The 144179-nt window shown below is 38.0% G+C and overlaps 2 protein-coding genes across 2 annotated transcripts; both read right to left on the bottom strand.

The window, feature by feature from the left end:
- Positions 1-37397: 37397 nt before the first annotated feature.
- Positions 37398-113529, bottom strand: LOC130708395 (serine/threonine-protein kinase MRCK alpha-like). Its single transcript, XM_057548331.1, has 9 exons — positions 113469-113529; positions 112992-113182; positions 112232-112371; positions 103246-103327; positions 101406-101622; positions 100214-100276; positions 96834-97430; positions 81022-81145; positions 37398-39979 (listed from the first exon to the last, which is right to left on the bottom strand). Exons 1-9 carry the CDS (start codon positions 113527-113529, stop codon positions 39730-39732), a joined length of 1725 nt encoding a protein of 574 aa, XP_057404314.1. The 3' UTR covers positions 37398-39729.
- Positions 113530-114353: 824 nt separating this feature from the next.
- LOC130708394 (serine/threonine-protein kinase MRCK alpha-like) lies at positions 114354-142992 on the bottom strand. Its single transcript, XM_057548330.1, has 6 exons — positions 142949-142992; positions 138450-138543; positions 137944-138074; positions 136586-136650; positions 133756-133832; positions 114354-114593 (listed from the first exon to the last, which is right to left on the bottom strand). Exons 1-6 carry the CDS (start codon positions 142990-142992, stop codon positions 114474-114476), a joined length of 531 nt encoding a protein of 176 aa, XP_057404313.1. The 3' UTR covers positions 114354-114473.
- Between the last annotated feature and the right edge of the window lie 1187 nt (positions 142993-144179).

Genomic DNA, 144179 nt, shown 5'->3' with positions numbered 1-144179 from the left:
CCAAGGGCCTGAAAAAATAACTTTTTTCCCCACTGATTTTCTTTTTCTGGCCCTCAGAAAATTCTATCATATTAAGCAGGTATGATTGTATTTTGAATTCCTCTGCAGGCTCTTTCTGCTTCACCGTCCCCCTGTGAGGTTTCGCAGTTCATCCGTGAGGGGTAATGTTCTTCTATGAGTGAATTACACTCAGTGGTTGACATACACTTACCTGTCCCCACCACTTCTATTATCTGGCATATTCCCTAAAATAGGTCTGCCTCCATTTTCCTGGTACTCTTACCTTACTAAAAGAAAAGAAAACATAATCAGTGCCAATGTTTTCACTGGTTTCAGTTAAGGTTGAAGTCAGGAATAAATCATAAACTTTTTAGTGGGGATTTGTTCTTCCCTTTTTTTTTACACTTAAAATAATATTTATACTACTTTTTCCCCATGGAATGTGTTTTTTTATGCCCACTACTTGGATCGTTTACAGCTTTCAAGACAAATCAATAGAATCTTAGCTTTAAGATAAGTCTCAGATTTAAATCCCAACTTTGTTGACCTGCTAATGGTGGTGACTGTGCAAGTTACATAATCTCTCTGCATTGTGTTTATTTCTCCATGAAGCTGGAGTACTTCCAATCACAGAGCTCCCTGAGGGCAGGTATCCTGGGCCATTTTGTTCATTATTATATAGCTGATGCCAAGAATTGTGCCTGACATATGGGAGGCACTAAATAAATAATGACTGAACGTATAAAACAAAAACAGCAATTATAATAACATAACCACCTTCACACAATTTGCTGCACGAAGCCAGTGGATAAACAATACTGTTTAACTTCCATTACATACAAAAGTGTTCTACCAGGAAGAGAGCAAAGTAAGTGATGATTTCACCATCAGAGACTTTAGAGGGAATGATTTCCAGGGATCCTAGACCTGGGATCTGTGATTTATTCCTGACATCAATCTTAACTGAAGCAAATGGAAACATCAGCACTGATTGCCTTATCTTTTCTTTTCTTTCTGTAAGGTAAGGGTACTAAAAAATGGATCATGATAGACCACATGAAATTCTATGCTAAGAAAGTAAGAATTTTACATGCCAACCTTTTCCGGTTGTCACATAACAAAGTGCCACTTTTTAGAGAAATACACCCAGGTCCGTTCTAGTAAAGTGGTTAGGACACAGGGCCTGAAGCAATGCCCAAGACACCCAATATATGGCCAGAAACATAACTGAATTGCCTTCTCAATTTCAGAGCAGAATTACTTGTAAAAATGGAAAGAAGAGATCCCAGAGACATCCTCAGAAAAGAAAAAGAACTCACCTCTAGGCGGGGCTCACTGTGTCTGAGAGTTACTAGGTAAACATATTGTGCCCCTTCGACAAGATTTGTCCAGCATCTACTGCAGCAGATGCTACACACCTTGAAACCTCCTCCCAATGCTATAGCTCACATGGAGAGCAGTGGCTCAGAATATGCAATGGACCCAGTAATAAACAGAAACCATGGCCCTAACTCATCATCAGAGGACAAGGCAGCAGGTAGCAGCACCTTGAAAAGTCTAAAATACCTTCCCAAACTACATAAGGGATAAACAATGAAGACAGCTTGGAATTAACTTCTGATGATGCATATTTTACTATTTACATGTTGTTCAGGATGCATTATATTTATAAAACCAAGGAAGAAGGACCCAGAAAAAAAGTATGATGACACAGGCAGGGCCACCAAGTCAGTGAGCAGAGCAAGAACTCTGGTTCCTGGGAAAAGAGCCTGAGGAGCTGCATTGGAAGTTACAGGACAGTGGTGGGTCTCAGGGCTCCCAGGAGAGGCTCTGATTACAACTGCCACAGTTGTCAGCCACTTCTCCAAAACTTGGAGTCGCTCTGGCTTGACTGATTTTTAGAAGGTCTTCTTACTCTGTATACCCCTAAGAAAGACAGATTCTCTGTACAAGTGAGATGAAAAGGAAGGAGAATAGGATCCTTCTGTCTCCTGAGGGACAGCTATTCCTCCTGCCTGCTCTCATCCTCCAAGAATGGGAGAACCTAGTCACCAAAGGCACATTGCAGGGTTTATCAATTAAAAACACTCTAAAGAAATATAACCCTTCTAGGTTTCTTTCTTCTAAGAACCCCTCCCACTGTCCACTCCCAGGAGCATCCATTCCTGAGGGCGAAGTGAGGAGAACCAACCCCACCGTGCACACAGCTCTGCAGGTCCGGCCCAGACTGACCCTACCTGCACACACACCACCACCCAGTCAGAGAAAGAACAATGCCCGTGTTCACATTAATCCTGACTGAGCCAGCCCTTGATTTCTGGCAATGTTTCATCTTTCTCTTTGTGAACGCTTCCTTCAAATCCTTAAGGGTTTAGCATTTCTTGTTTTTAGGTACCATGTTTCTTTCCTGTGTGCATGGAACACTTTTGCAAGGAAAGGTAATTCTTCCTTGATTAGTATGTTGTAGGCTCTTTGTACTGTTTTTGCTAATGGAATTTAATTCATATCAACCCTCCATGGCAAATGTTATCATTCCTATTTTAAATATGCAGAAGCTAAGACTCAGGGAGATTAAGTAAGTTGTCAGTGGACACTCCACAAATAAAGAGATCTAGGTCTGTCCAATTCTAAAATCCCCATTTTTTTCACTGTGCTAATAAGCAGTGTCTGAGAACAGGAGGCACATACATTTAACAAATAAATCTACTAAATTATCTATAACATACCACAATTAAGCCAGGACAGAGAATAGTTCATAAATGGAATAAATATCTCATATGTATCATATGTTCATAATGAATAGAGAAATGTTTTCAAAGTCATAGGAATAGAACTTCTGAAAAAACAAACTCATATGGCCAAGTGAGAGTTTTAAGAAAAGTTTTCTTGCAAAAATATGTTATTTTCCCATTCGGATATTTTTCTTCTAAAGAAATCTTGTTTGGTCTCTTTATTAGTGGCATACAAGATAAAAAGATAATGATAAGGACATATATATTATACGCCCTGTCCCTTCAAACTATAAATCAAGAAGTATTTTTTATCCTCCAACCTAATAAGAAAAGAGGAGTCATGTTGATGTTTTTTCTTACTTTGAAGGAAATAAAGGCAAATTCATCGCTTAAGAATTTTATCTGCTTCAGAGTCATTACGAAATAACTAACAAAATAATGTAGAGTATTTTTTATTAGGGTATAGTTGCTTTACAATGTTCTGTTAGTTTCTTCTGTACAGAAAAGTGAATCAGCTATACGTATAAGTATACCCCCTCTTTTTTGGATTTCCGTCCCATTTAGGTCACCACACAGCACTGAGTAGAGTTCCCTGTGCTATACAGCAGGTTCTCATTAGTTACCTATTTTATACATATTAGTGTATATATGTCAATCCCAATCTCCCAATTCATTACCCCTCCTCACTTTCCCCCCTTGGTATCCATACATTTGTTCTCTACATCTGTGTCTCTATTTCTGCCTTGTAAATTGGTTCATCTGTACCATTTTTCTAGATTCCACATGTATGTGTTACTATATGATATTTGTTTTTCTCTTTCTGACTTCACTCTGTATGACAGTCTCTAGGTCCATCCACGTCTCTACAAATGACCCAATTTTGTTCCTTTTTATGGCTGAGTAATATTCTATTGTACATATGTACCACATCTTCTATTTAGGGTCTTTTGTGTCTCCATACAAATTTTAAGGTTTTTTGTTCTAGTTCTGTGAAAAATGCCATTGGTAATTTGATAGGGATTGGACTAAATCTGTAGATTGCTTTGGGTAGTATAGTCATTTTCACAATATTGATTCTTCCAATCCAACAACATGTATATGTCTCCATCTGTTTGTGTCATCTTTGATTTCTTTCATCAGCGTCTTATAGTTTTCTGAGTACAGGTCTTTTACCTCCTTAGGTAGGTTTATTCCTAGGTATTTTATTCTTTTTGTTGCAATGGTGAATGGGAGTGTTTCCTTAATCTCTCTTTCTGATCTTTTGTTGTTACTGTATAGGAATGCAAGAGATTTCTGTGCATTAATTTTGTATCCTGCAACTTTACCAAATTCATTGATTAGTTCTAGTAGTTTTCTGGTGGCATCTTTAGGATTTTCTATGTACAGTATCATGTCATCTGCAAACAGTGACAGTTTTACTTCTTCTTTTCTGATTTGGATTCCTTTTACTTCTTTTTCTTCTCTGATTGCCGTGGATAGGACTTCCAATGCTAGCATGGAAGTTAGTAGAAGGAAAGAAATCATAAAGATCAGAGCAGAAATAAATGAAATAGAAACAAAGAAAACAACAGCAAAGATCAATTTTTTAAAAAGCTAGTTCTTTGAGAAGATAAACAAAATTGATAAACCTTTAGCCAGACTCCTCAAGAAAAAGAGGGAGAGGATGCAAATCAATAAAATTAGAAATGAAAAGGGAGAAGTTACAACAGACACCACAGAAATACGAAGCATCATAAGAGACTACTACAAGCAACTGTATGCCAATAAAATGGACAACCTGGAAGAAATAGACAAAGTCTTAGAAAGGTATAACATTCCAAGACTGAACCAGGAAGAAATAGATAATATAAACAGACCAATCACATGTAATGAAATTGAAACTGTGATTAAAAATCTTCCAACAAACAAAAGTCCAGGACCAGATGGCTTCACAGGCGAATTCTATCAAACATTTAGTGAAGAGCTAACATTTATCCTTCTCAAACTCTTCCAAAAAATTGCAGAGGAAGGAACATTCCTAAGCTCATTCTATGAGGCCACCATCACCCTGATACCAAAACCAGACAAAGATATCACATAAAAAGAAAATCACAGACCAATGTCACTGATGAATATAGACGCAAAAATCCTCAACAAAATACTAGCAGAGAGAATCCAACAACACATTAAAAGAATCATACACCATAATCAAGTGGTATTTATCCCAGGGATACAAGGGTTCTTCAATATACGTAAATCAATCCATGTGATACACCTTATTAACAAATTGAAGGAAAAAAACCTCATATGATCATCTCAATAGATGCAGAAAAAGCTTTGGACAAAATTCAACACCCATTTATGATAAAAACTGTCCAGAAAGTGGGCATAGAGGGAACCTACCTCAACATAATAAAGGCCATATATAACAAACCCACAGCAAACATCATCTTCAATGGTGAAAAACTGAAAGCATTTCCTCTAAGATCAGGAACAAGACAAGGATGTCCACTCTCATCACTATTAATCTAAAGTATTTTTAAAGTGCTAAAGTGCTAAGAAATAGCTGTCTAGTACTAGTGTAAAGATGTCCATAGAGGGCTGCTGCAGAAAGTCTACACTCTGGATCCACATGGAGCAGGAGTTAAAGATGCTGATTAGCTGCATATAAGAGCATTCCATACAGGAGTCCAAGAAATTACAGACTCAAAAGTTCTAGGGACAAGCAGAAAAGAAAGAAAACACCATGTCTTAGCAAGTCTTAAGATGTTTATTGTATGTGGATCTTTCATTTTTATTAATATTCCATAAGTATCTAGTCCATATGCCTCCATTGCATCTATTAAATCTACAGAAGGCACAATCCTGTCTGTGACAGAGGAACTAACAAAAATAAGGCTATTTCTGACCTTGAGAAACCCTATTACCTGGTTGGTGAGGATGTGGAGAAAAGGGAATCTTAATACACGGTGGTGGGTAAATTGGTGAGCCACTGTGGAAAACAGAATGGAGTCGTCAAAAAACTAAAAATAGAGCTACTATATGATTCGGTTATTCCATTTCTGGGTATATATCCAAAGAAAAGAAAACACTAATTCAAAAAGATACATGCACCCCAAAGTTCATAGCAGCACTGTTTACATTAGCCAAGATATAGAAGCAACCTAAGTGTCCATCAACAGATGAAAGGATGAAGAATATGTGGTATATATATATACAATGGAATATTACTCAACCACTAAAAAAAGGACATTTTGCCATTTGCAACAACATGGATGAACCTGGAGGGTATTGTGCTTAGTGAAATAAGTCAGACAGAGAAAGACAAATACTGTATGTTCTCACTTGTATATGGAATCTAAAAAATAAAGCAAACAGATGAATACAACAAAACAGAAATAGACTCACAGTTATAGAGAACAAACTACTGGTTACCAATAGGGAGACAGAAGGGGAGAGGGGTAAAATGGGGTAGGGGATTAAGAGGCACAAACTGCTATGTATAAAATAAGTAAGCTACAAGTATCTATTGTACAGCACAGGGAATATAGCCAATATTTTATAATAATAACTTTAAATGGAGTATAATCTATAAAAATAGTGAATCACTATGTTGTGCACCTGAAACTATTGATAATATAATATTGAAAATCAAGAATACTTCAATTAAAAAAAAGAAAAAGAAAAAAAGAAACCCTATAACCTGGAGGTGCAGACACCTATGCGTCAACATGCTTTCAACTGGAGAGAGAGGTGGTTGCTAAGTGTCATGAGTCCTCCTTTAAGGAAACAACTCCGTTAGAAATAATAACCCATGATAACATCTGTGTCCAAGGCTCCAGATCACTCAGACTAATTGCTTTGTGGTATAAACTGCTGTCAGTCAATCCTTCCACAGCTGCCAGCACCAACAGGCATGTACAGAAATGCTCACTATGAGCCGTTAGAATTGTTATTGCAGTGTGATTTGGAGTAGCCAAAAACTGGAAACTATAAAATGTCCATCAAAAACATAAAGGAGAATAAATTACAAATGTAAAGTGGAAAATAACACAGCAACGAGCATAAATGCTCTACCACTATGTGTAATAATACAGATGAATACAAAAACACAATATTATGCAAAAGGAACCCATGACAAGAGAGTACATGCTGCACCATCTCACTCATATAAAGGACAAGAACAGGAAATATCAAGCTACGTGCAGCTCAATGACAAAAAGACAAACAATTCAGTTATAATATAAGCAAAGCACTTGAATAGATACTGTTCCAAAGAAGATATACAAACGGCCAGCAAGCACATGAAAAGATGCTCCACATCATTATTCATTAGGGAAATGCAAATCAAAACCATAATGAGATACCACTTTACACCCACTAGGATGGCTATAATCAAAACAGTGGAATATATCAACTGTTGGCAAGGATGCGGAAAAATCACAACCCTTGTCCAATGCTAGTGGGAATAGAAAATGGTACAATCCGTATGGAAAACAGTCTGACATTTCCTAAAAAAATTAAACTTAGAATTACTGCAATTCTACTCGTAGGTATGTATTCCAAACAGGTGTGTAAGTAAAAACTTCTATATAAATATTAATAGCAACACTATTCACAATAGCCAAAAGGTGAGAACAAACCAAAACAAAGTTTGGAAGGACTATTTTTAATATCAGCCAAAAGAAAACATCTGTGAGATTTGGAATTCTGGTCTATGCCTTGCATGCTGAGGTCATCAAATTGTACTTTCCAAAAATCTTTGCATGTGATGTTTATCCCCTCAATCCATATTGAAATAGGAACATCCAGCAAACTTGTAATTTTCCTAATTCAGACATCTGGATGTCACAATCTAAGTGAGATCTAAATGTATTTCATTTAGGCCTAGGGTCATACTTATCTGGTAAAAGGAATGCTTTTCCATCTTCAGAGCTGGCTTGTTCCCAGAATCCTCTTTCACTGGCCTGATGCTAATGATTCACGTGCATGAGTTCTAGCTCTTTAGGTGGTCACTAGAACGTGCAACCCCCTGAAGAGAGTACCTGCTTCTAGATCCTTCCTAAATCTCTACCACCAACATTCTTTTCATTAATTCCAAAGTTTTGACTGCATACATTATATGACCCTTAATGAGTATGTGGGCAGTCCATATGTCACATATCAGTCACTTTCCTCTCTTCCTCAAAACAGAGGGTTGTTTTGTTACTTTAAAGAATCTAACAGGGAATATCCAACAAAGCCAGAGGGGATTTTCTGAACACAATGGGACAATGCCTACAACCCAAGAGCCCTGCTGGCTCTTCCCGACTACTTGGCTGTGCTTCTGCTCACTTTCAGAACGGAAGTGAGGCAACTTGTTCTCACATCTCCTTCAGAACCCTTCCAGTCCATCATCATTAGAGTGGAGGTCCTCTTCTTAAAGTCACCTATTCTAGTAGGGGACAGAAGGCATACTGATGAGTATTAAGAAAAACATCAACTGTCAGGCACTGACAGGAAGAGCAGGAAGCTCTCACTTTTGTGAGATGGAGCCCACTAGCAATACATATTTCACTTTTAAATATATGCACCAACTGGAGATTTTAAAAGGTAACTTACAGGGCTTCCCTGGTGGCACAGTGGTTGGGAGTCCGCCTGCCAGTGCAGGGGACATGGGTTCAGGCCCTGGTCCGGGAGGATCCCACATGCCACGGCACAATTGGGCCCGTGCGCCACAACTACTGAGCCTGCGCTCTAGAGCCCACGAGCCACAAATGCTGAGCCCAAGTGCCACAACTGCTGGGGCCCACGCGCCTAGAGCCCGTGCTCCGCAACAGGACAGGCCACCGCAATGAGAAGCCCGTGCACCGCAACGGAGAGTGGCCCCCGCTCGCCGCAACTGGAGAAAGCCTGCACACAGCGGTGAAGACCAAGTGCAGCCAAGAATAAATAAATTAAATAAATAAACTAAAAATAAATTAAAAAAAAAAAAAAGGTAACTTACAATTATCTGTTCCTGAAATGGTGCTCCCCTTCTCACTGCAGAAGTCCTAGAGTACTTGCAGTTACTTTACCATTTAACATGCAGTGGTCTGAGCCAGGAATTCATTGAAGGTGATGGATTCACACTGTACTTTTTTGGCTCTCACAAAAGTAAAATCATTTATTTTTGTATATAACTTTCCTCTACTTTTCCTTGACAGAGATTAGAGAAATAAGCAAAAGGCATCCATCAATCCCAAGAATGCATTGATTATCTGCCATGGGCCAGGCAGTTATCTGGATCCTGGAGTCAGAGAATGAGTTACCTGCCAGCAAAGACCATAGACTCTGGCAGAAGCACAACAAAGATGTACCCAATCAATCAATAATCGCCCACTGAACAGTACATGTGGAAGGCACTCTACTGAGAACCGGAGACTGAAAGATCAACAAACGATAGACCCTGTAGTCTTTTTGTCTACAAAGAGAGGACGCCAGACTGGAAGGAGAGGTATTATTAAACACAGGGAGGTAATGGGAGTCATATAGTGGGACTGGCTAATACATAAAATGCCTTAAGAACAGCTGATTGTAAGTTGATAATGCTGAGCTTTCCTAACCATGTAGTACCTTACAACAGTTGATCAAAAACAGAAAACTAGTTAAATGGAGCATTTAAGAGAAACAAAGAGCAAGATCATGAATTCTTAGTCCTTTTACTAGACTTAACCCTGCATGCTGGCATTTAGAATAACTGTGTTAGGTATCTATCACTGCATAACAAAGTACCCCAGAAGGGGCTAAAACAGGATTATATTTGCTCACAATTCTATTTGGGCCAGGCTCAACTTTTGAAAAGAACTTTTGAAAAGTTCTTTTGCTTGTCTCATCTGAGATTATTCATGTGGCTGTTCAACTGGGGACTGATTCATCCAGAGGGACCTCAGCTGGAAGATCCCATCTCAGCTCCACGTGGTCTCACCCTTTATGAGGCTCTACCAAGCTTCCTCACACAGACACACTACATTCTGTGGGGTAAGAGGAAGTCAAAAGTCCCCTTGAGTCCTAGATCAGATTGTCACAAATATTACTCACTCCACATTCTTTTGGTCAAAGCCAGTCACAAGGCCATTCTAGGTAAATAAACAGGATAAAAGACTCTACCTCTTAAAAAGATGGACAGTAAAGCCATGTATTTCAAAGAGGTGTGTCTACAGGAAATGGAGACTTGTTGTAGTCATCAATTTAACAATGTCTTAACATTTAGGACTCCAAATATCTAATTTTCACAACTGAAAGATCCTTTCTTCTCACTTCTCACTATTCACAGTGTAAATATTCCTAATTTCATATAGAAATCTCTAAACTCTAAACATACTAGCTTTATCAATAAACATGTTTATACAGCACCTGTATTGATAACTTAACATTTTTACCACACAGGCTAAGTACAGCACTCTTGCCATGTGAATTACTAAAGTAGGTAATAAGGATAATAATAAGCATGTTCCTTGTTCCAAAATTATTCCCTGCTACTAGGGCCAGCATCTGAGGACTTCTGATTAACATAACACTTTGTTGTATTTGACATTAATTTTAAAGGCATCAGTGAAAAGTACAAATCCTATATAATTAGGTTGAAACAACTTATTTAAACATGTAACTTTTCATGGAGACCCACCTGTCAATACTTCCCCTCCTCCTTCAGACACTTGAAGGTAAGTGACCATGAACAAATGAGTAATTCTGATTTTTATATTACAATGTGCAGTTTCTGTTTCCTTGACAAGAGGGATAGAAATAAGAAAATATTGGCGTTTTTGAATCTCCTAATTAAAGACAATGTGTTTTGCGTTTGTTTATAACTCAAACTGACTATAATACTTCAAGCACAGTGAAATTCACTTACTATTGAACAAGAGATGACTAGTCTCAAAAATAAACTTCCAATGTTCTTCCAAGGTAATTTTATCACAATTGTTTCTGCTAGAAAAGAGGGAAAGTCCAGGTAATACACTCAAAATTTCCATTAGGAGAGGCAGCCCAAAGAGTATCCTATCACCTTATGATTTTCATGCTGCTTTCACCCACCACAAGGTCGCTTGGCAATGTTCTGAGACAGCCTTCTCTGATTTCGCTTGGCAGACTGAGGCAGTTTTTCTACTCTGTGATTGATTGCAGCATTACCTGGATAGTCTTAGTCCAAGCTCCCCTGTGAAAGTCTTGAATAATTTGTAACTCCTGCCATGAGCTCAGCACCTGATTTATTACACCTCATTATTGCAGCTGCCTGTCTGTGTACAGAGGCAGCAGGTAGTGAGAGCACACAGAGTACAAGGAAGAAGACAGTCACCATCCCCCCAAAGCAGCCTAAACAAGATGGACAATGGAATTAGAGTCTACATTACAAAACTCCAAACTAAACACAGAAGTTTTCCTGTTAGAGACTTAGTTAGTGTGGACCTAGCCAATGCCTCCACTCTATCTTTCTCATAAAATTCATCTTACCTGTGTCCTAGCCAAATGTTAGACCCACAGTGAAATTATCCCCTATTTTGTTCAATCGCAAATAACCCCATTTTGAATTGAACTGAATACAAGAAAACATCCAAAACAATATAAGCATACAAGTGGCCAAGACCTATATTTAAACCAACAAAGAACAACAGCCAACATTCATTCAGAATTATCTATGAAGCATTTCTCACAAAATAACCTAGGTGTCTAGTTCACAGCATCAGTGTTCCTGTTTTTGAGCTGGTGGTGTCATTGTCACTAATCAAGTCTCTTTATGTGAGAAAGATCCCCAAACATTCTCTTTTATCACATTTTTGTTTCATTTAAGAATAGCCTTCCCGCAACACTTACAAAGGGACTCCTCTGTTGAATTGTACACTTGAAATGGATTAATTGCATGGTATGTTGATTATATCCCAAAAGAGGCCTGAGAGGAAAGAGAGAGAGAAAGAGAGAGAGTTTCCTGCCTGCCAAGTTTTCTCTCAGGACTATTGAACTCTGATTCTCAGAGAGGAGTTGTTAACCCTCTCCCCGTGTACAGGTGCACACATCCTACCTTAGCTGGGGATGTGGGCTCTATGATTATCTTAAAATCCAATGATAAATGTGGGGGCAATCACCTGTTATGTACTGAATGTTTATGTACTCCCCAAATTCATATGTTGAAGCCCGCAAGTAATGCTATTTGGTGGCAGGCCTTTAGGAGGAAATTAAGTTTAGATGAGGTCATAAGGGTGGGGCCCCCATGATGGGATTAGTGTCCTTATAAGAAGAGATACAGCTTGCACACTCTCTCTCCACTGTGTAAGGACACAGCAGGAAGGTGGCCACCTGCAAGCCAGGAAGAGGGTCCTCACCAGGAACTGAATCTGCCAGCACCTTGATGCTAGATTTTAAGCCTCCAGAATTATGAGAAATAAATATCTATTCTTTAAGCTACCCAGTCGGTAGTGTTTTGTTAAAGCAGCCCAAGCAGATTAATATGTCATCTCTGGGCATCTTTACCGTGCGTTACCTTCTTTACGCTTAAGTGCCTTTACCTAAGGCATTGGGCATCAGATTGTTAGCAAAGTTTGTAGTGCTTAAAAACCTTCCACCCAAAGAGCAAACAGAAGACATCTCTGTCTTGATAGTCTGTACTATTTTGGGATCCTTTTAGGCATATTTTGTAGGGAGAAAATGGCATAGGCTTTTAAGATGTCCTGGGTAGAGTCAGAGAAAAAGTCGTTTAAGGTCAAGTTAATAAAGAAAAACGTTCCTGGCAAGAATTTATCTCAATTTCACTAAACATGGCAGTAACAAAGTATTTAATTAGTTCCTTCTTCTTGATACACCTGCCCTCTCCACCAACATCAGAAGCATACTTGAAAAATAGCCTATGAGGTGATCCTGAAGGAGGCAGGCTTGTAGCCTGACTCAAATTTTGATCTGTAAGCTACTGGGTCACAATCCTATGTATAGTTATTTAATGAATACAGAGTTACCTGTTAATATCTGTGTCTCTAAAGTTTTTTTCTCCTTTTGTCTACAGGATAAAACTGTTTTTAGATTTCATAAAAAGAAGCTGCCACATCTACACCCAAAACAGTCAGGTCTCATGGTGTCCTGCTTCTTGCTATTCTTTGAAGGGGACACTCGCTGCTTGATACCCCCTACCACCCCCACATTGTTTTTATTGTTGAAAAAATTAAATAATTGCCAGTAACAACCAAGGTCTTTTATGAAGAATAAAACATTCCATGTGTTTTAATTAATGAAAAACAAGGATGTTACGCTTGAAAAACCACAATGATTGCCCTAGGAAGAAAATTAATGTAGGTTCATTTCTCTACACTGTTATTCTAATGGTGTAAAAGGTATGCCAGCACTTCCAAAGCGAGGTGCTAGGCACAGAGGAGGTCTTTAACAAATAAAAAGGAGGAAGGAAATAGGAGAGAATGACCAGACACCTAAAGTAATTACTAAATGACTACAGTCATCTAAAGTGATAATTTTGACTGAGCATAAATCTCCCTAGAAAATACTTATCACAAAGACCTACTACAGTATAGGAGAGAAAGAAGAGTTTTTGCCTGGAAGCCCCAGGAAAATGTCTGTAGCAGTAATTCTCTAACAGTAACAGAAGGGAGATAAGAATTTATGGTAACATAATGCAAAACCACAGCACAGAGGCAAGAATATTTGGGGTAGCGCAAGGGAGGGCAAGTGCCCATACAGGTAGAAAATGAAGGATTCATTAGTGAGAAAGGCTAAAGAAGTTGCTGGAGTAGTATGTGAAGGTCTTAAGCGCCAAGATAAGGGTGTGGAACTGCATTCTGCACTCAGGACCAGCACCTTGGAAGTGAGTAGCTTGAGCCATATGTCACCATAGCCAGTAGCCTTGCTTATATACAACAGAACCCTGGTAGAGATCATATCTTTGCTTTAGAATGACAACTCTGCTAACAGAGCATAGGATCACAGAGCAAAGAAGACAGAAAACTGTAACAGCAAGAATGGTTAAGGGCCTCCCTAGAGAATTGGTTGTACCAACAGAGTAAAATGGCAGAGCAGCCATTAAAATCATGATCTTAAAAAAAAAAAAAAAAAAGCTATTTTTAAAAAGGAACATGTTTAGGATAAGAAAAGAGAAAATCAGAATACTAAACGCTGCTATTTCCAATTTTTTTAATTATTCAAGATAAACACAAGAAAAATCTTAGTAGTAGACAAAACACATAAAGTCCATTTCCAGGTTGACAATGTGAGAAGCTCCATGAACCCATTCATGGACCCTCTGAGGTTTCACACTGCTTCACACTGTGGAAGCAATAGACTTCACAAAAATAATCTTAGCCAAGTCACAAAACAAATAAAAAAGCAAATAACAACAAGCCAGGAGAGCAGGGAGGGGAATCAGTATCCAGAGTTGCTATAATACATTACCCAAAATGTTCAGCTTTCAACAACAACAAAAACAACCATATGAGAAGTGCAAAGGAAGAGGAATGTTTGACACATACTCAGGCAAAAAAGCAAGCAACAGAAACTGACTTTGAGAAGGACCAGATTTAACAAAGACTTCAAAACAACCATTGAAAAATATATCAACAACTAAAGTAAATCATGCTTAAAGAAGTAAAGCCTGATATGAAGACACAGTTTCATCAGAGATACCAATAAAGAGGCAGAAATTATTTTTTTTTTTTTAAAGGATTTTCTTATTTATTTATTTATTTATTTATTTATTTATTTTTGGCTGTGTTGGGTCTTCGGTTCGTGCGAGGGCTTTCTCCAGTTGCGGCAAGCGGGGGCCACTCTTCATCGCGGTGCGGGGACCGCTCTTCATCGCGGTGCGCGGGCCTTTCTCTATCGCGGCCCCTCCCGTCGCGGGGCACAGGCTCCAGACGCGCAGGCTCAGCAATTGTGGCTCACGGGCCCAGCTGCTCCGTGGCATGTGGGATCTTCCCAGACCAGGGCTCGAACCCGTGTCCCCTGCATTAGCAGGCAGATTCTCAACCACTGCGCCACCAGGGAAGCCCAGAAATTATTTTTTAAAAAATGGAAATTTTGGTATTGAAAAGTAGTATAAATATTAATAAAAATAAAAATTCATTGGAAGGACTCACCAGTAGATTTGAACTGAGAGAAGGAACACTCAACAATCTTGAAGACACATAAATGGATAGAGATTATACAATTTGAAAAACAGAAAAAAATAGAATGAAGAAAAATATCTGAGGCAGAAGAACGGAGGAGTGACCTGGAAGACAGAATGGTGGATATCACTGCTGCAGAAGAGAATAAAGAAAAAAGAATGAAAAGAAATGAAGACATCCTAAGAGACCTCTGGGACAACATTAAACACACCAACATTCGCATGATAGGGGTCCCAGAAGGAGAAGAGAGAGAGAAAGAACCTGAGAAAATACTTGAAGAGATCATAGTCAAAAAATTCCCTAACATGGGAGAGGAAATAGCCACCCAAGTGCAGGAAGTGCAGAGAGTCCCAGGCAGGATAAAGCCAAGGAGAAATACACCGAGACACACAGTAATCAAACTGACAAAAAATAAAGACAAAGAAAAATTATGAAAAGCAACAAGGGAAAAATGACAAATAACATACAAGGGAACTCCCATAAGGTTAACAGCTGATTTCTCAGCAGAAACTCTGCAAGCCAGAAGGGAGTGGCACAATATATTTAAAGTGATGAAAGGGAAGAACCTACAACCCAGAATACCCTACCCAGCAAGGATCTCATTCAGATTCGACAAAGAAATCAAAAGCTTTACAGACAAGCAAAAGCTAAGAGAATTCAGCACCACCAAACGAGGCTCTACAACAAATGCTAAAGGAACTTCTCTAAGTGGGAAACACAAGAAAAGAAAAAAACCTGCAAAAACAAACCTAAAACAATGAAGAAAATGGTAATAGGAACACATATACCAATAATTACCTTAAATGTGAATGGATTAAACACTCCAACCCAAAGACACAGACTGGGTCTTCCCTGGTAGCGCAGTGGTTAAGAATCCACCTGCCAATGCAGGGGACGTGGGTTCAAGCCCTGGTATGGGAAGATCCCACATGCCGTGGAGCAACTAAGCCCGTGCACCACGACTACTGAGCCTGCGCTCTAGAGCCCGTGACCCACAACTACTGAGCCCATGTGCCACAACTGCTGAAGCCCACGCGCCTAGAGCCTGTGCTCTGCAACAAGAGAAGCCACCACAATGAGAAGCCCATGTACTGCAATGAAGAGTAGCCCCAACTCACCACAACTAGAGAGGGCCCACATGCAGCCACAAAGACCCAACACAGCCAAAAATAAATTTTAAAAAATAAAATAAAAATCAGTAAATTTTACAAAAAGACACAGACTGGCTGAATGAATACGTAGTGGTCTGGATAGAAGATCAGGCCAGCCACAACATTCCCTTAAGCCAAAGCCTAATCCAGAGGATGGCCCTAACTCTCTTCACTTCTACGAAGGGTGAAAAAGGTAAGGGAACTGCAGAAAAAAAATTAAGCCTAGCAGAAGTTGGCAAATAAAGTTTAAGGAAAGAAGCCTTCTTTATAACATAAAAGTGCAAGAGGAAGCAGCAAGTGCTGATGTGGAAGCTATAGCAAGTTATCCAGAAGATCTAGCTCAGAAGATTAATGAAGGTGTCTCCACTACACAACAAGTTTTAATGTAGATGAAATGCTCTTCTATTGCAAGCAAGAAGATGCCATCTAGGACTTTCATAGATATAGAGGAGAAGTCAGTGCCTGGTTTCAAAGCATCAAAGGACAGACTGACTCTCTTGTTAGGGGTTAATGCAGCTGGTGACTTTAAGTTGAAGCCGATGCTCATTTACCATTCCAAAAATCCTAGGGCCCTTAAGAATTACACGAAATTGACTCTGCCTGAGCTCTTTAAATGGACCAACAAAGCCTGGATGACAACACACCTGTATAAAAATATGGTTTACTGAATATAAGTCCACTGTGGAGACCTACTTCTCAGAAAAAAAAATTCCTTTCAAAATATGAATGCTTATTGACAATGCACCTGATCACCCAAAAATTCTGATGGAGATGTACAGTGAAATTAATGATGTTTTCATGCTTGCTAACACAACATCCATTCTGCAGCCATGGGTCAAGGAGTAATGTTGACTTTCAAGTCTTATTATTTAAGAAAGGCATTTTGTAAGGCTATGGCTTCCATAGATAGTGATTCCTCTGATGGATCTGAGTAAAATCAATTGAAAACCTTCTGGAAAGGATTCACCATTCCAGATGCCATTAAAGACATCCATGATCCATAAGAAGAGGCCAAAATATCAACATACACAGGATTTTGGAATAAGTTGATTCCAACCCTCATGGATGATTTGAGGGGTTCAAGACTTCATTGAAAGAAGTAACTGCAGATGTGGTGGACGTAGCAAGAGAACCAGAATTAGAACTGGAGCCTGAAAATGTGACTGAATTGCTGCAACCCCTTGATAAAAATTTAATAGATGAGGAGTTGTTTCTTAAATGAGCAAAGAAAGTGGTTTATTGAGATGGAATCTACTCCTGGTAAAGACACTGCAAAGATTGTTGAAATGGCAAGAAAGGATTTAGGATATTACATAAACTTAGTTGATAACACAGTGGCAAGGTTTGAGAGGACTGACTCCAATTTTGAAAGAAGTCCTACTGTGGGTGAAATACAATCAAACAGCATTGCATGCCACAGAGAAAATGGTGATGAAAGGAAGAGTGAATCGATGTAGCAAACTTCATTGTTGTCTTAATTTCAGGAAATTGTCACAGCCACACCAACCTTCAGCAACCACCACCCTGATCAGTCAGCAGCCATCCATGCATGCAAACCCCTCCACCAGCAAAAAGATTGTGACTGGCTGAAAGTTCAGATGCTGGTTACCATTTTTTAGCAATAAAGTATTTTAAATTAAGGTATGTACATTTTTGAGACATAATGCACACTTAATAGACTACAGTATAGTGTAAACATAACTTTTACATGCACTGGGAAAGCAAAAAAATTGTGTGGCTTGCTTTGTTGTGATAGTCTCTTTATTGCAGTGGTCTGGAACCAAACCCACAATATCGCCAAAGTGTGCTGGTAATCCCATTCATGAGGGCTCCATCCTCAAGATTAAATCATCTCTGAAAGCACTTACGTCCAAATATCATCACATTGGGGATTAGGTTTCAACGTATGAATCTGGGGAGGGAGGAACACAAACATTCAGTCTGTAGCACTCACCAAGGAGAAGAGAGGGACACAGTAGGAAGAGACAGTTAAATGTTCCTTACTTTCTCAGCATGCCTAAGACTAATCCTGGTCTCCATGACTATCCTCTACGTCCTTCACTTTTCTCCTCAGATTGATTTACTCGTATTCATAAACACATCATATTATTTAGAAATACACAATGGATGATTTCTTTTTAAGAAAAATCCAGACTGGTGGTTGCCAAGGGGGAGGAGGCTGGGGGAGGGATGGAGTGGGAGGCTGGGGTTAGCAGATGTAGGCTTTTATATAGAGAGTGGATAAACAACAAGGTCCTACTGTATAGCACAGGGAAATATATTCAATATCCTATGATAAACCATACTGGAAAAGACTGTTTTTAAAAAAGAATGTGTGTGTATATATATATCTGAATCACTTTGCTGTAGAGCAGTAATTAACATAGCATTGTAAATCAACTAGCCTTCAATTTAAAAAATGAAAAAAGAAAAAATCCTAAAATCAATTTGACTCTCCTGTTAGTTTTATGGGAAGATTAATTTTCTTTGTTGGATGTTCAAATGTCAAGCATAAAGTTTTTTCCACCAACACTTCAAGGACCTGAGGGTATGCAGGTAGTGAGAGGTTTCCTACCTGGAGAGCAATAGAGGCCCATAAGGGTAGTCTCAGTTCTCCAGGAACAACTAATACCAAACCATCAGAAGGACAGCTTCATGCTTTATAGCCACATGAATACTTTAATTTCTTCTCTAATGCTTCAGAAATGGTACTTTGAGGACAGTGAATGACTGTCTTTGTGTGTTACGACATTTCCTCCTCCCTTGATTTGCTCATTATGAACTTGGTTTTATTTTTGGTCTTTGCAGATGTCTTATTTCTCTCCATTTTTCCTGATCATTTGTCCTAAGTTTAAGCCATTCTATTTTTCTCTTGGTACATCTGTCACCTGTGATTCTTCTTTTTCTCATTTTCAAGTCTCATTTCCCCAATCAGTGTCTCTCCTGCCTTGGCCATGAGCTTTGGTACTCACAAGAAAATTCTGGCATTTTCTCTTTTGTTCTGTGTGAAAGTGGGCAAACTCTTACATTTTACCAAAACACACAGTCACAGAATGAGAGAGACTAGGCGCCTATGAAACTCTGTACCTGTTTTGTTCTTTTAAGGATTATCCTTTCTGGTGTTTTTGTGAGGTTTTATTTTTTCCAACTTGAAAATATCCAGACATCCCTGGCAGGCCAGTGGTTAAGACTGCACACTTCAACTGCAGGGGGCAAGGGTTCGATCTCTAGTCGGGGAACTAAGATACTGCCAATCACGTGGCACGGACAAAAAATAAAGATTGAAAATATCCAAAGAAGTGTCCATGCTCCCTAACATTCCTGCAAAGTTGGAGCTCAATAAGTACCTGTTGACTAGCTCACTGAGTCTTTAAAATCACCCACCATAAGAGAAATTTTATCTTATCTAACGCAAAATTGTTTCTACTTCAACACTCAATTGTTTTCCCTTTAATTACCTTTAGTAGTTTTCTTCACAATAATCTAGTACTTGGAGCTTTATTCCCCATTGTCTTATTATTCTCCTTAGTTTTTGTTCAGTTAAGTATTTGTGTCTCATAATCTCATCATATAATTTATGTGCTTTTACTTTTTATTTTTATGCTGTTCTGTGTTCTAAAGACCTATCTTTATATACTGTGATACTTCTGGTTCCCTGAAAATCAACCTATATGCTAACATTGCACAGGGTGGGGAGTGCAATCTTAGACAAGCAGGAGATGGGGGGGAAAAAAAGCAGGGAAGAAGGGAGAGCAAATAGGAAGGGAAGTATTACTCAACAGACCAACATTTGGCAGCAAGTTCAGCCAAATGCTCAATCACAAAGGATAATTTTAGAGATGCCAATAATACCAGAACTTCTCAGGACAGTATGGAAAAGAAGAGTTTATCTGCTGACTCCTTACTATTTTCTTTCTCCCATTGGTGTTGACTCACCCAAACTTTCAGGTTACATCATTCATCCAGATGCTAAAGGCCGCCACAGGAGCCCCCAGCCCCTATACCTATTGAATCAGTCCTCCCAGCACTCAGCAAAGTGATCTTTCTTGCCCGGCTGGCACCACATCTCTGGTGGGTGATGATGGTGGCAGCATCAGCAACCTGGACCATCACCCTGGGGAATGAACGAGCTACTTGAAGCCAATTTTCTCAGCAAGCAGGGCTAGTGCTCATTAACTGGGTCCCACATAATACCCTTTATAGAGAAAAATAGCTTAGTAGATCCTTGCACATTGCCTTTATCATTTTCCATGTGGAGCCAACTTGTTCTTCAATGTCATTTTTACGCATTTTTCTTTCCTCACCCATGCAGCTCTGTCCAGTGGAGGCTCCTCCTCCCTCTCATGACCCTGATTCTGTCACTAACTCTCAAAGGCATCTCCTTTGAAGTCCACTGGCTTAACTTACACTTTCCTTTCTCCATTTAATTTGTTCTGACTTCCTTTGACAAAACTCCGAAATGTTTTCCTGCATTTCTGTCTTTCACCAACTGATTCAGTTACTCTGTTCCCTGCTATGATCCTGAGGGATCAGAATATTGACCTTGATTACCTGTCCAACACTCCGTAAATCAGTCTGCAATTGCTGGACATTGAGGTCAATTACCAGATTTCACTATTATAAATAATACCTAATATTTGCACATATCTATGGTTGTTTCCTTAGAATATGTTCCTAAAAGTAAAAGCACTATGCCACTGGAAAAGTTGCCTGATACTGAATTTTCTCCCAAAGGCAGTAAAGTGCATGTTTATTCACATTCTTGACAATATGAAGCATTTAAAATGATCTTGTCCAAAGTATTTAATAAAATAGAAAATGGAAAGAAAATACATAATATATTATATATATTTACAAAAAGATAATATGTATTCATTGCTATGTAGTACAAAAGTATGAGAGATCTTATTTATTCATTTATTCATACATTTATTAGCTAGCCTTTTTTTTTTTTGGTTTTTTCAGTAATAAACATAATTAAGAGGACACCTATTTTGTAAATGACTTTTAGGTAACACTCACAGCAACCAACCTACATGTCTAAAATTTTATGTCATATTTGCACTTCCCAGAAGCACTGGATGTTTGCTTCATAAACAAGTGAAACAGTAAATTTCACATTACTGAATGGGATTCAGAGCATTACCAACTGTGTATTATTAGAGAAAAGTTTTATAACCTGATTTTCTTCTTTGGTGCTCAAACAAGTCCATAAAGATTTCCTTCATAAAAATTTACTCTTTTAGGGTCATGAAACTACCCTCTGTGTCGTTTCAGAGTTCTCTTGATATACTAGGTTTACTGTATCTATCATCCAACAGATGTGCCAGTACTGAAGAGCCAGCAGTGCATATGTACCCTGTGGTTTTAAAGTCTTTAATTTTTAATATAGGCGTTTTAGTTTATGTTTACCTTTCAGCACAGAGGTATATACCAGATGTCTACCGTAATTCCACTTCAGTTTGCTTTCTTTTATCTCTACCAATATTTTAGCATTAAATTGCATCTAACTAATTTGAAATTATTTTAATCACATTAGACCTATTTGTTTAAAAAGAAATCTATGTCATAAAAACAAAACCATTCTCTAATATATAGTAATGAATACATAGGTTTAACTATGTCAAATATGAAGTCTTCTATACCAAATGGGTCATAATGCAATCAGATACATTCTTGGACAATTGTTGGAAGGCATTCTATCATAAACGATTTTTTTTAATTACTAACAATTTCCCATTTTACCCAAAACTTTAATGTTTGATTGTAAACTGTTCATCCTTTCTTCTTTTTTGAGCTCACATTATCTCAGACTTACCTTTGTTCCATATTTTCTCAGTAAATGTAAAAGGCAAAGCTTTTACCAAAGGTAAAGTTTATTTTTCTTTTCATACTTTAATAACAAAAAACAAAGAATATATAGTAAATTATTCTGGCAGTAAATTGTTGAGCCTAATCGTCAGCAGATTCTTTCTCCTTCCTAATAATAGGAATTATATTAATGTTTCTACACAATGGACTAAGTAAGTATGAACCAAAAGAATGCTAAGACTTCTGGTTTTAAAGTGGTAGGATACGATGACTCTGCCTCTTCTCCCCCAAATATATCCCATATAAAAGGGCATAGAAAGAAGAAATATAAATCTATGTTCAATAAAAATGGGAGCCATCTACCAAACTGAAGCACAGAATATGAGGACTAGCCACTAAAGGTAGTGAAAATCAAGCAAGAAAAAAGAAAGAGCATCCCCGCGGCTACAACTCTCAAAGCTTGCACAATTCAGGTCTCCAAAAAAGGTGATTCAACATGAGTGGAAAAACCATGAAGCTCTGATTTTGAACAAAAGGAATAGGGTTAAAAGGCTGGCAGCATACACTTCCTTAGGATTGGTCCGATGATGCAAAGTAGCACAACAGAAAAGGCTGAATGAATACCTACAGATATGCCATATTTGCAGGAAGCAGTCTGTCCTTGAGGCAACGCAAAAAGACACCTTGAAATGTGAGCAGCCTGACAGTGTCAATCTCTGTTGGCTTGGGAGAGGGACAGGCTATGATGACTCATAAAGAAATACAAGCCTGTGTCATATGGAGCTCCCAGGAAGAAGTGAGAATGCTTGCTAAGGTGAAATAGTGCTTAGTGGAAACTACCTAGTCCAGGAAGTACTGATCTCCTTCACAAATAAATAAAATTCGAAAGATCAAGCTTCTGTATAACTATATAAGAATTTTTAAGATGAAAATAGAAAAAACAAGGGACAACTGAATCACACTGACAGGAAAAATAAAGTAGATGCAAATAATGAATAAAATATGACCGTGAAATCAGAGGAATGGGTGAAACCAAGAATTTAAAGCAGAGATACAAGAAAGAAATACCCACCAAATAACTAACAAGATGGAAACATGAAGTGACCAGTTCAAGATACTAGTAAAGTGAAACATTAAACTATCACAGTCCCACTGAAGGCAGCACAAAGAAAAGTAGACACTGGTGAAAAAACAGTAACAGATCTGGATTTATCAGTAAGAAATGACAAGTGAGAACAAAATGAAATAAGAAATAATCGAGTTGAATGTACTAGAGCATTCCAGTTCCAGAAATGGAAGAAACAGCATAGCCTAAAAACCCACGTGCTATAAAAGATCTGGATACTGAATACACTGTCCTATCTCAGAAGAGATGTGAAAACTACACACACACACAACAGTACATCTGGAACTGAAACTACAAAATCTCAAATTGAATTATCTTGTACAGCTTTAACAAGCCTCTTGATGTTCCTTGCTTCCTGGTATTCAGACCCTGGTGTAGTCCTCTTTCATATTATACCAGTGTTGGTCTATGTAAAAAATAGCATATGGTATAAGTGATGGTATGTCACTTCTGAGATTAGTGTACAAATGATACCCATTTCCATTTCCATTATTCTCTCTCTCTCCCTTTCTCTCCCTCTCTCTCCCTCCCTCTCTCATCACTCACTGTGAGGAAAGCAAACTGACATATTATAATCAGCCCTGTGGAGAGGCACACATGTTAAGGAACCTAAATCTCTGGCGACAGCCAATGGGGAACTGAGGGCTGATAACAATCATGTGAGTGGAACTGAAGTGGATTCACCAGCCCCAGTCAAGCCTGGAGATGACTGCATTCCCAGATGAAAGGTTGACTGCAATCTCAAGAGAGATTGTGAGCCTGAACCACGCAACTAAGCCATATGATACATGTTTCTATTTTAAGCTGTTAGATTTTGGAATAATTTGTCATATAGTTGTATGTACCTAATACAACTTCAAATGGAACACAGAAAAAGAAAACGTCAACAAACATATCCAAAAATGTTATCCAAAATAAATCACGGGGGAAGGTGGAGCAAAAAATCCCCCCAAATCCTCAAAGTATTAGTGACATATGGAAAAACATCAAGTACTCTAACTTATGTGCAGGTCAGGTTGGAGGCCCAGAAAAAACTGGGGCTGGGAAGTGACAAAAAATTTCAATAAATGGCTGAATATATTCAAAATTTTAGGAAAAAACATATCCTCAATTTCAAGAAGGTCAGCAAGTACTGCATACATTTCTAAATCTGTAATTAATTCATGGCCAAATTGATAAAAAAGCAAATTCTAAAAAAAAAAAAAAAAAAGCAAATTCTAAGCCAAAATTCTAAAAGCAAATATAGAGGGAAAAAACTTAAAATACAGGGAAACAATTACGAACAATGGTAGCTGAACATCTCATTAGAAACAATGCAAGTCAAGGCAAAAGAATGACATTTCTAAAATATTAAAAGAAAAAAGTCAACTTAGAATTGAATATTCAGTGCAAATATTCTTCAAAGTTGAATTAAAATCAACATTTTCAAATACATGAATGCTGAGAGAATTCTGTTGGAAAATCTGCATTTTAAAAAATTATAAAGACTTCAGGCTGAAGTGAAAATATATCAGTTGGAAACAGATCTAGAAATGGCAAATAAGTAGATAATTTTATGAATTGTTTTTGTTTTCATTTTCTTTTCAAAAAAATTTTGAATGATATTCTATTGTTTAAAGTGAAAAAAATAAAATTTTGTTTGGGGGTTTCTATCAAAGGTAGAAGTAAAATATATAGCCCAATGACACACAGGACCAGAGTGTGGGCAAATGGAATTATTTTATTGTAAGTTTACTATCTTAAACATAAAGTTATATAATATTATTTAAAGATAGGCTGAAGTGAGTTAAAGATGGATGGATAAAGAATATGTTGCACATATGTACAATGAAATTTTACTCTTTTGAGCTCTACTATAAAAGAAGTAAAGAAGGAAGTATAGGTAAAAATCTCATAGTTTAGGTAAAGTGCAATACTAAAATAATGTTCAAATAATTTACTAGAAAAAAGGATAGAAGTAACAATAAAATGGAGGAAAGAGAAAGCAATTAATGAGATAAGAGACAACACAACCATATGAATAATTACACTAAATGTAAATGGAGTCAACATTCAAAATACTATAATTTTTTAAAAAAGATGAGCGATAGATATAGATAGATTTGATTAGATTACATTTTTTAAACATCTTTATTGGAGTATAATTGCTTTACAATGTTGTGTTACTTTCTGCTGTATAACAAAGTGAATCAGCAATATGTACACATATATCTCCATATCCATTCCCTCTTGTGTCTCCCTCCCACCCTCCCTATCCCACCCTTCTCGGTGGTCACAAAGCACCGAGCTGATCTCCCTGTGCTGTGCAGCTGCTTCCCACTAGCTATCTATTTTATATTTGGTAGTGTATATATGTCCATGTCACTCTCTCACTTCATTACAGCTTACCCTACCCCCTTCCCGTGTCCTCAAGTCCATTCTCTACATCTGCGTCTTTATTCCTGTCCTGCCCCTAGGTTCATCAGAACGATTTATTTTAGATTCCATATACATGTGTTAGCATATGGTATTTGTTTTTCTCTTTCTGACTTACTTCACTCTGTATGACAGACTCTAGGTCCATCCACCTCTGTAGAAATAACTCAATTTAGTTTCTTTTTATGGCTGAGTAATATTTCTTTGTGCATATGTGCCACATCTTCTTTATCCATTCATCTGTCGATGGACACTTAGGTTGCTTCCATGTCCTGGCTAATGTAAATAGTGCTGCAATGAACATTGTGGTACATGACTCTTTTTGAATTATGGTTTTCTCAAGGCATATGCCCAGTAGTGGGACTGCTGGGTCATATGGTAGTTCTATTTTTAGTTTTTTAAGGAACCTTCATACTGTTCTCCATAGAGGCTGTATCAATTTACATTCCCACCAACAGTGCAAGATGGTTCCCTTTTCTCCACACCCTCACCAGCATTTACTCTTTACAGATTTTTTGATGATGACCATTCTGACTGGTGTGAGATAATACCTCATTGTGTTTTTGATATGCATTCCTCTAATGATTAGTGATGCTGAGCATCCTTTTGTGTGTTTGCTGGCAATCTGTACATCTTCTTTGGAGAAATGGCTACTTAGGTCTTCTGCCCATTTTTGGATTGGGTTGTTTGGTTTTGTGATACTGAGCTGCATGAGCTGCTTGTATATTTTGGAGATTAATCCTTTATCTGCTGTTTCAATTGTAAATATTTTCTCCCATTCTGAGGGTTGTCTTTTTGTCTTGTTTATGGTTTCCTTTGCTGTGCAAAAGCTTTTAAGTTTCATTAGGTCCCAATTGTTTATTTTTGTTTTTATTTCCATTTCTCTAGGAGGTGGGTCAAAAGGGATATTGCTGTGATTTATGTCATACAGTGTTCTGCCTATGTTTTCCTCTAAGAGTTTTATAGTGTCTGGCCTCACATTTAGGTCTTTAATCCATTTTGAGTTTATTTTTGTGTATGGTGTTAGGGAGTGTTCTAATTTCATTCTTTTACATGTAGCTGTCCATTATTCCCAGCACTTATTGAAGAGGCTGTCTTTTCTCCATTGCGTATTGTTGCCTCCTTTATCAAAGATAAGGTGACGATATGTGCATGAGTTTATCTCTGGGCTCTCTATCCTGTTCCATTGATCTATATTTCTGTTTTTGTTCCAGTACCATACTGTCTTGATTACTGTAGCTTTGTAGTATAGTCCGAAGTCAGGGAGCCTGATTCCTCCAGCTCTGTTTTTCTTTCTCAAGACTGCTTTGGCTATTCAGGGTCTTTTGTGTTTCCATACAAATTGTGAAATTTTTTGTTCTAGTTCTGTGAAAAATGCCATTGGTAGTTTGATAGGGATTGCACTGAATCTGCAGATTGCTTTGGGTAATACAGTCATTTTCACAATGCTGATTCTTCCAATCCAAGAACATGGTATATCTCTCCATCTGTTTGTATCATCTTTAATTTCTTTCATCAGTTTCTTATAGTTTTCTGCATACAGGTCTTTTGTCTCCTTAGGTAGGTTTATTCCTAGGTATTTTATTCTTTTTGTTGCCATATGATAATCTCAATAGATGCAGAAAAAGGTTTCAACACCCATTTATGATAAAAACCTTCCAGAAAGTAGGCATAGAGGGAACCTACCTCAACATGATAAAGGCCATTTATGACAAACCCACAGCCAACACTGTTCTCAGTGGTGAAAAACTGAAACCATTTCCTCTAAGATCAGGAATATGACAGGGTTGCCTACTCTCACCACTATTATTCAACATAGTTTTGGAAGTTTTAGCCACGACAATCAGAGAAGAAAAAGAAATAAAATGAATCCAAATTAGAAAAGAAGAAGTAAAACTGTCACTGTTTGTACATGACATGATACTACACGTAGAGAATCCTAAAGATGCTACCCAAAAACTACTAGAGCTAATCAATGAATCTGGTAAAGTAGCAGGATACAAAATTAATGCACAGAAATCTCTTGCATTCCTATACACTAACGACAAAAAATCTGTAAGAGAAATTATGGAAACACTCTCATTACCATTGCAACAAAAAGATTAGTTTTTTTAAAATCCCAACTACATGTTGTTTACCAGAAATGTACTTTGAACACAAAAACACAGTTTCAAATTAAAAGAATGGAAAAATATGTACCATGCACACACTAGCTATGAGAAAGATACTGTTAATACTTAAAAACCAGACAAATAATTAAAAATGGAATATTGCCAGGGATAAAGAGAAAGATTTCATATTGATAAAAGGATTCATTTTTGTAAAAAACTGTGTATGTATCTTATAATAGAATTTTATAGTAACTGAAGCAAACATTGATAGGACTAAAGAGAGAAATAGAAATGTGGAGATGTGTAAATTTCAGAAGAAATTGATGAGAGGGTCAAAAATGGTTGCCTCTGAAGAGAAGGCTGAGAAAAATGAAGGGAGTGTTCTAACTATCTCTCTTCTATACAAAAATATCTATATATGATAATGAGACAATAAGAGTTTTATTTTAGTATTTATATGCAATATATAATGGTTCTTCTATTAAGGTAATTTTTTTTAAAAACTAATTTGAGAAAAATATTCAAGGACCAGTCATGGTGACAACAAACATCATTTCTGTTCCAACTAGCATACTGTTTCTGCTCAATGGAAAAACACAAAACGAAGAAATATGTGGTTTGGACAAACTACTTCATTCACAGATTTTAATATTATATAGTTAACTCCATAGAAACTAACAACAAATTATTAAATTTAAAAAGAGATACTATCAAGATTGAGGTTAATAAATAATACAATTGCATTTTAACAAGGAAAAATGAGAATATTATCTAATATGATACAAATAATAAGATGCTCAGGAATAAATATAATTTTAAGAGTACAATAAGTTTATGAAGTAAATTATAAAACTTTCTTTGGAAAACACTAAATAAAACCTAAACTACTGAAAACAGATATTATGTCTATGGATAAGAAGACTCAGTATTGAGTATATGTATATATATATATATATTTAGTAGGTAGATAGATAGATATTTATCCTTCCAATTTCTTGGTATGTTCAATGCAATTTCAATACAAGTCTCAATAACATTTTCCAAATACTTCAACAAACATATTTTAAATTTTAGTTGGAAGGATAAAGAAAAGACATTTCTGAAAAAAATAAAAATTTGGGGCTCCCTGCCTTACAATACAAGAAGATCATTTCAATTTTATGGACATGGAGATTAAGTTAATGAAAGAGGTAGAGAACTCAGACACATACCCACAGGTCAAAGAAGCTCAGAGAAAACCAAGCAGCATAAATACAAGAACAAACAAACAGACCTATGCATATCATACTTAAACTACTGAAAAACAAAGGCAAAGAGAAAAGGGTAGACAGAGAGGGCAAAAACACATCGCCTACAAAGGAACAAAGAAATAATTACAGCAGACTTCTCGTCAGAAATCAGTGAGGGAAGAAAATAAAGTGGCATCTTTAGGATAATGAAAGAAAAAAAAAATGTCAACCTATAAATCTATATATAAATCTCTCCATAATTTGAAGAGAATATCCTCCAAAAATGAAGAAGAAAAAAATAATCATACATTCTCAAACAAACAAAAACTGAAGGATTTAATTCCCAGTGTATCTAACCTACAAGTAATGTTAGTGGAAGTTCTTTAGATAGCATATTATTTGTTTAAAAAAAAAAGAATTTGGATCTAGAGAAAAAAAATAAAGACCATTGCAAATGGAATAAATGGAGAGAATATATAATTTTTTTATTTTTAATTGTTCTACTTGATAGTTGCTTGTATAAAATAATAATTATAAGAATGTATTAGATTTTTATAGTATATGTAAAAGTGAATTATATGACACAAAGGATAGGAGGCATGAATTTAGAGTATACTGTTATAAGGTCTTTACACAACATGAAAAGTCATATGACATTAGGTGAAGGTGGATGTAGAATACTTTAAAACGCGTATTTAAAATCCTAAGGCAACAATGCAAAATATTTTTCAAAGAAGTTATAAATTATGAGATAAATGGAAATATTTTAAAATGCCCAATTAAAGTCAGAGCAAGCATAAAAGGAGAAAGTAATGGGGAAATAGAACAAATAGAAAACAGCTAGCAAGAGGGTAAATTTTAATTCCACTATGTTAATAATAACTTTAAATGTGATCCACACCCACACGTTAAAGATAATCAGATAAAATAAAAAAGCAACTTAGGAAGGTTAAAAAGTAAAAGGAGTGAGAAATATATACCATGAGAACACTGATAAAAAGAAAGCTGGTGTAGACATATTAGTTTGAAACAAAGTAGAGTCCAGAACAAAGATAATCAGGGATAAAGAGGTCAGTTTTCCAAGAAGACACAAAATAATCCTAAATCTGTATGCACATAATAGCAGAGGAACAAAACACATGAGGATATCTGTGAAAATGGTGGAGTTAGCTTTAAGGGCCCATCCCTCCACAGAAACATAAAACAACCAAGAAAAACTGTCAGAATCAACTTTGTCAGAACCCTGGAGAGCAGCCAAAGGTTTACAGTAACCAACCACATAATGAATCAAAAATTACAATGGCATTAGACATGTGATATTCAATATGGTAGCCACACATGGCTAGTGAGCACTTGAAATAGAGCTTCTCCAAATTGAGATGTGTTGTAAGTGTGAAATACACAGCGGATTTCACTAAGTATGTGGAAAAAATGTAAAATTCTCATGGGTAATATTTTATATTGATTAAATGATAAACAATAGTATTTGGGGAAAAAAAATTACAATGAACTGAAAGGAAATGAAATGAAAATTTAATGTAATTTAAAGGGGCAACTTAAAAAGGTGGTAGCAAGAGTAGTAGTAGAAAGGAAGAGCTAAGTGATGGAATGAATGTGTATGTCTCCCAGGAAGATACTCCCTGGTCTTTGATTGGACTTGGCAGCATTCTGAAAAGTCCTGGGCAGATACTAGGGAAACTACTCAACAACTCATCTATAAAACCTCTCTTGGGTCCTTTCTTTTTAGAGATGGTCTATTGCTGATTTCAGATCATTCCAATTCTGACTTTATCCCCCAATGTTGGGATTGTCCTCTGAGAGCCTTGTCAACCAAAAACGCTATATCTGACAAAACTGTCCTTCAAAAATGAAGAAGAAATTAAAACATTCCTACACAAACAAATGCTGGGGGCATTGCTGTTTGCTCACCTCCCTACAAGAAATGCTAAAGGGAGCTCTTCAGGCTGAAATGAAAAGACACTGGACAGTAACTTAAGACCATACAAAGAAATAAAGAACTCTGGTGAAGTAATTACATAGGTAAATATAAATGTCAATATGATTATATTTTTGGTTTATAACTCTTCATTTTATTTCCTATATGATTTTTAAATGCATAAAACAATAATTATACATCTGTCTTAATCAGTACACAATGTATAAAAATGTAATTTTAGACAATAACTTCATAAAGGAGGAGACACAACTATTTATATAGGTTCAGAGATTTTGTATCGTATTGAAGCTAAATTGACATCACTTCAAATTAGATTGTTATAAGTATAGTATGTTAATTGTAACATAAATATGTATGTTAATGGTAACCACTAAGAAATCATCGAAAACTATACAGGAATGAAATGAGAAGAACAGAACAATATTACAAAGTACGCATTCTACCTCCTCTAGGAGGTGATGCTTAATTCCTCCCACCACCACCTCCCCCCTCCTTGAGTATAAGCTGATTTAGCAACTTGCTCCCAAAGAACAGAATGGAACAAAACAGAAGGAGGGAAAAAAAAAAAAACTTTACCATGGATAAACCTGGAAAACACTACTCTGGCCAGGTGATCAAGGAAAACATCACCAGTGACATCTTATTATCATGTACCCCCTAAGATGATGCAATATACAGGGTCCTTTACATGTGTAGTAGTCTTCCCCAAAATGTATAACCTCGGTCCAATCACGAGAAAACATAAAACAAACCCGAATTAAGGGAATCTCTATAGCATACCTGACCAGTACTTCTCAAGGTCATCAGCAGCGAGAAACTGCCACAGATCAGAGGAAACAAAGGAGTTATATGAGAACTAAATGCGATGTTCTATGCTGGATTGCAAACGAGAACAGAAAAGTGCACTAGTGGAAAAACTGATGGAATTCGAACAAAGTCCACATTTTAGTTAACAGTGTTGTATTATTATTGTCTTAATTTTGGCAAAAATGGACTGTGGTCACTAACATTAGGAGAAACTGAATGAAGGGTATATGGCTATACTTGGTACTATCTTTGTAACTTTTCTGTAAATATAAATGTATTCTAAACTTCAGAAGTCTTTAAAAAATGGTTTGCCATCCGAGAAAAGGATTGACTTCCTGTGAAAAGGAACAACATATGCAAAGACCTGGAGGAAAGCGAAAATATATCTTGTTCATGTAATAGTGAGGAAAATGGCCTGGTTGGAATAGAGGATGCATGAGAAGTAGGCATCGTAGTTGAGATGAAAGAGAGTTTTGAAGGCTAGGCTGAGGAGAATGTGGCTGAGAGAATCAAACACCACACCCTGGGGAAGGCACAAAGCAAGTCTGAGCCTGGCCAAGGAGTGAGATTTCTCTGGGTACCAGAGATCTCTCAAGACCTCCTCTCCATCACTCAGCCCACTCGTTCCAAGACAACTGTTCTCTATTGTGTGCTGGGCCCTGGACTGGGCAGGAGGACAGAAGGACAAAGCTTTGTCCCCTGGGGCCACATCACCTGGAGAGAGCCACAGAGTCAGGCCTGGGTCAAAGTGACTGGGACGATGGGATGTGTGCCAGAGTGAGAGACAGAGGGGTGAGAAGGAGCCAAGCACGGGGTGGAGGCAGGGAGGGCTTCCCAGGGGAGGTGACGCCTGTGCTGAGACATGAAAGGGGGAGCAGGAGCTGGCCAGGTGTACGAGAAGGAGAAGGTTCCTGAGAAGGAAATGCTGTGATTTCCAAAGAATGGGGTCTGAGGATAACTTGTGGAACGACAAGCAATTGCCAGAATAGAAGACTCTCACTCTGGTTCCGTGACAGAAACTGACCCAGTCTCACTTTATAAAGAAAATGATTCAGAATGTATTGAACCGTGTGCGCAGGCTAAGAGCAAAACGTCACACTTACCACCTGAAACAGTATGTTTTAAATATGAAGTAAGCATTAGGGAAATAATTCGAATTTCACTGACTAAAAGAAAAAAAAAACTCACACAATTTAAAAACATAAAAGAATTTAAAGCAAAACACTTTGGACATGGAAACTGACTCCCACAGGGTAAGAAGAAAAGAGGAGGAAAGTAAACAGTATTCTAGGCAAGTTCTCAACTTTTCTTAAATATAAGCGCTGCACTGGGCAGTGATTTTTTTGCTAAGCGACTTCTACCTAAATACAAATTGATAAAAATTGGAGAAGCTACCTAAGGTAAGAGTCCTGGAGCAGCTTGGATTTAAAAATAATAATAATAAATGCAAAATGCGAAACTTGTTTTTAGGCAAAGACACCGGAAAAAAAAAATAGTTACTAACTGTGATTCTCTATAATTACTGACCAGAAAACCATGCCCGTGCCACTTTGGAGCCCTTCCCCTGACAGCCCTCTAGCCTCCCTGGCTCTGCTCTGAATCAGGCTCAAGTATACAGTAGCCACAGTGAGGACCACTCAGATTCACCAGGCAGCACACATGCCTACACACACCCCAGAACGCAGACAAATCCAAAACAACCCAGGAATTAAATCTGGAGAGTCAGGCAACCATCATCTGAGACTCATAAGTATCTGGCAAGCAGATCGGCCAGTGACAGTGCATCAGACAACAGCTGTCACCTGCTATAATTATTTTGGAACTATCTTTAAATCTCTAAGAACTAACATTGAGTGACCAATGCAATCTTCTGTGACAGAATGCAAAAGACAAGCCCATTTTGAGGAGAAGGAATACCACACTTTACGCTGAAGAGCAGTGGCCATTGGCACCCAACAAATCTCATTCATCCTTCAGCTTGAGGAAGAGACACTGGACAAAGAAAAGGCTGTCCCCAAACTGTCAATTCTACACATTTTGCCCATCACAAGCCCAGCCCTATTGGAGGAGTTAATTTGTTCATTCTATTCTCCACAGTGACAGGACAGATGACTTTCCAGGATCACTATAACATGGGTGATGACCACTCACTACCACTGTTTTACCAGAACTTTCTGTCCCCTGTGTCTGAAGCTATGTTAGATGGTGCACACAGTATACACAGCAAACCACTTTTAGCATATGGGGATGTCTACTTGAGTGAGATATGCTAACTAGCTCAGTCCCAGTGTTAGAGCATGACTCCCCTAGGGATGTTGACGATGGCTATTCCAAACTCTCAGATCCTCTGGAATCACACCATGCTTCCTATCCTAGTGTCTTCCTGGTCCTAGTCCAAAACATGCTGCCCAGTCCTCCCAGGTACCAGTCCCTAAATGCCTGTTGATCTTCATACCCTATCAAATCCCCCAATACTTCCTTTGTGGCACTTCTGTCAGCCCTTACAGGTGTCAACTGTTCTTCAGAACACAAATGCATTGCAAAAAGGAAGGTTAGCGTGGAGTAAACATCACACATTAGAGAACACTTTCAACATCAGAAACAGCCATGGGGGGCTCAGGAGCAGAGAACAATCGCAATGAGCTACATTTATACTCAGGCCAAGTTTGCAATGGCTTGCACACTGGTTTTCATTGGCTGAGACTGTAAGACAGCAGTCAGAAAGAGGGGAAATTATATATATTATTTTTCTTTACATAAAGAGCCCAGATCCATGAGTGACCCTTTGGAAAAGAAGTACCAGGAATGTCAAGTAACTTGGCCACTTCAATGGTTACAGTCTGAAATAGGTGCAAGAAATACACTTGTGTTACCTCCATAGATTTGGTTACTTGTTAGAAAATACCAATACCAGTGACCATGTGTGTGACGTTCAGAGCCTGGCACGTGCGAGGGCACACGGCAATAGTCTCATGTCTTTACTTATTAAATCTAGAGGGAAAACTGCTGACACAAGGTAGGGTATCAATTTATCCAATTTAAAGCTTCTGTGCCAAGAACTGTGGTTTCCTGTGAAATGGGGGTGGGTGTCAGATATACTCCTCCTCTGGAATATCTAAACAATTGAAAGGTAAATCAATAGAAAATGTTTAAATTATAATTTGTTTTAAATTATCTGAAGATTTATAACCACAGCTTTCTCAAATAATTTAAACATGCACATGGTGGTTACAGGCATGGGCTTTGGGGTTCATCAGTAGACATTACTTACATTCAGGTTATACGTGTATGAGGTGGGTAAATGGGGAAAATGAGGTTAATGGGTTAATAAGGCTGTCTTAGACTTGTTCTGAAGATTAGAGACCACAGATTGTGTCTGGAACATAGAGAGCACTAAATAAATACTGGTAATTCTTATTCTAGAAAACATTTTCTTAATTAAAATGCATTCAACCTGTCTCTGGTCTAAAATGGATAGATTAAAATAAAATGTAAAAGCCTGAGGAATCTGTAAAAATAAGTTCCTCAAAGTTTGATTTTACAAGGTAAAGAGAAACCCAAGAACTGTTTTCGATTTTGCAGAGTAATCATTTGAAGCTGTGGCTATACAAACATAGACAGAAAATCAATAAATTTATTTATAAGGAATAAATGTGCTATAATTCGGAAATTCTCAGAGAATACACCAAAATTAAAGTTAGTTAAATCGTGAGATTCTTATTTCCCCTAAAAATAGATTCTTTTTTGACAATCTAGTTATCATGGGTTATCTTTTAAATTGTTATGATGTCAGTGCATCTTTATGTGGGCACAGATACAAGCTCCTTGCTTGAGAGTCCTAGGAGCAGAAAAAGTACATAATTAAAATGTTAGAAGCTGCTGTCAATACAAATTCTAACCAAAATTAATGTAAAAATTTCTCTAAAGCTATAATCTGTCAGTGAACATAATCCTACCTCCAAAATTCCACTTAAGGGTAAGCTGTACAAAATTACATCTACTGTTGTTCTTAGTGTGAGGTTCACGGGCAAGTGCACTTGTTCAGCTGCCAGCAGGTCTCTTTCCAAAACAACTCTGCACTCTTTTTGGAGGCCAGCACACCATTCAGCCCCCTCAGTGGAACTGTAGTTTCTTTCACCACAAGGAAGCTGCACAGGGCAGATGAAAGAGCTCTGGGCTTCACAAAGGACCCTTCTATTCTTTTAAATATTGTTTCAATGAATCTTTTTGCATCTTTTGAGTTTTTGGCCCCCTCTTCTGGACAATCTGTTTCACAACTGCAAATTGCTTCCATAAAAGCTGAGCTGAGTACATGGATGACTGAAATGTTCTAGGCAAAATGAAATCAAAAACATAATTTCCAACAGTTAAGGGTAATTCTATTTCTAATGCCTTCGGAAAACTTGCTTGTCTTTCCAAGTAAATAACTATGCAAAACAGGAGTCAGTTATGTCCTAAGCTTGAGCCTATTTTTCACAGAGGTCCAGAAAGTTTGAGTTCCATCTGCAATTAGAGAAGGTCTTGTGCATTTTAAAAATAATGGCATCTGACATTATAGGATGTTGCTAACTTTCAGCCCAGAACTCTGACTACCAACTATTAGCCTGGGGCTCTGTAGATAAGCATTCTGCTGTAGAGAACACAGAGAGGCAGCAAAAGGGCTGTAAAATCAGTGTGTCCACACAACCCCAAATACTGCTCATTAGGGACATGAGGTCTGATGATGTAAATCAGGCCATGGTCAGAGCCAATTTCATCAGAACCCTAAGGCCAATGCAGGGCCCACATACATGTACTCCATCAATCTTACACAGGAGCTTCCCAGAATGCCCAAGAAAAGAGAGGCATCATGTATGGAATGCTAGGGTAATGAGGCTTTGAGGAAATGGCTGAGGGTAGGGGTGCATGTGGTACGCAGGTCAGGGGGCTAGACTCTCCTTCAGGCTCTCCCACCACCTGGGTGCTAGACCTTGGGTACATCTAAGCTTCCTCATGTGTCACATAAGAGAATTGGGGCATAAGTGGTACCTGAGGTTGCTGCTAGCTCCTGCTGTCTACAGGATGCTCAAGCAGATGATTGAGATGAAATGAGCTGTGAAGCTGCACAATAACAAAAGTTTGTCCAGTCTTCACATGGCTCCTAGCAATTGGACACATCTGTAAGAACAAACCAAAGACAACACAGGCCAACACAGGACATCCAACTGCATGATGAAATGTGCTCATCACCAAACTCTTAGAATGATTCTAAAAGTCTGGCCTAGTGTTGTGGAGAAAACAGCAAGCCTTGCTAACAGGGTGAGAAACAGCCCAGTGCTGCGCTTTGGCTCTTCTGATTTGGGCAGATTCTCAGACATCAGAAGCACAGTGGTGGGGAGGGGGTGTTAACATCTTCATTAAAAGCCTCATTATAAGCAGACTCATTGTTCTTGTCAATGCTGTTTGCTAAAAAGTTACTTTTTTTTTTAACATCTTTATTGGAGTATAACTGCTTTACAATGTTGTGTTAGTTTCTGCTGTATAACAAAGTGAATCAGCTATATGTATACATATATCCCCATATCCTCTCCCTCTTGCATCTCCCTTCCACCATCCCTATCGCACTCCCATATGTGGTCACAAAACACCGAGCTGATCTCCCTGTGTTATGTGGCTGCTTCCCACCAGCTATCTATTTTACATTTGGCAGTGTATATATGTCCATGCCACTCTCTCACTTCGTCCCACCTTACCCTTCCCCCTCCCCGTGTCCTCAATTCCATTCTCTACGGCTACACTTTTATTCCTGTCCTGGTCCTAGATTCCTCAGAACAATTTTTTGTTTTGTGTTTTTTTTAGATTCCGTATATGTGTGCTAGCATACAGTATTTGCTCTTCTCTTTCTGACTTGCTTCACTCTGTATGACAGACTCTAACTCCATCCACCTCACTACAAATAACTCAATTTCATTTCTTTTTATGGCTGAGTAATATTCCATTGTATATATGTGCCACATCTTCTTTATCCATTCATTTGTTGATGGACACTTAGGTTGCTTCCATGTCCTGGTTATTGTAAATAGAGCTGCAATGAACATTGTGGTACATGACTATTTTTGAATTATGGTTTTCTCAGGGTATATGCACCGTAGTGGGATTGCTAGGTCATATGGTAGTTCTATTATTAGTTTTTTAAGGAACCTTCATACTGTTCTCCATAGTGGCTGTATCAATTTACATTCCCACCAACAGTGCAAGAGAGTTCCCTTTTCTCCACACCCTCTCCAGCATTTATTGTTTACAGATTTTTTGATGATGGCCATTCTCACTGGTGTGAGGTGATACCTCATTGTAGTGTTGATTTGCATCTCTCCAATGATTAGTGATGTTCAGCATTCTTTCATGTGTCTGTGGGCAATCTGTATATCTTCTTTGGAGAAATGTCTATTTAGGTCTTCTGCCCATTTTTGGATTGGGTTGTTGGTTTTTCTGATACTGAGCTGCGTGAGCTGCTTGTATATTTTGGAGATTAATCCTTTGCCAGTTGCTTCATTTGCAAATATTTTCTTCTGTTCTGAGGGTTGTCTTTTTGTCTTGTTTACGGTTTCCTTTGCTGTGCAAAAGCTTTTAGTTTAATAAGGTCCCATTTGTTTATTTTTGTTTTTATTTCCATTTCTCTAGGAGATGGGTCAAAAAGGATCTTGCTGGGATTCATGTCAAAGAGTGTTCTGCCTATGTTTTCCTCTAAGACTTTTATACTTTCTGGCCTTACATTTAGGTCTTTAATCCATTTTGAGTTTATTTTTGTATATGGTGTTAGGGAGTGTTCTAATTTCATTCTTTTACCTGTAGCTGTCCAGTCTTCCCAGCACCACTTATTGAAGAGGCTGTCTTTTCCCTATTGTATATTCTTGCCTCCTTTATCAAAAATAAGGTGACCCTATTGTGAGGAGAAAGATATCTTTTTCCACCCCCTCACTTTCAGTCTGTATGTGTCCCTAGGTCTGAAGTGGGTCTCTTGTAGACATCATATGTATGGGTCTTGTGTTTGTATCCATGCAGCCAGTCTATGTCTTTTGGTGGGAGCATTTAATCCATTTACATTTAAGGTAATTATCAATATGTATGTCCCTCTTACCACTTTCTTAATTGTTTTGGGTTTGTTATCATAGGTCTTTTCCTTCTCTTGTGTTTCCTGCCTAGAGAAGTTCCTTTACCATTGGTTGTAAAGCTGGTTTGGTGGTGCTGAATTAGCTTAGCTTTTGCTTGCCTGTAAAGGTTTTAATTTCTCCATCGAATTTGAATGAGATCCTTGCTGGGTAGGGTAATCTTGGCTGTAGGTTTTCCCTTTCATCACTTTAAATATGTCCTGCCACTCCCTTCTGGCTTGCAGAGTTTCTGCTGAAAGATCAGCTGTTAACCTTAGGGGATTCCCTTGTATGTTATTTGTTGTTTTTCCCTTTCTGCTTTTAATTTTTTTCCTTTGTATTTAATTTTTGATAGTTTGATTAATATGTGTCTTGCTGCGTTTCTCCTTGGATTTATCCTGTATGGGACTCTCTGTGCTTCCTGGACTTGATTGACTATTTCCTTTCCCATATGAGGGAAGTTTTCAACTATAATCTCTTCAAATATTTTCTCAGTCCCTTTCTTTTTCTCTTCTTCTTCTGGGACCCCCATAATTCAAATGTTGGTGCATTTAATGTTATCCCAGAGGTCTCTAAGACTGTCTTCAATTCTTGTCATTCTTTTTTCTTTATTCTGCTCTGCGGTAGTTATTTCCACTATTTTATCTTCCAGGTCACTTATCCGTTCTTCTGCCTCAGTTACTCTGCTATTGATTCCTTCTAGAGAATATTTAATTTCATTTATTGTGTTGTTCATCATTGTTTGTTTGCTCTTCAGTTCTTCTAGGTCCTTGTTAAACGTTTCTTGTAATTTCAACATTCTATTTCCAAGATTTTGGATCATCCTTACTATCATTACTCTGAATTCTGTTTCAGGTAGACTGCCTATTTCCTCATTTGTTTGGTCTGGTGGGTTTTTACCTTGCTCCTTCATCTGCTGTTTGCTTCTCTGTGTTCTCATTTTGCTTAACTTTCTGTGTTTGGTGTCTCCTTTTCGCAGGCTGCAGGTTCGTAGTTCCCATTGTTTTTGGTGTCTGCCCGCAATGGCTAAGGTTGTTTCAGTGGGTTGTGTAGGATTCCTGGTGGAGGGGACTAGTGCCTGTGTTCTTTCTGGTGGGCAGGACCACGTCCAGTGGTCTGTTTTGGCATGTCTATGTCCTTATTATGATTTTAGGCAGCCTCTCTCCTAATGGGTGGGGTTGTGTTCCTGTCTTGCTAGTTGTTTGGCATACGGTGTCCAGCACTGTAGCTTGCTGGTCTTTGAGTGGAGCTGAGTCTTAGCGTCGAGATGGAGATCTCTGGGAGAGCTTTCACTGTTTGATATTATGTGGAGCCAGGAGGTCTCTGGTGGACCAATGTCCTGAACTCGGCTCTCCCACCTCAGAGGCACAGGCCTGACACCCGGCCGGAGCACCAAGACCCTGTGAGTCACATGGCTCAGAAGAAAAGGGACAAAAAAAGAAAGAAAGAAAAATAAAATAAAAATTTTTAAAGTTATTAAAATAAAAAATAAATATTATTAAAAATAAAAAAATTAAAACGTAATAAAAAAAAGAAAGAAAGAAATGAGAGAGCAACCAAACCAAAAATCAAATCTACCAAACATAACAAGCGCTGAAAACTATACTAAAAAACCAAAAAAACAAACAAAAAAAACGGACAGATGGGACCCTAGGACATATGATAAAAGCAAAGCTATACAGACAAAATCACACAAAGAAGCATACACATACACACTCACCAAAAGAGAAAAAGGAAAAAAATATATATCTATACATAAAAAAAAAGGAGGAAAAGAGCAACCAAATCAGTAAACAAATCTACCAATGATAATAAACTCTAAATACTAAACTAAGATAAACATAAAGCCAGGAACAAATTAGATGCAGAAAGCAAACCCCAAGTCTACAGTTGCTCCCAAAGTCCACCGCCTCAATTTGGGGATGATTTGTTGTGTATTCAGGTATTCCACAGATGTAGTTTACATCAACTTGATTGTGGAGATACAATCCGCTGCTCCTGAGGCTGCTGGGAGAAATTTTCCTTTCTCTTCTTTGTTCGCACAGCTCCTGGGGTTCAGCTTTGGATTTGGCCCTGACTCTGCATGTAGGTCACCTGAGGGCATCTGTTCCCCACCCAGACAGGACAGGGTTAAAGTAGCAGCTGATTAGGGGGCTCTGGCTCACTCAGGCCAGGGGGCAGAGGGGTATGGAATGTGGGGCGAGCCTGTGGCAGCAGAGACCAGTATGACATTGCAACAGCCTGAGGCGTACTGTGTGTTCTCCCGGGGAAGTTGTCCCTGGATCACGGGCCCCTGGTAGTGGCAGGCTGCTCAGGCTCCTAGGAGGGGAGGTGTGGATAGTGACCTGTAGCTGCACACAGGCTTCTTGGTGGCTGCAGGAGCAGCCTCAGTGTTTCATGCCCGTCTTGGTGTCCACGCTGATAGCCGCTGCTCGCGCCCAACTCTGGAGCTCGTTTGGCAGTGTTCTGAATCTCCTCTCCTCACACACCCTGAAACAATGGTCTCTTGCCTCTTAGGCAGTTCCAGACTTTTTCCTGGGCTCCCTCCCGGCTAGCTGTGGCACACTAGCCCCCTTCAGGCTGTGTTCACGCAGCCAACCCCAGTCCTCTCCCTGGGGTCTGACCTCTGAAGCCCGAGCCTCAGCTCCCAGCCCCCACCCACCCTGGCGGGTGAGGAGACCAGCCTCTCAGGCTGGTGAGTGCAGGTCGGCACCGATCCTCTGTGCAGGAATCTCTCTGCTTTGCCCTCTGCACCCCTGTTGCTGTGCTCTCCTCCGTGGCTATGAAACTTCCCTTCCCCCGCCGCCCAGCCCCTATCTCCACCAGTGAAGGGGCTTCCTAGTGCGTGGAAACTTTTCCTCCTTCACAGCTCCCTCCCAGAGGTGCAGGTCCTGTCCCTATTCTTTTGTCTCTGTTTTTTCTTTTTTCTTTTGCCCTACCCAGGTATGTAGGGAGTTTCTTGTCTTTTGGGAGGTCTGAAGTCTTCTGCCAGCATTCAGTAGGTGTTCTGTAGGAGTTGTTCTACATGTAGATGTATTTCTGATGTATTTGTGGGGAGGAAGGTGATCTTCACGTCTCACTCCTCCACCATCTTGAAAGTCTCCCAGTCTCTCTTCTTTTAATAGATCCATTCAGATATTCTACTTCTTCTACAGTCCTTTTTGGTAGTTTGTGTTTTTCTGGAAGTCTATTTCATTTGGATTTTCCAGTTTGTTGGCATATTGTTGGTTATAGTTTTCCCCTAACATTCCTTTGGTCATAATGGTCATAATGTCCCCTCTTTCATGTCTGATTTTTTAATATGAGATTTCCTTTTTCATGTTCAATTTAGGTAATACCTTGTCAGTTTGTTTATCTTTTCAAGGAACCAACTGTTGGTGTTGTTTTTAACGTGTTATATTTTTATACGTTATTTCATTAATTTTACTCTAATCTTTATTTCCTTAATTTCAGTTGCCTTGAATTTAGTTACATTTGTTTCTAGCTTCCTAAGATGGAATAGGATATTGATTTGAGATCTTCTTTTTAAATGTAGGCGTTTAGAGTTATAAATTTCCCACTGAGCACTGCTTTTGCTGTATCACATAAGTTTTGTTTTTTAAATTGTTGTTGTTCTCTTTTACCTCAAAGTATTGTTTAATTTCTCTTGTGATTTCTTCTTTGTTTTATTTCCACATATTTGTGAATTTCCCAATTATCATCCTGTTATTGATTTTTAATTTTTTACAGTTGTGATCGCAAACATGCTTGGTATTATGGCTACTCTTGTTTTTGAACTATAGTTATTTAAATACATAAAATATTATTATTACAATATTATTTGTTACAAGTGTGCAACATAGTGATTCAAAATTTTCAAAGATTATATTCCACTTATAGTTAATATAAAATATTGGCTATATTCCCCATGTTGTACAATATATCTTTGTAGCTTATTTTATACCTAATAGTTTGTACATCTTAATCCCCTTCCCCTATGTTGTCCCTCCCACTTCTCCCCACAGGTAACTACTAGTTTGTTCTCTATATCTGTGAGTCTGTTTATTTTTATATTCACTAGTTTATTTTTTTTAATTCCACATATAAGTGATATCATATAGTATTTGTTTTTCTCTGACTTATTTCACTTAGCATAATGCCCTCCAAATCCATCCATGTTGCTTTAAGGGAACATACCTCAGCATAATAAAGACCATATATGACATACCCACAGCTAACATCATACTTCATGGTGAAAAGCTGAAAGCATTTCCTCTAAGATCAGGAACAAGTCAAGGATGCCCACTCTTGCCACTTTTAGTCAACATAGTTTTGGAAGTCCTAGTCACAGAAATTAAAGAAGAAAAAGAAATAAAAGGAATACAAATTGGAAAGGAAGAAGTACAACCATCACTGTTTGCATATGACATAATACTATACATAGAAAATCCTAAAGACGCCACCAGAAAACTGCTAGAGCTCACCAATGAACTTAGTAAAGCTGCAGGATACAAAATCAATATAAAGAAATCTGTTGCATTTCTATACAATAACAACAAACTATCAGAAATATAAATTAAGGAAACATTTACCTTTGCAATAAAAAGAGTGAAATACCTAGGAATAAACCTACCTAAAGAAGTAAAAGACCTGTACTCAGAAAACTATAAGACACTAATGAAAGTAACTGAAGATGACACAAACAGATGGAAAGATATATCATGTTCTTGGATTGGAAAAATCAGTATTGTTAAAATGACCATACTACCCAAGGCAATCTGCAGAGTCAATGCAATGCCTATCAAAATACCAATGGCATTTTTCACAGGTTAGAAAAAATAATTTTTAATATTTGTATGGAAATAGAAAAGACTCCAAATAAGTCAAACAATCTTGAGAACGAAGAACAGAGCTGGAAGAATCACCTTCCCTGACTTCAGACTATTCTACAAAGCTACAGTAAAAGCTACGGTAATCAAAACAGTTTGGCACTGGCAAAAAAGAAACACATAGATCAATGGAACAGAATATAGAGCCCAGAAATAAACCCATGCACTTATGGTCAATTAATCTATGGCAAAGGAGGCAAGAATATACAGTGGAGAAAAGTCTCTTCAATAAGTGGTGCTAGGAAAACTGGACAGCTAGTTATAAAAGAATGAAATTAGAACATTCTCTAACACCATATACAAAAATAATTCAAAATGGATTAAAGTCCTAAATGTAAGACTGGATACTCTAAAACTCTTAGAGGAAAACACAGGCACAACACTCTTTGACATAAATCATAGCAACATCTTTTTGGATCTGCCTCCTAAAGCAAAGTAAATAAAACCAAAAGTAAACAAATGGGATCTAATTAAATGTAAAAGATTTTGCACAGCAAAAGAAACCATCCACCAAATGAAAAGACAACCTACTGAATAGGAGAAAATATTTGTAAATGATATGACCAATAAGGGATTAATATCCAACATATATAAAGAGCTCATACAACTCAGTATCAAAACAAACAAACAGCTCAATTATGGCTATTCTTTTAAATTGATTGAGACTTGTTCTGTGATCTGTCCTCAAGAATGTCTCATAGGTACCTGAGAAAGATGTGTATTCTGTAGTTTTGAGTGAGTGTGCTATAGAAATCTGTTAAGTTTAATTGGTTTATAGTATTCACATCTTCTGTTTCCTTGTTAATCTCCTGTCTAGTTGTGCCATACAGTATTGAAAGTGAGCTATGATTATTGAATTACCTAGTTTTTCCTTAAATTCTATTGGTTTCACTTAATGTATTTCGGGGCTCTGTTTTTAGGTGCAAATATATTTATAATTGTTACATCTTCCTGATGAATTGATTCTGTTATCCTTTAAAATGTTCTTTTTTGTAGTGACAATTTTTGTCTTAAGGCCTATTTGATAGGATTAATATAAACACTCTAGCTCTCTTTTGCCTACCGTTTGCATAATATAGTTTTTTCCATCCTTTTATATTCAGTCTTTGTGTTTTTCGAAGTGAGCATGTAGTTAGATCATGTTTTATTTTAAATGTATTCTGTCAATCTTTGGCTTTTAACTGAAGAGTTTTAATCCATTTGCATTGAATGTAACTACTAATAAGGTAGGATCTACCTATGCTATTTTGGTAGTTTTGTATATGTATTTTGCCTTTTTTATTCCTCAATTTTCTCACATCTGCCTTTTCCCATGTTAAATAGATATGCTGTGTACATGTTCTAATATACCATTCCAATTTCCTTATTGTTTCCTTTGGAAAATGATTATTAACGCCCTTCCTCATTTCCCATGCTTCCTCAGGTGCTGGGATGTTGGGTTTTTATGGTCATCATTGTTACAAAATTAGTGTTGATGTGGTTCAGCATACACTACCCCAAAATATATCACCTTGGCATATTGAAAATTTTAAGCTCAAGGAGTCTGAGGAAACAGCACAAGCAGGAACATTACTTCTATCTTCCACTGCCCTTCTCATCATGAAACAGTTCAAAAAAACCCTCAGGTGATAGGTACCCTCCCTATACCTGGAAGAAAGGAACATCTTTTGAACCATTCAAAAATATGCACATCAGGTCAGGAAATCATTAAGCTCTGATTTTACTAGAGCTTATTAGCAACTAAAATCTCTTTTTTCAGAATTCAAAATTGTTTTATCATGTGGAGATTCCCCCTCTTTTTATGTTGTCTCCCTTTTCCTAGAGGCTCCAAGAGGGAAAAACCTTAGCAAAAATTATTACTTACCATATTAGTTTGCTTGGGCTGAAAGCAAAATATCACAGACTAGGTGGCTTAAACAGCAGAATTATATTTTCTCATGATTCTGGTGGCAAGAGGACCAGATCATGCCACCCAAAGCTATACTACTTTGGCATAAAGATTACTTTGAGCTTGTTATTTTGAAAAACTGCAGAATTAGGAAAAACTTTAAAACAGGGCATAAGTTTCCCTTTTGCAAAGGAAACTTACATTTGTAAAGGTATCCTCTCCTTTTCTCCCCTCCCTACCCTCAGCCCTGTCTCTGACCTTGCTCCTGCCATGGATTTGATGAACCAACTGTCTTACAGTTGGGTCTCTCATTTTAAAATTTTATAAATAATTTTTACCTCTGACAACAGAAAGCAGCAAAACCTATGCACCAAAGGTTTGTCATATGCCACCACTTCATTTTGTTCTTTTTCCAATTAGTGATTTTGCCACATTTTAGTGAATCAGGGTCATTTTAGTGGCTGTGACTTTTCACACCAACTGTGTTGAGGGTCCCTGAGGCCACCATCAAATTGGATTATTTGCTAGCAGGCCTTAGAAGACGCATTCAACACCCATACTCATGGCTATGACTTGTTACAGCAAAAGGATACAAACCAAAATTAGCAAAGAAAAAGGGGTACATTGGGCACAGTTTAGAGCAAATCAGATGCAAGCGTCCAAGAGCCTTTTCCCATTTAATTCCCCCAGCAAGGAGCTGTGATATAAAATGCTGTCTATCAGAGAAGCTCACTAGAGCTTCAGCACCCAGGGTTTTTACTGGGGTTTAGTCATGTAGGCATCCTCTGCCTAGTGGATACCAAAATTCCAGACTCCCAGGAATAAAGCAAGTGTTTGCTATAAACCACATTGTTTGCACAGTTTGGCACAATTAAACCGTTCTTATCAGTTCCGAGAATGGCAAGAAACTTTCTGAAATCCAAGTTCCTAGATATCCGCCTTGTAAGCAAGTCTTGTAAAGGACAGCAGTCAGGCCTGTTATATTACCCGTTAAAAGATAAACTGAGGCATATTGTAAGTTTTAAGAGTTTGAGCAAAAATCAATTTGAATCAGGCAGCATCCAATGTAGCATACAGAAAGGAGCTCTGAGGATCTGTACACAATGAAAGACTTTTATAGCCAGCAGAGGGTGGGAACAAGGAAGTTATACTAGACAAAAAAGCATGTTGGTTATTGCAAGGTATTTTCCTTTAGGAGATGGCAGGGATCTATCAGGCAGCTTACTTAACTAGTGCTGATAAGGCAATTCCTGATTGACTGGTTTAAGATTTCATTTCTGGCAGACCCAAAACTGTAATTAAGTATTGGTTTGGTGACATGGGGCTTAGTATAAGCAACTCCATTTTCATCCTATTGTCTTGTTTTTAACACTTCCACCTTTTGACCAGACTCTCAACCTGAGAGATGTAATAAAAAACACAGGCATAAGCACTACTCCCAGCTACTGCTCTGTAGTTCTCACAGTTTTTGCTCAGTCTCTGTGTGGCATTCAGCAGGTTACAACATCAGGTTCACATTCTTTAAATGGATCATTCTCTTTGTTTCTTTTCCAACATTCTATTTTTAGAGAGGTTATTTGCTTGGCAGTTAGTGGCTACAAACATGCTTTTAAAGCTTTTGAGAGAATACAGTGCACCAGGGAGACTGCTGTTACTATAAGCAAGATAATTCCCAATGTCTGCAGTGCACTTTGGAGCCATGGTCTCTAAGACTCAAACCAATCAGAATCAAATAAGTCAAAGAAAGACCCCATTGAAGGAGTCACTTTCTTAAGGTAACTGGCTTGTTTGTAGCTAATTCGCAGCTTCCTCAGAAGCATCAATCCAAGTGCAGCAAGTGGTGTTGGCCATAGCACAAACAGGTACTTACTCAGCTAAAAGATAATCAAGGGCTAACCTATTATTAAGAACAACTTTGGCCAGGGAGCCTAGGGGGTTTTGTTGTGCAGCTATTGCTTTAGTAGCAGATTCTGCAATATCTTTAAGAGTTAGGGAGAGGTTCCTGATCATAGCATAACCAAAAATTCGGTCCTTGTCCCCGATGCCTAATGAGAATAACAAGGACAAGGTTTTGAGTATAAAGGAAAGAGACATTTATTAATTTGTCAGCAAATGAGGAGGGTAGCAGAATGACATTTTGAAAACTACCATCCTTCTCTCTGAAAAAGGGCAGGTCTATTTAAGGAGAATTTTCAGGGTGGGGATCTACATGACCAAGGCCTTGATGAGCTGGCACTGCTGTTCTTGACATTTCCATGATTCATGGCCATTGTGGTGGTCTGTCTCCGGTCAAGATGTTCTGACTCTTTTTCTGCTGACTGCTTGATCCTACACACCTGTGACTCAAGATAAGCAGGACCAGCAAAACAGAAAAGAACTTATCAGCATAGAAAGCAGAGAGAAACAGCATGTGTACATTACTGGATTTAATGCATGAGTTAAAAGAGGTTAGTTGTTAAATTTTTAACTCTATATTTGACTACAATAGATTTTGTCATCTATGTTCATCAGTGATATTGGCCTGTAATTTTCTTTCTTGTGTGATATCTTTTCTGGTTTTGGTATCAGGGTGATGCTGGCTGGCTTCATAGAATTAGCTCAGAAAAGTTCCTTCATCTACAAATTCTGCAATAGTTTGAAGAGGATAAGTTTTAACTCTTCTGTAAATACTTGGTGGAATTCACCTGTAAAGCCATGTGGTCCTGGACTTTAGTTTGTTGGGAGTTTTTTTACTATTATTATTGCTTCAGTTTCATTACAGATAATTGGTCTGTTCATATTTTCGATATCCTCTTGATTTATGTGCACTTGAAAAGTATGTGTATCCTCCTGCTTTTGCATAGACTGTTCTGTATTTATCTACTAAGGCCATCTGGTCTAATGTGTCATTTAAGGCCAGTGTTTCCTTATTGATTTTCTGTCTGGATGATATGTCTATTGATAGATGTGGGATGTCAAAATGCCCTACTGTTATTGTGTTACTGTAAATTTCTTTATGCCTCCTAATATTTGCTTTATATAATTGGGTTGCCTGTGTTTGGTTCGTATGTATTCATAATTGTCATGTGTTCTTTGGATTGACTCCTTGATCGTTATGTAATGTTCTTTGTCTCTTGTTACAGTCTTTCTTCTAAAGACTTTGTTGTCCAATATAAGTATTGCTACCCTGCCTTTCTTTTCATTTCCATTTGCATGGAATACCTACCTTCTTTCATCCCTCACTTTCAGTCTGTATGTGTCTTTCACTCTGAAGTGAGTCTCTTGTAGGCAGCATGTATGTGGGTTTTGTTTTTGTATCCATTCAGCCACTCTGTGTCTTTTGATTGGAGCATTTAGACCATTCATATTTAAAGTAATTATTGATGTGTATGCACTTATTGACATTTTCTTATTAACTGATTTGGGTTTGTTTTTGTACTTCTTTTTTTGTTCCCTTCCTCTCTTGTTCTCTTCTCTTGTGGTTTGAGGACTATCTTTATTGTTATGTTTGGATTCCTCCCTCTTTTGTGTGTGTGTATCTATTGTAGGTTTTGGTTTACAGCTACCATGAAACATATATAGCAATATACACACGATTAAGTAGGTGATCTCTTAATTTCAAATGCATTTTAACAACCATGCATTTTTACCTTCCTCCCCTCATGATTAATATTTTTGACATATTTTATATCTATTTATTTTGTGTATTCCTTAACTGCATATTATAGATGGTTTTACTACTTTTGTCTTTTAACATTCCTACTAGTGTTTTATTGGTTGATTTACTACCTTTACTGTATACTTGCCTTAACAGATGAGCTTTTTCCTATCATAAATTTCATGTTTCTAGTTGTGACCTTTTCTTCTTCACTTAGAAGAAGTCCCTTTAACATTTCTTGTATAGCTGGTTTGGTGGTGCTGAACTCTTAGCTTTTGCTTTTCTGTAAACCTTCTGATCTCTCCATCAAATCTGAATGAGAGCCTTGCTGGGTAGAGTATTCTTGGTTGTATAATTTTTCCTTCCATCACTTTAAATACATCATGCCACTCCCTTCTAGCCTGTAGAATTTCTGCTGAAAAGTCAGCTGATAGCCTTATGGTAGTTATGGTATGTTATGTGTTGCTTTTCCCTTGCTGATTGTAATATTCTCTCTTTAAGTTTTTCCATGTCCTCTTTCGGTTAATCCTGTATGGGACTTTCTGAGCTTCCTGGACTTGGATGTCTGTTTCTTTCCCAGGTTAGGGAAGTTTTCTGTTATGCTGTTTTCAGATATGTTCTCAGCCCCTTTCTCTCTTTCTTCTCCTTCTGAGAACCCTATAACGCAAATATTAATGTTTGATGTTGTCACGGTAGTCTCTTAAACTGTTCTCGTTTCTTTTCATTCCTTTTTTTTTTTTTTTTCTGTTCAGCCTCAGTGATTTCCACTACTCTCCCTTCCAGCTCACTGATCAGTTCCTCCGTATCATTTACTCTACTGTTGATTCCTTCTAGTGTATTTTTCATTTCAGTTATTGTACTCATCGTCTCTGGTTGTTCTTTAGATTTTTTAACTCCTTATTCTCACAGTTTATCCATTCTTCTCCCAAGTTTTTTGATCATCTTTATGATCATTACCTTGAAGTCTAGGTGGATTACTATCTTCACTTCACTTAGTTCTTGTGGGGTTTCATCTTGTTCCTTAATTTGGAACATGTTCCTCTGTTGCCTCATTTTGCCAAATTTGCTGTTTATATTTCTTTGTATGTGGTAGGTTGTATATATTTCCCAACCTTGGAGAAATGTCTGCATCCCAGCTGCACATTGCCCTCTGGTCACCAGAAATATATACTCTATGGGTGCTCCCCATGTGAGTTGCATGGGTCCTTCTGTTGTAGCAGGCTGATTACTATGGGTAATCAGCCTGCTACAACTATGGGTGGTCTGGTTGGTTGCCAGGCCCAGACTTGTGCAGAGCCTACCATCCACTAGTTGGTGGGGCCGGATCCCAAGGTGGCTGGCTGAGAAACCCTGGAGAGCCATACAGCTAGTTCCAGTTCACTGGTGGGCAGAGTTGGGTTCCAGGAGAGATCCCAAGGCTGCTGCCCACCCACTGGTGGGTATAACCAGGTCTTAGGGCTAGTGCCAGCCCACTGTCAGGCAAAGCTATGTCCTAGGGTCTGCCTGCAGGGCCCAGGTGTCCCAGAGCTTATGTTGGCCTGCTGGTGGATGAGGCTAGGACCCAGCCACTTCTAGGACTGATACTGGCCTGGTGGTGAGCGGGCTAGGTCCTGCCATGGCAGGATGCAAAGTGGCAATTGTTCTGCAGCTGGTGTCTGCCTGCTAGTGGGTGAGGTTTGTCCTGAAGCTAGAGCAGACTCACTGGTGGGTAGAATTGGTGCTGGCCTACTGGTGGGCAGAGCTGAGTCCCAGGGACTCTAGCTGCAGGGCCCTGGGTTGAGGGTGGGTGGTCCCAGCTCTAGTGTCTGCACACTGGTGTTTGAGGCCAGATCCTGGGCCCACTAGTGAGCAGGGATGTGTCCACGGGCACTGTGAGCTCAGGGGGCCTTAGGAGAGCCTGTTTGTTTGTGGGTGGGGCTATGTCCCCCCCCAGTTAGTTGCCTGGCCTGAGGTGTCCCAGTACTGGTGCCTACTGGCTGGTGAGCAAAGGCAAGGCTGGGTCCTGAGGCTAATAAGCTAGAGGGAGGATTCCAAAATGGCACTTGCCAGCACCAGTGTCCAGGTGATACAAGTTCCCACAAATGGCTGCCAGCAGTGTCTATGTTCCCAGAGTGAGCTACAGTTGCCTCCTGCCTCTCCAGGAGACTCTTAAATCAGCAAGTAGGTCTGACCCAGCCTCCTTTCAAATTACTGTTTCTATTCTGGGTCCTGGAATATGAGACTTTGTGTGTGCCCTTTAGAAATGAAGTCTGTTTCCCACTGCCCTCTGGGACCCCCAAAAGTAAGCCCTGCTGGCCGTCAAAGCCAAACATTCTGGGGTCTCATCTCCCTGGCATGTGACCCCTGGGCTGGGAGCCCAATATGGGGCTCAGACCCCTCAATCCTTAGAAAGAACCTCTGTAATTGTCATTTCTCTACTGTTTGTGGGTCACCCACCTTCTGGTAGGGGTCTTGAATACATCATGACTCCCCTACCTGTCTCATTGTGGTTCTTACTATATATCTTTAGGTTAGATCTTTTCTGGTAAGTTCCAGTACTTTTCATTAATAGTTTTTGTGTAAGTAGTTGTAATTGTGGTGTGCCCATGAGAGGAAGTGAGCTCAGGGTTGATCCACTTGGCCATCTTGGGAACTCTCCTAATGATACTGAGCCCAAGCTCACTCTGCTCACCGCACATTATTCTTTGCCCCAACCACTGGGAGACAAGTGGTTGGGGCAAAGAATAATGACTTTCATCAGAAAGCTAACAGACCGAGATAGCAGACTAGTGTCTCAAAGAACCAACTTCCCTCATTCTAAATTCCAGCTCCTTTTATACAGAGGAAGAGGAGGGGGAGAGGCCCACTGGGATGCCAACCAATGGCTGAGCATGACTGCTTACAGCCGCTCGCTAACAGCCACGTGCCTGCCTTACCTCTATCACAATCCCCGACTAGCAATGTCCATTCCACAATCTTGTGAGAAAATGGGCAATGATCTTGTTACCCAACACAAGCCCGTATGCCCAACACACAGCGAGGCCAAACAATACCAAAACATTGGAGTTTGGAACAGAGAAAGGTTTATTGCAGGGCCATGCAAGGAGACAGTGGCTCATGCCTTAAAAAGCCCAAACTCCCCGAAAGCTTTCAGCAAATCCCATTTACAGGAAAGATGAAGGAGGGGCGTGATTAGTTGTGGCAAAATTTTTGGTGCCAGATCCTTTGTTCTTGAGGTCAGGTAATGATGTTCCTGTAAATCTCCACCAAAACAAATGTTATTCTTTGTTCTGACAGGGAAGCGCAAGGTCCTAAGGCCCAACTTTCACCCTCCGAGGTCCAGGTCCTTCCTCATAAGAAGGGGGCCCCGCTCAGGCCAGTTACCCTGTCCCTGAGCATTCATCCAGCACTCAGTCTGGGTCCTCCCGCCAGTGCCCAGGCCCAGATGAAGAGGCAGATCTTAGCTGGCAGTGCCTTCAGGGTCAGGTTCCCAGACCCTACCCAGAAGTCATCACTGAGGGAGCAAGGCACCCAGGATCCAGCTGGCCCTCAGCTCTTCAGGCCACCCAAACATGGGGGTGGGGGGGTATGCCGGGTCCTGCAGACTACAATCCATGCAGACTGCTACTGCCACTAGGTCGCAGAGGCAGGGACAGGGGAGAGGTTAGCATTGCCCCAAGGCCTGGGCCCGGTCAGTGGGTGGCCGTGGCAAGGGCTCTGAAACTCTGCAGGACACAGCCCCCAGCCTTCTCCCCAGGCCCCCCAGCTCACCCACAAGCCAGAGGCTGGGGGGCCTACAGCAGCGGTCCCCAATCTTTTTGGCACCAGGGACTACTTTCGTAGAAGACACTTTTACCACGGACCAGGTTGGGGGAGAGTTCAGACAGTAATGCAAGCAATGGGGAGCGGCAGATGAAGCTTCAATCGCTCGCCTTCTGCTAACCTCCTGCTGAGAGGCCCAGGGCGTGGTAACCCCTGGCCTGGAGGACCCTGGGGAGAAGGCTGCGATCCACCTCTTACCACGCTCTCTGCCACAACAACCACCACCTGGCCGACCGTTGGCCCAGCGGGGCCTCTAACCACCGCGCTAGTGGTCTTGCGCTAACAGTTGACTGGTAACGGTCGTTCAGGTGCATCTGCTAACAGCTGCATGCCACCTTGCTTCTATTACAATTTCTCCCTTTTCTTTGATATTCCTCAATGTTGAGGAGAAAACGTGGGTATGTTTTGGACAGAGCGGTTAATCATAAACTCAGTAGAGGAACTGGGTTTTAGGGGGGCTCGGTTTCAACCTCCAATCATGTTTCATCCTTCACAAATTCTTTCAGGGAATGGGGAGATAATCACTCTAGCTATTTCCTGATGAAAAAGGGGTAGTCCTCCCTTGATTTGGGGAATGGTACCAAGCTGGAAATATTCCCAAGTTCCAAGTACTGGATCCAACTCTTGTGTAAGAAAGATCTCATTCCCAGAGGAATTCAGGAGAATAAGCCTGAAAACCAGTCTAGACCTGGAACTTTGGGGGAGACTTGTTGCCACGTAGCCAGTTGTCCACTTTTATCAAAGTAGGCTTTAACGTCTGACATGGTATTAACATATACATAACAGGAGCTATTGGCCACTACACGTCTCCTTTCTCAGCTAACATCTGATCTAAAACAATTTCATTCTCTAATAATTTAATAGTTATAAGAGAAGACCCAAAGGTCATAAGGTTGCAGCCACCATCAGCCAGCAGACACTGCTTTGAGAATGGCTAGTGGCATCCCAAGGATGACACAGCTCAGAAAATGCAAGTTCTCAGAAATACAGGAATGTGTCTGAAATCACAACCAATATGGCCACCTAGTTTTTACCTTGGATGTCTGAACCACTGTTATTAAATTTTTGAATGTCAAATGTATTCCCCTCCTCAGTGGCTAAGGCTGATGTACAATGCATGTCCAAAAGGCCACAAAACAGGCCGCTCTGGTCAGTAAAGTTTAACACATTATTCACCAGAGACGTATTAATACATCTTTTGTTACCCAAACGTGATTGACTGGAGATGTATCAGTACGTTTTTAGAGAGCGAAACAATTGACATCACTGTGCGAAGTTGTCAGAGCTTAAAATTGATCAAGGGTGGGTTTCTATTGGAGTAAATGCGGTTTATTCAATGTGTTTAAAATTTCTCGTACCCTTAATGCACAGAATAAAATGACTTAAAAGCTATTTTTGTTAGCAGTAGCTAGAGAATGGGTAACTGGCCATTCTCGTGAATGTAGTGGTAGTCTAGGACCTGGTCCTTCTTGTGGCATTTCTAAAAAAGCCCCCCATGAAGACACACTTAGACGAATATAAGGTAAAATAAAAGAACATATTCTAGAAGAAATAATACCCATGGGACTAAAAACAAAAAAACAAAAAAAAACCTGCCTCCAGAAAGTGTAGAGTCTGCTCTTCCAGGGGAAAGCTCAGTGAAACACAGTATATTTGTAATAGATATTCTGTTTCCATGCACAGAGGTGCCTGCTATACTGCCTATCACACTCTAACGAAATAAAAGAATGCTTTAGTAAGACATGTACAAAGTTTCCAATAACTACATTAAATGCAAAACAAGCTGTTGATATTTACTCAAATGCCAATGTTTCAATATTCACTTACATAACAAATTGCCAGCCACAGGTGTTAGTTTCTGCAAAAAACCCACAGTATATAATGTGTTAAGTTAAATCATTTTTCAGCTGAGGTGAAGTGAAGATGGCAGAGTGAGAGGACGTGGAGTTCACATCTCCCCACAACTAGTGCACCTACCAGATGCTTTTGGGGGACCTTGACACTCAGGGGTACTGGAGGAACCCCTGAGCAACTGGGTGGGATGTGTGTGCTGGGCTCCCGGGTCTGGTCCTCCACCCTCCAGAGCCCTCTCTGGCCACGTTGTTCCAAGGGAGGTAGGAAGATGGGAGGGGGGGGGGAAGAGAAGGAGAGGTGGATGGTGGGGTGAAACCTCTGGGATTGGAGGCTCAGGAGAGAATGTGCCTAGCGTTCCCCCCACCCACTTGTGCCCCAGGAAGCCTCCAGGGCTCCTGGGTAAGGTCCTCTGCACTCTGGGGCCCCCTCTGCCACGTGGTTCCTAGGGGTGTAGGAGGAAGGGAGGAGGAAGGGGGGAAGAAGGAAGAGGAAGAGAGGCTGATGGGGCGGGTTCACTCAGGAACCAGAGGATCAGGGGAAGCATAGCTGGTGTTTCCCTCACCCTCTCCCTATGCCCTCTGGGGCCCCCTCTGGCCACGTGGGTCCTAGGGGCGTGAGAGGGAGGGAGGCAGGGAAGCAGAGGAGAGGCGAATGAGGAGGGACCCTCTGGGATCAGAGGATTGGGGGAACACGCCTAGCATTTCCCTCACCCACTCAGGCCCAGGGAACCTCCTGGGGTCCCGGGCCTGGTCCTCTGCCCTCCTAGGCCAGGGGAACTCCGGGGGCCTCCAGCCTCCCTGAGTCTAAGCCCCAACCCCTACCCCCAGGGCCTTTTCTGGCCACATGGGACCTAGCCTAAACCCCGCCTGCTGCCTAAACACCACCCCTGCCTAAGGTCCACCCCCCCCATAGCCAAGGCCTTTTACGGGTTTTTTTTTTTTTTTCCATTTTTTGCTACTGTGGTTCTGTTTTACCTCCTGGTTGTTGTTTCATCTTTATTTTTATTTTTTTCTAACATATCTGTTTGTTTTCTAATCTTATTTTTTACTCTTTCTTATTGTTGTGCTCCTTTTTTGTTTTTATTTTTCATGGCCACCCCACACGGCTTGCAGGATCTTGGTTCTTGGACCTGGGGTCAGGCGAGCTCCTGTGGTCAGAGGTCCGAGTCTGAACCACAGGATGAACAGAGAACCTCAGACCACAGAGAATATTCATCAGAGTGAGGTCTCCCAGAGGTCCTCATCTCGGTATCAAGACCTGGCTCTACCCAACAGCCTACAAACTCCAGTGCTGGAGGCCTCAGGCCAAACAACCCATAAGACAGGAAAACAATCCCACGCATCAAAAAACAAAAAAAATGAAACGACAAAAAAAAATCTTACAGTTGAAGAAACAAGGTAAAAACCAACAAGAACAAATAAATGAAGAGTAAATAGGCAACCTACCTGAAAAATAATTCAGAGTAATGATAGTAAAGATGATTCAGAACATTGGAAATATAATGGAGGCACGGATCGAGAAAATACAAGAAATGTTTAGCAAAGACCTAAAACAACTAAAGAACAAACAAACAGAGATAAACAACACAATAACTGAAATGAAAAATATACTAGAAGAAATCAGTAATAGAATAATGAAGCAAAAGAACGAATAAGTCAGCTGAAAGACAGGATGGTGGAAATAACTGCCAAGGAGCAGAATAAAGACAAAAGAACAAAAAGAACACAAGACAATCTCAGAGACCTCTGGGACAACACTGAACACACCAACATTCGAATTTTAGGGGTCCCAGAAGAAGAAGAGAAAAAGAAAGGGTCGAAAAAATATTTGAAGAGATTATAGTTGAAAACTTCCCTAATGTGGGAAAGGAAATAGCCACCCAAGTCCAGGAAGCAAAGACAGTCCCATACAGGATAAACCCTAGGAGAAACACACCAAGACACATATTAATCAAACTAACAATAAATTAAATTCAAAGAAAAAATATTAAAAGCAGCAAGGGAAAGGCAAAAAAACACTTATAAGGGAATCCCCATAAGGTTATCAGCTGATTTTTCAGCAGAAACTCCGCAGGCCAGAAAGGAGTGGCAGGACATACTTAAAGTGATGAAAGAGAAAAACCTACAACCAAGATTACTCTACCCAGCAAGGATCTCATTCAGATTCGCTGGAGAAATCAAAAGTTTTACAGACAAGCAAAAGCTAAGAGAATTCAGCACCACCAAACCAGCTTTAAAACAAATGCTAAAGAAACTTCGCTAGGCGGGAAACATAAGAGAAGAAAAAGACCCACAGAAACAAACCTAAAATGATTAAGAAAATGGTAATAGGAACATACATATTGACAATTACCTTAAATGTAAATGGATTAAATGCCCTACCAAAACACAAAGACGGGCTGAATGGATACAGAATCGAGACCCATATATATGCTGTCTACGAGAGACCCACTTCAGACTTAGGGACACATACAGACTGAATGCGAGGGATGGAAAAAGATATTCCATGCAAGTGGAAAACACAAGAAAGCTGGAGTAGCAATACTCATATCAGATAAAATAGGCTTTAAAATAAAGACTGTTACAAGAGATAAGGAAGGACACTACATAATGATCAAGGGATCAATCCAAGAAGAAGATTTAACAATTATAAATATTTATGCACCCAACACAGGAGCACCTCAATACGTAAGGCAACTGTTAACAACCATAAAAGGGGAAAGCGACAGTAACACAATAATAGTAGAGGACTTTAACACCCCACATAAACCAATGGACAGATCATCCAAACAGAAAATAAATAAGGAATCATAAACTTTAAATGACACAGTAGAACAGATATTTAATTGATAGTTATAGGACATTCCACCCGAAAGTGGCAGAATACACTTTCTTCTCAAGTGCACATGGAACATTCTCCAGCTTATATCACATCTTGGGTCACAAATCAAGCCTTGGAAAATTTAAGAAAACTGAAATCATATGAAGCATCTGTTCCAACCACAACACTATGAGATTAGAAATCAATTACAGGGAAAAAAACTGTAAAAAACCCACAAATATATGGAGGTTAAACAGTGCACTGCTAAATAACCATGAGATCACTGAAGAAACCAAAGAGGAAATTTTAAAAATACATAAAAACAAATGACAATAAAAACACGAAAACTGAAAATGTACAGGACACAGTAAAAGCAGTTCTAAGAGGGACGCTTATAAGCAATTCAATCTCACCTCAAGAAACAAGAAATATCTCAAATAAAGAATTTAACCTTACACCTAAAGCAACTAGAGAAAGAAGAACAACAAAAAACAAACAAAAAAAACAAACTTAGCAAAAGGAAAGAAATCATAAAGATCAGATCAGAAGTAAATGAAAAAGAAATGAAGGAAACATTACCAAAGATCAATAAATCTAAAAGCTGGTTCATTGAGAAGATAAACAAAATTGATGAACCATTAGACATACTAATCAAGAAAAAAAAGAAGACTCAAATAAATAGAATTAGAAATGAAATAGGACAATTAACAGCTGACACCACAGAAATACAAAGGATCATGAGAGATTACTACAGGCAACTATATGCCAATAAAATGGACAACCTGGAAGAAATGGACAAATTCTGAGAAAAGTACAACCTTCCCAGACTGAACCAGGAAGGAACAGAAAATATGAACACACCAATCACAAGCACTGAAATTGAAACTGTGATTAAAAATCTTCCAACAAACAAAAGCCCAGGACCAGATGGTTTCACAGGCAAACTCTATCAAACATTTAGAGAAGAGCTAACACCTATCCTTCTCACACTCTTCTAAAATAAGGGAGGAACACTTCCAAACTCATTTTCCGAGGCCACCATCACCTTGATACCAAAACCAGACAAAGATGTCACAAAAAAAGAAAACTACAGGCCAATATCACTGATAAACATAGATGCAAAAATCCTCAGCAAAATACTACCAAACAGAATTCAACCACACATTAAAAGGTCCATACACCAAGATCAAGTGGGGTTTATCCCAGGAATGCAAGGATTCTTCAATATATGCAAATCAATCAATGTGATACACCATATTAACAAATTGAAAGATAAAAACCATATGATCATCTCAATAGATGCAGAAAATGCTTTTGACAAAATTCAACACCGATTTATAATTAAAAACTCTCCAGAAAGTAGGCACAGAGGGAACCTACCTCAACATAATAAAGGTCATATATGACAAACCCACAGCCAACATCATTCTCAATGGTGAAAAACTGAAACCATTTCCTCTAAGATCAGGAACAAGACAAGTCTGCCCACTCTCACCACTATTATTCAACATAGTTTTGCAAGTCCTACCCATGGCAATCAGAGAAGAAAAAGAAATAAAAAGAATCCAAATCGGAAAAGAAGAAGTAAAACTGTCACTGTTTGCAGATGACATGACACTATACATAGAGAATCCTAAAGATGCTACCAGAAAACTACTAGAGCTAATCAATGAATTTGCTAAAGTTGCAGGACAGAAAATTAATGCACAGAAACCTCTCACATTCCTTTACACTAACAATGAAAGATCAGAAAGAGAATGTAAAGAAACAATCCCATTTACCTTTGCACCAAAAAGAGTAAAATACCTAGGAATAAACCTATCTAAGGAGGCAAAAGACCTGTACTCCAAAAACTATAAAACACTGATGAAAGACATCAAAGATGACACAAACAGATGGAGAGACATACGACATTCTTGGACTGGAAGAATCAATATTGTGAAAATGACTCTACTACCCAAAGCAATCTACAGATACAGTGCAATCCCTATCAAATTACCAATGGCATTTTTCACAGAATTAGAACAAAAAATTGTACAGTTTGTATGGAAACACAAAAGACCCCGAATAGCCTAAGCAATCTTGAGAAAAAAAAAACGGAGCTGGAGGAATCAAGCTCCCCAACTTCAGAATATATTACAAAGCTACAGTAATCAAGACAGTATGGTGCTGGCACAAAAACAGAAATATAGATTAGTGGAACAGGATAGAAAGCCCAGAGACATAAACCCACACACCTATGGTCACCTAATCTACAACAAAGAAATCAAGAATATACAATGGAAAAAATACAGCCTCTTCAATAAGTGGTGCTGGGAAAACTGGACAGCTACACGTGAAAGAATGAAATTAGAACACTTCCTAACACGATACACAAAAGTAAACTCAAAATGGATTAAAGACCTAAATGTTAAGGCCAGATACTATAAAACTGTTAGAGGTAAACATAGGCAGAATACTCTCTCACATAAATCACAGCAATATCTTTTTTGACCCCCCTCTGAGAGTAATGAAAATAAAAACAAAAATAAGCTAATGGGACCTAATGAAACTTAAAAGTTTTTGCACAGCAAAGGAAACCTAAACATGAAGAAAAGACAACCCTCAGTATGGGAGAAAATATTTGCAAACGAAGCAACAGACAAAGGATTCATCTCCAAAATATACAAACAGCTCATGCAGCTCAATATCAAATAAACAAACAACCCAATCAAAAAATGACCAGCAGACCTAAATAGACACTTCTCCAAAGAAGACATACAGAGGGCCAAGAGGCACATGAAAAGATGCTCAAAACTGCTAATTATTAGAGAAATGCAAATTAAAACTACAATGAGGTATCACCTCACTCTGGTCAGAATGGCCATCATCATAAAATCTACAAACAATAAATGCTGGAGAGTGGAAGTTCCTATGCAGAGCCTTTTTTAAAACTTCCACTTATGGCCAAGATGGTATAAAAGGAATAATGTAATAGGTCAAACAACTGGAAACTACACAAAATCAATGAAAAAAATGACCTTTAGACATTACACACTGGACAATGGCACTGGAAAACAAGGACCTCTGAGAGAAAGGAAAGAAATAGAATTTCTAGGTTATGGTACAGAAGGAAGACATCAGTCACAGCCTGCTGATCTCAGTAACTACAGAAGGCAATGTTGGGAATTCAGGAAAGCCAAAACAATTAGAATTTCTGGCATAAAAAATTTCAGAGGAAAAGGTACAGTGAGAGAAACCCAGAAAGGCCACCTTGAGTAAATTTTACATTCAAAGGAAAAATTCCAACAATGGAGGAAAAAGAACCCAAATGCAATAGGTTGAAAATTACCCAAGCATACACAGAGACATGAAGTTTAGAAAGAGTGGAAAGATCTTCTAATACATGAGTTATTAGACGTTCTGTTTCCAAAAAGGTATATTGTCCTACTAGTGTGACAAAATTAGCCCTACAGAATGCTCTAGACCTGAAATTATGACAAGTAAACACTGAAGTATTAATTAATTTACTCAAATTAAGTTAAATTACAAGCAAGCACTGAATGGATTGAAATTACAGCCAAGTCATTTACTGAACTCCATAAAAATGCCCCAAAGTATCTAAACAAATATAACAAAGTCTAGCAACCAACAATGTCAAATTCACTATATTCAACAGACTATCAAAAATAACCAAGTATAGAAAGGAGGAAAATATGAGTCATGACCAGCAGACAAGTCAATAAATGGAAAAGAACAAGTAATATCACCTGAGATAAAATTAGCCCCCAAGGATATTAGAACTGCTATAATACACTCCATATGCTAAGGAAGATAGAGAAAAACATGAACATGGTCAGAAAACAAAGTTATTAAGAAATGTCCTAATTTCAAAGTCAAGGCAGGAAAATATACTACCCAGGAAAAAAACACTAAAAGACTCCAAAGCGTTCTGTGATATGGATTAACAATATTTACATTAGAAATTAAAACAGACATAGATCTCTTTAGTAAGACATCTAGGTTCTCATGTGCTTCTGCATTCTATCCATTGTTATCTTCCAGTCATGTATTTACTTGGAAATTTCATTGTTTACATATAAATGGTGAAAAAGGGTAATATCTTAGTGTCTTTGTGAAAAGCTGACCTCAAAGTCACTCTGAAAAGGTCACTGGCCTCCCACGTCAAAGGACTATATGGTCTTAATGCACCTGCCATATTCAGTGCCTCCAGGAATTCCTCATAAATTTCAACAGGCACCTGGCCAACTGAGCACTCTATTACTCTACTAGTTCTTAAGGTGTGCTTCTGGGGTGACACGTGAATTTGCATGTCTAACCAATTCCACGATGATTCACACTCTTTAACACTGGAATATAAGACATTTCTGTTCCCCTTTGATTTATTCTAAACAGCAGCTTTTAAAAAGGAGTCAATGTGCCCAAACACAGGATTTTCAAACTGTTTATGCTTATCTTATAAAATCAGTATGCCATTCACGTTACCAACTTTCTCTGCTAGATAAAGGACCCAAAATTAGTATTAAGTTTCAACTGCCCCCAAATCAAGTGAGGCTCCTCTTCTGTCCCCAAACCAGTTATTTGGAATCCTGAGCAAACTCAAACAGAACTCAGAGCGCTAGTAATAATCCAGAAAAAAATAACATTTTTAGACAAATAAATAAATGAAACCCCTTCCCAGCTGACCTGATCTAAAGAAAAGTTAAAAGAAGTTATGTAGATTTTAAAAAATGATATCAAGTGTAAATTTGAATCTACACAAAGAAATAAAGAGAACTAAAAATAGAAACCATGTAATTAAAACACAAGGTTCTCATTTAAAAAATCAATTAGAGTGTAAATGACATTTTATAAAAAGATAGTAACAGTGTATTATGTAACCACAAGATATGTAAATGACAACACCACAAAGGATGAAACACAAAATGAAAATATTCTGTTGTAATATTCTTACAACAAAGTTGAAGTAACAAGATATTATTTGAAGGTAGACTGTGACAGTTTACACATAGGTATGTAGCAACCACTAGAAAATGAAAACAGATATATGTAACACAAGCCGAAAGTGATTAAAATGGAGTCATTAAAAATAAGCAGTTAATCACAGAGAAGTCAGGGTAAAGGAAAAAAATATAGATAGAAAAAATTAGAAGGTAAATAGCAAGATGGTTTCAAATTCAACCACAAAGATAACCCTAAATATAAATGATATGACCATTTCAACTAAAACACAAAAACTGTCACAGTGAATAAAAAGCAAGACGTAAACATGTTGTTTCATAGAAACTGACTGTGACTATAAAGACACAGATAAGTTACAAATGAAAGAATAGAAAAAAGTATATATCATACTAAGCACACACTCAGCAAATGAAAGTCTGACTGACTATACAGTACCAAACAAAATTCAGAAAAAGAAATCTCACTAGGAACACATAAAAGCACTGCAAAATGCTAAAAGGGACAATTCATTAAGAGGATGTAACAATCATAAAAGGTTTAACGCTTGAAAACAGAGCTTCAAAATGCATAAAGCGAATTCTATTAAAAAGGACAGAAGTTAACAGACAAATGAATTATACTTGGATACACTCCTTTCTCAATATTTAATAGAACAAGTAGATAAGATATTAAAAGGATACAGGGGACTTCCCTGGTGCAGTGGTTAAGAATCCACCTGCCAATGCACGGTACAAGGGTTTGATCCTTGGTCTGGGAAGATCGCACATGCTGCAGAGCAATGAAGCCCGTGAGCCACAACTACTAAGCCTGTGCTCTAGAGCCAGTGAGCCACAACTACTGAAGCTGGCATGCTTAGAGCCCGTGCTCTGCAGCAAGAGAAGCCACTGTGATGAGAAGCCCACACATCACAACAGAGTAGCCCCCACTCTCCACAACTAAAGAAAGCCCACACAGCAAAGAAGACCCAATGCAGCCAAATAAATAAATAAATAAATAAACAAATCTTTAAAAAAAAAAAAAGATACAGAAGCCTTGAACAATACGATCAGCCCACTGGAACTAATTCCGATCTAGAAAATGTATTATTTTCAGTCACATATGGAACATTCCCCAGGAACATATGCGAGACCCTAACACAAGTTACAATACATAAGACTGAACCATGCATGAAATATTGTCCAAAGTAACACACAAAGAAAGAAGTAAATAAAAAATTATAAGAGTAAGAAATTATAAAATGCACAAATATTTGGAAAGTAAACAAATTCTATGAAACCAATGAATCAAGAAGTCACAGACTCAAACAGGCCCTGAACCAAGATGGCAGAGTAGAAGGACATGCTCTCACTCTCTCGTGAGAACACCAGAATCACACCTAGCTGCTGGACAATCATCAACAGGAAGACACTGGAATTCACCAAAAAAGATACCCCACATCCAAAGACAAAGGAGAGGCCACAATGAGGTGGCAGGAGGGGCGCAATCACAGTAAAATCAAATCCCATAACTGGTGGGTGGGTGATTCACAGACTGGAGAACGCTTATACCAAAAAGTCCACCCACTGGAGTGAAGGTTCTGAGCTCCAAGTCAGGCTTTGCAACCTGGGAGTCCGGCAATGGGAGGAGGAATTCCTAGAGAATCAGACTTTGAAGGCTAGTGAGATTTGATTGCAGGACTTCGACAGGACTGCGAGAAACAGAGACTCCACTCTTGGAGGGCACACACAAAGCAGTGTGCTCATCAGGACCCAGGGGAACGAGCAGTAACCCCAGGGGAGACTGAACCAGACCTACCTGCTAGTGTTGGAGGGTGTCCTGCAGAGGCAGGGGGTGGCTGTGGCTCACCGTGGGGACAAGGGCACTGGCAGCAGAAGTTCTGGGAAGTACTCCTTGGCGTGAGCCCTCCCAGAGTCTGTCATTAGCCCCACCAAAGAGCCCAGGTAGGCTCCAGTGTTGGGTTGCCTCAGGCCAAACAACCAACAGGGAGGGAACCCAGCCCCACTCATCAGCACTCAAGCGGATTAAAGTTTTACTGAGCTCTGCCCACCAGAGCAAGAGTCAGCTCTACCCACCACCAGTCCCTCCCATCAGGAAACTTGCACAAGCCTCTTAGATAGCCTCATCCACCAGAGGACACACAGGAGAAGCAAGAAGAACTACAATCCTGCAGCCTGTGGAACAAAAACCACAATCATAGAAAGACAGACAAGATGAAAAGACAGAGGGCTATATATTAGATGAAGGAACAAGATAAAACCCCAGAAAAACAACTAAATGAAGTGGAGATAGGCAACCTTCCAGAAAGAGAATTCAGAACAATGATAGTGAAGATGATCCAGGACCTCGGAAAAACAATGGCAGCAAAGATAGAGAAGATGCAAGAAATGTTTAACAAAGACCTAGAAGAAATAAACAAACAAACAGACATGAACAATGCAATAACTGAAATGAAAACTGCACTAGAAGGAATCAGTAGCAGAATAAGTGAGGCTGAAGAACGGATAAGTGACCTGGAAGACAGAATGGTGGAATTCACTGCTGCGGCACAGAATAAAGAAGAAAGAAAGAAAAGAAATGAAGACAGCCGAAGAGACCTCTGGGACAAGGTTAAACGCAACAACATTTGCATTATAGGGGTCCCAGAAGGAGAGGAGAGAGAGAAAGGACCAGAGAAAAATATTTGAAGAGATTATAGTCGAAAACTTCCCTAACATGGGAAAGGAACTAGCCATCCAAGTCCAGGAAGCGCAGAGTCCCATACAAAATAAACTTAAGGAGAAAACGCCGAGACACATAGTAAGCAAAGTGGCAAAAATTAAAGACAAAGAAAAATTATTGAAAGAAGCAAGGGAAAAACGACAAATAACATACAAGGGAACTCGCATAAGGTGAACAGCTGATTTCTCAGCAGAAATTCTACAAGCCAGAAGGGAGTGGCATGATATACTTAAAGTGATGAAAGGGAAGAACCTACAACCAAGATTACTCTACCCAGCAAGGATCTCATTCAGATTCAATGGAGAAATCAAAAGCTTTACAAACAAGCAAAAGCTAAGAGAATTCAGTACTACCAAACCAGCTCTACAATAAATGCTAAAGGAACTTCTGCAAGTGGGAAACACAAGAGAAGAAAAGGACCTACAAAACCAAACTCAAAACAATTAGGAAAATGGTCATAGGAACATACATATCGATAATTACCTTAAACGTGAATCGGTTAAATGCTCCAACCAAAAGATACAGGCTTGCTGAATGGATACAAAAACAAGACCTATATATATGCTGTCTACAAGAGACCCACTTCAGACCTAGGGACACATACAGACTGAAAGTGAGGGGATGGAAAAAGATATTCCATGCAAATGGAAATCAAAAGAAAGCTGGAGTAGCAATACTCATATAACATAAAATAGACTTTAAAGAATGTTACAAGAGACAAGGAAGGACACTGCATAATGATCAAGGGATCAATCCAAGAAGAAGATATAACAATTATAAATATATATGCACCCAAGATAGGAGCACCTCAATACATAAGGCAACTGCTAACAGCTATAAAAGGGGAAATCACCAGTAACACAATAACAGTGGGGGACTTTAACAGCTCACTTACACCAATGGACAGATGATCCAAAGTGAAAAAAAAATAAGGAAACAGAAGTTCTAAATGACACAATAGACCAGACAGATTTAATTGATATTTATAGGACATTCCATCCCAAAACAGAATATTACACTTTCTTCTCAAGTGTGCACAGAACATTCTCCAGGATAGATCACATCTGGGGTCACAAATCAAGCCTCAGTGAATTTAAGAAAATTGAAATCATATCAAGCATCTTTTCTGACCACAACACTATGAAATTAGAAATGAATTACAGGGAAAAAATGTAAAAAACACAAACGCATGGAGGCTAAACAATACGATACTAAATAACCAAGAGATTACTGAAGAAATCAAAGAGGAAATTAAAAAATACCAAGAGACAAATGACAATGAAAACATGACGATCCAAAGCCTATGGGATGAAGCAAAAGCAGTTCTAAGAGGGAAGTTTATAGCTATACAAGCCTACCTCAAGAAACAAGAAAAATCTCAAATAAAAAAACAAACCTTACACCTAAAGGAACTAGATAAAGAAGAACAAACAAAACCCAAAGTTAGCAGAAGGAAAGAAATCATAAAGATCAGAGCAGAAATAAATGAAATAGAAACAAAGAAAACAATAGCAAAGATCAATAAAACTAAAAGCTGGTTCTTTGAGAAGATAAACAAAACTGATAAACCATTAGCCAGATTCACCAAGAAAAAGAGGGAGAGGACACAAATCAATAAAATTAGAAATGAAAAAGGAGAAGTTACAACAGACACTGCAGAAATACAAAGCATCCTGAGAGACTACTACAAGCAACTCTATACCAATAAAATGGACAACCTGGAAGAAATGGACAAATTCTTAGAAAGGTATAACCTTCCAAGACTGAACCAGGAAGAAATAGAAAATATGAACAGACCAATCAAAAGTAACAAAATTGGAACTGTGATTAAAAATCTTACAACAAACAAAAGTCCAGGACCAGGTGGCTTCACAGGTGAATTCTATCAAATATTTAGAGAAGAGCTAACACCTATCCTTCTCAAACTCTTCCAAAAAAGTGCAAGGAAGGAACACTCCCGAACTCATTCTATGAGGCCACTATCACCCTGATACCAAAACCAGACAAAGATACTGCAAAAAAAGAAAATTACAGACCAATAACACTGACGAATATAGATGCAAAAATCCTCAACAAAATACTAGCAAACAGAATCCAACAACACATTAAAAGGATCATACACCGTGAGCGAGTGGGATTTATCCCAGGAATGCAAGAATTCTTCAATATACGCAAAACAATCAATGTGATACACCATATTGACAAATTGAAGAATAAAAACCACATGATCATCTCAATAGATGCAGAAAAAGCTTTTGACAAAAGTCAACACCCATTTATGATAAAAACTCTCCAGCAAGTGGGCATAGAGGGAACCTACCTCAACATAATAAAGGCCATATATGACAAACCCACAGCAAACATCATTCTCAATGGTAAAAAACTGAAAGCATTTCCTTTAAGATCAGGAACGAGACAAGGATGTCCACTCTCACCACTATTATTCAACATAGTCTTGGAAGTCCTAGCCATGGCAATCAGAGAAGAAAAAGAAATAAAAGAATCCAAATTTGAAAAGAAGAAGTAAAACTGTCACTGTTTGCAGATGACATGATACTATACATAGAGAAACCTAAAGATGCCACCAGAAAACTCCTAGAGGTAATCAATGAATTTGGTAAGGTTGCAGGATACAAAATTAATGCACAGAAACCTCTAGCATTCCTATACACTAATGATGAAAAATCTAAAAGAGAAATTAAGGAAACACTCCCATTTACCACTGCAACAAAAAGAATAAAATACCTAGGTATAAAACTACCGAGGGAGACAAAAGACCTGTATGCAGAAAACTGTAAGACACGGATGAAACAAATTAAAGATGATACCAACAGATGGAGAGATATACCATGTTCTTGGATTGGAAGAAGCAATATTGTGAAAATGACTATACTACCCAAAGCAATCTACAGATACAGTGCAATCCCTATCAAATTACCAATGGCATTTTTTACAGAACTAGAACAAAAAATCTTAAAATTTGTATGGAGACACAAAAGACCCTGAATAGCCAAAGCAGTCTTGAAGGAAAGAAATGGAGCTGGAGGAATCAGACTCCCTGACATCAGACTATACTACAAAGCTACAGTAATCAAGACAATATGGTACTGGCATAAAAAAAGAAACGCAGATCAATGGAACAAGATAGAAAGCCCAGAGATAAACCCACACACCTATGGTCAACTAATCTATGACAAAGGAGGCAAGGATATACAATGGAGCAAAGACAATCTCTTCAATAAGTGGTGCTGGGAAGACTGGACAGCTACATGTAAAAGAATGAAATTAGAACACTCCCTAACACCATACACAAAAAGAAACTCAAAATGGATTAGAGACCTATATGTAAAACCGGACACTATAAAACTCTTAGAGAAAAACACAGGAAGAACACTCTTTGACATAAATCACAGCAAGATCTTTTTTGATCCATCTCCTAGAGTAATGGAAATAAAAACAAAATTAAACAAATGGGACCTAATGAAACTTCAAAGCTTTTGCACAGCAAAGGAAACCATAAACAAGATGAAAAGACAACCCTCAGAATGGGAGAAAATATTTGCAAAGGAATCAACAGACAAAGGATTAATCTCCAAAATATATAAACAGCTCATGCAGCTCAATATTAAGAAAACAAACAACCCAATCCAAAAATAGGCAGAAGACCTAATTAGACATTTCTCCAAAGAAGACATACAGATGGCCAATAAGCACATGAAAAGCTGCTCAACATCATTCATTATTAGAGAAATGCAAATCAAAACTACAATGAGGTATCACCTCACACCAGCTGGAATGGGCATCATCAGAAAATCTACAAACAACAAATGCTGGAGAGGGTGTGGAGAAAAGGGAACCCTCTTGCACTGTTGGTGGGAATGTAAATTGATACAGCCACTATGGAGAACAGTATGGAGGTTCCTTAAAAACTAAAAATAGAATTACCATATGATCCAGCAATCCCACTCCTGGGCATATACCCAGAGAAAACCATAATCCAAAAAGACACATGCACCCGAATGTTCATTGCAGCACTATTTACAATAGCCAGGTCATGGAAGCAACCTAAATGTCCATCGACAGACAAATGCATAAAGAAGATATGGTACATATATACAATGGAATATTACTCAGCCAGAAAAAGGAACGAAATTGGGTCATTTGTTGAGACGTGTATGGATCTAGAGACTGTCATACAGAGTGAAGTAAGTCAGAAAGAGAAAAACAAATAACGTATATTAATGCATATATGTGGAACCTAGAAAAGTGCTACAGATGAACTGGTTTGCAGGGCAGAAATTGAGACACAGATGTAGAGAACAAACGTATGGACACCAAGGGGGGAAAGCAGCGGGGGTGTTGGGGCGGTGGTGTGATGAATTGGGTGATTGGGATTGACATGTATACACTGATGTGTATAAAATTGATGACTATTAAGAATCTGCTGTATGAAAAAATAAATAAAATAAAATTTTTCTTAAAAATGACACACACACACACATAAAAGGAAGTCACAGGATGGGAGTTCCTTGGCAGTCCAGTGGTTAAGAACCCGCCTTACAATGCAGGGGATGCGAGTTTGATCCCTGGTCGGGGAACTAAGATACCACATGCCATGGGACAACTATGCCCACACACCTCAACTACTGAGCCCACGCACCACAACTAGAGAGAAGCCCACACACCACACGAAAGATTCTGCATGCCGCAACTAAGACCTGAGGCAGCCAAAAATAATAAATAAATAAATATTAAAAAAAAAAAGTCACAGGACACTTAAAAAAGTATCTTGGACTAAATGAAAATAGAAACACAACATCAAAATCTGTGTGTGCAGGGACATCCCTGGCTGTCCAGTGATTAAGACTCCGAGCTTCCACTGCAGGGGGTGCAGGTTCAATCCCTGGTCAGGAAAGTAAGATCCCACATGCTGCATGGTACGGCCAAAAAAAAAAAAAATTGTGTGATGCAGCTAAAGCAGTTTTCAAAGGAAAATACAGAGCCTTACGCCTACATTGAAAAAGAAAAACAAAGCCTCAATTCATGAGCTTAAATTTTATCATAAAAAAGCAAGAAAAGGAAGGGCAAGTTAAACCAGAGTACAGAAAATCCTAAGGAATCCAAAAACTAAATAAATAAAGCTAATAACCATGTTAACCAAGGTTGCAGAATACAAGATAAATATGTAAAAATCAGTCGTATTTCTATACACTAGCAATGAACAAGCCGAAAATGAAATAAAGAAAACAATTCCACTTCCAATAGCATCAAACAGAATAAAATACTTAGAATAAATCCAACAAAAGTATAAAACTTACCCACTTAAAGCAACAAAGTGTCATTGAAGTAAATTTTCAAAGACCTAAATATGTCAGTCCCAAACTCCCTATACACACTGCTATATTAAAAATGGATAACCAACAAGGACCTATTCTACAGCACAGAACTCTGCTCAATATTATGTAACAACCTAAATGGGAAAAGATTTTGAAAAAGAATAGATACATGTATAAGTATAACTGAATCACTTTGCTGTACACCTGACACTAACACAACATTGTTAATCAACTGTACTCCAGTATAAAATAAAAAGTTCAAATAAAAACAAATATAAAGTTCACATTTTCATATGTTTATAGAAATACACAACAATAAAGTGGCAGTTATGATAGTAAAATATAAAAAAATTTAAAATAAAAGACCTAAATAAATGGAAAGACACATACCTCATATTCAAGGATCAGAAAAGTTAGTATTGTCAAGATGGCAATACTCCAGAAATCGAGCTACAGATTCAACCCAACCCCTATCAAAATCACGGCTCTATTCTTTTACAGAAATTGACAAACTAATCTTAAAATTCATATGGAAATGTGAGTTACCCAGGATAGCTAAAATAATCTTGATAAAGAAAAGTTAGAGGGCTCTCACCTTTCAATTTCGATTACTCTATGTTTACAGAAAACACTCCTGTTTTTCCCCTGTATTACTGTAACACTCTAGTCACAGAATACTTCTGTATCTCAATACTACTTCACTGCTGGTCACTGAATGTGTAGAGGTTTTTCACATTACCAAACAATTCTGCAACACCAGCAGGGTGTCCTACAATTCAATTCAGGCCTGACTCTACCTACCTGGACTCCGCAACAGATCTTACCAGTTAGAAGTTCAGCTCAACAGGACTGCCCCTCCTTACACTTCAGATGCCAATTACAGGTCCAGATTGCCACCTGTGCTTGTGACCAACTTGCTATAAATGGGACAGCCTCATCCTCAGGTTCAGTTAATTTGCTAGAATGGCTCACAGAACTCAGGAAAATAGTTTACTTACTAGATTGCCAGGTTTATTACAAAGTATACAACTCAGAAATAGCCAGAGGAAAAAGCTGCAAAGAGCAGTCTTCTATGCCCTCTCCAGGAGCATAACCCTCCCAGCACCTCCACGTGTTCACCAACATCAAATCTGTCCAAAGCTCTCCATAGTTCAGAGATTTTTATGGAGGCTTCATTATGTAGGAATAATTGCTATTAGTGATTAAGTGAACCTCCAGCTCCCCCCCACCTCCCTAGAGGTCAAGGGGTGTGCCTTCAAGTCACAACCCTCTAATGACTTAATTGGTATCCCTGGCAACAAGCCTACATCCTCAGGGGGGGTTCCAAAGGTCTCCTCATTAACATGAATTCAAGCATGGTTGAAGTGGCTTGTTATGAATAACAAAAGACAACTTAATCTCTCTTATTACTTAGGAATTTGCAAGGGTTTTAGGAACTCTGTGCCAGGAACAGGGATGAAGACCAAATATGTCTTTCTTATAAATCACAATATCATACTATGCTACTAAGGTATAAGAACAGACATCATAAGAATAAAAAAACCTTAAAAGTACAATGGAATACAATTGAGAGGCCAGAAATAAACCCTTACATTTATGGACAATTGAATTTCAACAAGGGTGCCACAATTCAATCAGAAAAATAATACTCTTTTCAATAAATGGTTTTGGAACACCTGAATATTCACATGCAAAAGAATGAAGTTGTACCTCTGTCTCACACCATCTATAAAAATTAACTCAAAATGAGTAACAGACCTAAATGGAAAGACTAAAATTGTAAAAAATGTAGGGAAAAAAGAGGAATAAATATTTTTGATTTCTGGTTAGGCAAAGTTTTCTTAGATTTGACAAAAACAAACAAAAGAAAAATAGACCAACTGGATATTATCAAAATAAAAAATTTCTGTGCTTCAAAGAACTCCATGAAGAAAGTGAAAGCAACCCACAAAATGGGAGAAAATATTTACAAAAATTTAACTGATAAAGAGGCTTGTACCCAAATCATATAAGAAATCTTACAAGTCAACAACGAAATGACAAATAACCCAATTTATTAACGGAGAATGAATGTGAACAGACATTTCTCCAAGGAATATATACAAACAGCCAATAAAAAATTAGAACACGAAAAGATGCTCAACATTAGGGAGATGCAAATCATGACCATAATAAAATCCCACTTCACATTCACCAGGAGGGCTTTTCAAAAAAAGACAGACAATAACAATGACTAATGGTAGTTGTGGGAAAACTGTAACCCTCATTCATTGCTGATGGGGTGGTAAAATAGTTCCACTGCCTTGGAAAATTGTTCTGGCAGTTTCTAAATTTGTTGAACAGTTACCTTATCGCCCAGTAATTCCATTCTAAGTATATACAAAGTAGATTGGAAAACTGGGTACACACAAAAATGTTTACACAACTGCTCATAACAGTCAAAACAGCCATAACAGTCAAAACAGAAACAACAAATGTCTATCAACTGATAAACTGATAAACAAAATGTGATATATCCATACAACTAAATATTAGCTTGGCCAGAAACTGAACTGGATTACTGATGCGTATTACAACAGTGATGAACCTTAAAAAGGTCATGCTAAATGAAAGAAGCCATTCACCAAAGGGTACATATTTTGTGATTCCATTTATAGGAAACCTCCAAAATAAGCAAATCTCTAAAGACACGGAGTAGATTAGTAGTTCCTAGGAGCTTGGGAGCAGGAATGGAGAGTGACTACTAAAGAGTACAGGGTTTCTTTTGAGGGTGATGAAATTATTCTAAAATTAAATAGTGGTGATAATTCCACATCTCTGTGAACATAGTTTAAAAAAAGCACTGCACTGCACAAATTAAAAGGGTGAATTTTTGGTACAAGAATTGTACCTCAATAAAATTGTTATTTAAAAAAAAAAATTCTGACAAAGTAAACTTCAGGTCCACATTGTTTCTGTAGTGAATTCTAGAGTGAATTTTTAAGGAAGAAATGACACTAATTTTATAGCACTAGGAATAGGAGGAAAAGAAAAGATCTGACAATGAGAAGCTATTTAAGGCATATGACTAACATCATACTTAGCAGTGAATAAATGAATTCTTTCACATTAAATCCCAGCCTGACTGAAAAAGAAATTAAAGTGCACAGAGATAGAAAGAGATAAAAAAATATGCTTATTTACAAATCACACTATTTAGTATGTAAAATCAAAACCAAAAAACTAGAACCCATTAGCAAGTAGCATCCATACAAGAATTCAAGAGTAAGTTACCATTCTAAAATCCATTTCAGCTACCTCGAAAATTTGCAGATTAAAGAAAATAAGCTATACCTTTACTACAATACATACAAAAAGGTATTCAATATAACTCAAGAGTGTACATTCCTGACTCAAGTAAAATCTTAGCAAACTAATCATAAAAGGAAAATAACTTACATTGATAAAGAATGTATAAAACAGGCTGAGAGCAATCTGAAATCAAGAGTTAAATCCATCACACCACAAAGTGGGAAATGAATAGAGAGCTGACCTCAGATATGTTCATCTTCTGTAGCGTTTAGGAAGGTGCAGAGGACTGAAGATTCAGCTGGGGGGACAGAAAAAGGACACTGTCAGGACACCTGGCCTGCTTTACAGTTCCTACATTCATTCACCTCCCAATCACATCAGCAGCCCAGCTGAGAAGCAGCCTCCCTACAGCATCCCTTCAGCCCTTGAAATGGCAAGGGAAAGATCCTGTGGAAACACCATCTGTCCATCTACCAGTTTGAAATGATCACGGGGCTTAAACCTACCACTCTCATTTGGTAAAAATAATTTTGTCTATTGATTTAAATTGATTTAATTAAATACAAACAAAAATGGAAAAACAGATGATTGAAGTACAGCAAAGGATGACACTACTTCATTAAAATTAACAGTAAAAAAAAGAGACACAGGCTGCATCCTTTATCTATTTTCCTAGCAAAACTGTTTACCCCTTGAGTTAGAGAATCCACAGACTGCCCAATAAAAAGGATGCGGTGCTTTATGGCAAAGTGTTAAAAATTACTACTTTCTAGTGGGCTGAAGTTTCTCAAAAGGGACTCTTGATAAGTTTCTTTTGATTGACTGAACAGTATGAACGACTGTTCGACTCCTGGCTCTGTCACAATCCGGTTAAGCCTGGAGAAGTCACCGGCCCTCTCAAACTCAGGACCACCTCACCAACCTGAGACTCAGATTTGCTTTTTGCTTAACGTGTGTCTAATGCAGATGCTCATACCGTTATCACGAGATAATTGGGAGGCTTATGTAAACCACCCAATGAAAAGAACAAAGTGCCTTCTAAATAACAACATTATCACTTTTTCGACGGTTAGTACCTGGCACTTGGCTCTTTTTCCAAACGACCCATACAGATTTCTCAGAACAACGCCATGAAGCAGGCATTATTCATAGCCTCCTTTGCAGACCTGACTCGCCCCCAGGTTACTTCTCCCGCCCACAGTACAGGTGACACAGCTGTAACTGACCGGGTCTCTCCCGCTCCAGAGCAGGGCTGCCCAGCACACCCTCCGCCCGCGCTTTCTGGCCCGCTCACGGCCAGCGTGACCACCGCGCTTTCCCTCCCACTGTCCGCCCCGGCGTCCCCCCGTCAGATGCGGGCGGGGCCGGGCATTCCGTCCCCACACGCACCGTCCCCTCTCCTAACGGGTCTCAGCTCCACCGGCCCCCGAGACCACAAGGCCCGAACCGGGATCGCCCCACCCACCTTCCCAGGGCGGAGGTCCAGGCCAGACCCGGGCACTGCAGTCCCGCCTGGGCCAGAGGACGGCCCAAGACGTCCCGCGACGTCCCGCTTCTGCCCCCGCCACAAGAACGCCGCTCTCAGCGAAGCTTCAGGCCACGCAAGCCCTGCACCTGCCACGACCAAAGCTCCAGGTTCTTCTCACCTCGAGGCGCATGAAAGCGGAAGGGGTGAGGCGGTCCCTACGTTGCACATGCGCAGAGGAAGCCGCTAAAGACCAGGAAGACAGTAAGAGGGAGAAAGACTACATTTCCCTTGGCCCCCTGCACCCTGGGTTGACTGTGAACCAAGCAATCAATTTAGTACTTCAGAGTAGAAATACGGGGGGAAATGCTTATCCCAGGGTCCTGGGTGCCCTGAGACCCCTGATTGGGTGTGTGTCTGAGGCAGGAGATAGAGGGGCCCCAAGCCAGGCATTCACAACTAACCTCCCGTTTACATTTCATGGGGCAGGAAAAAGTGGGCTTCCGACACTTACAACTTAGTCTCCTGTTTACATTTGCTGAGACAGGAGATAGATGGGCTTCAGTTTAGACATTTAAAATCAGCCTCCTGTTTGCTCTCTGAAATGGAAGTAACTGCAGAAACAGGGTAAATACCCAGGCTTTGTCTCCCGTGAACACCTTAAGATAACAGTCATGGCAGGAATAGAGAGGGGCTAACCCTTGTTTGAGTCAAGGATCAAGAGGTCATATATTTCCCATCCTTGGGGCAAGGGAGACACTGCACATGTGCAGAAAGGTTCCTTGGGGGTCAAAAAGGAGGGCACACCACCCCAGAATGTGTGATGCTAAGGCCGTCGCATAGGCCTCTGGGCTGAAATCCATCTTGGAAAAAAGTTGCACAGGCATATTGGGGAGGGTCCTAGGGCAGGTCAGGTGTAGAAGAAGAAACCAGATAATTGGCCAAAGGTACACAAAGACCCAGAAGAACTGCCCTGTATAAATGATTTAACCACCTTTTTACTGCGCTTCTCCTCATTAGGGGGGACGCCCACACCCTCTCTATCCAGATGTGCATCTCTGCCTTGCTTCTGTCTTAACTAAACAAACTGTTTCTCTGTGTGCTATGTCTCTAATAATAAACTTTGTACCTGTTTTTACAGTTTTTGCCTCCGTGAGCAATGCATTTTTCACTGGGGGCAAGAGCCGGGGGTGTGGTGGCTAGGATTCCTGGTTTTCATCCAGGCTGCCCAGGTTCAATTCCTGGGCAGGGAATTAAGATCTCACTTCATGCCACCACTCACTGCTGCCTCTCCAAGATCATGTCCACACTGTGGCTCTTAGGCCATCTGTATACCTGGGTCCCAGGGCAAAACTAGGAAAGCTCGTAGCTGAAATCATATTCTCCAAATTGCTAGATCCTGATAGTCCCGAGAAAATATCCTCCTAATGGAATAGAATTTTCCGTCTCTGCATTAATTAACCTACTTGGCATCAAGGGGGCATCCTTTGTGAAGGACAAATAGCATATTTTCTCAAGAGTGAGTTCACTGGTTTAGTCATAATGGAACAGACTTCTTTTTTCATTTATTGCAATTTTCAAACCAAGCAGGATGCTGCAGGGCCTTTCTGGATACAAAAGCCTTTCCCTGTCCTCTGCTTCTTTGGAGGAAAAAGGTTTCAGCTCCTAGACTGTTGTCGCTGAGTTGCAAAGGACAGATTCAGACAGTTACTAATAAGGAAGAAGAGAAAATACAGAAACAAAGGAGGGGCAGTCAAAAACAATAGGGTAGCTATAAAACGGGGACCTGTTTCCTCCTCAAGGGATATACATAGCAATATCTATGTATGTGTCTTGTTATGCATAACAATATGTGCAGGATCTAAAACTCCCACTCTGCTGGAGGATGGTAACTTCAGATTGAGTACAATATTCCTAAACACCACCCAGTCACCTCATTACCAACAAAAGTCACACATCCTATAGGCTTCGCCCCAAATTTTTACTATAAAAACTCTTCCACAAAAATCATCCAGGAGTTCAGGTCTTTTGAGCACGAGCCACCAGTTCTCCTTGCTTGGTCTTTGCAATAAATCTTTACCTGCTCCAAACTTCGACGATTTTGTTTGTTTGGCCTCACTGTGCATCAGGTACATAAACTGGCATTTGGCAATCATTTCCTATGTAAAAATCCATGAACTCCTAACGTTAAAGGTAAATATGAAAGTATAATGAACTGACAGCCATACCATGTTTGTTTTATGCAAACCAGATGGCCCTCCTCATGACATAGGCCTAGCAAAATACTCAATATTGTTTGCAAATTTTTTGTTCATACACCTCCAATTCTGACCTGAGCAAGGCTGTTGAAAAATCATTATTCCTTCAACACTTGATGGAATATTTTCTGTGTTCTTTATTGTATATAAATATATTTCAACATTTTGTTTTAAATTATACAAAAACACAGGGTCAGTTTAATCAAAAGCATAGTGCTTGATGGGATTATTGGAGGAAATTTCCACTCTGCATCTCCTTCCCAAATGGAACCAATGTTCATTAGCCTCAACTTTATTCAGTGCAGTCCACTACACAAATACATTTTTCAAATAGGAGCTTTTCTTTTTTCCACTTATTTACAACTCATTTTGACTCAATTAAAGTGTAGTCATATTATCAAGTCAAATTATTTAAAACTACATAGTTGGGCTGCAACACAGAGGCTTGAAAGAATGAAAAAAGAGCCCAAAATCAGCGACAGAGACATCAACGATTTAATGGATGGAGGATCTTACATGTCTGAAGTGTGGTCCTTGAGTGACATCCCACCCTGTGCAGCAGACCACAGGAAGGACATGGCAGTAGTCTTCCCTAGCAGGGGTTGGGGGGAAGATACCAGTTATAGGGGGAATTGACCTCAGATTGGTTCATCAGTTACCAGGGAAACCAACAGAGCTACATGATTCTCACCGTCCCTTTGATAAGCTATCAGCGTGGCGATGTTCTGCTCTAAAGCTAGAACAGTCATTGGCTGGGGCATGGGGCAAGTATGCAGGAAGGTTACTCTTCTGAGTAGGGTGTAGGTGAAGCAAGCACTGGTCAAGCAGGAGATGTACAAAGAGCAAGAGAACAGGCATTTTGAGTGGCCTGACCATACATACATCATACTTTTTCTTGGCTGCATGATATTTTATTGGAGGGGTATATGATTTACTTAATAAAAACCTTTTACATGGATGTTTAGTTTGTTTCCAAATTTCATTATTGTAAATATGCAGTAAATATTTGTGTCTATACTTCTTTGCATATTTGCATTATTTCTGCAATACAAATTCCAAAATATACAATTGCTAAATTAAAATAGATACGTAAAAGTTGGTAGATGTTAACAATAGGCCATCAAAGAAGCTATGCTAATTTATACTCCCACTAGGATTTGTGAAAGAAAAAGCCTTTCTGACACTTAGTAAAACAGTAAGACTTTTTTCAAGAAAATTACAACAGGGCAGAGAGATCAGACTTAACTCCAAATACAGCAAAGAAAGCTGGGGACTTATAGCTGATGAGCAAAGTGAGGGAATATGTGGATGGAAAATGACTAGAAGGAGACTTCAAAAGTAAAGGGATTCTTACTAACCTGACCTAACGAGATTCTTGCTAAAGAGAGGCCAAGTGCTTAGATGTCAAAGGTGAGGGATGAGGCTCAAGGATGAAGATTCTATCTAAACTGACTTAGCAGGATTCTTGCTAAAACTGGACTGTGTACACCTGTCAAGGATGGGATGGATATGGAATGCTAAGGTCAAGGCTTAGTCTAAAAGAGGGTTTAGAGGAACCTGACTGAAGTTTGGTCAAGAAGGGCATTTGGGTCACATTACATGAGAGTTCCACTCCCCTCATCCCTATTCCAATACAGGATTTCACTGTTCTTTGATAAATAGTTATTACAGAGGCTAATCGAATAGATGATTTACATCTACATATTTCCATTGGGCATTTTCTTACTGTATGTGTGAGAGTTACAAGTTCCAAATTTTTTATACAAATAGGTTCTGAGACCAGAGTCCTTTGTATTATTCTGAAAACCAACTTATATTACATATAAAATTCCATTATATATTTGGATCTATTGATAGAGTTTTGTTGTTGTTGTTCCCTTGGTCTATCTATCAATGCACCATTTACACAATGTGTTCATTACTTTAGCTTTCTTATAGATTTAACTATGATAATCATATCTTTTGACTCAATTTTCAGAATTTCCCTAGCTATTCTCACAAGCTCTTTCATCAAGAGAAACAGTATAACTTTCTAGGGCCAAATCTCTAAAAATAATCATGCTGAGGTTCTGATTAGCATCATACTTATGAATCGAAGTGAGACATAATATTGTTACAATGGTAAAATAATGACATTATCCAGTCTGCCAATAATATACTTCTGGCCACTGTATATCTCACTCTCCTTTAGATCCCTTATGTAGTTTAATAGTTTTCTATATATAGATATACATATAGGCAAACATTGATTCAGTTCTTTCAATTGGATTCTTATAGTAAATGAAACATTTTCACATATGGTATAATATGTATTTATTTGCACATGGGAAAGTTGTTGGTTTTGATATAGTAACAATGTTTTTTGCTTTATTCTCTGATTTATTTTTTCAACTAGTTTTAATGTTAATGATCTTGGATATTCATGCACATAATGACAAGCCACTGATTTTCAACATTTATCATTATTTGTACTTCTATTATGGGCTGAATTGTGCCCAACCCCTCAAATCAATATGTTGAAGCCCTAACCCTGAGTACCTTAGAATGTAACTATATTCAGAGTTAGAGCCTTCCAAGAAGTAATTACATTAAAATGAGGCTGTGAAGGTAAGCTCTAATCCATTCTACCTGGTGTTCTTATAAGAAGCTTTGGCTACACAAGGAGACACAAGGAATGCATACATACAGAAGAAAGACCATATGAAGACACAATAAGAGGGCAACACTAAAAAAGTCCCAGAGATCTCAAGCACGATATAGTGAATATAAACAACAGTATTGTATTATAGTCATCAAACTTGCTAAAAGACTAGATCTTAATTATCACAATCACCAAAAAGAAATGATAATTACATGACATGATCAAGGTGCTAATTGTCACTACAATGGCAATCATATTACGATACCTAAATCTACCAAATCAACATGTTTTACACCTTAAATTTACACAATATTATATGTCATATATTTCAATTAAAATTGAAATATATTTCAATTAAAATATGTCAAATATATTTCAATGTTATATGTCAAATATATTTCATCTCTCCTTGGCTTGAGACCATCTGCAAGCCAAGCAGAGATGCCACAGAAGAAACCAATTTACTGACACCTTGATTATGAACTTCTAGCCTCTCAAACTGTAAGAAAATACATTTCTCTTGCTTAAACACCCAGTCTACACTTTGTTGTTATGGCAGACCTAGCAAACCTATACACCTTATAATGAATTAAACATAATGAGCACAAAAAGTCTGGTGGAGCTATATTAAATAAGTCATAATAGACTTTAACATAAAGATTAATAATAGAGATAAAGTATATATAATCATATACTATATACATAATATATATAAAATATCTTTTCTGTGTATTTATTATTGATTCTTTGTAATTCTTATAACCTGTCGTGTGACACCTGTTCTTCCAGATGCCGGATTGACAGCAGGGAAAAAGAAATAAAAATCCCTCTACTCTGCTCTTGGGTTTGTGTTCAGGGTTGGTGTGGGGAGCCTATTAGATGGAGTCACAGCAAGAGAGCAAGGGAGTATGTCCCTACCTGGCAGAAAGTCCTGACGAAATTGGTGCTGCTCCCTTAGGTGGAGGTGCTTGGTCATGGCTGGCCCTTGGTTCAGTATAAGATAGACCAAAGATGAGCCTTCCTCTCATCTCACTTAACGAATCTTAATGGCAAAACACAAAAAGATCAAACAGGTTACAAATGACAGAAATACATCTCAGAACCAAGCTCAAGAATATTTATATGTCTACAAAATATCCACCACCCAGCAAGTCTGGAATCCAATTAAAAATGACCAGATTTAACAAGAAAATGGGACCCATGAGGAACAAAATAAATCAGTTAAAACTGTTGCTAATCTGGGAATTCCCTGGTAGACCAGTTGTTGGGACTCCATGCTCTCCCTGCGGAGGACCTGGGTTCGATCCCTGGTCAGGAACTAAAATCCCACAAGCCACATGGCATGTCTGGAAAAAAATTTTTTTTTAAATTGTTGCTAATCTGACACAGGTGTTAGAAGGGTATTAATACAGTCATTAGCACTGTATTCCATACAGTCATTATCCCTGTATTCCATAGATTCAAAAAGTTAAGTACAAGCATGAGAGATAAAACAAAAGATTCAAATTGAACTTCTAGATGTAGATAAAAACTACAATGCTTGATATAAAAAATAAAATGGATGGGATTAAACAGCACATTATACATTTCTACAGAAAAGACAGGAAAAAAACAGAGGAAAAATTAGCAATGAACAGCAAATGGTACAACAATTTCAAGTGGTCAGATAAATATGTAATTGGAGTTCTTACAGGAGTGTGAGGGAGTAGGGGAGAAAATTGAAAGAAATAATGAGTGAAAGATTTTCAAACTGTAAATCCATACATCCATGAAGCTTAGTGATCTCAAGTATAAGAAACATAAAGCTACACTAAGGCACATCACAAACAAATTGATCAAAACCAGTGATAAATATAAAATATTAAAAGCAGCTGGAGGAAAAAAAATTGTTTGTACAAAGAAGCCAAGATCGGGGGGGACCTTCAAGATGGCGGAGGAGTAAGAGGTGGAGATCAACTTCCTACCCACAAATATATCAAAACTACATCTACATGTGGAACAACTCCTACAGAACATCTACTGAACGCTGGCAGAAGACCTCAGATTTCCCAAAAGGCAAGAAAATCCCCAGATACCTGGGTAGAGCAAAAGAAAAAAGAAAAAACAGAGACAAAAGAATAGGGACGGGACCTGCACCTCTGGGAGAGAGCTGTGAAGGAGGAAAAGTTTCCACGCACTAGGAAGCCCCTTCACTGGCAGAGACAGGGGATGGGCGGGGGAAACTTCGGAGCCACGGAGGAGAGCACAGCAACAGAGGTGCTGAGGGCAAAGCGGAGAGATTCCCGCACAGTGGATCAGTGCTGACCAGCACTCACCAGCCTGAGAGGCTTGTCTGCTCACCCACCAGGGCAGGTGGGGGCTGGGAGCTGAGGCTCCAGCTTCAGAGGTCAGATCCCAGGGAGAGGACTGGGGTTGGCTGTGTGAACACAGCCTGAAGGGGGCTGGTGCACCACCGCTAGCTGGGAGGGAGACAGGAAAAAAAGTCTGGACCTGCCGAAGAGGCAAGAGACCATTGTTTCGGGGTGCACGAGGAGAGAGGTTCCTTCCCTGTGTGCCCACAGAAGGCAGAGCACTGCCTAAGCAAGTTCCAGAGACGGGAGCGAGCTGTGGCTATCAGCTCGAACCCCAGAGACAGGCATGAAATGCTAACACTGATGCTGCTGCCACCAAGAATCCTATGTGCAAGCACAGGTCACTATCAACACACGCCCCCAACCCTGAGAGCCTGTGGAGCCCACCACTGCCAAAGTCCCTTGATCCATGGACAACTTCCCTGGGAGAACACACGGCATGCCTCAGGTTATTACAATGTCATGCCAGCCTCTGCTACCAGAGGCTCACCCCACATTCCAGTTATGACTACCATACCCCTCCTTCCCACCAGCCTGAGTGAGCAAGAGTGGCCTAATCAGCCGCTGCTTTAACCCCTCCTGTCTGGGTGGGGAACAGATGCCTGAGGGTGATCTACATGCGGAGATGGGACCAAAACCAAAGCTGAACCCCAGGAGCTGTGCAAACAAAGAAGAGAAAGGGAAATTTCTCCATGCAGCCTCAGGAGCACCAGATTAAATGCCCACAATCAACTTGATGTACCCTGCATTTGTGGTATACCTGAATAGACAACAAATTGTCCCAAATTGATGAGGTGGACTTTGGAAGCAACTGTACACTTGGGTTTTGCTGTCTGCGACTGATTTGTTTCTGATTTTTATATTTATCTTAGTTTAGTTTTTAGCGCTTGTTATCATTGGTGGATTTGTTTATTGATTCAGGTGCTCTCTTATTCTTTTTATATATTTTTTATTTTAATTACTTAATTTTATTTATTTTTTCTTTCTTTTTTTCTCCCTTTCCTTCTGAGCCATGTGGCTGACAGGGTCTTGGTGCTCCTGCCTGGTGTCAGGCCTAAGCCTCCGAGGTGGGAGAGCCGATTTCAGGACATTGCTCCACCCGAGGCCTCCCAGACCCACGTAATATAAATCAGCGAGAGCTCTCCCAGAGCTTCTGTCTCAATTCTAAGACCCAGCTCCACCCAATGGCCGGCAAGCTCAAGTGCTGGACGCCCCATGCCAAACAACTAGCAAGACAGGAACACAACCCCACCCATTAGGAAAGAGGCTGCCTAAAATCATACTGAGTTCACAGACACCCCAAAACACCACCAGACGTGGCCCTGCCCACCAGAAAGACAAGATCCAGCCTTATCCACCAGAACACAGGCACCAGTCCCCTCCACCAGGAAACCTACACAACCCACTGAACCAACCTTAGCCACTAGGGGCAGACATCAAAAACAATGGGAACTACGAATCTACAGCCCGTGAAAAGGAGACCCTAAACACAGTAAGTTAAACAAAATGAGAAGACAGAGAAATATGCAGGAGATGAAAGAGTAAAGTACAAAATGAAGAGGATATAGGCAGTGTAACTGAAAAACAATTCAGAGTAATGATAGTAAAGATATCCAAAATCTTGGAAATAGAATAGAGAAAATACAAGAAACGTTTAACAAGAACCTAGAAGAACTCAGGAGCAAACAATGATGAACAACACAATAAATGAAATTAAAAATTCTCTAGAAGGAATCAATACCAGAATAACTGAGGCAGAAGAACGGATAAGTGACCTGGAAGATAAAATAGTAGAAATATCTGTCACAGAGCAGAATAAAAAAAAAAGAATAAAAAGAATTGCGGATAGTCTCAGAGAGCTCTGGGACAACATTAAACGCACCAACATTCGAATTATAAAGGTCCCAGAAAAAGAAGAGAAAAAGAAAAAGAAATATTTTCAGAAGAAAATATTTGAAGAGATGATAGTTGAAAACTTCCCTAACATGGGAAAGGAAAGAGTCAATCAAGGCAAGGAAGTGCAGAGAGTCCCATACAGGATAAACCCAAGGAGAAACATGCTGAGACACGTATTAATCAAACTAACAAAAACTAAATACAAAGAAAATATATTAAAAGCAGCAAGGGAAAAGCAACAAATAACATACAAGGGAATCCCCATAAGGTTAACAGCTGATCTTTCAGCAGAAACTCTGCAAGCCAGAAGAGAGTGGCAGGACATATTTAAAGTAATGAAAGGGAAAAAATTACAACTAAGATTACTGAAAATCTGAAAAGTAAATTAAGAAAACAAACCCATTATCAACTTCAGTACAAAGAATACAATACTTAGAAGTAAACTTAACTAGAGGTGAAAGACCTGTACACTGAAAAGTGTAAAAAATGATGAGGAAAATTAAAGAAGACACTGATAATATGGAAAGACATCCCATGTTCATGGTTACTATTTTTAGAATGTACATACTACCATAGTGGTCCACAGATTCAATGAAGTCCCTATTAAAATCCCAATGGTGTTCAATACAGAAATAGAAAAAGCAATCCAAAAATTCATAGGGAACCACAAAAGAGCCCAAATAGCCAAAACAATCTTTCGAAGAATAAAGCTCAAGGGATCACACTTCCTGCTTTCAAAACATATTACCAAGCTACAGTAATTAAAACAGAATAGTACTGGGTTAAATACAAACATATAGACCAACGGAACAAAACAGAGAGCCCAGAAAGAGACCCATGTATATACAAGAAACAAAATATCACCACTGAATACTCTCCATCAAATACTTATGAAAAGTCCTAAATACACTTTTGTCAAATGTTTGAATCCTAAACGTTAGTAGCATGGAACATAAAAATACATCCAAAAAAAACCAACACCATTTTATATTAATTTAAAATAAAGTCACAAAAAAATGGTATAGGCTTCTCATATCATAAAGCTTCCTTCCAACCTGTAACAACCATTACATCTTCCCAAATGCAATCTAGATTTCAACAAACAGGAGCAATACCACCACCACCACCATCACCACCACCAACAGCAACAAACAGCTGTAACAGAAAATCCTGATGGGAAGGGAGAATCTGATTTCCGGAATTTCTACTTTATGTTATTTAACATATAAATTTTCAACAAAGAGTTATGAGGTATGAAAATAAACAACAAAGTATGATCCATGAATGAGGAAAAAAATGTATATATACATATATATATATATTTATATATATGTGTCTGTGTGTGTGTGTATATATACATACACATTGTCCACACAATGTGGACATACACATATACACATTGTCCAGGCATAAAAAGACTTTAAATCACTCTCTTAAATATTCCCATAGAACTAAATGAAATTTTGGACAAAGAACTAAAGGAAATCAGGAAAATGGTGCCTCACCAAGCGATGAATACTAATAAAGAGAAAGAAATTACAAAAAGGAATCAAATATATATTCTAGAGTTGAAAAGTGCCACAACTGAAATAAGAAAGTCATTAGGGGGATTCATTAGCAGATTTAAGCAGGCAGAATAAAGAATTGGCACATTTGAAGAAGAACTGATTGAGACTATCCACTCTGAGGGGTGGAAAGAGGAAAGAGTGAAGAATAACGAGCAGAACGTAAAAGACCTACAAGACATCATCAAGTATGACAACATATCCATAATAGGAATCCCACATGGAGAGAAAGGGATAGAAAGTCAGGGAAAATATTTGAAGAGATAATTGTCCCAAACTCCTCAAATATGATAAAATACATGAAAGTACATATCCAAGAAACTCAATGAACTCCAACAGGAGATCTACACAAAAACACTATATTAAAATTGCAAAAACTAACAACAAAGAGAATTTTGAAAGCGTCAAGGGAGAAGGCTGGTGGATTTCATATTCACGTGTTGAAAGAAAAACACTGTTAACCAAGAATTCTATATCTGGTAAAACCATCTTCCAAAAATGAAGGACAGCAGTGATATAGGTAAGATGGCAGAATAGGAAGCTCCAGGTATGTAACCCCATGAAAACTCTGAACTAAACAATAGAATACAAATAGCTTTGTGGGAGCTCTAGAAACCAGCCAGTAATCTGAAGCAACAAAGTGAATGCCCAGTAAAGAAAGAGTCACTCTCAAAATGAGAGCAAATTTCGTGACATTTTTGCTCACTCTTATCCTAACCCATTCCTGGCTCAATATGGTGCAGTAGAGTGAAAGCTGCCCAATTACTGGTCCTCCATTGGGAGAAAAGTAAAAGAGTGCAACTTGATTGCAATGTGTGGCATGCCAGGCAATGTCTGAGAGTCTGATTTCTGTCTCACATGACTCAGAGCTGAGATAGGAATAGTGGAATATTTTGTATATCAGATTGGTGGCTGTGAAAGCAATGATGGATTCAATGGCCCATGAAAACTTCATGGCAACTGTAGACCTGCACACACCTGGAGGGCAGAGATTATTGACAGAGGAATACAACAGAACATTTAAGGGCCAAGAAGCCAGGGGTGAGGCTCTTGGAGAAATGAAACAATTAAAAACAGCTGTGTGTGTGGCAGAATTAGGGGCTTGAAGCTGGGCTTTACACACAGGCCCAGTGAAGGCACATCCTCATAAAAGATCTGAGAAGACCTTAAGTCTTTACACCAGGCTGATTAGTGAAGGTTTTCCTCTGCAAGTATCCAGTCTACAAGGCTGGGAGAGGTGGCTGTTTTTTTCAATATGCAATTTTTGACAAAAACTCACAAAATACAGAAAAAACAGGGAAATGTGGCCCATTCAAAGGAACATAATAAATCTCTAGAAAGTGACACTAAAGAAACACAGGCTTCAGGGGCTTCCATGGTGGCGCAGTGGTTGAGAATCTGCCTGCTAATGCAGGGGACACGGGTTCGAGCCCTGGTCTGGGAAGATCCCACATGCCGCAGAACAGCTGGGCCCGTGAGCCACAATTACTGAGCCTGCGCGTCTGGAGCCTGTGCTCCGCGACAGGAGAGGCCGCGACAGTGAGAGGCCCGCGCACCGCGATGAAGAGTGGTCCCCACTTGCCACAACTAGAGAAAGCCCTCGCACAGAAACGAAGACCCACCACAGCCATAAATAAATAAATTAATTTAAAAAAAAAAAGAAACACAGGCTTCAGAGTTGCTAGATGAACTCTTGAAAACAACTGCCTAGGAAGTCAGGAAGGTGATATATCAACAAAGTGAGAATATCAACAAAGAGACAATTTATTTTAAAAAAGCAAATGTGGAGCTAAAAGTGTAAATTGAATATTTCACAAGAGGGGTTCAAAAGCAGACTGCAACAGGCAGAGGAAGGCATCAGCAAAGTTGAAGACAAATCACTTGAAATTATTAGTTCTCAGAGCAAAAAGGAAAATGAATGAAGAAACGTGAACAGACCCTAATGGAATTATGGGAATCCAAAAAAGAAGACATTATGGGAATCCAGGAAGAAAAAAGAGTGAGAAAACAGCGGAAACCTCGTCTGAAGGAATAATGGACAAAAACTTCCCAAGCTGTGAAATACTTGGATATAAAAATACAAGTTAAACGAACTGTAGGGTGAAATCAAATAGACCCACACTAAAACACAGAGCTCCTTAACAGATGAAACAAACATTGATGGAAGGGAGAAACAGTAAGAGTTGGAGACTTTGATAGCCTTCATTCAGAAATGGGAGAGAACAACCACACAGAAGATCAGGAAGGAAACAGAAGACTTAAACAACAGTATCAACCAAATGGACCTAACAGACACATATATACACAGCTCTCTACCCAAAGACAGTAAATTATAGATTTTTCTCAAGTGTACATGTAACATTTCCAGAATAGGCCATATGTTAGGCCACAAAACAATTCTTAATAAAAATTAAAACTATTGCAATCACACAATGAATCTTTTTCTATCACAACGGAATAAAAGTGGAAATCAGTAACACAAGGGAAACGAAAATTCACAAACATGTGGAAATTAAACAGCACGCTTTTAAACAACCAATGGGTCGAGGAAGAAATTACAAGAGAAACTACAAAATACCTTGAGACCAAAGAAAAAAAATACAAAATACCAAAACTTACGGGATGGAGCACAAGCAGTGATGAGAGGGAAATTTATACCTGTAAAGGCTTACATTTAAAAAAGAATAAAGATCTCATATCCACAATCGAACATCTTCCTTAAGGAAGTAGAAAAAACTTAACCCAAGGCCAGCAGGTGGGAAAAAGAATAAATATTACAGCATACATAAACAAAACAGAAAAACAATATGGAAAGTCAATGAAACCAGGAGTCGGTTATTAGAAAAGATCAACAGGTACCTCAAGATGGACACAGAAGAGACTCCTGAATTTCCCTCCTTCCATGGATGCACTGAATATACAGCTACACACGGATCAATTCCCTCTGAAAGATATCAAGAAACTAACTTTAGTGACTCCTACACATTGGGAAACTGAGAAAATACCCACAAGGAAATGTGTAGGAAAGGATGAGACACACTCTTACTATAAACCCCACCCAAGAACAGCGCCTTATAATCTTTCTGAAACCACCAACTCCTAGCCTCTTCCCAATTAGCGCACTGTTTGCACCACATTTCTAATGTCCCAAATTTTAAGGCTGCCGCCTGAGGGATGGGCCCCCAAATCATCTAGCTCTGAGAGCCAAACGGGCTTCCCTTCACAAGTCCCATGGTATTAGAGCAAACAAATAAGCAGTTTTTACAAGGTGCTTGAGCACTCCCTCTGGCTATCTCCCCAAGCTCAGAGCAGAGGGAACACACACAAATGCTTATCTCCCAATTTCTTCCTGGAGGGTGTTGGACTACATACTTTCCCAGCTACTGTCTGAGGGCCCAGCTTCTAATCAGCTTGCATTTCAGCTGACTGGAATCCTGCCTAGAGCCCCAAAGAGCCAGTGGGTACTTACCCTGCTCTCTCCCCCCAGCTTCCTTCAACAATAAAGCCAAATCTCCTGCATGTCCCTGGAGGGAGCTTGTCTACACATTTAGAACCCTGACTTTTAAAACTGCCACCTGAGGGATGGACCCCAAAATAACCTGCCTCTGAAAGTCAACTGGGCTTGCATTCCTGAGCACCACAGTACTATAGCAAACAAAGAAGCAGTTTTTAAATGGATGCATGAGGATTCCCTGTAGCTATACACCCAGACCCAGCATGGAGGGAGATGACAAAATAATGCCCATCTCCCAGTTTCTCCCTGGAAGGAAGTTGTATATTTTCCTAGCTGCTGCCTGTGGTTCTGGCTTCCAGTTAGTCAGCATGTGGAAGCTCACTGGGATCCTTTTGTGAGCCTGGTAAACCTGGTGGACATGTCCCCTGCTATCTCTCCCAGCTCCAAGTAAGACCAAATTTTTATCTTCTCTCCTGAAAGGAGCTTGTCCACACCTCTAGCACACCAGTTTTCAACTGCCACCTAAGGGACTAGCCCCCAATTCACCTAGCTCTGGGAGCTGAAAGGGCTCAGCCTTCATGAGTCCCTGGGACCACTAAAAACAAAGGCTGTTTTACTTGGACAGAGAAGCATTCAGAGCAACTATTTCCCTTGGCTCAGCACAGAGTGAGGAAGAAAAAACTCTTCCAGCTCTGGATTCTTCTTCATAGGGGCTACCCGGCATATGTCATATTCTGACTTTTCCAACTCCTGCCTGATAATTGGGCTTCCAATTCACCTGCATCAGGGAGTTAAAGCAGCAGGCAACTGGCAGTTGTCCAGAAGCCTACACAGGCATATGAGCATTAACCACATCTTTGAGGACACTGATGGGTCTTGGAACACCCTCAACTACTGAAAGTCACTAAGAACAAAGACAATGATTTCAACAACCAGGCCAGGCTGATTAAGGAGGTTCATATCCTACACAAGGCCAATCTGTCAAAACTGGGAAAAGTGGCTGTTTTATACAAAAACCAACACAGAGAGTCAAAGAAAGTAAAGAAACGGGGATGTTTCAAACAAATAAACAGATCTCTAGGAGCTGACCTTAACGAAGTGGATATAAGTGAATTACCCAACAGGGAGTTCAAAATAATCGTAATAAAGATGCTTACTGACGTCAGGAGAATAAAGCATGAACAAAGTGTGAGTTTCAACAAAGAGACAGAAAATATTAAGAAGTACGAAACAGAAATCATAGATTTCAAGAATAAATGAACCGAAAAATTCAATACAGGGCTTCACAAGCAGACTAGGCCAAATGGAAGAAAGAATCAGACAAGGCAGTGGAAGTCATCTAATCAAAAGAGCAAAAAGAAAGAAGAACAGAAAAATGTGAAGATCACATAAGGGACACCAGTAAGTGGATCAATATATGCGTTACAGGTCTTCAAGAAAGAGAAGGAAAGAAAGGGCAGAAAGCATATTCAAAGAAATAATGCTAAAAACTTCCCTAATGTGGGGAAAGAAAGAGATACCCAGATCGAGGAAGCCCAAAAACTTCCAAAGAAGATTAATCCAAAGAGATCTACACATAGACACACTATAATGAAATTTTCAGAAGATAAAGACAGAATCGTAAAAGCAAGAACAGAAAAGCCACTTGTTTAATACATGGGAATCCTCATAAGATTAACAGATTTTTCAGCAAAAAATATTGCAGCCCATAAGGGATAGGAATGATATATTCAAAGTGTGCAAAGAAAAAAAAACTGCCAAGAATACTGTATCCAGCAAACTTGTCCTTTAGAATTGGAGAGACAGAATTTTCACAGACAAACAAAAGCTGAAGGAGTTTATAAAAAAGTTGTTAAAAGTTCTTCAATCTGAAACTTGAGGAGACAAGAATATACAATGGAGAAAAGATGGCCTCTTCAATAAGTGGTGCTGGGAAAACTGGACAGCTACATGTAAAAGAATGAAATTAGAATACTCCCTAACACCATACACAAAAGTAAACTCAAAATGGATTAAAGACCTAAATGTAAGGCCAGACACTATAAAACTCTTAGAGGAAAACATAGGCAGAACACTCTTTGACATAAATCACAGCAAGATCCTTTTTGACCCATCTACTAGAGAAATGGAAATAAAGACCAAAAAAACCCAAATGGGACCTAATGAAACTTAAAAGCTTTTGCACAGCAAAGGAAAACATAAACAAGACGAAAAGACAACACTCAGAATGAGAGAAAATATTTGCAAATGAAGCAACTGACAAAAGATTAATCTCCACAATTTACAAGCAGCTCATGCAGCTCAATATCAAAAAAACCGAACAACTGAATCCAAAAATGGGCAGAAGACCTAAATAGGCATTTCTCCAAAGAAGATATACAAATTGCGAACAAACACATGAAAGGATACTCAACATCACTAATCATTAGAGAAATGCAAATCAAAACTTCAGTGAGGTATCACCTCACACCGGTCAGAATGGCCATCATCAAAAAAATCTACAAACAATAAATGCTAGAGAGGGTGTGGAGAAAAGGGTGCCCTGTTGCACTGTTCGTGGAAATGTAAATTGATACAGCCACTGTGGAGAACAGTATGGAGGTTCCTTAAAAAACTAAAAACAGAACTACCATATGACCCAGCAATCCCACTACTGGGCATATACCCTGAGAAAACCATAATTCAACAAGAGTCATGTACCACAATGTTCATTGCAGCTCTATTTACAATAGCCAGGACATGGAAGCAACCTAAGTGTCCATCAACAGATGAATGGATAAAGAAGATGTGGCACATACATACAATGGAATATTACTCAGCCATAAAAAGAAACGGCATTGAGTTTTTTGTATTGAGGTGGATAGACCTAGATCTGTCATACAGAGTGAAGTAAGTCAGAAAGAGAAAAAGAAATACCGTATGCTAACACATATATATGGAATCTAAAAAAGAAAAAAAAATGGTTCTGAAGAACCTAGGGGCAGGACAGGAATAAAGACACAGAGGTAGAGACTGGACTTGAGGACACGGGGAGGGGGAAGGATAAGCTGGGACGAAGTGAGAGAGTGGCATGGAAATATATACACTACCAAATGTAAAATAGATAGCTAGTGGGAAGCATGCACATAGCACAGGGAGATCAGCTCAGTGCTTTTTGACCTCCTAAAGGGGTGGGATAGGGAGGGTGGAAGGGAGAAGCAAGAGAGAGGAGATATGGGGATATATGTATATGTATAGCTGATTCACTTTGTTATAAAGCAGAAACTAACACACCATTGTAAAGCAATTATACTCCAATAAAGATGTTAAATAAATAAATAAATGGAATCATATGGTATTCATGATTAATTATATCTGCTACGCCCAAATACATTATAAAAACACCTTCAGAGTGGAATCCAAAGAGAATCCCATAATAATATTGTAATTATCAAAATCTTTTTTTTGACACACAGGGTTAACATAAATTAAAATGGCACATAAATGATGCACATGGGTCCAATTATATAGTACAACACGTATGTAAAATCTGACAAAAATCTTTCTAACACCTACATCTAACAGCAGCTCTTTAAAGAAATTCCATAACATTTCAAAATCTGTGGCTCCTAAACCAGGTCAACTCCCAAAAAGAATATGGTGTAAGATTAGAAAAGTATATCTGGGGAGTGAAATTAATGAACAAAGCAGAAAGAACTTCCAGCCAGTAACATTTTTGGAACTTTCCACTTTATTAATAATAACCTCTTATGGCTCCTAAGTACTCACCTCAACATGAATATGTCTCCCCATTAAAGCAACAGCAATATAATTAACAACACTTCCTACACTCATGTTGTGCCTCTCTTTCCTTTTTCCTGTGGCCAACTCTTGAAAGTGTCATTTACGTTTCACATCCTCCACTTCCCAGCCCTACTGACACCCAGTCCATGGCAATCTGACTTGCGTCTTAACCCATCCATTAAAACTGCTCTCACTACAAGTCATTAACCGTCAATTATTCCTAAAACCAACAGACACGTTTCAGTCTCTGTCTTACTTGAAAGCTCAGCGATACTTGCCTCCTACAATTCTCCCTCTCAGTTTCCTTTGTGGGCTTCTTGCCCTCTGACCACCTCTCTAATATTTATGTTCCTTGGTCCTCTGGCCTATGTCCTATTCTCTCTCACTCTGTTTACTCTCGCACTGGAAGTACAAGCTCAGCATGTCCAAGGAACCAGGCTGATAATGCCAGAAGCTAGTCATTGATTTTAGCTTTACCACAAATGGGATGGCCAGACATTGTGTGCTCTGATGTGTTCAGTGTGACATACAAAACTAGTAAGAAATTACTCTTATTAGAAGCCGTTAATGCTCATTTTCAGTTGTAGGAAATTCAGGACATAGAGGAAGAAGTTAGAAAGCACCACGAGGAAACAGACAGATCTAGATTGTAGAACATCCTACAGGAGAGCAAATCAATGGTGTGGAAAACCACTCAGGATTAGAAGATATTTAAGAGTTAACCACAACATGCCATGTGTGGACCATTTTTGGATTCTGATTCCAAGAAATACACTGTCAAAGAGATGTCTTTATGATAATCAGCAATATTTTAATATGGACTATTGGATGGTAAAAAAGAATCATTGGTAATTTCTTCAGAGGTGGTAATAGTTTTATGAGAAAATGACCATATTTTTAGAGATGTATGTTAAGGTGTGTAGAGGTGGAATGAAAATAATGTTTGGGATTTTATTTCAAATACTTCAACAACTCAACAAAAAAGAAAAAAATTAAGTTATCATATTCCTTCCTCCTCTGCCCATCTGAATCTGTCCCACCTCGTGTTTTATTATCTCAGTAATATCAGTGGCATCACTCATTTGCTCAACTAGGAAATCCTGATTCTCTGGTCCCTGAGCTTCCACTTCTAATCAAAGCTTTGTAAAGCAAAGTTTTGTCAATTATATCTCCTCAATATCCCTCAACTTGTCTCCTCTCTATCCCAACTGTCTCTACCGTACATAATTTTAATCCACAATTTCTACAATGACCTCCTAGTTGGTCTCTTGGGCTCCAGTCTGATCTCTCGTTTATCGTTTACCTCACCACTAGAGCCTAGGGATTTTTCTGAAGTGCATCTCTAACCATGTCAGTGCGTCTGTGATCTGGCTCATGAGAACTCCTCCAGTCCCAATTCTTGAACTCTTATCTTGAACTCCATGTCTGAAACAGTGACCTTATTATAGTTCCTCACAAAATGCAGTATCAATGGCCTTTTCCAGTTATGACAGAGTTGTCTGCTATTGGAATTACCCTCCCACCATCAATAATTATAAAATGGACATAAAAATATAAAAATGGACAAGTCATATGAAATAACTGTTTTTAGGCATTAGTTAGTAGACAGCACAGGACTGCCATTCCTAAAAGAAGATAAATATATAAGGTGGGTCCCACATTCCGCTGTTTCTCTGCCTAACGGAAATCTCCAAAACTGCTATGTAGGAAAATGGAACCCAAGCAGAGAGTTGAAGTTTTACCAGGCAGAGGAAACAGATTCTAATGTGTCTGGAATTTGCAAGGCAGAATACACAGAGGAAAGAGCCACAAAGAAAGGTGTCCCAGAAATCTGCACAGCTGTTCCCTCGAAGTTCCTGGCCAAATCCAAAACTGCACACAGACAGAGCAAGATTCCACAAGACTCACGCAGAGCATTGAGAGTGAACAGAAATTTCATAGGTAGTACAGTGCTGGAAAGACATTAGATTTCTGAACCAGACAGAGTAGAGAGACATTGGTGAAAACCCTAGGCATTCAGTTGAGACCCAGAAAGGCCATTCTTTGGGCATGAGGACTAGAAGAAAAACCAAAATAGGCCCGCCCTAACAAAGTCTAATTCCAAGCCTCAGTAAAACTAAAGTGATCCATCAGTAGGTTAATTGTCTGTCAGAACAAAGCACACAACACTCTCTAGAGAAATACATAATATAACCCAGAGTCCCTGTATCATAGCATTCATAATGTCCAGCAAAGATAAAAAAATAATAAGACTTGTAAAAAAGCAGGAAAATAACAGCTTTAATCAAAAAAAAAAAACATTCAGTAGAAGCAGACCCATAGAGGCCATATGTTGGAATAATTATAAATAATTGTATAAATAGTTTAAGACTGTGAAAAAATATAAACAAATTGGCAGAGAGGAGAAATCCAGCAAAGAAATGGAAATTTCAAAAAAATACTTGAAATTATAGAACAGAGGAATATAATACCTGAAATGCCTAAAAATCCCTGGACAAACCAGGGGTAAAAGATCGGTGAAACTGAAGATACAATCAATATAAATTATCTAAACTGAAGTAGAGAAGGAAAAAAAGATTTTTAAAAAACAGAGCCTCAACGATTTGTGGAACAAAGTCAAGAGGTCTAATATACATGTAATTGGATCTCCAGAAAAGAGAAAATAGGTTAAAAAAATTTTTAGAAAATATAATGCCTAAAAATTTTCCAAAATTAATGAAAGATAGCAATCTTCAGATCCAAAAAGTCCTGAAAATCCCCAGCAGAATATATACAAAGAAAATCACATGTAAGCACATCACAGTCAAATTGCTGAAAACCAAAGATAATGAGAAAATCTTAATGTCTGCCAAATAGAAAAGACAGAGGGAACAACAATAAAAATGGTTGATTTCTCACTGGAAACAATGGATACCAGAAGAAACTAGAATGACACTTTTTAAGTGCTGAAAGAAAAAAACGCTTCTTGCTTTTTTAGCTGGCCTTTCCAGACTCACCAGTTTAGATTGTGTCCCTCCTACGTGCTCCTGTAGAATACTGTACTCCCCTATCACAGCACTTGCTTAATTATTGATCTCATATCATGATTATAATCTCAATAAAGATACAGACTATTTCACCATGTTTAATATTGTGCCCTTAACTTTTAGCATAGTAAGTTCATATTAAGTGCTCAATTACTATTCTCTAAGTGAATAAAAAATGCTATAGTAAATTTATAAAATGATGGCCTGCATCAATGAAATATCAAATAGGCTAAAAGTATTTAGGAACATTCTATGTAGACTTTACATAAGCTAAATCTAAAAGGCAAAAAGTAATCTACTTAGTAACTATTTCTTATGGTTAATTAATGCTTATGTGGTTTTCAGTGACCATGAAAATATCTACTTAGGAGCTTACAAAAAGCAACAACCTGGATTAAGAATATATTCAAGGTAAATTATCCTATGAATATAGTATAAATTAAAGGCTAAGTTATTTCACATGTATGACTTAGATATAACTTCTTTAGAGCTATTCTACTTAAAAAGACATAGACAACTTAGGAAAATTCTTCAGTGATGTAGTTTTCAAAAATAAAACCGTCATTAACAATATTTAGTCATACGATATAGAATTGTAATAACAAGGTTGGAAATGTACAGAGAGACAAGGAAATAAATTGTAAGATAGCCTTACAGCAATAACTTGGAGTTGCTGGCCACATCAGTTCAGCTGGCCTAGATCTGAGGCCCCTGCTGTCAGTGTAAATTCCAATGCTCTTAAAACATAACAGATACTCAATACTAGAGATCTCAATTGCACAGAGAGCATCCACTGGTTGATGTGCAATAAATGACAGTGTAGGGTCATGGGAGTGCAGCATCCTGTATGGAATTCTTTCTCTCCTCAAGGGGTATCTCAGGAATCCTGATTGGAATCCTACACAGAGCTGTTCGCTGAAGATGCCCATCCACTGGACATTGGTTGGGATTTGGAGCTCTTTAAATTTTCTGTGAGAAATTTTCTTGCTCTGAAACAGCTTGTAACAGAAGATTTGGCTTTTCCTAGCCACACAGAGGCATGTATGGGCCCCTTGGCACACTGTTCCAGAAGTCACGGTCTGGCACCCTTTGGTTTCTGCCAGCTTGTGAATATCAGTCTTTCGTCCATCCAAAGCTGACATGGGAAACAGCTGCACATGGTGACTTCGTCCTGAGATCACTGCAACCATCTGGCCATGGGGGATAAGCTCAATCTGGTGAATCTTCTTCATGTAGCCAATGCGAATAATTTCTACACAAATAAGCATATTTGTAAGTCATTTTAAAATTCATAATAACTTCTGTTTACTTATTTCAACTGTTCTCCAAATTTTACTCATAAGCAACTAAGAAATTTTTCCCAATAAAAATGATCTGATAAATCTTCTTAGTGTCATCAACTTGAGTAATTTCTCTACAAATAGAACAGCAAGTCACCTTCAAATAGCAATGTTTTCTTATTTTTTTATTTTCTTTATTGAGGTATATTTGACATATAACATTATACTAGCTTCAGGTGTACAACATAATGATTCAATATTTGTGTGTATTGAGAAATTGTTACCACAATAAATCTAGTTAACATCCAACACTGTAGATAATTACAATTTTTTCTTGTAATAAAAAATTTTAAGATCTATTCTCTTAGCAACTTTCAAATACACAATATAGTATTATTAACTATGATCATGTTGCTGTACATGACATACCAAGGACTTATTTATTTTATGATTGGAAGTTTATACCTTTAAAACCCCTTCACCCATTTTGCCCATTACCCCCACCTCTGGCAACCACAGATTGTTTTCTGTATCTATGAACATGTTTGTTTAGATTCCACATATAAGTGAGATCATATGGTATTTGTCTTTCTCTGTCTGACTTCTTTCACTTAGAGTAACAACCTCGAAGTCCATTCATGTTGTCATAAATGGGAAGATTTCTTTCTTTTTTATGGCTGAATTATATATATATATATATATATATTATATATATATTTTATATATAATATATATATGTATGTATGTATATATATCTCACATCTTTACCCATTCATCCATTGGTAGACACTTAGGTTGTTTCCATATCTTGACTATTGCAAATAATGCTGCAAGGAACATGGAGGTGCGATATCTTTTCAAGTTAGTGTTTTTGTTTTATTCGAATAAATGTCCATAAGTGGAATTGCTGGATCACATGGTAGCTCTATTTTTAATTTTTGAGGAACTTCAATACTGTTTTCCATGTGGCCGCAACAATATACATTCCCATCAACAGTGAACAAGCGTTCTCTTTTCTCCACATCCTCACCAACACATTATTTCTTGGCTTTTTAATAATAGCTATCCTAACAGGTATGAGGTGATATCTTATTGTGGCTTTGATTTGCATTCCCCTAGTGATCTTGAGCACCTTTCATGTATCTGTTGGCTATCTGTATGTCTTCTTTGGGAAAATATCTATTCAGATCCTCTGTCCATCTTTTAATCAGATTGCTTAGGTTTTTTGCTATTGAGTTTTATGAGTTTTTATATATTTTGGATATTAACCCCTTATCAGCTATGATTTGCAAATATTTTTTCCCATTCGATAGGTTGCCTTTTCCTTTTGTTGATGGTTTCCTTTGCTGTGCAGAAGAATGTTTTCCTATTTTAAAATTCTTTCCGATTTTTACTCCAATGGATTTAAATCAGGTTCTAATAAAATCACAGACATAAACGCAAAGGGTAGGTTTGAGAAGGACCAAAAAGGGATAGGAAGAGGATAAGAGATCAAAAATTATATATGTTAAAAAAAAAAAGATAATTATTCCATAGATAACATAATTACCTTAAACATAAAATTAGCATAATAAAGCACTAAATTCAGTCCTGAGATTCCAGACAGCAAGGCGAACACCCTCAATGTCTGACAAGTGGAAATATACTGCTTCTTCTTTTTTTTTTTTTTGGCCTTGCCATGCAGCTTGCAGGATCTAGATCTGAACAGGGATCAAATCCAGGGCCCCGGCAATGAAAGTGCCGAGTCCTAACCACTGGACCACCAGGGAATTCCCAAGATACTGCTTCTTTAGGGAACAAAACTGTCCTTTTTCTTCTGGCACTAAATTGATTCCTTTATTACACAAATATTTGTTGATTGACTACTATGTGCCAGGCACTGTTTAAGTGCATAGGATACAGTGCTGAACAAAGAGAGACAAGTCCCTGCTCTTATGCTGGCACCTGGTGGACCTTTCATGGGTCTCCTCACCAGGACTGAGTCACCCACACAGCATGGGAAGCCTTCAATGGAGAATAGCTAATGCCCTTCAAATGCAGGTTCTCCTTTAACTAACTTATCATTAGAGTGCAAGACATTCAAGAGAACATCTATATAACAATGACTCCTCTTCATTTCATCTACTCCCCCATTTCTCCCTCAAACAACCATGAGAGCCAAACAAAAACAAACAAAACAAAAACAGAAACAGAGAACTCTGCGGTCTTATCTGAGAAGTATTCACTTTATGTTGTTACTCTTTGTGGTGTCAATGTACTAGTGGGGGAGGGGGATTCAAGCAGAAGTGTTTCCTTTCATGCACCAACTTGAAGACGGTAAACTAAGTTCTTACAGCGCACTTATTAGATAAAATCACTTGTGAAGATATTTGGACACACTACTATATATAAAATAGATAACCAAGAAGGACCTACTGTATAGCACAGGGAGCTCTACTCAATCTTCTGTAATAACCTATATGGGTAAAGAATCTGAAAAAGAATGAGTACATGTATATGTATAACTGAATCACTTTGCTGTACACCTGAAACTAACACAACATTGTAAATCAACTATACTCCAATAAAAATTTTTTTAAAAAGATATTTGGACTCTGGAAGATTATGGATCTCTGAAAGGAGAAAAGTCATCAGTTGACTTGAAAACACATCGAACCAGATGTGGAAAATTTCTTTTACAGAAAAGAAGAGAAGAACCTGATATTATTACTATTAGAGTTTAAAGTTATTCAAGAACAGTAAATACTCTCCTTACCATCTATGGTAACGTGGACAACAAATAACCCTTCTTCATTTCCCAGAGCGATTCTTTTGTGATCTATATTTGACACATAAATTAAAATATCAAGTATTTTTGGGGGCAAACATTAAGTGAAGCTAATAAGATAAACTGGACAAGTTTATCAATGTTGAAAAAGTGTAGAAATCAAATTAAGTATATATTTAGCAATACTACAGTGAAAAGAAACATAAAAATAAATAATTGGCACTATGATTTTTCTTTCACATTACAGAAATAAGCATAATAAAACATTACTTTTCTCAACAGAAAGATCATTTTACAAAGTAATCTTTATGAATACTTAGAGAAAGTATAATATTCAAGTAATGATAAACTGTCAAATTTGCTATAAATAAGTGATGTTTCATGAATGAAAAAATTTTATAAAATAATTTGGTGACCTTGGCCTGAGCTAAAACAGCATGGGGAGGTATGTCACAACAGAGTGAGAACTAAAAAAGTGCAAAGATAGCACATTACGTGAAGGCTTTGAATACAAAGCACAGATATTACATATATAAGCTCATTTAATCCTCTCCATAACTGAAAAACTGGAATTATCTGCATTTAACACATGAAGTTTAGTAACTAGCTCCGTGACCCCCAGGAGGAAATAGCTAAGTGGCTCTATTGTCACCAGTATCTAATGCAGAAGAAATGCTGTTTAAGAAATGCAAGTATTCTTGTCTATTGATAAAACTTTCAGTATTGATCTTAGCATTTCATTCATTGATTCACTTGATTTTCACTTATTTATTGAGTATTGGGCGTTGGGATTTGAAAGACAGTCTCTGCCCTTAAGGCAGGTAGTTCACAGTTACACACAAGGTCACACCCCTTATGTGTTTGGGGCCAGATGTGTTTGGGAGCTCATAATTTTTCAGACTTGAAAAGGTAGATTGAAAAGACTTGAAAGGTAGATTAAAGAAACGCCCTTTTAGGCAGACCTGGGGAGCCATCATATAATCAAATATATTTTTGCAGAGAATCTGATGAGTAGCTGTGGGATAGAAGTGGGAAGACAACCCTCCACCCCCGGGTAAGCCTCATTCACTCAGGTTTTGCTGACAAATGAATTGTGGATAAAGTTAAGGTTTTCAGATTTCAACATTGGGACTGTGGTGAAAGGTAGGAACCTAGCGGGATAAATGTTGTAAATCCATACCTATGATTGCAGCTGTCTGGGTGGTTTTGATCAGGGGTAGATTGTTGTCATAAGCCTCTTTCAGAACATAGACTGAGCGGTCTCCGGAATGACTTTTTCTCAATATTTTGTGCAATTCACTCAGCACGCTCACCCACTCACTCTTCTCATTCTCGCTATCTGCTAAGATTGGGATTGAATATCTATTACTAGGTGCTGAGAGCTGGGAAGCTGTGACCTAGAATGATTTAAGGAATATCTAGGTTATAAGAAAGCAAGCATTCTTTATGCCAGCCTGTCTAGCATTTTTCATAAAACTCACCATTGTTAAACGAAATGTTAAATAACATTACCCTCTTCCTGGTAGTAAAATAGATGACGTGAGTATCAGAAGCAGGCCCAAAGCAAAGTGTCAGAAGCACTTCTATTTTGATCCTCATAAAACCACCGGTGTTCTCTGACTACCTAAAATCTTGTACTTCATCAAATGGAAATAGCTACCATTTATTGAATGCTGACTCTGTACCAGGAACTGCTCTAAGAAATTGACATGTGTTAATTGATTAAATCCTCACAGAAACCTCAGTGCCTAGTTACTGCTATTCTCTCCATTTTATCAGTGAGAGGACAGGAGCACAGCAGGGTAGAATGCAGGCAGTCTGATGCCAGAACCTCCACTCTGAGTCTCTCTATTGCTTTAATTCTAACACACAGCTTTGCATCTTTAGCTTATCTCTGAAACGGCAATGTGTTTTGCAATGGCAATCATCATAATCAATTGTGATATTACAGAATGTTCAGGAGTTTTTTGTTGTTAAGTTAGAAATATTCAAAAACACATGTTTTCCTTGTTGCTACATGCCTATAACTTACATTATACTAGTAAATGGCAAATCAGATTTAAATTTTAAGGTATATAATTAAGCTAGCAGAACTCTAATATATAAAACTTTCTTTTGTGAGCATGAAGTTAGCAGCAATGACATCATAAATTCCCACTGTAAGTCAGTTCCAAATGGCCAGGTCTTTGTAGTCTCTTGGTGGTTGGGTACAGTCTAAATAGATGTCTATCTTTGCACTAAGGAACTAAGAATACTCCTGTCTGGCCTTTGTTAAACCAAGATTCCTAGGTTGACTGTAACCACATGGGTCTCGAGGGGATAACAGTCCTTTGCTTTCTCTGTCACTTTATTTAATCCATTCCAGAATCACTTTTATTTTTTACATGAATTTTAAAGAGCAGAGTGTCTGTTTTTTAGAGTTTGCAAAACAACATCTTTCCCCAATTTTTCCATTTTGTACTCTTGGCTTGAATCTGAATTATGACTTCAAAATATTGTCTCAGAGGAGACTTATTTTACAAAGTACCTCTAGTTTTAGAAGTTGCACATTCATGCTATTGTAGGTCCGTGAATCGGCGACCTTCCTCTATGTCTGATCCAGAAGTATATGGTCTCTCTTCCTCTGTTACTGTTTTTTCCTTCTTCTTTCACACCCCCCACCCCAGTACCATTCTGCTTTGTAAGCTTCCCCTGTTTTCAGCTATGAATTAGATCTGTCCTGTTACCTTAGTGTGGAATGAATGGACACCCTCAGGAACATTTGTATCTTAAGTCTCAGATTTAACTGTAGAATGAAAGATGTGACACCTGCCAAAAGCTATTTATAGTATTTTTGAATAAGAATAAAGGGCTAGATTTCTTGTGGCAAGTGGGAGAGGGAGGGAAACTATCCCACAGCACTTCTAAAACCTCAACCTCCAGGTACCTTCAGTAACCCAAGGAGCCCTGACCTCTAGGAACAGGCAGAAAAGGGATGAAACAAAACATACAAGGGATCCAATGACAGTATGCAAGCTTACCTTAAACATACGAGGCATTTCCTTTCTCCTTGCAGGAATAAAATCAGAGGGCCAGACTGAACTAACAGAAAACGCTCCATCCCTGAAGGAAAAGCAAGACACTGGGAGTGAGTAGAATCACCGGAAAGCGAGTAAAACAATACATAAACATAATCCTCAATTTTAATTTCCCTGATTTTTAACATTCTTTTTTGTAGTAACTGACAGTGGTCAAAACATTGTATCAGCAGTACCCGGCCTGTCGCATATTATCAGAAAACGCAAGTTAACTCTGGGCTGTCCCTGACTCACCATTCACAGGGAACTAGGAAGGAGCACCTGTCTGACTCCAAAGCCACGGTCCCTAGAAGATGGGCCATGTGCCCTCAGATCAGCTCATTTGTATATTTTTTAAATGTTACCGAGATAGACTTGACATATAATAAACTGCACGTTTTTAAAGTGAACAATTAGGTAAGTTTTGATCTATGTATACACCTGTGAAACCATCACCACACTGTAGGTAATGAACATGTCCATCACCCCCAAAAGTTTCCTGGTACAGCTTTGTAACCCCTACCCCCCATCCTTAGCACTCTTCCCTCCTCCCCCACTGATCTGCTTCCTGTCACTCTAGATTAATTTGCATTTTCTAACATTTTATAGAAATGAAATATACAATATGTGGTCTTTTTGTCTGGCTTTTTCTCAGCATAACAATTTTGTGATGCATTCATGTTGCCACATGGATGAACACTTCATTTCTATGTATTGTTGAGTAATATTTCATTGTATGGATATGCCACAACATATGCGTTCACCCATTAATGGGCATTCGGGTTGTTTCAAGTTTGGGGCTATTTTAAATGAAGCTGTTATGAATGTTCATGTATGTCTTTATGGACATATGCTTTCTCTGGTAGAAATACCTAGGAGGAGAATGACTAGATCATATATTAGGTGTGTGTTTAGCTTTTTATGAAACTGCCAAACTCTTTTTAACAGTGGTTATATGATTTACAAAGCAATATATGAGAGATCTAGGTCCCCCACATCCTCCCAATACTTGAAATAATCTTTTTAATTTTAGTCTTTCTTATGATGTGAAGTGGTACCTCATGGTTATTTTATTTGAATTTACCTAATAATTAATGGTGTTGAGCATGTAAGTATCTGTTATGTGCTTATTTGACATATGTATCTTCTCTATTGAAGTATCTTTTCAAATCCCTTGCACATTTTTTTTAAATTGGGCTATTTTCTTATTATTGGGGTGGCCAAAAATTGCCTTTGGTTTTTAAATAAAAATAAAAGACACATTTTTCATTTTCACCAAGAACTTTATTGTACAATGCATTCACCCTTTTTTTCCACTACCTTCTGCCATTTTTCAGGCAACTCCATAATTCCATCTTCCCAAAACTTTTTATCTTTTTGAGCAAAGAACTGTTCCAGGTGCCTTTTACAGTCTTCCAGGGAATTGAACTTTTTTCCATTAAGAGAATTTTGTAAAGACCGAAATAAATGGAAATCCGAAGGTGCAATGTGTGATGAATACGGAGGATGAATCAGAACTTCCCAGCCAAGCTGTAACAGTTTTTGCCTGGTCATCAAAGAAGCAGGCAGCCTTGCGTTATCCTGATGGAAGATTATGCATTTTCTGTTGACTAATTCTGGACGCTTTTCGTTGAGTGCTGCTTTCAGTTGGTCTAATTGGGAGCAGCACTTGGAATTAATCCTTTGGTTTTCCGAAGGAGCTCATAATAGAGGACGCCCTTCCAATCCCACCATATACACTTTGGTGTGGTTTGGTGGTGGTTCATTTCTCTTGCCCCACGATCTCTTCCATTCCACATTGTTGTACAGTATCCACTTGTCATTGCCCATCACAATTTGTTGCAAAAATGGAACTTTTTCATTACGTTTAAGTAGAGAATCACACACGGAAATATGGTCAAGAAGGTTTTTTTCACTTAACTTATGTGGCACCCAAACATCAAAGTCATTAACATAACCAGGCTGGTGCAAATGATTTTCAACACTTGATTTGGATATTTTGAGTATGTCGGCTATCTCCCACATAATCATAACGTTGATTGTTCTCAACTAATGTCTCGATTTAATCGCTATCAACTTCAACTGGTCTACCCGACCGTGGAACATCAGCCAGCAAGAAATCTCCAGCACGAAACTTCGCAAACCACTTTTGACGTGTTTGATCAGTCACAGAACCATCTCCATACACTGCACAAATCTTTTTTTGCATTTCAGTTGTGTTTTTACCTTTCTTGAAATAATAAAGCATAATGGGCCGAAAATGTTGCTTTTTTCCTTCCATCTTCAATATTAAAATGGCTACACAAAATTCCACCAATTTTGATAAGTTTTTTTTTAATGCACGCTGATATGACAGCTGTCACATACAATCTAACAAAACTGTTTCGAATGAAGTCAAAGACAACTTAGTGCTACTAGAGCCATCTTAGAGAAAAAAACAAATGAACCTTTTGGCCAACCCAATATTAAGTTTTAAGAATTTTTATATATTCTAGATATAAGTCCTTTACCAGATATTTGATTTGCCTCCAGTCTGCAGCTTTTATTACTTCTCTTGACAATGTATTTCAAGGAGCAGAAGTTTTAAATTTTGATGAAGTCCAATTTATCAATTTTTAAATTTTACCTGTTGTGCTTTATGTTGTATCTAAGAACTATTTGCCTTATCCAAGATCAGAAATATTTTCTCCCATGTTTACTTCTAGGTGCTTTATAGTTTTAGGTTTTACATTTAGTTCTATGGTCTATTTTGAGTTAAATTTTGTATATTGTAAAAAGTATAAATCAAAGTTGATTTTTTTACACATAGATATCTAAAATTCCAATTTCATTTGTTGCTAGATTTTGCAACTTGTTGAAAATATTGTATATATTAAAGTAACAGAAAATGCAGAAATATAGTTACAAATGTTTTATATATGAAAGTATATTTTATGTGCATGTTAAAAATATATATGTAAATATATTTTATATGTGTATTAGAAATATATATATTTGTACATATATTTCTAGGTTTGTTTTTTTTTTTTTCAAAGTTGTTTTGGCTCTTCTAACTCTTTTGCATTTTCCTATGACTTTTAGAATCGGCTTGTCAATTTCTACAAAAAGAATTAAGAAGCCTACTGGGATTTTGATTAAGATTGTGTTAAAACTATAGATCAATTTTGAGAACAATCACATTTTTAAAATATTGAGTTCTGCAATGCATGAACACAGTCTCTCTCTCTATTTATTTAGATCTTTGTTAATTTCTTTCATCAATATTTTATAGTTTTCAGTGTACAAGTCTTGCACATCTTTTGTCAGATTTATTTCTAAGTATTTTTTTAATATTTATTTATTTTATTTGTTTTCCTTATTTATTTATTTTTTAATTATTTTTGGCTACGTCAGGTCTTAGTTGCAGCACATGGGATCGTCCTTGAGGCATGAGGGGTCTTTTTGTTACAGCACATGGTCTCTTCGTTGTGGTGCTTGGGCTTCTCTAGTTGTGGTGTGTGGGCTTCTCCCTAGTTGTGGCACAAGGGCTCCAGAGCACATGGGCTCTGTAGTTTGCAGCACGCAGGCTCTCTCATTGAGGTGCACAAGCTCAATAGTTGGGGCTTGCAGGCTTAGTTGCCCCAGGGCATGTGGGATCTTAGTTCCCCAACCAGAGATGGAACCCATGTCCCCTGCATTGGAAAGCGGGTTCTTTACCACTGGACCACCAGGGAAATCCCTATGTTTTGATGCTATGGCAAATGGCATTACTTATTTAATTTTGATTTCTGATTATTTGTTGCGAGTATAAAGAAATGCAATTTATTTTATATATTGATCAAGCATCCTGCAAACTTGCTGAATTCATTGATTAGTTCTAATAGCTTCTTTGTAGATTACATTGAATTTTCTCCATAGATATTCATTTTGTCTATGAATAATTTTGCTTCCTTCTTTCCAACACGGATGTATTTTATTTCTATTTCTTCCCTGGCCTGGATTTCCAATACAATGTTAAATAAGTGTGGTGAGATCAAACATCTTTGTCTTGTTCCTGATCTTAGGGAGAAAGCATTGAGTCTTTTGCCACTAATTATGATGTCAGCTGTGGGATTTTCATAGATGCCCTTTATCAGGAGGAAGATGCTCCCTTCTAAGTGTTCATCAAGAATATATGATTTTGTCAAAAGTGTTTACTGTATCTACTGACATGATCTTTTTCATTTTTTGATACGGTAAAATACATTGATTTTTTAATATAAACCAGCTTTCCTGAGATACACTACACTTGCTCAAGATGCAATATAATTTTTACATAATATTGGATTCGATTTGCTAACATTTTGTAGTTTTCCTCACATGTATGTGCTGATCAGTAATCTGCTGAATCCTCAAGCTAGATCCTCTGTAGATCCATGCAGAGCTAGTGCATGCTCTCAATCTCTCCCTCCCTCCCTCTCTCCCTCTCTCTCTCTCTCTCTCTCTCTCTCTCCTCTCTAGCTCTGTACTTTGTCCTGTGAACTCTGGCTACTGGGTCTCTCTGGACTCTCAGCTTCATCTCTTCAGTTCAGGGAGTTCACCTGGGTCTGCCTGGGATTCCAATTTCTGTGTTATATACTGGAAGCTCTCACAAGGCAGTAACCTGGGGCAAGTATAGAGCTCACCTCATTTACTTCCCTTCATTGTCTGATATCCAGAACCTTAAATCAGTTCTTTTGTTATTTCACGGGGAAGGTTAAATATAAATATGGCCCCTGTTACTCCGTCTTGGTTGAAAGTAGAAGTCTGTTTGATTCAGCTCACTTGATAATTTTTGGCTTCTCCAACACTTAAAACAAACTCATTTCTTTCCCCCAATGCTACCATTCTCCATTATATCCCTACAGCTGTCAATGTGACCCTCAGTTTTTCAGTCTTGATGACTTAAAACCTCAGTACCATCTGGTATTGCAACTCTTTTCTTCATCTTCCTTTTTCTGCCACTCACCATGTCCCATGAGGTCACTTTAGTAATATTTCCTGCACCTGTCTCTTCTTTTGTAATTCCTGCAGCCACCGCTTTAATGCAGACACTCATTTGATCTGAAGGATGGACAATTGTAAGCTGGACTCCTTGGCTCCAGCACCACTTTAATTTTCCCTGTCCCCAAAATGAAACACACACACACACACACACACACACACACATACACACACACACACACAAACACACACACTCCCAAACCAACTTATTAAAAATCTACATCAAGAGTAACTTTCTAAAGTCACCTTCAAGATTATCTAGTTTCCTGTATCAGTTATTTAAGGTAATACCAAATTTCTGACAAAGATGACATTAGCTGATGTGAAGAATACAAAACAAAGTTTGTGAGTAAGGAATCAAAATAAGACAGGATGAATGTAGAGACCCACAGAATCTGTGATAAGGAGAAAGTTCAGGCTGAGCAAGCACACAGCCATCACAGGGCAGGTTACACCTGGAAAAGAAGTGTAAGGGAATACTATGAATAAATGTCTCACTACCTGGAGCCACAGGAAGTGAAGGGACCACCCAGGGAGTGTGCAGAGAAGGAAGAAAAGAAGGCCAAGGACAGATGCTCAGAGACACTAAGAGAAAAGTGTAGAGGAGCCGAAAAGATGCAGAAGAATCAGGGGGAGCAGAGAGCATATTGCCTTTCCCCGAAGGATACACTTTCTATAAGTTCACCGATTCAATATTCTTTATTAAACACTTAAAGAGTGTCTGGAGTGACATTTGCAACAATGGCAGAGTAAGGATCTCTGAAGATTCTCTCCTTCATAAAAGAAATGAGAAAACTAGCAAAATTCATCAGAAACAACTTTTTTAGAACTCTATAAATTAACCAAGGTTTGTGGCAATCTGAGGAGGATTTATTTAAAATAAAAAAGTAAAAAAAAAAGCCGAATCTTGGTAAGAAGTATGAGCTTTGTGGTAGCTTAACTCGCCCTAGTCCCATGCTCCATTTCCAGCTCCTCAGTAGCCTTGAAAAATGGCAGCCTGCATTCACAGTGCATCCTAGAAGCCACTGGACACCTGAGGGACCTGGAAAGAGGAGGAAGAAGGAGAAAGGAGCTGGAGTATTAGGCTTGATTCAGAGGTCTCCCAGGGAAAAGTCTATTCCCCAAGGGGAACTTATAAAAAACTATTTCATGCAAGCATTTTAACTGCATAGCTGCCTATGCAGTGCTTAACAGCTGGACAAAATAATAGATTAACCAAAACTCTTAAAAGGAAAAGTTAGAAAATGAGATATCCATAGGGGTTTTGAAAAGGTCTGACATATTGCTAAGAATCTAGAGCATCATGCACATGCATAGAACTGTGAACATGCCTAGGGTTATGCATATGCTCAGGAAAGACCAGAGAAGGACATAAGTTCTCACCTCTGGCTGACATTGGATGCATAGATAAATGTTTTTCATCAAATTTCAGAGGTTTTCTGCCATTATCTCTTCCAATATTCTTGAGGCTTTGCACAAGTATAACGTGTTGTCAACTGCCTGGCTGAGTGTTGAAGAAGTGACCCCACTTGCACACAGAGCTCTTCAGCAAAGTGTGGGAGATTCACTGGTTCCAGATGTTTAAAGAAATCTCTGCAAAATCATTAGCTAACTACTAAGCTAACAAAGTAGAGACGTCAAATAACTACACATGACTAAGAATAAAGACTTTATAGATTAGCTTGAAAAATTCACTGAACAAACAAACAACAACTACAACAAACAACAATAACAAATCCTGGAGAAGAAGTAGAATTTGATAACTAGAGCTGACAATAGTATTATTTGAAATGTCCAGTTTAAAAAAATATATACTGTATGACTTGCAAGGAAGCATAAAAGTATGACCAATACACAGGAAAAAAGCAATCAATAGAAACTATCTCTGAGGAAACCCAGATGTTGGATTTACCAGACAAAGATTTAAATCAGCTATTTTAAATATGTTTGAAGACCTAAAGGAAATCATGCCTAAAGAACTAAATGAAAGGATGAGAATGATGTCTCACCAAGTAGGAAATATAAATAAGGAAATAGAAAATACAAAAAAGAACCAAACAGAAATTCAGAGGTTGATGAGTACAATAACTGAAACGAAGAATACACCAGAAGGGGTCAACAACAGAACTGAGCTGGCAGAAAGCAGAATCACTGAACTTGAAGACAGGTCAATTAACATTATCCAGTCTGAAGAAAAGAAAGAAAAAAGAATGAAGAAAAATTAATAAAACCTCAGAGTTCCTTGGGACACCATGAAGAATACTAAACTATATATAATGGGAGTCCCAGAAGGAGAGGAGAAAGAAAAGGGGTCAGAAAGGATAATTGAATGAAAATCTCAAATCAATATATAACCTAACTTTCCATCTTGAGAAACTAGGAAAAGAAGAACAAACTAAACTCAGAACAAGCAGAAGGAAGGAAATAATAAAGTTTAGAGTGGAAATTAATAAAACAGAGAATAGAAAAATAAGAGAAAATCAAGAAAACCAAAAGTTGGCTTTTTGAAAAGATCAACAAAAATTGATAAACTTTTAGCTAAACTGACCAAGAAAAAAATGAAAGAAACCTCAAATTACTAAAGTCAGAAGTAAAGTGGGAACATTACTTCTGACCTTTCAGAAAATAAAAGGGAATACTATGAACAAGTGTATGCTCCCAAAATTAGATAATCTAAAGAAAATGGAAACATTCCTAGAAAAACACAAGGTACTAAAGCTGACTCAAGAAGATGTAGAAAATCTCAATAGACTTATAACAAGTAAAGAGATTGAACTAGCAATCAAAAAATATCCCATAAAGGAACCCCCAGGACCAGATGACCACACTAGTGAATTCTACCAAACATATTTAATACCAATCCTTCACAAACTCTTTCAAAAATAAAAGAGAAGAGAGTACTTTCCAACTTAATCTGAGGTCAGTATTATCCTAATACCAAAACCAGGCAAAAATATCACAAGGCAACAAAACTATAGACCAATATCTTGTGTTAATATAGATGCAAATATCTTCAAAAATTCTATTGAACCCAATCCAACATATTATAAAAAAGATTAGATACCATGACCAAGTGGGATTTATCCCAGGAATGTATGATTGGTTCTATATACAAGTAACAATTAATGTAATACATCATGAGAATTAAGGGGAAAACAATCATGTGATCTTCTCAATAGACACAAAAAAAGCATTTGTCAAAATCCAACACCCCTTACAGATAAAAACACTCAACAAACCAGGAAGAGAAGGCTGTTTTCTCAACCTGATAAAGGGCATCAGCCATGAAAAATAATGAAGTATTGATACATGCTACATGGGTGAGTCTTGAAACATTATGCTTAGTGAAAGAAGCCAGTTACAAAACTCCACATGTTGTATGATTCCATTTATATAAAATTCAGAATAGGCAAATCCATAGAGATAGAAACAGATTAATGGTTGCTGGGGCTGGGGGCAGGGGTGAATGTAGAGTGACTGCTAACTAATAAAGGTTTCTTTTTGGTGTGATGAAAATGTTCTAAAATTAGATTGTAGTGATGGTTTTACAACCTTGTGAATATACTAAAAACCACTGGGTTGCCCATTTTTAAATGGTGAATTTTATAATATACGAATTATATCTCAATATAAAGAGCATCTGGTTTTAAGGTTGTATTTCCTTTTCTGCTACACACACACATACACACACACACACATAAGAATATAAACTTCTGACTAAAAAAAATAAATAAATAAACTATTACAAATATTACACAATTATAATCCATACCCAAGAGGTAATGATGCAAACTTTAGGCAGAAATCTTCTATTTTAAAGTTCACATGGCAATGGAGAAAATTAGAAACTTAACATAAGTTAAATGACAACACTATTTTTAAAAATTTCAGAAACCATTTTTATTCCCAGATTTTTTTGATAAAAAATACTCTCCCTTTCGAAGCTTACCTCATGTCAATCACTTGACTAACTACAACATTGGGTGTTGAGTCTTCTTCTTCATCCATATCATACAGGAAGAGTTTGAAATCACACACTACAGCCAATGCCCTCTGCCATCCTTTTTTCATCCCTGCTTTCTTTGGAATCTTTAGTTTTTATTTTTCAAAAAACAAATAAAAGCAATCCAAGCTGAAACATCAAATACTACCCAATTATTACATATAAAATTAAAATAATAAAAATGAAAAAAAAATGTGTTATAAATCTACCACTTGTTAAAGATTGGAACAGAACTATATAACATAATTCCTTTGAGGACTAAACAATTCTTAGGTTGTGAAAATAAGATCAATACCATTTCCATTAACACTAGTCACAGCGTTGCCTCTACCTAAGATTAAATTCAATTTTGGTAGCCTCAAATTCAACTCAGATTTTAAATATTTCTGAAGAAGATTCTTTCACTTTTAGTTTCATAATTTATTATTACTGACTGGAAGTCAAATTTACACCATTAGAAGGGATTTTAGCATTCGTTCATTGCAAAGTAAGGTCTAAACAGAAAACTTTGGGAAATTTGAAAATATCCTATCGGGGACACTTAAACTTTATTCTGAAATCATATTCTTCAGATGATTTTCAATTGCATATAATTAATATCATATAACATATCATAAATATTTCTGAAAAATATTGTGCACACATTGTGAAAAGTGATTAATAAACTCTTTAAGACTTCATCTGAAACAAAAATATTGACACTTACCCAGACATGGCCTTCATAGGCTGTTCCCATGCCTTTCTGTGAGTCTAGACAGAAGGCACCTTTCTTCTGATGAAAAGGCACGGGACAAGTTTTTGGAGCTTTTTCTACACAGGTTGTGTGACATGAGAACCCACATGCTTTTTGAGGGAAATAAAGAGATATGATTGTAGGGGATATGATGGTTTGACTCCCTCAACCCCCATTGCAATTCTGTCTACTACTGTAGAGGTGAAATGCTAAAAACTACATTTCCCAGACTCCCTTGGAACTAAGTTTTGGACCTGATGTAAGCTCCACTAATAAGATAACTCTCTGTAAGACTTTGAGTTGAGTCAAGATGGGAGAGATGCCTGATGTAGCACATCCATTTTACTGGCTTGGATCTTGACAGAGGGAGTGTGAGGTCACAGCTGCAGTGGTGGTTTCTGAATTTGATGGAAGCTCTCTTAACTCTGCAGCAACAGGGTCTTTCCTGACTCTGGCAGAAGTTGCAGGTTCTGAGGGCTGCAGCAGTGGTGGCAGCTTCCAGATTCACCATCTTCTTGCGACAAAGGTGGGGCTGTTCCAGGCTCAGCAGAGACTGAGTAATGCTGGCAGCAGGAGATGCTCCTGGGAGCTCAGCTCAGAGCCTGCCTCTGCTGCCCTAGGAGAATTGTATGGGCACATAATTCCCCATTTAAAATCCTATTTTCTTTAATATGCTAGGACACATTTATGGTTAAGGCATCTCTGACTGTCACAATGCTGAGGGCAGGAAAGTTGTCCTGCTCAGCACTGTGTGTCCCTGAGTGGACACTCGACAGGACTGGCTGGGGAAACCAATGAGTACGGAGTCTGTTCCCTAGGATGACGTATGAGGTGCCTGTGTAGCACTGTGATCCACTGTTTGATATTTCCAAAAAATATATTTCTTTCTTTCAACGATATCTGCTGTAATAAATTCATTGAGTAAAATAAAAGGATTACAGCTCAAGGATAGTATTCCATTTTCCTGTCACATAAGCTGGTGGATGTCATCCTCATACTCTACTGAGTGTGTACAGGGGCTACCTGCTTTTTCTCAGATCTTCAATTTATTCCCCTCTTTTCAGCACCACATGTCACCTCTGCCTCCTAAAGGACTTGGTGTCCCTAATCCCTGAATCCTTCTAGGTTTCCAAAGTATTAATTATCTTGTGATTTTTTGGCAAGTCATTTCTAAGCACCTGACATTCATATTTCTCAGCTCTCCTAACCCCTCACTCAGGTTCTTCCATCTTTCAAAATTATGTTGACTTATTTGTCTACTCTCTCTCTTTAGTCTGTTTAACAAGTTTCATTAGAAAGCAAAAGTGTAGGCATTTTTGAATCTACTATGTTTAACCAGAAGTCTCCAAGAAAAAAGGAAGAAAAGAAAGAAGGGAGGAAAGGAGAAAGGGAGGGAGGGAAGGGGAGAGGGAGGGAGGGAGGGGTTAGAGACCAAAACGAACTTATTCTCATTTTTCAAGGACCTGCTAAGTTTATAACTAAATCAAGTACCTGAGTTGGAAAGAGGATTCTATTATGATATTCCTTTCTCTTTATCGTTGGTGTGTGAACTGGAAGGTGAGCAGAATCTGTGATCTGAATCAAAGAGACAAAAATAAATATAGGCAAGTTACCTGTCACCAAAATTATAAGAATTAAATTATTTCTCAAGTAAGACAAAAGAATAATACTTGTTAGACAAAAACACAATAAAACTAAAATTCTCACAAAGCTGAAAATATATTTTAAGTAATTTAAATCTATGCTTTCAATTTCTACAAACAAAATACATGTATATTTCATATACTTTATATCAATTTGGCTATTTTTAAATGTGTGTCATAGCATGTGCATGTAGACTACATTAAAAGGAGAATATTAATCATACACGTATTTAAAGATACTTTCATTAAGTAGATATACGATCAGAATCTTCAAAAGATTTCTTCAACTACTTGTCTTATAAATGTAGAAGGGATTTATGGCTGTAAATATGTAGAAATACATTAAAATCAATTATAGAGGGTTCAGCAAGATTTTGTGAATACTACTAATCTAAAAATGGGTGCAGGTAACTTAGATTACATTTCTTAAATTAGACTTCAAAAGCATATGAAATTGGGCTGTTTATATGATATAAAATTTTTCTTTCCGAGGAAATAGTAGAAAATACGTTTTGAAATGGAAAGAATTGGATGCTTACAGATGTTACTGGGGAATAAGGTTTGATTGTAAGTGAAGATGCTGCACAGCTGAGCAGAGCATATAAGTATATAGACTTGAATAATGACAAATACAATGGAGAAAAAATACAAGAAATTGATAGTAAATGCAGGAGATTCAGAACATTTGCCAAATTTTCAAAGTTATGAAGAAAAAAATGCCTCTTTGAGACACTTGATGAACCTACACAGACACATCGTAATCACACGAAGTCCATAGTTTACATTAGGGTTTACTCTTGGCCCTGTACATTCTATGGGTTTGGACAGATGTATAAGGACATATGTTTATCAGTATGGCACCATACAGAATCGTTTCACTCTCATAAAAATCTTCTCTACTCTGCCTGCTCATCACCTCACCCCCAACCCCTGGAAACTACATGATCTTTTTACAGCATGTAGTTTTGCCTTTTCTAAAATGTCATATAGTTGGAATCATACAGTATGTAGCCCTTTCAGATTGGCTACTATCACTTGGTAAGATGCACTTTAGATTCCTATGTCTTTTCATGGCTCCATAACTCATTTATTTTTATCACTAAATAATATTCTATTGTCTTGACGTATCACAGTTTATTTATCCAGTCACCTACTGAGGGACATCTTGGTTGCTTCCAAGTTTGGGCAATTATAAATAAAGTGGCTATATACATCCACATACAAGATTTTGTGTAGAGGTAAGTTTTCATTTCATTCGGGTAAATACCAAGGTGCTAAGCTGCAGGATTGTTTGTTTTCTTATTGTAGAGTTTTAAGAGTTCTTTGTATGTTTTGGATAACAAATCTTTATCAGATTTGTCTTTTGCAAATATTTTCTCCCTGTCTGTGGCTAGTCTTCTTAGTCCCTTGACATTGTCTTTTGCAGAGCAGAGGTTTTTAATTTTAATGAAGTCCAGCTTATCAATAATTTAGTGGATCATGCTTTTGGTTTTATATTTAAGAACTCATTACCAATCTCAAGGTCAATGAGATTTTCTCCTATGTTGTAGTTTTGCATTTTATATTTAGGTTTATGATCAATTTCAAATTAATTTTTATAAAGAATGTAAGGTCTGTGTCTAGGTTTATATTTTTCCATGTGGATGTCTAGTTGTTCCAGCACCATTTGTTGAAGAGACTCTCTTTGGTCCACTGTATGCTTCTGGGCTCTTTATTATATTCCATTGATCTACTTGTCCATTCTTTTGCCTTAAAAAGGATTGAAATTCTGACACATGCTATAACATAGATGAAATGTGAAGATATTAAGTGAAATTAGCCAGACAAAAAGGGGCAAATATTGTATGATTCTACTTATATAAAATATATAGAATAGGCAAATTCATAGAGACACAAAGTACTTCAGAGTTTACCAGGGACTGAAGGGAAGGGAAATGACAAGTTATTGTCTAATGAGGATAAAACTTACTTCTGTTCGGGGAGATGGAAAAGTTTGAGAAATAAATACTGTAATGGTGATGTTTGCAGAACATTGTGAACGTAATTTATGCCACTGAACTCTACACTTAAAATGAATAAATAGAAAATTTTATGTTATGTATATTTTACAACAAAACAAATAAGTAACTAACTAAAAATAGCTCGTACGTGACAGAAGTGACATTACAAATTATTAGGGAAATGATAGACTAGTCAGTGAATGGTACTTGGACAACTAACTTTCATGGTATCAGGGTGGCAAAAGTTAGATTCCTACTTCATAGCAAACAAAGATATAATTTCCTGGTGATTTAAGGACCTAAATGCAAAAAAGCAAAACTTTAAATCTTTTCAAACCTTTGGGGACAGAAGGATACTATAGAAATGGATTTCTTAGAAAACAATTAAAAAGCTCAAGCAATAAAAGGAAAGACTGATAAATTTTAGTAATTAGAATTAAAAATCTCTGCATGACAAAATGAAAGCAATAATAAGACACCACTTCATCAGAACTACAAAATTTCAAATGTCTAGTAGCAGCAACGGTTGACATGGGTATAACAAAATGAGAACTCTTACATGCTGCTAAGTGAGAGTGGAAACTGGTTTTTAAAAACTCTCTTGCCCAGCAAAGTGAGAAGAGCATGCACATGGAGGGTAATTTAAGGTGGGGACGCAGAGCCCATGTAGTGTGAGAAGTGATGGGTTAGCTGCAGAGATGGCAGATTGGTCACAGAGAATAGAGCCACTCAAATAATAAGCATATTGAGAATAATAAAAGGCAAGTTTCTCACTATCATCACAGAAAGGAGCTACAAATATGGAAAGAGAGAAAACGAGAATGAACCCTATAATGTTGGATTGAAATTAGAGGTATGAATATGTGTATGAACTCATAGTTTTTATAGGTAAGTAAGTAGACAGCTAGGTAGGTAGAGATGATAGATGGACAAATAGATGATAAATAGATACATATAGAGAGACTGATATATAATATATTTTTCTCCATCTCTATCCAATAAAACGTTCTGGAATACTGATACCCCAATAGCAATAAGCACACCTAACACCCAGATATTGACTTCTAAATACCATTTTCCACTAAAAGCAATCAGAGTGCCTTGGAGAAATGGCTAAATCTAGGGCTGGGAAAATACAGATGAGCTGTACAGCCATTTGAATGCCAGAATAAATTAAGACTATAATGGATTATAAGCCATGGATAAAATTAAAAATACTATGTGTCCATACAGATATAAATAAATTGCAAGTTTGGTGAGAAATGGGGTACTTACCATTTCAGAGTACCTCTCTACAAAGTACTCATTAATTACAAAGGAGAAAAAGTAATTTCAACATGGAGAGGCCTGGAAAAATCTCACCTTAGTGCAGAGGTCAAAGTAAACATCATCAATAATGGAATAAGTCAAAATCATATACCACCTGACAGGATACAATGAGAAGACCCCAGTATCACTTCTGTGATATTCTTAACAAAGATGCATAATCTGAATCAAGTCGTGAGGAAACACTTGTATAAAAAGAGAGACATTCTCTTCTACACCAGCCTGTGACTTTCAAGAGTATCAAGGTAATGAAGTAAAAGAAAGACTAAGAAATTCTTCTATATGGAAAGAGACTAATGAGAGATGACAACCAAAAGCAAAGTACAATTTTGAACTGCATCCTTTTGCTATAATGGACACATGGGGACAGTTGGTGATACCTGAAGTGGTCTGAGGATTAGATGATAGTAATGCATCAATGTTAGTGAGATGGTTGTATTATATATTATAGGAAGTAGGAGAATATTCTTATTGGTCAGAGTACAAGATAAAGAACTCAAGGTGATGGAAAATCAAATGACAACTTTCAAATAGTCTAGGAAAAATAAATTTATACTCTACTTGAAATATTTCTGTAAAATTTGTGATTGTTTCAAAAACATTAAGCCATCAGTTGGCAAAATTTTACATTGAAAATATGCATTTCACCACCCAACAACTAACAAATTCTCCCATATGTATATAGGCAAGTGGGTCCCAACGGGCTCATTATAATAGAGAAATTGTAATAAGGAAAAAAAGTCATCAACTGATCAAAAGGAGCATGGTTATGTGAATCCAAGTATATTTATACACTGGAATACTACACAGAAGTTAAAATTAATGAGCTGTTTTGACATGAATAAATAGTGTGAAAATAATAAGTTGTAAAACAATAGGGATAATATTTGTGTGTTTTAAGCAGACCAAGAAATCCTGTGAACTTGAAGGATACATGCTTATGATATAAAATATAAGAAGGTGAAGGGAAGAATGCACACCATTTCAGAATATTCAATCACCTCCCAGGAAAAAGAAGAATGACGCTAGATGGGCTCAACTGTTCAGTATCAAATTAATTTTCTTTTTATCTGAATCAAAAATGGCAAACTGTTTTGCTAAATTTGTGGGTAGTAGGTTTATGGGCTTGTGATAGATTATTCCTTGTACCTTCTTCCATGATGGAAATATTTTATTGTTAAAAATTTAAAACAATAAAATAAAAGTGTTATCAAAATTTTAGAGGCTCTGAGCAGAATTTGAAAACAAGGTCTGGCCTGGCTATAAACCACACTGAAATTTTCCAAAGCAGACCACATGTCTCCAGAAGAACTCTCCATCTTGCCTCCAGAATTCCAAAGTGGGCAGCAAAGAACCCTGCCCAGATTATTCAGGGTGAATGAGATGCAGAGAAAGACGGGAATAGCATTTTTGAAGAGGGAGAATATGAGCTGGGAGACACCAAACCCTTTCACTTGAGGAAACATTTTCTTTTGCAGAGAGTCAAGCTCTCTGATTAACATGAAGGGCAAATAGTTGTTTTATGTCCCATTATATAGGAGATATGAAATTATCTTTAATTTTAAGTGCAGTCACAAATGTATTTCTTTGTTTTGTTTTTGTTTGTTTGTGGTTTCTTGCATGACGGAAGGTCTCTGAGGGTTATTTGTATTTTTTGTTTGTTTTTTTTTTGATTTTATATTATAGTTGATTTACAATGTTGTGTTAGTTCCAGGTGTACAGCAAAGTGATTCATTTATACATATAAACATATCCATTCTTTTTCAGATTCTTTTCCATATAGGTTATTACAGAATACTGAGTAGAGGTCCTTGTGCTATAAAGGAGGTCCTTGTTGATTATCTATTTTATATATACTAGTGTGTATTTGTTAATCCCAAACTTCTAGTTTATCCCTCCACCCCATGTTTCCCCTTTGGCAACCATAAGTTTGTTTTCGAAGTCTGTGAGTCTGTTTAGCAAATGTATTTTTATGCCTTACATAATACCAGACTTGATGTTATGATATGATTGTGTAAAATATTCCTGTTACAGCATGACTCTGTAATGTTAATTAAAACAATGCAAATAACAAGAAAATTTTCCCTGCCAGACCATGTCCCCTCATGCTTTGTACCACAAGTTTTACTGACCATTTCATAATTCACCTAACTGTGCTCTCTGCTCTTTTAAATCCTTGCTTCATAGTAGACCCCATCATTAAGTTCTCTGTTCAAGTGCAGGTAGAATTTTTTCTTTTTTCACTGATTTTCAGGAGCAGTTTTCTCATTTGAATTTCAAATCTTCCTGTGTTATCAGTTAAACTTAATATTCTCTATAGACTCTTCCTAAGCAATGCATCTGATTAGGAGAGAAACAGCAATGTTTCTGAATGGGATTCAGTCTCCCTTTGTTTGTTACAAGTGAAAAGTTCTGAAGCAAAGCTACCCCAGAGAGGCACCTTCACTGGGTCTGCTTCGTCTCCACTGTATGAGGATGGAGATGTGGATCTGGAACTGATGTAAAACTTGATATTTAGATTCTGTTCAAATATGTTCTCAATTGGATCAGCCTAGAAAAACAAGTTAGGGAAAACAAAATTTTAAGAGATCACTGTGAAGAATTCAGGACTCTTAATGGAAGTCATGAACATTACAATGCTTCCTAATAATGGGTGACAAAATTATTATTTTAGTATATTTGTTAGAAATATGTCAACCCACAAAACCATAGCCATAATGCTTCAATAGTGGACACAGCTGTTCCCACCTGCACCTTCTCTTTAGCAGGTGTTGTTTCACATCCATCATTCCATCCCATGTGGAGGTACCATGACATTAAAAAAAAAAAAAAAAAAAAAAAAAAATTGAGCAGGTAGATTTCATCCACAGTGGGTAATAGAGAAATGAACTAGAAACTAAAGATAAGAATTCTATCCCTGAGGGCACCTAGTAAAAAGATTCAGAATATATCACCCCAAAATATACTACTTTGACATATTAATTATTTGAATTAAAATACTTGAGAAACAGCCATGCAAGGACACTGTGACCCTCCTTTGTCCTCCTGAAGGCAAGATATAGACCTCCCCTGTGAAAGGCACCCTCCCTGTACCAGGAGGAGGGAAGACATTCTTATCACCAGACACAGCGAATTTAAGGCCATGAAGGCTGCATAAACAAACCTTGTTAAACAAGCCATATCTTCCTTGTTACTTCACCATTCATTACCCTTAACCCAAACCACTTTGTCTATCAATTCTTCACAAATTTACTGTTTCTTTGACTAAAAAAGTGTAAAAGCTTCTTACTCTGGTCACTTCAGGTCTTCTTTCTCTTGGGAAGGCTCCCATGTACATGTAAAAATTCAATAAAATGTGTATGCTTTTCTCCTGTTAATCTGTCTTACGTCAATTTAAGTCTTAGGCCCAGCCAAAGACCCAAAGAAGGTAGACAAGAATTTTTCCTCCCCCACACCAGATTAGGCATTAAATGAAAGCAAAAGAAACTAATCATTGTGATTAATAATTGTGACTAATGGTGCAAATGCAAACCCCTGCTTATTTCACAGTGTAGAAATACTGGCACTCAGGGGTCGCCATCTTTTATGTTTAGAAATTTTTAAACTTTACTTTGGAAGATCATATTGTTACCAAGCCGGCTTGCCACATGACAGGCCAATAAATTGGGAGACAAGGTGCTGAGGCAAGGAATAAGGACTTTATTCGGAAAGCCATCAGACTGAGAAAATGGCAGACTAGTGTACCCAAAAAACCCACCTTATGGGGTCTGGTTGCCAGTTTCTTTTATAGAACAGAGAGGGGGAGGAGGGGAGGAAGTAAAGTGAAAAGGCCATTTATCTTGCAAAATATCTCCTGCTCACTTGGCCTGCATTGGGGAGGGGATGTGTTAATTTCTTCTTTTCTGTAGCAATTCACAGGTGGGCAGGGTCAGAATGTCTCCCTGTGAGGTGAACAAAGGCCTTTTAGTTTAACAGTCAGGAAGAGGGGCAGGGTTCCCTGTGGCAGGCCAGTGATTGTAACAATAACAAAAACAATGAAAAGCAAACGTTAAAGTAAAAGAAACAGAATCATGGAGTCAGAGTTTGCTCTTCCCTGTTACACTATAGTGCATAATTTAGTGAGGAGGCTATAGGGCAGCCCTCCTGGAGTTGCATACACTCCATATGGTACTTCATATGGTTCTAGAGAATAAAAATAGTGTTTTGCTATTTTCTTTACACATAATATGTAATATACATGAGATGGTTGTGGTGGTGATAGCAGTTGTAACTGGGATTTAGGGGTGGGGGGAGCTGGTAGAGATTATAGAAAGGCTAACACAGCCCTGAGCACACCTTAGTCGTAGACTCTTAGAAAGTCCTATGGGTTTGTATGAGCACGTTTTTTGGCGAACAGAATAAACTCTCTTTAGAGAATAAGGCCAAATAATAAGGAACAGAAATAATAGATGATGTGCAAAGCAAAAAGCTTTGGTTAGTAAATTACTTCTTAAGCTTGCTTTCATTTCAAGGTGGCATCAGACATGTGGCTTAAATCCCCAAATGCCCAGTTTATTTTCTCAGTCTCTTCCATTGTTAATTCATGTGACCACTGTTATGAAATACAGTGTACTACTATTCATATAACATTTGATTAATTTTTTTTTTTTTTTTGGTGTGGTGAATTTAAAAGTCTGCTTTTGGATTGATTCCTGGTACAATTTTCTATGTGGCTAATACTTTAGAGATCAACAAGTCTCCCAACAAAATACTTGGCCTAACACTGAAGGCTGGAACTTTAAAACCAGCGAGATTTGCCTGTTGCTAATAGACGTGTTTCCTGGTAGGGCCATGAGCCTCACTGGGACAGAGTCCTCATCCACCGTGCGTGTGCAACTCTCAGCACAATGCCTGGCACAACTGAAACTCAAGTCTTCCCACCTCCATTAGCTGCCTTCTCCATATGCCACCCTCCCACCCTCAGATCACAGCCACATCCTTCACAATCACTACCCTCTACTTCACCAGCTGGTCTGTTTATATCCTCCCTCTCTCTCCTTTTTTTTTTTGCAAACTAGTTTTTCAGTGTGAGGTGTAGCAACTAAATGGAAAAAAGGCATAACTCAAATATATAATGCTAATTAAGTATTATGATGCAAACAACCAGGGACATACCGCCTATGGCAAAAGAAGCCCCTCTTGTGTCCCAGTCAACTGCCTTCCTTCCCCAAAGGAAACTACCTTTGATCATCTCTTTGCATTTGTTTAGAATTTTAGCACATTACATTTGCATCCCTAAACACTACTGTAGTGTAAGTGCCTGAGATTAAACTTTGGATTGTAGTGTAAGTGCATGATATTAAACTTTGGATTGCTGAGGCATCCATTACAAAAGACATCCATCGTGAATAAACATCTTGCCTGCCTATGACACAGCTACCAGCATAACAACCATATAAGGAGTTGTCACCCCAGCCATGAAGTTTCCTTTCAGAAAGCCCTCAGCAACCTAGATAACTGACCACTTGAGCCACCCGTTTATCCCTTCCCATGCCCTGAATCCTGCTCTTAAGCTTTAAATTAGACAATAGTGAAACCCTGAAACCCGAGACACCCTACCCTCCATCTTAACAAAAGCAGAGCCCTGGGTCCACTTTCTCTCCTGTTCTCTCTACCTGCCACCTCGTTGTGTGGCCACTGGGTATGCCATGTACCCTCCAGGACCTGTGAGTGATCAATCCTGTTCCTCAAAGTTCCCTGATAGTTTTTACTGAAGCACATCCTGCTATCATAATAAGAACCACAAGGCTTGGTCCAGCCACAACAATGGGCCCTGTGGTGGTGGAGAGGAATGTCTGTGGGACTCACTGCAAGTACTATGGCCCAGGTGAGTGCCCCGGGCATTCCTAGCCAAGAGCATCACTACCAGTAGGCTGAAACTAACACAAAAACCATAGTTTAATTTTGCTCATAGTGTGTTCTTTTTTGTGCCTGGCTTTTTTCACTCAACATTATGCTGAGAGATTCATTCATGATGTTGTGTGCAGCTATAATTTATTCATTTTTATTACTATAGTGCATTCCATTATATTCACATAACATAATTTCTTTATTCATTCTACACTTTGATGAACACTTGTGTTTTAGCTGTTACAAACATTCTTCTACGTATCTCCTTGAATAAAATGTGCAAGCATTCCTGTAGGATGTATTTCTAGAAATGAAATTATAGTATATGCATGTTCATATTGCTTCAAATACGCACCAGCACTTGCTTTTATAGTCATTTTATTTTAATTATTTTAACTAGTGGCATCTCATGAGGTTTAGAACTTTTAATACGTTTATTGTCTATTTGGATTTCCTCTTTTATGAGTAGCCTGTTAAATTTCTTGCCACTTTCCCACTGGGTTGACTGTCTTTTTTGTATTGATTTACAGGGCTCCGCACATATTCTTGATATGAGCCTTTGTTAGTTGTATGTGTTACAAGTATCTATCTCCACTCTAAGGCTTGTGTTTTAATGGTCTTTTTCCCACTGTTCTACACTACTAGCATTATAATAAATTAAGTATTCCTAATACATTTTTTCTGGGAACTGTTGTGTTCCACTGGTCTATGTGTCTATGCTTTTGCAAATACCATACAGTTTTAATTACTGTAGTTTTATAATGTCTTGATACTTTTGAGTGCCAATTTGTTCTTCAAAAGCATTTTTACTTTCTTGGCTTTTTGTGTTTCCATATAAATTGCGAATTCCATAAAAAAATAGGATTTTAATCAAGATTATATTGAATCTTGATATATTATATTGAATCTTCAATCTTGGTGGAATCTTGATTGAACTGATATATTATCAGTTAAGGGAGAATTAATATCTTTATAATATTCAGTCTTTCAATCTAGGGTTATAGTGTTACTCTCTATTTAATTTAGGCCTTTTCAAGTGTCCCTCTTTAAATTTTATAATATTTCTTCCTAGAGGCCTTTTAGCTATTGTTAGATTTGTTTCTAAATACTTGATTTCTTATGCTATTGTAAATGGTGTTTAAAAAGGTAATTATTTAATATTTCTTCTTCGTCCATAGAAAGACATTTGAGTATATTGATGTGATATATATCTATTTCTGTATATTACATTGTAGTCAATATATTCTGTACATACAATATACTCTGTATATTGATTTTTGTACATTGACATGGTAGTTAACCACCTTGTGAAACTCTTTTATTAATTCTAAAAATTTATTGAAAGACCCTGCATTTCATAATGATTAGAAATAGTCATAGCAGGCATCTTTGTCGTGTCCCTAAATATAAAAATGGAAAAGTTTCAGTATTTTACCACTAATTACACTGTTTGCTATGAATTCTGTTGCTGGTGCTGATACCTTCCATCAGATTAAGGAAGTTCTTTTCTATTTCTAGTTGGGAAGAGGGGTTTTGCTTTTGTTTTTGTATCATAAAAGAATGTTGAATTTTATCAGATGTTCTTATGCTTTTATTGATATATGGTTTTTATTTTTAATCTGTTACTATGTTATGCTCATTCATTTTCTAAAGTCAAACTTTGTATATCAGGGATAATACCAAATTAGTCATGCTGTGTTATTCTTTTTATATATAACTGGATTCCATTTAGCAATGTTTTTTAAAGAATTCATTATGTTCAGCATTTCATGGGAATTCCCACTGTAGAGCTAAGAGTGTACAAAAGATCATATTTGGTATGTGTTTTATGAAGATGTTCTACCACTGGGCAATAACGATGAAATATACTGAAAACAATGTATATAATCTTTGAAGTGTTCCAAGGAATGTCATTGCTAGCAGCACAGATAAAGCCATACATGTTCTTGTTAAAATTCAAACTACAGTTCAAAGAATGCTTCTGTATTTTCAGCCCAAAGCCTGGATTGTGTACCTTTGTCTTTAACAGCCATAGGAACATTGTTATCCTAGCCTTACCCTCAATAATCTTTTAAATCAGTGGCTAAAAATTAAAGCTCTGTTTTCAGTTAAGACAAAACCTTTATTTTTCACAACAGGTATAAAACCAACAATATACTCATTAATGTCAAAAGAAGAATTCTGTATGTTCACAAGTAAGATTAGACTACAATCTTCCCTTCTAATATTGTCCTCATCGGGTTTTGGTATCAGGTTACAGGAGCCACATAAAATAATTTGGAGAGTGTCTTAGTCAACTACAGCTGCCAAAACAAAATACCATGGACTAGGTGACTAAACAACAGGGATTTATTTCTCTTCGTTCTAGAGGCTGGAAGTTTCAGATCAGGGTGCCACCGTGGTTGGTTTCTGGTGAGAATTTTCTTTCTAGTTTGCAGACAGCTGACTCCTCACTATGCCCTCACGTGGAAGAGGCCACCAATACTATCAGACTAGGGTCTCACCCTTATGATCTCATTTAACCTTAATTACCTCCTAAAAACTCTATCTCCAAATACAGTCACACTGGGGATCAGGGTTTCAATATGAGAATTTAGCAGGAGACAAAATTCATTTCATAGTTTGCTGCCCCACAAAATTCATGTCCTTCTCATATGAAAAATACATTCATTCCAGCACAACAGTCACGAAGTCTTAACTCATTTCAGCATCATCCCTAGTGCCTGAAGTCCAAAGTCTCATCTAAATATCTAAATCAAGTATGTTTGAAATTTGAGGTACAGTTCATCCTGAGGCAAACTTCCTCTCCAAGCTGTGAATCTATAAAACCAAACATATTATGTGCTTCCAAAATACAATGTTGGGACAGGCATAGGATAGACTTTCCTACTCCATGAGGGAGAAATAGGAGAGAAGGAAGGGGTGGCAGGTCCCAAGCAAGTTCAAAACATAGCAAGGCAGACTCCATTAGATCTTAAGGCTCCAGAAGAATCCTCTTTGCCTCAATGTCCTACCTTCCTGGCCCACCGAGGTGGCAGCATCACCCTCACCCCCCACTCCTCTGTGGGGTGACCCTGCCCCTTCAGCTAGATGGGACCTGCCCACATGGCTTTCTACAGAAGCTCTGCCTCTGAAACAGAGGAGCAAATAGTTTTGTCCCCTGGGGCTATGATGTGAGTGGCAGCCCTCATGATCTCTGAATTGCCTTTCGGGTCATTCTTGCCTTTCCTTTAAGAATAGTGCAAGTTCACAGCCACATAGCTCTAGGTCCTCTTCTGTAGAACCCAAGAAGTCTGACAGCTTTCCTTCATTCTCCCTGGCTTTCTCTGTCCCCTTTACTTCAAACTGGCAGTGTCTCTGCTGGTTTAATGCCATCTCTATTCCTGGCCTCTGCTGAGATGACTCATTAAATCCCTGTGTCATACCCGTGATCTTGTTATCAAGTGGCTGTTCAGCCACACCCTCAGTGTTCTCTTCAGAACAAGCTTTCTTTTTTTGCAATATGATTGGGTTGAGAGTTTTCTAAATTTCTAATTTCTGGTTCCTTTTTGCTTAATAATTCCTTCTTCAATTCATATCTCTCCTCTTGCATTTTACTGTAAGCAGTAAGGCGAACCCAAGCCACACCTTCAATACTTTGCTTAGAAATCTCATTTGCTAAATATCCAATCTCATTGCTTGCAAGTTCTACCTTCCACAAAACACTAGAACACCCTTCAGCCAAGTTCTTTGCCACTTTATAACAAGGATCACCTTTCCTCCAATTTCCAATAAGCTCTTCCTCATTTCCATTTGAATGGCCCTGAACATCTACACTCCACCAATATTCTGTTCATGAATATTTATATATTTTTCTAAGTAGATGGAGGCTTTCTCTCCACCTCTCCCTTTTTCTTTTTGAGCTGTCAGCAGAATCACCTTTAATGTCCATATTTCTACCAACAATCCCTTCATAGCAATCTGGGCTTTTCCTAACATGCACCTCAAAACTCTCCCATCCTCTCTCCTTTACAGTTCCAAAGCCGTCCACATTTGTAGGTATTTGTTACAGCAGCACTTCTCTTCTAAGCACCAAAATCTGCCTTAGTGTTCTCGAGAGGAACAGAAACACCAGGAATGTATATCAGTATCTGTATCTATATATCTATATCTCCTATTGGTTATGTTTCATAATCATGTGAGCCAATTCTTTTTAATATCTGTATCTTTTTATGTATCCTTATGTATGTGTGTATATATATATATATATGTTTTTGTCTTATATAAATATATATTTATATGTATATTTTATATATATTTATTTATTGTAAGGAATTGGTTCACATGATTATGCAGACTTAGAAATCTCAAGACCTGAAGTCAACAAGCTGGAGCCCCAAAAGAGTCAATGATGTAGTTCGAGTCAAATCTGAAGGCCTGGGAACCAGGAGAGCTGATGGTGTAAGTTCCAGTCCAAAAGCCAGCAGGCTTTTAGACCCAAGAAGAGCCAAAGTTCCAGTTCAGATCCAGAGGCAGGAAAAGACTGATGTCCCAGCTCAGTAGTCAATCAGAAGAAGTGATTCTCTGGAGGGTTAGTCTTTGTGACCTATTCATGTCTTCAACTGATTAGATGAGGCCCACTCACATTGGGGAGAGCAATCTTCTTTACTTAGTCCCTCAATTTATATGTTCATCTTATCCAAAAATACAGTCACAAACACTCTCGAATAATGTTTGGCCAAATGTCTGAGCACCCTGTGGCCTACTCAAATAGATTTCAATAGTTATCTTTAACTATCTGCCCCAGATATAATGCCTGTTTTATCATTTTTCATATTGGTTTTATGTGTCTTTGTTTGTTTCTTAATGAACCATGTCACACTTTTGTCAATTTGTTAGTTTTATCAAGGTTGAAACTATTGGCTTTACTGTTCCATTCTATTTTATGTTACTTTTTTACTTCATTATTTTTTTTTACTTTTGCCTTCCACCTTCCTTGGGTATAAATTGCTTTTCTTTTTGTAACTTCTTAAAATGGATGCTTAGCCCATTAACTTTTCAGGCTTTCTTCTTGTCTATCTTATGTACATAAGGCTATAAATTTTTTCTAAATACTGCTTTAGCTGCATTCCACAAGTGTTGATATGTAGTATTTTATTACTGACTTCAAACTATTTTCTAATATCCATTAGAATTTCTCCTTTGATTCATAGTTTACTTAAAAAGGTATTTCTTGATTTACATTAGGAATTTAACATATATTTTAAAATATTGATTAATAACTTAGCTTTCTCATGGTCAGAGAGCATACTTTCCATGAGTCCAATCCATTTACATTTGTTGTTGAGTCTTAGTTTGTGGTCCATCTGCTTATTTTTGTTAATGTTTTTGTGATTTTAAAGAGAAAATGCATTCGGCATGTGTTATGTGAACTGTTCTATATTTGTCCACTTTCCATATTTGTCCACTTTTGTTAATCATTTTATTCAAATATTGTCTGTCAATTACTGAGAAATGTGTGTTCAGATCTTCCACTATAGTTGTCAGTTTGTCTATTTCTTCTTGTAGTTCTGTCAAATTCCATATTATTTATATTTAGACTACATTATATGGTCAATATATATTTAAGATTAGTGTGACTTCCAGGTAAAATAACCTTTATTATATAATTGACTTGCTTTACCTACAATAATTTTTTTTGCTTTAGATTTTATTTTATCTGATATTTATGTAACTTGTTTTAGCTAATGTTTAGATATTAATGCTTTCTGTATACTTATGTTTTACATGTTTCCCTTATGGACAGTATATGTTAGATTTTATTTTTATCTAGTCTGACAATCTTTATTTTTTCACTGGAGTAATTTTCTTCCCTTTTAATCATTTTAGTTACTGACTTACTGAGATTTATTTCTATCATCTTAGTTTGTGCTATTTGTCCCATCTATTCCTTGTTTCTTTTCCTCTCCTTTCTTGTCTTGTTAGATTAGCCAAATATGGTTATAATTACTTTTTCACCTTTGAACTTGTTAATACTGTTCCTATCCTATTTGTAGTTTCCCTAGAAATTAAAGCATGTACAATTAACTCCACAAATCTGAATTTAATCAAATCCTTACCCTCCTCCTGAGCAATACATGGATCTTGGAATACTTTCAATTCATTTACCCCTCTTTTGAATTAAATGTTATTATCTCCATTTGAAAGTCCATCTTGGTTTGTTTTTTAATTCTGTAGAGATTATCACTGTTTTATTCAGTCAATGCTAATTTACATTTGCTTATATATTTACCACTTTCTTTGTTCTTTTTTCCTTTCCTATCTTAGACCTACCATTTGGGATCAGTTTCCTACTGCCTAAACTACACTCTTTAGAATTTCCTTTAATGAGATTTTGTTGCTGACAGATCCTCTTCTCTTAATTTTCATTTATCTGTAAATAAAAAATTCATCCTCATTTTTGATAGATAGGTTTACAGTTATTTTCTTATAGTACATTGAATATATCTTTCCTCCTCTAGCTTCTGTTGAAATTTTTAAGAATTCAGCTATCATTCCCTCTGTTATTATTTTTAGGGTAATCAATCTTTTTTCTCTGGATGACTTAAAGATTTTGTTCTTCATCATTTTCTGCAGCTCTACAATGTATCTAGACATGAATATATTCTCCTTTATCATGCTTGGAATTTCTAAGCTTCTTGCGTCTGTGGATCTAGTCTTGAGTCTGAAAAAGTCTCCGCTATGACATTTTTAACTATTGCTCTGCTCTCTCTACTCACCTTTCAGGACTTGAGCCAACTGCTGGGAATTTCTCACTTAATTCCTACAATTTTTATCCTCTCTGCTGTATTTTCTCTTTTCTCTCTCCATTTTGTTCTGGTTTGTCTTTTAATTCACAAATTCTCCCTTCCACTGTCTTCATTTTGCTTCCAGTTATGTCCACTGATTCTTTTTTTAAATATGCCATGCCATATTTTATTATTGCTTCCCTGAATTTATTTCCAAGTTTATCATTGACCATATTTTACAAATTCTAAGATGCACATTTTTTTTTACATTTTAACATCTTTGAAATAGAGATATTTCTGAAAATCACTATTATTTTACAATTATCATCAGCCAAAAAAGCAACCAAATCATTTTGTGCACAAAACTGAACCTACAAATTGGTATAAAAGGAACAAAAGCATTTGTAAGATTGGTAACTATGAACCAGGTACAAGAGCTTCTTAAAATTTTTCTCCCATAAATATAAGAGATGCAGAACAGGAGCTGAAACTACAGCCACCATTTGATTAAGCTTCAATAAACTACGGCATTCTCCAATATCTATGTGCTTTTGCACAGGGCAAGTAGGTGATTAAAAGAGATTGAAAAAGACAACCAGCCCTGCATTTTTCAAATCTTTGCACTACCCTCTTCAACTGCCCCCAGGACATTGGTATTGCTTTTGCTTTACTATTTGCATTAGTTTTCTATTGCTGAGTAACCATTTACCACAAACGTGGCACCTTGAAACAATACCCATTTATTATCTCACAGTCATGCATGTCAAGAATCTGGGCTTGGCATGGCTGGGTAATCTGCTCAGAGTCTCACAAGGCTGAAATCAAAGTATCGGAAAGGCTGGTATCCCATTTGAGGTTTGGGGTCCTCTTTCCAGTTCATGTGGCTGTTAGCAGAACTCATTTCCTTGCAGCTATAAAACTCACGGGGGCTGCATTTTCAAGGTCAGCATAATAGCATCTCTCTGACACTCAACCTTCTTGTAAAGAGTTCACCTTATTATGTCTGGTCCACCTAGCATAGTCTCCCTTTTCATTAACTCAAAGTCAACTGATGAGTAACCTAATGATAAGAATGATATTCTATCATTTTCACTGATCCTCCCCACACTCAAGGGGAGGGGATTTTACAGGGTATGTACAGCAGGTGGCAAAAACTAATTCTAAAGGTCAATTCAAATTCTGCCTACCAGACTACCCCAAAGAGAAGGCCTCAGGGCTTCCATCTGGCTCTTCTTACCATAATAGGCCTCCCTCACTCCCCAGACTGCAGAGATCATGCATGGATCATACCAGTTTTTTAGTATATTTATTCAAATTATATATTCAGTAACCACAGGTTAGATTCACGGTCCCTTTGAGTCCACTGAGACACAGTCCCAGCCCAAAATGTCATTTACCTCCTGTATGATATAGCTCCAGGCTGACTTGTGGACATTGGTGGTGCTTTGTGTCCCAGAAATTAGCATTGACAAAGAGCCAGTGTTTACCATCTCTGAAAAGTCTGGTGTTTCCTTTTGCCTAGTGCACAACGATTCTGTAATTGCCTGCAGAGCCCTTCCTTCCAGCAGCAGTGGGTCCTGGTCCGCAGTCTCCTTCTACACTCTGTGAACCAGCCCCATCTTCTAAGCTTCTAGGTTCTTAAACCCCAACCCCTTCCTTTTGTTTTTCAAGCTCCAGAGATGGTAGCTTCTCCTGCCTCTGTGTCACCTCACCGTTTGCTTTTTGCATTTTTAGTCCTCCAATGTCTGTTTAACCAATTCTCTGTTTTAAAATAAAGGAATGAACCCAGAGGACATTATGCTAAGTGAAATAAGCCAGTCACAGAAGGACAAATACTGCATGATTCCACTTATAAGAAGAATCTAAAATAGTCAGACTCATAGAAGCAGAGAGTGGAATGGTGAATGTCAGTGACTGCGGGGAGAGGAAAATGGGGAAATGTCTGTCAGTGAGTGCAAAGTTTCAGTTACGCAAGATGAATAAATTCTAGAGATCTGCTGTACAACGTTGTGCCGATAGTTAACCATACGGTTAAATGCACTTAAGAACTTGTTAAAAGGGTTTATGTTAAGCGTTCTTACAGGAATTCCCTGGCAGTCAAGTGGTTAGGACTCTGAGCTTCCACTGCTGGGGCCCAGGGTTCAATCCCTGGTTGGGGAACTAAGACCCTGCATGCCACACAGCAAAGAAGCATAAAAAACAAACAAACAAAAACAGTGTTCTTACAACAACAAAGAAGAAGCACAAGGAAATTTTTGGAGGTAATTGATATATCTATTACTTTGTGGTGATGGTTTCATGGGTGTATGTGTATGTACAAAGTCATCAAACTATATACGTTAAATATGTACATCAGTTGTATATCAACTGCACCTAAATAAAGCTTTTCAAAATAAATAGATAAAATAAAATGTCTCCATTAAAATAACTGTTATAGTTCCTATTTTTCTGACTGGAGCCAGACGTATATCCAAGGGTTCCTCAATAATAGAATGGGTAAATAAACTACAATATATTCATATAATGGACCATCATATATATTGAAATACAGTTGAACATATTATTGCTGCACATGGATGAAACTCACCCATGCTGCGACACAAAAGGACATATACAGTATGATTCCACTTACATACATTCTAAAATTAAATCCTCTTGTGTAGGGATGCATACATCGTGTGTAAAAACATAACAAAAACAAGGACGTCCTTACCATGAGCAGCAGAGTAGCAGTTGCCCACAGCAGAGAGGGAGGGCTTGCTACCAACTAGAAGGGCACACTTCTGGGGCATCAGTCGTGTTTCCTGTCTTCACCTGAGTGCGGACTATAGAGGTGTTTTTTACACTTTTCTGTACGTGTGTCATAGTTCACAGTGTAAAATATTTTGTTTGTTATTTTAATTCTAATACAGATGACCTTGTAACTTACATAAACTTGCAGCCTTACTTTCCATGAAAACTGTTTCTTTCCTATGTGCTTATATCAAGACTTCAGGCCTCTCTCAGGGAATAATATTAAAAACAGTTTTATTGCAAGAAGAAAGTGCCACTCTGAGCACATCAGTGACTGCTGAAGTGGCTGTAGAACATACTCAAGAAGTTTAGTACTTACTTCACACTGAGCCACGGCATAGGTAGTTGTATTAAAACGTGCCAAGGAAGATGAACTTGGGTCTGGTAGCACTAAACCTGGAACACAACAGCAAACATTTATTAAACTCAGAAAATTGAAACTAACGTTCATGCCTTTTTGGACCTTAATCTCTTTAAAATTGTTCTCAAACCATATTTTCAGAGGTAATCTGATCTATCATCTATATATACTTAAGTCAAAGGATGTTTATATTTATTTGTGTATGTTAAGTACATTTAATATGTCTAAGCATTCTGCATCTCAAACGAAACAATAATTTTTAGCAAATTTATGGTAAACTTATAATGGAAGTATATAAATAAATTATATAAGTTTTCATGAATTAACTCCTGTGTGTCAAATCACAGCTTTCTTTTCCCTAATAGTATTAGGTTTATATAGAACTTGAAACAATTTTAGAAGCCCCAAGGGGATTTCAGCAATATGGTGATGCCAATGATGGCTGCTTTTCCTATGCTAGTTTCTCCCCACTTCAGGAATCAATTTCAAATGATTCCTCTTAGGTACCTAGTACAATTACCCCTCAGTATCCAGAGGAGATTCATTACAGTACCCACTGCAGATACCAAAATCCTCTGATGCTCAAGTTCTTTATATAAAATGATGTAGTATTTACATATAACCTACCCACATCCTCCTGTATACTTTAAATCATCTCTAGAATACTCATAGTACCTAATACAATGTAAATGTTATGTAAATAGTTGCTGGCAGGTGGCAAATTCAACGTAAATTCTATGTACATAGTTGCTGGTGCATGGCAAATTCAAGTTTTCCTTTTTGGAACTTTCTGGAATTTTTTAATTTAATGTTTTTGATCTGAGTTGGTTGAATCCACAGATGCGAAACCCGCAGATATGGAGGGTCAAATGTATGCATTTCTTTGCCTAAGTTTCTATAAGAAGAACACAGGCAGACATAAAACAAATATTAATTATACTTAAAACTTTTATCATATTGTCAAGGCTTTGTTTATTTAGACAGAATAAAGTATCCAACTACAAGGTTTTTTTCCTTAAAGGAACTTTAAAGAAATTCCATGCATTATCATTTAGCAATTTTACTAACTTTAAATATATTCAAAATGAAGTCTTATTGTAAGATTATAATTTTACTTAAATATGAGAGAAGAAAAAGCACGAATTCAGACTTTCTCTAACAAGCATACCTTTAGCAACTGACATTGCCAGGAGTATGAATTTTCCAGCTATAAATCACTAAACCCAATTGCTTAATACTCAAACAAGGAAAGGTGTTCAGAAATGCCACATAATACCGCACAAAGATAGTATTGCTCTGCAGCATTTAGAGAAAAACTAATGGTAAAAATAAAATTCCAGGATAAAAATGTTAACTTGATAAAGCATTGTGATTATATAGATATATAGAGATATATATAGATAGATAGATATGTAGTCTTTCTCTTTTAGGTTCCTTCTAAAAATTGTCAAACCTATCATTACTCCCACCTATCAATGTTTTGTTATCCAAAGTACCCCATCCGCTGGTGCTGTGTAGTGAGCGATACTCTGGCCTTGACTTCTTTGCTGCAGCCTCAGCCCCGGAAGCACCACCACCTGAGCACGCTACATCACTTACCCTACATTCAGTGCTTCCTACGCCTCTCTTGAATTAGAACCTGTCTTGGTTCTCATCTTTGCAAGGGTACTCAAGTTCTCTTTAATTGTTTCTTCTATTGCCCATAAAAAAGTCCACTCACAACTATTTATTGGACAAATATTTACTTCCAGAGTTTGCCTATCCTGAATTCCTTATGAGCCTACTCTCTCCCTTCCAGAATATTCATCAGCTGGCACAGGCCCAGAGTCATGGGACTCTAATCCAGGCCAATGTGAGCCAAAAAACTGGGGCATGAAAGGAAAGGGGAACTCAGACAGGTAGAAGCTCCACTAACTCATTTGCATAAGAAATGGCTTCTGTTAAGACAATAAAATATCCCTTCAGTTAAAAGTAACATCCACAGTTTTTTTAAAAAATTAAATTCTCATATTATTAATACCCTCATAATGAGAAAAACTTAAGAAACCCATGTACTGAAAAGGGTGACACATTCTTAGCTTCCAGAGTCATGGGCAAATGTCAGGAAATCTTAGTGGAGAACAAAAAGGTTAAGAGATAGTTGAAAATGGCTTAAAGCGGGATCGCGGAGGATGAAGAGCGGAGGAGGATGAGGGGCATCGTGATGCAAGTCTGAGGGAGTGTCCCATGACGTCTCCGCAGCTGCGCTTTGCTGTATCCCACTCTGCCTCTTACAGCTCTGAACACACGGACCCGTGTTGCCTCGACTCTGTCCAATTTGAACAACAGCCGACTTCCCCATCGCCAGAGTGGTTTGCCTCATGCTGCAACACATGGGAGCATTCCAAAACTGGGAAGTGATTGGTATGAATTGAAAACTTTTACCAATGACAAACATGTTTTATGAAATATTTCGTCATGCTGAAAAAAAGGTAGTTCCAGTTAAGCATAATATTTTGCTTTCTTTGTGATAGAAAAATCTCTAAATTGTATAAAATAAAACCCAACAAAATGGCTCTTCGAATATTTTACCAAATGAGAGTAGAAACACACACACACACACACACACACACACACACACACACACACACAGTAACCTTGGGCTCTAAGCTGGCTTCCAAGAGCTAATCTCCCACCTTCATAGTAACCTGGCTCCCTTGTAGCCAGCTGGGCCCATGGAAGTGTAGCGCAATAGGTCCTGATTTAGGCAACACTGAGCCCCATACCCTTTTAGATCTGAGTTCCTCACCCTTATTCAGGTGTTCAATTTCTAACCACAGGTCAGATTGGTACTTCTCTCTGGCTTTCATTTTACTAAAAGAGGCAGAAAGAAGGGAAGACATCATTAAGTGCTAAGTGCAAGAGACTGACCTATAATTGGATCCCACATAACTGGAATGTGGGGCTAATACAGTTAGTCTTCAGTCAAGCTGAACGTCTTACAACATTCCAAATAACATTCCTTGTTTCATAAGGAACCCAAATAATGGAGCAAATAAATGTGTATATTTATTAACTTTCAATCTGATTTACATGCCTACTTTTGAGCAGATATGAGAACTGAGATGCCCTAAGCATAAGATGAAATAACATGTTTATTGTGGACGATTACACAGATGTTATTTGATAGCTCTTTACACTGTATCATTCACACAATGAGAAATGTCTTTTCCTTTTCATGTTTAATAAAGTATACTGGTCTTATAACTGGATCATTTGCAGCATATAAAGCTTTTGGCTTTAAATAATTCAACTTCTTGCACTGAAGTTGATCCACATGTTAACGATTACAGTTAAGTGAATAAGGCTTTAGGCATGAAAGTGGCCCTCAGAGGCTTATGTTTCTTCTCATCTCACTAAAATGACTCTTTTGGAGCATGTTTATATAAGAAATGGATGTCATATATAGTTTTTCACACTGGTTTGAATTTTCTTTCTTTTCTTCCTTTTACTCTGATGTATTCATTAGCTATGTTTATTGTCTATTTGTATGATTATCATCTACAGTGTTGGAGTTTAATTTGCTCTATTTTTGTGGTAAGAATGAAACAAACTGCTTCACTAACCAGCAAACAGAATGGAGAGAGGAGCCCTTTAAAAAATATACATGTTGCAATATACAAGTTACAAGCTATAATTAAAAATATGAGAAAACCAACCTCAGTAGACCCTTTAGAAGTTAAAGGTCTATGGGAAATAGGCCACATTTTGAGTTTACCTCATTCTATTTTCATTCAAAAAATTTTTTCCTACGTATACGAGGTGTTTCTTACTAGAGGATTTTGGGTGCCTGTGAATCAAGGAAATTTTGCAAATAAGGAGAAAACAACAGAAACTTCATTCACAGATGATTCAGTTTTCAGTATTATTGATACCATTTTGTAGAGATGCCAGAATCAATTAAAGCCTGTTGAAAGTACATATGTTAAAAGTAACTAATTGCTTTCAAATTTTCATTACTTTTCATTTCATAGAAAAAAACTATTCTTTAAAAAAAAACACTAAACTTTATGTCATAGGAAGAAACTAAACACATAACTATGCTTTAAGTACTTTGCAACCAGATTATAAATAAGTCGTTTTAAAAATGGTGTCAGTCGGTCTCACCAGTTTAGAGTGCTTGGAGCAGCCTCTGGGAGGATCTTTCTGGAAATTCGCTCTCTGTCGAAAGCCGGCTCCAACTTAAGCATAGCTGACATATCCAGTTTATCAAATCGCTCCATTGCCCCTGGCATTTTCTACAAAATCAGATAAGAAGGTTTTGATTTCCATCTTATATTTACAAAATTTTAAATCACTTCTAGAAAAACTTAGGAGGTGCTGGGGACCATTAGTTTTCTTGAATAGTGAATAGAAAAACTGATTGTTAAATTGTATTATTTTCATTAAATTTGGGGATATTATTAAAGATTCATATGAACAGTCTCATTTTTCTGCTTATAACTATGATAGCTGCCTCCCCTCCCAAAAAAGCAGGGCTCATCTCTTATGAAAAGGCATTTTTCAGGTTGAGATCTAGACAAATTGACATTATTCAGCAACTTTATTATCATCATTTTTAGCTTTCCTTTTTTCCATTCTATGAGTCTTCCTGGGCTGTGACGGACACTCACTCTTGCTCCTTTAACCAAGCTGGAATTTCGTAAAGACTCCACTTCTTTGGTTTTTTCTAAGATCAAGTCCTGGGCATCCTTTTCATCCTTGATGCTGCAATATAGAAAGAAAAAAACAGATATAAAATGCAAACATGGAAAAAAATTAATCAACCTAAATGAGGATATGAGAAAGATACATGACAGCAAATCTTAGCATAAGACTATTTAAGGAGTCATAACAAGTAATTTACGACCAACAGAAAAGAGTAAAAATCTAGAGATGTTACCAAAATATATAGCCCTGGATTTTCACAATGCTCTTAGAAAATGTGAAGTGGCTGGCTGGATTTAAGGAACATTGGACAGGAGTAGACGAATTCCTAGGTTCAGACCATGTAGTTGGGGAAATCATTAATTCAAGGCAAAGACAGTTTTATAGACTTAATTAAGAAATGTCACTATTCCGAACTGTTTATTCTTAATTAGAGATTAATGTAAATATTAATGTAAGCATTGAAAATCTACACTACACCCATCTGTAAAATAGCTTACTGGTAAGCATTACGTACAGTCTACACCACTTATTACTATAACAGCCTTAAGCCTCCATTCCCAGAAGGATTGCTCAGTTAATGAGATGGTTAGTCCCATCACTCCCTAGCAAGTTCTGTGCTGGCAAATAAAAACTCAGGTATAAAAGAGAACGAAAGAAAATTTTAGACATACAAAGAGGTAGAAAGTTTATAACACACAGACTTTTCTGAAAGAATTCTTCCAGGATGTTCTCTAGTGCAAAACAAAAGCTGAATTCAAGAGAGAGGGAAACAGGATACAAGAACAGTGGCAACAACTATAATTGTAACTTATGATTAAGTCTAATATACTGTCAATAAATTATAATCTGGATCTAAAATCCCATATGATATCAGCGTTAGATCTGGAGTGGAACTCTCAGAGTTCTGGGCCAAATGCAGGGAGAACACAAGAGCCCTACTCTCACTGTCTCCACTGGCCATTCAATCTTCGTGAAGCAGCAGTCGTCATAGAATAATGACTCTGCTGGATCAAAATCAACGCCTACCAGTAAATAAGCAAATTCTTTGAGCACCTTAGAAAAGATGTGCCCTATAGAAACAAATTACACAATTTTGAATATTTTTATTGTTAATGAAAACTTAGAGCATCTTGTATCCTTACAGTAAGACGTAATATCACAGATTCTCATATAACTGAACTTGAAAAATACATTTCTTCGAATCTGATCTCCAGAAACTTTGTTAGGCTCAATTATGATGTTTTTGTATTAAGTGTGATTATAGTGGAAATTTTTGAAATAAAGCTGCATCTCACAGATACTTACATGTGATACATGATATGAAGGGCTTTCAGGAGAAAAAAATAGTTCTTGTGTGGCTTTCCTGCATGTTAATAATCAAAGAAGCAAACTGAGCACAATGCTTGAACAAATTCTTATGGAATTTAAAAGGAAATAACTGCCTATGAACAAATCACAATTTAAAAAGTTTAGGCAAAACACAAGACAAACACAAACCAAAATATGTGCAGGGAAGAAACAACAGTGAAACTAGTATAGGCATTGGGTCACATATTCCTGGGAACCAATTTGGTTCTAGCTGCTAGGATTTATGTGAACCTAAGTATATTAAAAACATCTCTGGGGGGCTTCCCTGGTGGCGCAGTGGTTGAGAATCTGCCTGCCAATGCAGGGGACACGGGTTCGAGCCCTGGTCTGGGAAGATCCCACATGCCGCGGAGCAACTGGGCCCGTGCGCCACAACTACTGAGCCTGCGCGTCTGGAGCCTGTGCTCCGCAACAAGAGAGGCCGCGACAGTGAGAGGCCCGCGCACCGCGATGAAGAGTGGCCCCCACTTGCCGCAACTAGAGAAAGCCCTCGCACAGAAACGAAGACCCAACACAGCCAGAAATGAATAAATAAATACATAAATTTATTAAAAAAAAAAAACAAAAAAAAACATCTCTGGGGACTTCCCTGGTGGCACAGTGGTTAAGAATCCGCCTGTCAATGCAGAGGGCACGGGTTTGATCCCTGGTCCGGGAGGATCCCACATGCTGCGGGGCAGCTAAGCCAGTGCGCCACAACTACTGAGCCCATGTGCTGCAACTACTGAAGCCTGAGCACCTGGAGCCTGTGCTCCATAATGAAAGAAGCCACCTTCTCTTGCAGAGAAGCCTGAGCTCTGCAAAGAGGAGTGGCCCCCGCTCACAACAATTAGAGAAAGCCCATGTGCAGCAACGAAGACCCAACGCAGCCAAAAAATAAATAAAAATAAGAAATAAAATTTTAAAAAAGCATCTCTGAATTAAGACACAAAATGGAGTATTAATATGTATTTAACTGGCAGAGTAGTTAGAAGCATCTGAAATATATACATTCAAAAAATTGTGTGTGTGTATACATGCATCAGAAGATAGATATATAGATATATATATACACATATACACATAAACATTTTGCCCCATTTATTTTATCTCTTGTTCATTCTCTTTCTCCATATGTTTTTCTTTCTGAATCATTTGAAAATAAGTCACAGACACTACGTTTTACTACCCCTTAAATACTTAAGTATAAGAACACTTCTTACATACTCACAGTACAAAAATAAAAACCTGGAAATCCAACATCCACACAACACTATTAACTAAAATATAGCCTATATTTAAATTTTGTTAATTTTCTTTATATATATGTGTGTGTATATATATATATATATATTTGCACATTGTGGACACACAGCTTTTTTGTTGTTATTGTTAAATACACACCAAAAAAGAGCTTACAGAAATTGTCTTAATTTTTAATCTCAGTCAAAACTTTAGACTTGATAATTCAGGAAAGTGAGCTGAAGAATGTTTAAGAGTAATAAACACATTTAATGTCCTGATTCATTAATTTCATGATGTATTTAAATATAGTGCTACCTGTATTTCAAAGCACCATTTCCTGTTATAATTTGTAAGAAAAGAAAACAGAAATTTAGCTAAAAAAATAAGTATTCTTTTGAAAGCAGAAACCCTGAAACCCAGCTCTAAGTATAAACACTATTTAGCATATATTTTTAAAAAGTGTAATTGAGTTATTACTGGTAAATTAATAGGAAAAGAACTGCAGACATGGGCCCTAAGTACCTTCCTGAGGCATTCTGTAGGGGCTTAAAATCATTCACCCTACAGAATAAGGGCGTTCTGTCCTTGCTCATAGTGACACAAACAGTCCCAGGGTTTCCCCTCCTGGAGATCTTGGTGGAGCAGGGAGGCCTGAAAGTCTAGCTCCAAGTCCTGCAACTGTCCAAAGGAGCTGCCGGTGTGAGGCCAACTGCTGCTCCCTGAGGCTGGAAGGGTCCTGCCCCAGGATTCCAAGGAAGGCACTGGCCTCAGTGGCAGTTAAATGAGAAGACCTAACTGTACAGGCTTGATGGGCATCCATGTATAATGGCCCATCCTGTGGGAAAGGAGGAAATCCTTCCCTGGATCATAGGGTGGGAGAAATCCAAAAGGGCATTCTGGTGATGACATTGTGATACTGAATCATTCAACATAGCCTTTGAACTCTGAACTTTCATATACATACATATATATACAAAATATATATGATTTTATATATATATATAGGACAAGCAGAAATCACTCTAAGTCATTTCATAATTTTTTTATTCTGTTTTGTTTTGTTGAGATATTTCCTTTTGGTAACCATTAATTTTGATAAAATTTCAAACTTGCAGAAAAGCTTAAGAATAGACAAAGGCCTCCTGTAAATTCTTTATCAAATTTACCATTTTAAACATTTTGCCCCATTTACTTTACCTCTCTCTTATTCTCTCACTCCATTTGTTTCTTTGTTTTGTTTTGTTTTGTTTCTGAATCATTTGAAAGTAAGTCACAGACATTAAGCTTTATTACCCCTGAAATACTTAAGAATAAGGACACTCCTTACATAATCACAGTACAAAATTAAAAACCTGGAAATTCAACATCAACACAACACTATTAACTAAAATATAGCGTCTATTCAAATTTCGTTAATTGTCCTAATAATGTCCTTTGTAATTATTTTTCTCCAGGTTCAGGATGGAATCCAGGACTGCTAGCTGCATTTAGGTGACATCTTTAATCTGGAGACGTTCCTCAGTTTGTCTTTGTCTTTTATGACTTGGAGGCTTTGACAAATACAGATCAATTATTTTCAGTTTGGTTTCCACATGATTAGATCCATGTTAGCAGCTTGGAGAGGAATTCCATAAAACTGACGTTCTGCCCAACTGCACCCTCTAAGATGGCACAAACCCCAACACCATGCGCCCCAGGGACACTTGATGTCCATTTGTTGGTGATATTAACTTTGGGTAACCAGATTGTTTCTTTACTGTATATTTTCTGTTCTCCATTTCTAACTAATAAGCTGTTCTGCAGGAAAATATTTCAAAACTAAGCAGTTATCCTGTTCCTCATCAAACTTTCATCCACTGATCATTCTTACCTGAATGTTATTAATATGCTCTGAAGACAGGTTTCCAATGCCATCATTCCTTCTACATTTGTTAATTGGCATTCACCATAAGAAACAGCTTTTCCTTTTCTCTCACTTATTATGTATTCATTAATTTATTTATACCTGAATATACTAATGGGCTCCGATTTCATCTTATTCCTTATTTATTTTGATGCTCAATTGTCTCCTGTATTAGTCAGCTCAGGGTACTATAACAAAATACCATAGGCTGGGTAGCTTAGACAACAGAAATGTCTTTCTCACAGTTCTGGAGGCTACAAGCCCAAGAACAAGGCATCATAAAAGTAGGTGTCACCCTGAGCCTTCTTCTTTTGGCTTGTAGGTGGCCGCCGTCTCACTGTGTGCTCATATGGCCTCTTCTTCGTGTGCGCTTGGAGAGAGAGAGAGCGGTTTTGATGCCTCTTATAAGTGCTTCACTCTCATGACCTCATCAAACCTACTCACCTCCCAAAGCCCCCACCTCCAAATCCCATCACATTGGAGGTTAGGACTTCAACATATGAATTTAGGAGGGGAAAATATATTGATCCCGTCTGGACAATTATCTCCTATTGGTCGGAGGGAAACACTTCAAGCCGACTCTTAAGTCCTTTTCACAAGCTCCAATATTATTTGAAGGCTTAATTGTTTTCTGGCATAAGATGTACCAAGGTCATCTTGTTCTTTCATTGTCCTAGATATGGAATCAAGAATTTTCCAAGGACCCCTGTTTCTTTTTATGGGGAGTGATATTTAGAAAACAGCACACTATATGTGCTGTTTGCTACTGGCTTATTGCTCATTGCTACTGGCTTATCCCTGCTCTCGGTCCTCTCAGCAGAAAGAACTAGGTGAACATGCAGATATATGCACACACATATACATATACGCACACACACATGTATGTATACAAACATACATATACACGTACACGTACCACACAAATACACATACCCATGTACACACACATGCTTGTACGCATACCACACATGCACAAACTTATATATACACACACAGACACAGAGACACAGACATATATACATGTATACAAGCTTTGTAAAAATAATAAAATGAAACACAAAATAGACATTTTAAATCTGATTCCTGAACCTGACACTATCACAGAAGCATATCTCTTAGGAAATGGAGTAGGAGCTAGACAACATGGTGAACAAACCTCATAGAATCAGGAGTCATTGACTCTTACCACACCTGTTCA

This window comes from Balaenoptera acutorostrata, chromosome 6 (assembly GCF_949987535.1).
Source record: "Balaenoptera acutorostrata chromosome 6, mBalAcu1.1, whole genome shotgun sequence".
Lineage (NCBI taxonomy): Eukaryota > Metazoa > Chordata > Mammalia > Artiodactyla > Balaenopteridae > Balaenoptera > Balaenoptera acutorostrata.
This window is presented reverse-complemented; position numbering and strand designations above follow the sequence as displayed.

Coding starts and splice junctions, on each gene's coding strand:
- LOC130708395 (XM_057548331.1), bottom strand. CDS start 113,529: ATGGTGAATCTGGAAGCTGCCACCACTGCTGCAGCCCTCAGAACCTGC. Junction 113,183..113,468: donor AACCTGCAACTTCTGCCAGA/GTCAGGAAAGAC, acceptor ATGGGGGTTGAG/GGAGTCAAACCATCATATCC. Junction 101,623..103,245: donor AAATGCCTCGTATGTTTAAG/GTAAGCTTGCAT, acceptor AAATCATTCTAG/GTCACAGCTTCCCAGCTCTC.
- LOC130708394 (XM_057548330.1), bottom strand. CDS start 142,992: ATGGCATTGGAAACCTGTCTTCAGAGCATATTAATAACATTCAG. Junction 138,544..142,948: donor AGCATATTAATAACATTCAG/GTAAGAATGATC, acceptor TCTATATTGCAG/CATCAAGGATGAAAAGGATG. Junction 138,075..138,449: donor GCTTGGTTAAAGGAGCAAGA/GTGAGTGTCCGT, acceptor CTGATTTTGTAG/AAAATGCCAGGGGCAATGGA.